This window comes from Ochotona princeps, chromosome 2 (assembly GCF_030435755.1).
Source record: "Ochotona princeps isolate mOchPri1 chromosome 2, mOchPri1.hap1, whole genome shotgun sequence".
Taxonomy (NCBI): Eukaryota; Metazoa; Chordata; class Mammalia; order Lagomorpha; family Ochotonidae; genus Ochotona; species Ochotona princeps.
Genome location: NC_080833.1, coordinates 80,188,394 through 80,332,572, shown reverse-complemented (window position 1 = coordinate 80,332,572; position 144,179 = coordinate 80,188,394). Strand labels below are relative to the sequence as shown.

The following is a 144,179-nucleotide window of genomic DNA, read 5'->3' as shown; positions in this document are numbered from 1 at the left end:
GCTCACATGTGAGAGACTCAGAAGAAGCTTCTGGTTCCTGGCTTCAGATCAACTCAGCTCCAACCATTGTGGCCATCTGGGGAATGAACCACCAGATGGAAGGCCTGTCTCTCTCTCTCTCTCTCTCTCTCTCTCTCTCTCTTTCTCTCTCTCTCTTTTCTCTGTAACTATGCCCTTCAAATAATAATAAAATAAGCCTTTCAAAATAAATGAAATGGCTGAGATTCTGAGGAGTTAAGTGGCTTGGCCATGTTTCCAGAAAGACGAACATCAAATCTAATACTTGAACCCAGATTGTCTTTCTTCTTCTGTAGCCTGTACTAATGCCAAATTCAAACTCTACAGTCAGAGAACTCTTTGATATGAGCTCTGATCCATCACTGTTTTTTTAAGATTTATTTATTTTTTATTACAAAGTCAGATATATATAGAGGAGGAGAGACAGAGAGGAAGATTGTCCATCCGGTGTTTCACTCCCCAAGTGACCGCAACGGCTGGAGCTGAGCCGATCCGAAGCCGGGAACCAGGAATCTCTTCCAGGTCTCCCACGCGGGTGCGGGGTCCCAAGGCATTGGGCCGTCCTCAACTGCTTTCCCAGGCCACAGCAGGGAGCTGGATGGGAAGTGGAGCTGCCGGGATTAGAACCGGCGCCTATATGAGATCTTGGGGCACGTTCAAAGTGAGGACTTTAGCCGCTAGGCCACACTGCCGGGCCCCGGATCCATCACTTTTTAAACTACTTGGAACAAGTAGATTCTAAGCAAAAGGTCATTGAGTAAATATGTAAGAAGGAATGCTCAGCTCTTACTGCACCTGCTTCCCTCCCCACCTATCCACTCTGAGAATTCCCTTCACTCCTGGACCCAGCAAATCACCTGGCCAGGCAAGTAGGAGTGATTTTCCAGAAATACCTCTGGGCAGTGATGGAGACTACTGGAAACTGTTTCATCATTTCATTATTAGGATACGTGTTGCTTGTTGGTCCCTAGACACAGCACACACAGAATGAAACAAGGATATTTTAGCAGAAGGGATTACTGGCAAATTCAGGGTGTGAAGGTAGAAGGTCATGAAATACACTGAAGCCAAATCAGCCAAGACTGTAAAAGCTGGAAGAAATTGGGGAGTTAACTGGGGAGTGAACTGGAGTTAATTTGGGGAGTTAAGTTGGGGAGGGGGAGGAAAGAGAGAGGGAGGAGGGAGAGGAGGAGAAGGATAAGGAATGGGAGGAAGGGGAGGAAGAGGAGGAGGAAGAAACATAGCATAAAGACCTTGGGAGGATGCAGCAAGAAGGCAGCCATCTGCAACCCAAGGAGAAGATTCAGGAGAAACTGGACCTGCCAGTGTATTGAGCTTGGATTCTTAGACTCCTGAACTGTAAGAAGGTAAATTTCCGTTTTGTAAGCTGCTTAGTCACTGGCATGTTGTTTTAGTAGATCGAACTGACTCATGCAATAGTGAGGGGTCCATTGAAGACCAACTCTAACTCAGTTTTAATCTGCTCCTGGCTTACCTGGAGGAGCAGGTGGGAACTGCCACACATAATCAAAATGCAACCAGGTATGGGAAGGTTAGTCAGGAACATGCTGAGACAAACAGGCAGACATTAAATAACGATGAAAGTTGTAAACAGGCACAGCAATTATCTATTTCTGTGGCATAACTCTGTGTCTTCTTTAATTGCCTTGCTTCATTGGTGTTTATATGAGGACAGATATTTATTTCAGAAAACTCACTTCTTGAAAGCAGAACAAATATCAACTACCTGAGGCTTTAGCTTTCCAATGTTTGGGAAGCAGTATTTTATGTCAAGGAAAGTAAATGCCCCTGGAAGAACTCATGGAGAGATGTCTGTGAGAATGACAGAGGAAAAGACACTCAAATGTCTCCATGAAAACAATTAGAACTCTGGCAAAAAAAAAAAGCCAGGATCAAGTTTTCCAGAATTCACTATTAGCCAAAGGCTTGTAGCAATCAGGACTTTATTCAAGAAAAAATGGATGAATCTACAAAAGCAGCAACGTTTGTGACAGTCTCATCTGCTCTATCTTCTCCTCATCCATCCCAACCCAACAACTACCTTGAAGACCAACAGCACAGAAGTACAAGTGAAAACCAAATCCTGGCACCCACCGGATGAGGGGAGAATGAAGCTGGAGCTTCTTCAGAGCCCCATTCATGGAGAACAGGGCACCACTTGACCTGTATACAGCGGCCCCTGGAAGACCTCATGCCCAAAGCTGTCTTGATTTGCACAGACTTGAACAAAAGGTGTTGGCTGGAAACATTACAGCCCAATGAGGTGGAGGATAACAGCTGAGTCAAACCACAGATTGATCAAAAACCTTAAAAGGAAGCTGTGGGAAATGAAATGTCTGTAGGAATATTTGAAAAGTTTTGATATACCCTTAGGAATCCTACACGCTTGCCTAGGCCTGTGCACATGCCTAGGAAAAACATAACCAGCTTCATACCCAATCTGATCTATTCATTTATTCATTCACCAAATACGTGTTGAATTCCTGTCATGTTCCACCCATTGGATATAGGGTGATGGACAAGGGGTACTGAGTTTTTTCCAGATGTCTGGGACACATATGCAACAGGTGTCATAATATTGTGTTTGTATAATGTAATACCAGGCAGTACATGTGCTAGAGAGAAAACCAATGCCGGGATGTGGGGAGGACGTGTTTTGTGATAAAGTTGTCAGAAAGAACTTTCTAAGAAGGTGACATACAAGCTGACATTGGAATAAAATGCGAAACCCTGGAGAAGAAGGGAACAAGAAGGAGCAACAGCTACAAAAGCTGCAGGGAATGAGCAATGCTATTGGAGAATCAATAAGGAGGGCAGAGTGAATGGAGTGTCCTTGTAACACATGCCTTGGATTCAACCTGTCCCTTCATGCTCTCAACCACAGCTCACATTCCTACCTTCTCACTCACAACCACGTTATCCTACAAAACGTCTAATAGTCCTTACCCCAAGTCTGTGTCCCAAAGAAGTTATCCTAAGCTCTACTCCCAGAATGATTCTGCCAGAACAATTTCATCGGGTCTCTTGGCAAGCAGGAAGTTCTACCTACTGCTACTGCCACTGGAGCATGTATTGGTGGCTGGCCATGTCCCAGCCATGTGTCCGTGCGTTGCTGATAATGCACAGAGAAGATCAAGTCCCTGCTGCCTCAGTTCATGCTTGTGATATAGAAGATAACTGATAAGTCAGTAAATAAACATCAAAGCAATGAGCATCTAGAAGCAAACAGAAACAGTGCTAGAAGAGATAGCTGAGTCGTCTAGACACATCTGGAAAATCTGTGATGAGAATCTGTTCATGAGAGGGGACCAAAGGTGCTAAGACCCTAAGGTGAGGCTTTTTCGAGGACTGACCTTCATATCATCTGCTTTGCAAAGTCTCTTCTGAGTGTGTCGGTGTCCATACTTTTATTTCAGTGCTTAGCTAAGCTGCCAAGCTTATCTCCCTTCCTCAGAATTGTATTCTGTTCAGTGTAGGAACACAATCAAATTCAAGATGGGGTATGAGACAACTTCAATAAGTTCACAGAAAAAAGAAATTAAGGGAAGAATTTATTTGGGTGCAAACAATTTAAGATATAAGCAACTTTTTTTTCAAATTGTTTTTTTTAAAGATGTGCTTATGCATTTGAAAGATAGCTACAAAAAGAGAGAGAGAAACACACATACACAGTGTGAGAGAGAGAGATTAATCATTCACTTATTCATCTTCCAAAGCCATAACAGCCAGGGCTGGGCCAGACTGAAGCCAGGAATCTGGAACCGCATCTGGGTCTCCTATATGGGAGACAGACTCAAGTCCTGGGACCATCTTGGTTGCTTTCCTAGGTGCATTAGCAGGGAGCTGGATCACAATGAGCACCCAAGACTCTAACCAGCACCGTTATGAGATGCCAGCATTGTAGGCAGTGGCTCAACATACTGTCCACAGCACCAGCTCCTTCATTACATATTTTCAATTAAGTATTTAAAGACTCTTTGCAAGGGTGGAAGTACCCTCTTACTGTAAGTCATTGAAAAAATATCTGTCCAACTGAATTGAATACAGTTTAATGTCCTGATCTAACATGTACAGTTATCCATTCACTGAGTTCTATTCCAACTAGGACTCATACCCCTGGATCTTGTAAAGTCAGCACCCTTGCCACCCTGTCTTCTCCTAGTGATTCTTGGCAAAGTTTACTAAATCATTATTATATGAAAATAAAGATCTAGAACACAAGCCATTGTTTGTATTTTAGAATATTTTTCATGGCAAGAATTCACACACTTTAACTCCTGGGCTAAATTAACCAATTGCCTCTTTCAAAAAAGGTTTAGAATTTTGAAGTAAATATTGATAAGTGATTTGTGAACATTCTTATCTTGATTTGGGATTTTTTGTTTAAGGATGTTTATTCAAAAATTGTCTCTAATCTTTTCATTTTGTTACTATTATTTTATGCATTCCTATGTGCTAAGAACAAATGTACCTTAAAAAGCTTGGAATTAAAAGTTTTTTTGTTGGATGCAAAATAATTTTGAAATGTCATAGTTTTCATCATACTCATTTTTACATGAGCTTTAAATATTTTTTATCTATTTATTTGAGAGAGAGAGTGAGAGAACTTCTATTTGCTAGTCTACTCTGCAAATGCCTACAGTGACCAAGAATAGACCAGGCTCAAGCCAGAAACTGGAACTCAATCCAGGTCTCTCTTGTAGGTGGCAGAGACCACTGCTCCCAGGGTCTATGTTAGCAAGAAGCTGGAATTAGAAGTAGAGCTGGGACTTGAACTCAGGTACTCCAATATGAAATGTGAGTATCCCAACAGACACCTCATCTTTCAGACCAGACATCTGCCCCTTGTAAGACTTTTGAGGGTCCTCCGTACATACGGATTTCAAAATTGTTTGCACCAAAGTAAAGTTATCTTTTAATTCCCTTTTTCATGAGAAGTTTATTAAGTACTTATGTATAGTATCTCTAGATGTGCAAGAGTGAATAAAATATAAACTTGCTGTTACCGTTGTGAAGGTTGCCATCTTGTTAGGGGCAGAGGTCAAAAAACAGGAAAATACACATGTATATATATACACACACACACACACACACACACACACACACACACACACACACACATATAGTTTACACCTTATGTGTGTGTTGTGTCTTATTAAAGGCATAAGCAGGGCCAAGCATGACAGTGTAATGGCTCAAGACTTTTGTCTTGCATGCACCAGGATCCCATATGAGTACCAGTTTGTGTCTGGATGCTCCACTTCCCATCCAGCTCCCTGCCTGTGACCTGGGAAAGCAGTCGAGGATGGCCCAAAGCCTTGGGACCCTGCACCAACATGGAAGACAAGGAAGAAGCTGCCGGCTTAGGATCAGCTCTGGTTGTTGTGGTCACCTGGGGAGTGAGCCAGTGGACCGAAGATCTTTCTCTGTCTCTTTTCTTCTCTCTGTATATCTGGATTTCCAACCAAAATAAATAAATCTGTAAGACAAAAAAAAATGACATACGCAGCATGCAAGGCAGACAGTAATAGGGAGTGTCACTGGGAGTGATCAAGTAAGACTTCCCTGAAGAAGTCGTTTTTAAGCCTAGACTCAGCAATGTCAAAAAGAAAAGGTTCTCACAGCCTCTAACAGATTCTAAGTATTTCACTCACTTCCGATATAGTTCACAATGTCTGATGGCCATCACAGTTTCCCATGCAGCTTTGTCCTATCACTATCCAGAATTCCCTGTATTTATAGCGTATTATGTCACTACAAAGCAGAAACACTGACCAAGAGGTGATGCTCCATTCTTCCCCTCCCTGGAGCCTGGTCTTGGTCATTTGTGCAGTGCAGGCTGGGCTGAGCGACAGCATTTGTGGTCTGGTTTACCAATGACATTGATCCCCTGCATACTTCCCTGTATGCTGACTTCTATGGCACACATTGGTCCCATCCCACAGCCCTACATCATGAACCCATTAGGTCATGTAGTTCCTCTGGTAAGAATCTGCTACCTGTTGATCCTCTGGAAGACATCTGGGTTAGAGCCCAGTGACAAGGTCAATGCCATGACCTCCCACCCTGACCAGTAGTCTAGTAGCCTGTGCCGTAGATCATGTGGCTGCTTCATGAGGACTGCAGACTCATTATTCAGGAGCCTCACAACCTCACAGAAGCACCATGGGAAGACACTACTAGCTGTAATAAATGGCAAATGTCCTTCTCAATTGGTAAAAGGACAGCTAGTCATGACACAGGACTTCCTCAATAGAGATTACTAAGTGGTTTCAAGCAAGTTGAGGATCTATGAATAGGAGCCACCTGAGAAAAAATTCATATCTAGGATGGTTAGACAATTGTTAGGTTACAATTAAGCAGATAAAGGCAAAGAGTGTCCAAGCTATGCCTGCTGTGATGAGCCAATGACTCACAAATATGAAGTACATTGAGGAAGTTAGGGCAGAAGATCCCAGGTGGAGCTGAGCACCCATGGTGAGCAGTCATCTTATTTCTGTTCAGAGGAGTTGTTTATTCTTCGGGGAAAATACTTCCTTCGTTTTAGGACTAAGTTCAAATAATGACCTTAGAAATAGATCTACCATTGTGATAAGTGCCTGCAATTCCCACAAACATTTCCCACCAAAGTTGGATCCCCTCTCTTACTTATTCTTTCATTTACCAGTATCTGCTAAGCACCTACTAGGTGCCAGATCCCTTTGGTGTTGGCTCCCAGTGCTTCCAAAAGAAACCCTCATGCATCTCATACTCTAGTGGGTTAGAGTTGGAGGAAACAGAAAATAAATTAATAAACAAGTACCATGAACATCAGTAAAGCAGGTTATATGAAGGTGAAAACGCATGGCGATGAGAAGAGGCCCTTGGGAGAAGGCTTCTCCAAGAGCTGTTTTACATAGAGTGATGAGGAAGGCCTCTCTGGGAAGTGGCACCTGTAGGAATTTCCCAGGGTAAGCTTTGGGAAGATGCTGGGGAGGGAGCCCCAGGGAGAAGCAAAGACAAAGCACACAGGGGAGGGAGTGCACTTGCCAATCAAGATCATCATTAAGTTCATGGGGTTGGTGAGTGCATGGAGCAAAGGAGGGGGAGAACTATAGGAAATAAGAGACGAGACACAGCCAGAGTCACACTGTGTGAGGTCTTATAGGCCACAATAAGAACTGGGATAGAAACCCATGGAAAAGTTTAACCCAAGACATGATGGTCTCTAAATTGGACTTTAAATATACCATTCTGCCTATGTCTGCAAAATAGACTGGAAACAGGGATAGATCCAGGCAACCGAATGATGCACCGTTAACATGTTCACATGATCATTGCCAACCATATAGCGAACCCCAGGTCAAGCTGAGATAATGAGTTCTGTGAGTCAGAATGCAAAGTGGCAGGATTTTGATTATCCAATAAAATAGCCTATAAAATAGCCACTAACCACACATGGCTATTGAGAACCTGAATCTGCTCCAATTTGAAACTCTTTTATTAGAATAAATGAAACACTGAGTTTAAAGACTGAGTACTTCCCCAATGAAACAAAAACCAGAATGTAAAAGACCTCTTTAAGAATTTTAACACTATTCAATATTAAGATAATGTTTGAAACATATCAGGTTAAGTAAAACATACTCAAAGTTAATACACCTGTTTCTTTTTAGATTTTAAAATGTGGCTCAACTGATATTTCTGATGAACAGCACTGATATTTTCAGCTAACTTACACAAAGAAAGTATTTGTTGTTTTGAGACACACTTAAATAATTTTCTAAAACGCATTGTTCATTTTCTGATTGTAGTAAACAAAGTCAGGAGGAGCGTAGATAACAAAACTGAAAGTGCTTTAGTTATGTGTTGAATGCTGTCACGATTCTGAACACTTCACAGGGGCCCATTGTCTTGAGGATGGGCACAGTGACGTTTTCCTTCCGGCTGCGTCCTTGGAGGAGCTCTTGACCCAGTGCTGTGATTCCAAAGGTTACAGCTCCTAAACTCACACAGCAGCTAAAGCCTAGGTCAGAGGTTGCTGCTGCTGGGACAGTTGAAACTGAATCCAAACATGATGTCTTGGGCCTGGGATTAGAGGGTTAGGAGAGGGTTGGTTACGAAAGCCAAATTGGGCCCAGCCACTCTCTCTGCCTCCTGGCTCTCTGCCTCCTGGCTCTCTGCCTCCTGGCTGACTGATCTTTGCACCGGTGCTTGACGGCTGCCACCCTCTAGTGTCATCAGATGGTCGGGCCAAGTGTTCTTGGACTGTGACCCTCCAAAATCACCCTCCTTCCTTCATGTGTAGGTCTTAAGTAATTTATTGTAGTAATGAAGAGCTGAGATTCCAGTGGTCCTCATCTTCAGTGATTCAGAACTCCCGTTACATAATTTTCCTGGCTAAGATCTTAAGGATACATTTCTCAAGAGATGGTGTGAGAACCATGACTTTCCAGAAAGACAAGCTTTTCTGGATCATTCTTTCTCTGCCTCTTGTTAATTTATCTTCTCACTTCCCAAAGATAGATCTAACACAGATATTTCATGGGTTGGGCCCTATAATTCAGGCAAAACAATGAAAGCTAACAGGGTGGATCTGTTCCATGTGGGACCAAAGCATTCTCAAGGCCAAAGACCTTATTTACACAAAGGAGCCTATAGAGTGGGGAAATAGGAAGAGGAGGTCCAGTGAAACCCAACATTTACCTTGGGTTGCATCTCACTCCATCCTACAATGACTTGCTCACTTTTCGTTACCCAGCAGCAATAACATTTTGGAGAACATTTGACAAGCCAAAGTTTACTGGAGATAAACCATACACATTCAAAAGGCATCTCGATGACATATGGGAAGAAACAAATTGCCAGGCACCAAATGTTTGGGTCTTTCCACTCTTGCCACTTGATACACAATGGCAATAGCAAGAGGATATAGAATGATACTCCAACCATTTTGATGTAAAAAGTTTTAAGTATGTATTATCCATGACCTTTTTGAAGATCCCTTATATATGTTGACTGAATGATCTCCAGGCTGGAGCATGACACAACTGAGGCACCAACAGAATTCTAGTGAAATCTGTTCATCATCCACAATGGCACAGAACAGAGTAAGTTCCAGGAACAGACTCTGGCTGTCTTCCCAATCCACTTTCCAGAAAGACAAGCTTAGAAAGTGTTCAAATGGAGGTAGTTGCCCCCAGACAACCCTTCTCAGGGGACAGAGAGTCAGCTGTCAGGGCCTGGGCCACCAAGCGTCTGGGTCCTGCAACTGTTTGTTGTTTCTCATTCTGGAACAGGCAAGCTTACCTCTGGGCCTCCTGTACAGCTTTTGCTTAAAATAAACCATGCTCATGAGCTTGCTTGCATTTCTAGGCTTCCTACACAATGAATTTTTCCATCCTGATGCATTAGTTTGATTTATGGTGGGAGGCCAGCAATCCCATGAGCATTTTAGCATGGAGTTCATTCAGATAATGGAACACATAAATGCCTTGTGTTTATAAGTCTATAGGACTTATTCAAGTAGAAAATCCACTAAGTTCCGCCCTTTATTCTTTCTACTCAAACCCCTCTAGGTTACAGAAAATGACTGCCTTTCAGGACAAGCTTCCGTAGAGAGTACAATGAGCCACATTGCTGTCCCTATTAGACCAGAATCTGTATAACCAATCAGCTGGCCACTGTGACATATTTTGGACAGCTGTGTAGGCTATAGGTACAGAGTGGGAGCAAGGCACTTCCTGCTGATGTGCAGTCACGTGGAAGGCCTGACTGGGTTCCCGGCTCCTGGCTTTGGCCAGGCCCCAGTGTCTGTACCACGGCAGGCCTCTGGAGAATGAACTTGTGGGTGGTAGCACAGTCTCGTTCTCTCTAACAAACATTTAAAAGTTAAAAATAAATTAAGAAGCTATTCTCCAAACTGTTGCCACCCTTTGGTTTTCACATTTATGCAAATCAGCACTAGGTAGGGTGACTTGGGATGCAGGGTTTTTTTTTTTCCTCACGTGTTCCATCCTGGATGTTTCACTTTTTACTTGCTGTTGTTGTTGCTGTCCTTATCATCCCATGAATTGTCACTTATTTTTTGTTTTGTTTTGTTTTTGAGTAGATTAAGTATCACTTAAGGTAAATTTAAAATAAGATGAAGAGTGTAGCTTACCCTGCCTTGGAACAGCTCCAGTCTGTCCCTTTCAAAGGAGCTCATATCCAAAGCACAACATTATTCTGGTATCTGCCAGCTCAGAGTTCAGTCAAGCCAGAATGCAGCCTAAATCTGATGACGGGAAATGCCTGACCAGCCCCTCAAGGTCATACATTCAGGGCCTGTGTTCCTATCAGCACTGTTCAATATTGAATGTAACAAGTCTCAACCCAGAGCTATGCAAAGTTGCAATAACAAAGCTCTTTTTGTTTCTATCCGTCCTGCCAAAAATAAGCTATCAAGCTTGTTTAATAGGCAAGATGAGCAAACACAGAAATCTGTAAAGGAAGTTAACTTCCTACTAAAAATAAAGTTATTGTATTCTCTACAAGATCTTAGGTTATGGGTTGTTCCTGAGTGTATCTAGAACGTGATGGGGCAAGTTTGGTGTTTTCCATTCACAATTTAGGGCATGAGTTTACCTTACACGTTGCGTGGATGATACAGGAAGAGAGCCAGCTCTTGGTAACAGAGTCAGACTTAGAAACGCTGGCTGAGGCCTCAACACCACTGGGTCTTCTAGGAGACAGGTTTTCTCCAAGGCAACCATCTGAATGTGTAAAACACTCATGCCTATCCTCTAACATAAGAGCCCCTGGGTGACAAAGCCCAAGGTGCCGTCAGGATTGCCTGGGCACATCAACCCTGACCTTAACAGATGGGAAAAACCCACTCTGAACCAGCAGCAGGTGAGTCTTTGGGCTTCCTCATAAATGGACCAAAATGAGTAGAAATCGATGTATAGAGCTCTCCAAGACGCATTAGATATATAAAATATACATATATGTGTGTATATACATATATGTATGTACATATGTGTATATAAATAAAACACATGCCTGCACATGTACATATATACATGTCTATATGTACATATATGTGTGTAAATGTTTGAAACATGACAAGGCATCTGCAGAATACATTCTGCATAGTCTCATGTATCCAATACATACGTAGCTATGTACACATAAAGATATGTAAGACAGACATCAAATTGCTAGCAGTCTTTGAAGAGGAGAGTGAATCAGGAAAAGAAGGGGAAATTTTTTACTTTCCCTACATACTCTATTTATCAAAGGTTATATAATAATGATATCATCATTATTTACTCAGTATCATTACCCATACAGCTATGGGGCCAATCTTGTGATTATTAAAACATGGTGTATTTTTATCCCCCAGAAAACTATCAAGCATTTTTAGTATCACACAGCATATAAAACATTTATGTACATTACATTGCGCCAGTGCCTTAGTTTTCATCACTCTAACTAAATATCTGTGGCAAGTTTCTTATGAAAGAAGAAAGCCAATGTTAGTTTATAGTTGTGGAGGCTCCCAGTCCAGGATCAGGCAGCCCATTAGTTGGTTATATGTTGATGCCGTAGAACAGCAACGATAGAGGGTGTGTGGAGAAATGGTCCCATGATGATCCACAAAGCAAAAAGAGAGCTGGTCCCAACTCTTTCTTTAGTGATTTAACATCTGATGAAAACTACCTTCCAATCACACAGCCCAGATGACCTAAGGACTTCCTACTGGACCCATCTCTTACACACCACATCTGGGATTTATTTTTCACTCTCCTAGCACAATCAATCTATGACTTTGGGATTTAACCATCTGCATAAGTTTGGAAACCATATCCTATGCAAACCACAGCAATTGATATGCAAGAAAAACATAGGACAGAATTATCTTACTAAAAGAACAAGATCACCAATTTCATTTGATACTAGGTGGAGTAAAGTGATTTTGTAAGTATACATCAGATATATGTCTAATAAATATCTCATGCAATGGTTGAATTGATAACTAACATATTTTATGTGGCATCTTCAATGTTATTCTAATTTAGAATTTAATAAAATTATGTAAAGAGAGAAAAAGAAATAGTACTATTTTGCAGGAAAAGAGTACAACAATGAATTATTTACAAAGACTATTAGTACAAGGTAAGTTTTAATTTATTTCACAAAGCAAGTTTTAATTCTGCCCCTTGAGAACCCTCTTGGGTTCCTCCCTGAGTTAGCACAGAGCTCAGCCCTGCCAGACAAGCCCACCTCTCCTCTCTCAGAACTGATCCACCGACTTCCTAGACTCAAGATCATGCCAGACAGCAAACTGCCCGTAACAAGGGTTGAGGGTTGTGTTAGTCATCAGAGCTCCCTAAAAGGTATCAGGTACTAACTCATCATTTGCAATCCTTATTATATCCATCAAAACAAACTTTCTTTCCCGCCTTCCACTTTGGAGGGGAAAAAATGGCATCCAAAGCTGAAAAGACAAATGGCTTTGACTCAAGTACAATGTGGCTTGGCATGCAACAAGAATAACAAGTCACTGACCACAGCTGTCTCCAGGGGTAGAAAATGAGCAAAACCATTGCCACCAGAGTCGTCTACATCTCTGGGTAAGTCCCTACTGTGATTCCAACATGGTTTGTCTCCATTAAGAACCAGTTGAAACCTGATTTGCTGTGTCATGGTATTGGTGATGAGACATTTAAGAGATAATGAGGTCCAGGGGGCTCCAGTCTTGGAAATAAATTAGTGTCTTTCGCAAGCGATTAGGTTAGGTTTCACAGAGGTGGGTTGGGTCTGACAGCTATCATGGTTGCAAAACAAGTTTAACTCTGATATTTGATCTGTTTCTCACGCTCCACTTATAGGTCTCATGTCTACTCCCACTGTGTGATGCCAACTGCCCTGTTACAAAGTAGCAGAGACCTTCTCCAGAAGTGGCCTCCTAAGCTTGAACTTTTCAGCCTCCAACCTGTGAGCTAAGCCACCACTTTTTAAAATTACTATTTATTTATAAAAGCACCCTGCCTTGGGTATTACCAAGAACAACACAAAATGAATTAAAATAATGATCATCTGCCCATTCATTCAACACAAATTCATGAACCCATACAATGTAAAAGATGCTTTTCTAAGCACTAGCAAGAATAAAATACACAAAGAATGGAAGCATCCCATGCCCTAGTGTGAGATACAGTGATGCAGCTCATCACCACCTGGAGGATGTAGACAAAGAATTCTCCACCTCACCTCTTCTGCTGCCCCTAGTTCTGGCAGACACATTCTTGGCAGTGAAGCATGTATTAGGGATATACCTGATTCATTCATTGGGGTTTTACCATAAAGAACAATTATATTTTCTCCCATATTCAAGTTTCCTCCAGCTCAACTCAACACACATCTGTTTGTGCCAGGTTCTGGTGACACACCAGATCAGTACCCCAGAACCCCAGGAGATCCTGTAACTGAAAGATCTACATTTCCTCTGGACACAGGGAGCAACTTCCTCTGTCTGCAATAACTTTGGCCCCCTCTTTTTCATTACAGCAACTCTAAGGGTATCTCAGAAACTATCCAAGTTAGATATGCCATCCCTTCTTGAGCTCTGTCTGCAATGATCTAACAGTTACTCCTTTCTGACCATACCAGTGAGTCCAGCACCTTCACTAGGGTAGAGCTCTCCTGGCTCAGATGAAGACACAGTTTTTCTGGGACCACGGGAGACATTATGCTGCTTCTGGCAGAGCTAGACATCCATGCAGAAGTTGAAGTATCCAGGAAAAAGGCTATACTGCTCAGCTTGTCTATATTTATCTTTTATTTGTTTTTAAGATTTATTTATTTTTATTGAAAATGAGGAGTTAGGAAAGACAGAAGCAGAGACAGACATTGTCCATCTGCCGGTTAGAAAGGGCTTCTAGCCTTCCAGTAACTAATGCCGCTACCTTTGTTCCTTGGAGATAACATGGTAAAGACATAAATACTCTAATATTAGACACCTCAGTGGTTTGGTCTCTTTGTGGCCAGCCCCTCTGATGGCATGGTTCAGAGCTTCTTGTTTCCTTCCTTAAATAAAACTTCACTTTCTCTACTCTCATAAAACAAAAACAAACCAGAAAAGGCATGTCCCTGCGCATACTACCAAAGGAATGGCAAATCCACACACTAGCACAGTCAGAAATGGCCGCCTAAGCCCCCTACAGGTGCATGCCAAGGGTGAGAGTAGTGTCCCCACCACTTGGACATTGGTCAGGCCCACAGGAAGGTGTCCTGAGGCTGCTCTAGAGTCCGCTTGTCAATACTTCTGAGGGGTGAATCCCAACATCATCTTTTTCCTTTGCCCTCTAACCTCCCCAAATCAGCCAGACAAATGCAAGGCAGGTCGCTGAGATGCTATGAAGAAACACGAAGAAGTTTGTCTAGGTCGTTGACCAGGAAAAACAATTTGTCCTTCCCCACCCCCAAAGGAACAGCGCTTAGAGACTGGTGGGACTGATTTGTTTAAAAACTATTTTCCACCTCTTAATGTTTTTTTTTTTTTAATGCCTAGATTTTTTAAATCCACCACCTGTGATACCAACACCCCATGTGGGCGTCAGTTTGTGTTCTGGCTGCTTCACTTCCAATCTGCTCCCCGCTTAATGGCCTGGGGGAAAACAGCCGAAGTTGACCCAAGTGCTTGGGCCCCCGCCACCCACATGGGAATCCCAGATGAGGTTCCTGGCTCCAGACTTTGGCCCAGCTCAGCTCTGACCGTTGCAGCGTTCTTGGGAAGAAAGCCAGCAAATGGAAGATTTCTGTCTCTTTCTCTCCCTCTCTCTCTGTAACTCTTATTTTCAAAATAAGTGAATGAATATTTTTTAAATGCCTAGACAATTTAACCAACCAAGTGCTACAGTTTACTTTTTGGTTTATTAATAATTGGGAAAAATATATCTGAACAAATTTTTTTTCATTGCAAACTTTGTAAAAACATGTTTATTTAACTGATAAAGAAAAAGAAGGTTCCACTTATTGTTCAACATACTCATTTTTCTTGGTAGTTCATTTACAGTGGCATGTTGTTGTGTCTTAAAAGTGCTGATACATTTCCATTTCATAAGAGAGGGTCAGTCTCATCCAAACTTGATATCCTTGGTGTAGAATCGCTGCTTCCCAAAATGTCAGCTTACTTTGAAAAGTGAAATTTTTAAGCGAAAGCAAGAACTTGGCTATTCAACCGGTCCTGCCTATTCAGCTGCAGGATGCTGGGTATTGTGTGTTGTTCTGTGCAGAGTTCATCGTCCGTTTGTGTTCCAGAAAGGAAAAGGGCTCCTGGGATCCTGCTGGGACCTTCCTTAGCCTGCAGCTCTGCTGGGCTGTCCAGCCTGGAGTTGGGTGGGGCTGCCCAAGAAGCTATCCTTCCATCCCGACTCTGCTGTCCTCCATGATGGCCCGTGGCAGGTAGCAAAACTCATCTCACTCCATGTTCTCCTGCTGCTCCTTTCCCAGCGAATCTGCACAAAAGAAAAAGAACAAGAACATCTGCCTGCATCTGTTCCCAACTAGCATTTTGGTTATGACATTAAGATCTTGCTATTTTCCTTCCCTGACAATGTCAGTGAAGCTTTGGGTCCTGCCTGCAAGTCCAGAGAAGTTACCTCTGTTGTCATTGGCTTGAGGAGCCAAGTCAAAACATTACATGTTAGACAGTTGTTTAGGGGATGGAGTTGAGAACTGGGTGGGTTTTTGGTTTGTGTTTTTGGTTTTGATGACTAAAGCAGCTGGAGCAGTTTAACAGGTGTAGGAGGGGTGGATCAGCTTAAGGGAGTGTTCTTTCTCCTCTGTATTAATTAGAAGGTTTGACAACATTAACAGAGGTAGCTATTAAAGGAAACTTGGACTCACCCTTGGAAAGAATAAAAAATAAGAACAAAAAAGGAACAAAGAGGCAGTCAGATACTTTCTGCCTACCAGGGGACGCAAAGGAGAAAACGGGGACTCAAATTCTATTTGAAATCATGTGTGTGTGTGAGGGAGAGAGAGAGAGAGAGAGAGAAGAATGAGATATTTTTTCTATTTTGCCAAAGCTGAGTCACTATTTCCATATACAATAACTCATTTTAGCCAGGTGAGATTGAAAGATAAAACAATTCCCCACCATGAACTGATGATTGTTTTCTGAGCCAAATGAAACCCTCTTTATTCTGCCTCATGTCACGGACCTGGCACCCTGCGTTCTACAGCACAGGCTTTTGTCTTCACCCTGCTGAGGCCCTTTGAGTTTAGAAGGCATTGCCCTCTTTTGCTGTGGCCTCTATAGGGCCTGACTCCATGATGGTGTATAGGCAGTGTTTGGTAAGACTCTAGCAGGCTAGGTGATGGTCAAGTGCACACACTCTGGAGCCAAGCAGCATTCTTCAAACCTCAAGTCTCCATACTCCCAGCTGTGATCTTCAGTAAGCTATGCTAACTTTGCCCACCCTCATTTTTCTTATGGGCTAAATATGGAAATCATAGCACCTGCTTCCCACAGTTTCTATGAGAAAGAAATTAGAGAATACTTGGTGGATAGCAAGTATTCAAAGTATTAGAGATATTAATAGTGACTCAACAATGATCATCAAATAATGCTCAACAATAATGACAAAATGATTACTTGTTATGTATTCAGGCAAAGGGAAACCTACCCATTTAAACAAGTGGTTTGTGAAGGACAGAGTATTAGGATGTGGGAAAAGCCACCACTATTATCCATCAAGAAAGTTTTGAAGAATGGAGAGCTCAAGAGCTGTTGATTGAAGAGAGAATCCATGAGTTTCCCCAGTGGGAGATTATAAGCCAAAAGGGGAAATTGCTTTGTGCCTCATTCTGAGACCCATCCCTTTTAAGTTCTCTCCTCTCCAAATCCCTTTCCAGAATGACACATCGCTGCTGAAAATGAAAAGTAATGGGCACTAGAGAGCAGGTGCAGACCAGTTCCCACCTGATCTTCCACTTTGAGACTCACTCACCCTGTTCCACACGTGCACTGTGTACTGATTGTATGGCTGAGGCTCAGCAGTGGTGGACAGGCTGAGCCTCAGTACTAAGATACTGCAGGAGCCTTTGCTGAAATAAACAGACCCACAAGCAAGTGACCCGTGATAGCTGAGTGAATTCCAGCAAAGAGAATCTGTCTGATTTTGGTGTTAGACTTACTTAACTAGTTTATTTCTAGAAACATTGGATGTTTTGAACCAAGTGAGAACAGAAAGTGTGTTTATAAGGAATGACTCAAACATTGGCTTGAAGGCTTCAGCCATTTTGTATCGGCTTCCCCTTTCCCACAGTTCACGAAAATCATGCCATTCTGGTCATCCACCAATGAAATGTAACCTCATGGCATTTTACCTGAGAATCCACCCCTAATCTCTTGTGGCCGCTCCCCCTAATCCCCGCCCACCTACCAATCACCTGTGATAATCTCAGTCACCAGTCCCTGGAGTCCACCCGCAGCCCCTCCAAACCAATTCCCTTCACCCCACACACCTTCCAGGCTCACCTGAGTTGTATAAAATCAACCGCCATGTATGCCAGCCCCCTTTTCCCTGGCTCTCCTTATCCTTCTCCATCTTGCCCCCTTCCCCTACCCTGGCAGCCCCACCATGGCAGGAGACATTTCCCTTCTTGTTTTCTCCCCCTCCACCCCCTGCTCCCATTCCTATCCTTTTGGAATAAAGGACCTCCTTAGCACCTTGCTGTGTCTGGCATCTGGCTTACAATAAATTTATTGTGAAAAGGGTACTTGGCTATGGGAATTAGCTGCATGTAAGAACTTAATTGTGGTTAAAAACTAATAGTGTTTACTAAAATCATAAACCACAATCATTAGAAGAGAAATATCAATTAAAACTTAATGTGGAAATGATAAACATTTTCACTCATAGCAAATCACAGAAATAGATATGAAAGCTACTGAAGGATCATTTGCTTTGCCAATGGCATGTTGACGTCAACTGAGGCCATCAATACAACTGGCAAACATCAGTCATGAAAATAAGCCCTGACCCAAATTCCTGTATCTTTTGGTAGCAAAGTACAGAGTATAAGGTTGCTATGTAGACCACTGGCCCATTGTCTCCTTTCTACATTTGGTAAAACTAAAAGCTTGAGAAATCAAATGGCTAGACCTGCATGGGGATCCTCACACATCCACAGTTACTGACATCAACATCTACCCCTTTTTCACGCCAAATTTGATTTAAAGACTTTGATTCCCCCATTGACCTCAATACTCAATGAGTTTTGTTCCTGGATTCACTGACCCATTTGAGCTAGAGGTTTAACTTTCCCTTTGCTAATCTTTTCTTTAAAATGCTGACTGAAATGTGTTTAGTGCCCTGCCCAGCAGATCTCAGGCACAGAAAGGAGCTAAGAGCCAGCATTCACCCTCTAGCCACAGAAAAGGCTTGGGTCAGAGATCCTTGGATCAGGTCTTCATGGAACCCACTCTGGAGACAACATGCCCAAACAAACAAACAAAGCACCAGAGATCAAAGTCAGGTCTGAAAGTGAGCTAAGAGTCTGTGGGAGGCAGCAGCCTGCCAGCCCTGGGAATCCGGAAGGAAGCCGTTCCTGGGGTGATTTAGAGTGGGTGCAAATCTGAGGAAGAAAACCAGCAAGATGCTCTCTTCCTTTGTAACCCATCAATGTGAAAGCTTTTGGTAAACCATCCCTCCTCTAAAGCCAAAAATAGCGATTTGTTGGTAGTACCTGGTGCAGCAGAGTCACATCTCCCTTTTATCTATAAGGACAGAGGCGAAATGATGCTCTTAGCTGTGGGTCAAAGTCCCTCTTCACCCCTCTTGAGGCATTTGGAGGCAATTGATGGATACTTTTAGTCCACATTCACACTGTCAACTTCAAACTCCTTCCTGCTATGAATACACAACTCTGTCTTCCCTCCACAACTGCCTAACACACACATACTCACACTCACACAACACACACACACACACACACACACACACACACACACACTAACCTACTTAGTTGCCATTGACCTTGCGATTTTTCTCTCCTGGATTGCTCAGTGATTATTGGAAATTGACAGCCAAGTGGTAAACATGTTTCTGCACAGTAGATTAAACTATGGCGGATTGTAATTAATCCTAATTTTCAAATTAACTGATAGAGGGGTTCTGAATGCTCCCTGCATAAATTAGATGGAACGGATATGCCAATGGCCTTGGTCTAATAATTATACACTGAATCCATGTGCTGGAATATCACATTCATCCCATGACTATGAACAATTTTTTACATGAAAATTTAATTAATTTTCACTGGGGCAAAGAAAGGCTTCTGGTGGGAGAGAGGAGACAGTACAAGGTGATTTTCCCTAGGATGAACTGTAGTCAAGGTTTGTGCAGACACCAACCTTTTTGTAGGCTGCTTTAAAGGTGACGTGGAAAGGAAGGGCATCAAACTAGGAAGAATTCAATGAAGTCAGGCCATGGACCCCCAGGCACTGGTACCCCCCGACCCATCCCAGAGGAACGCTCTGACACTGGCAGCAGGCAGCCTTGCTTAGATGAAGCAGCCAACTAGGGAAGAGCGAGGTTTTGGTGGAGAGACTGCTCCACCCTCATCCCACACAAGGGAGCTCACCTGCAAGAGCCCCTGTGGGCTCCCCCAGACCTCCAAAGGAGAAATCAGCGTACAAATGTGCCATGGGGGATCTCAGTGACTTCATGACAAATTCCATCTCCTACCTGGACATTTATATCATGATGAGACAAGGATTTTAAAGCAAGAAAAGGGCTTTGGGGAGACTGTAAAGGGAAGTAGACCGAATTGCACACTGAGCTAACTCATCCACTCAGCTGTACCATAGCAAGAAATGAGAGGCCCAAACTCCTCCGGTTGATTCGTTGTAATCAAGACAATCGTTTCTTAAAGAAAACCAGGGAAAGCATGAAGTGTTGCTTTCACACTGTCAGGACAAACAAGCCACTCTCAGGTGTAGCTTCTGTTTTCTGTCCTGACACAGCAGTTTTAATTGTGGAAATATTCAGAACAAAAATGAGTTGGAAACAAAATGAAAAAGAGCCCTTTCTCTTTGACTAAGGTCAGGTTTTGGCTCAGTTTTCCTTTTGGAAAATCCCTGCTTTTCAAAGCCAGGAGCTTCAGAGAGGGCCAACTTCACAAGACAGAGAATAATAATAGTGTGAAAAGAGCAAAGGACTTAAGCAGACCTTGTGATTTCCACTGAACTTCTCTAGGAAATGTACATTTTGTCACCAGCTTTTAGGAGAATAACACAGTACAGTGGTAGTGGTGATGATATACCCCAGACCCCACTGCCTGGGTTCAAATCCCACCTCTGCCATTTGCAGCTGTGTAACCTTTGCCAAATCATTAAGCAATCTGTAAAATGTGAAGCTATAGCTAACTCTCACAGGGTGGTTGTAAGGATTAAGCTAGTAGGTATCTAGAGGAAGCTAGAATATTGTGCATTGGCCATTCTCAGAGCAAGTGACAGAGACAGACAGATGCTCGAGACACTGACTATATCCAAATATTCATTTGTTTTTCCTGTGGTATCATGACTTAAGCCAAGAAAGAAAAGAGGGAACAAATTCTTTTAACAGATTTCCTGGACTGTTGGAAAGACCATCTCACACCCATGACCATGACACACGCACGCCATCATAACCATGGTGTGGCCTGTGTCTTGGTTATTGTCTGCGTGCTTGGCAAATCCCCGATGCCAAAGTCCACGTGTTAGAGGTACTGGCCCTTGGTGGAGAAGCAGAGCAGACTCCTGCCTGTGTGATGCTTAGGCTGGAGCAGAAGACATTGACCTCCAAAGCAGCCTCCACACAGGATGGTGAACATGATGCAAGAGTGTGAGTGCAGGCTATTAGAGTCCTTACCATGGAAAGCTGTGCCTTACATGTTACCTGGTCCCAGCACTACTCAGGCAAGTAGTAAGTGTTCAATGAATGAATTCCTGATGACATCACCGTTTGGCAATATTTGTTGCGTTGCATGTTGTCCTATACTTCATGATCAGAGCAAGAATATGTCGCCCTCATCTTTGTATCATACTCAGCACACAGGGTAGGGAATTAAAACTAAATACAGAATTGATCTGAATGACTGATACAAACTAGTGTGTTTCTCCCCTATTCAACTGCACAGTCCTCTCTTGCTGTTACCCAAAGAAACTAGAAATTTCACAACTTAGGAGGAAATTATCTCAAGTTAATGAATTAGCAATCAGGTCTTATGGTATCCCTTGGACTTACGCATGTGACTGTTTTCTTTCTGTTCACCCTTTGCTGTCATGACCTTTCTCACCGGAACTCTTCCTCATTGTTAGGGTCTCAACCTGTGCTTTCCTCTACTTCATTTTCTCCCTGGTTTATCTGCGTCTTCCAGCTTAGCTACAGGCACAGGTGTAGTCACTATTTTTGCTCACCCATTGGCTTGGTCAATCTTGTTCCCTCTACTAACAGGCCCACATCTTGGCTCGGAGTGAACATGGGACCCAGGTCTGTGGTCCTCTGACAATAGAGATTGGTCCAAAAAATGACATATTCCCCAAGCAAGGATATCCTTGGTTCTGATGGCTGGACCTTGGTGTGTCAAAGCCAAAAGGATGGGTTTGTGGGTATTGAGGCAATGACAAGTTAAGCTCCTGCTTGGAACACCTGCTATTGATGTCCCACCTCTGTTTCTAATCCAGCATTCTATTGATGTGCCTGGGAGGCTGCAGATGATGGCCCAAATATTGAATGTCTGATGTTTCTCCTGGCTTTGACCTTATCCAGCCCCAATGTTGCAGGACATTTGAGAAATAAAGCAATGGATAAAGCTGTCACTTCATTGTCTTTGTGTATGTGTGTGTGACTTTCCCTTTCAAAAATATGTAAGCACTGAAAATAATCTGGAGCTATTGGCAGGTAATAGACAAGTATCAAATTGGCCAAACAGACAAGAAAACGCTTAATGGAAAAATGTGTTTTCAATCATCCACACTTTTATGATGATGTACTTTGTCTAAGAATACACAGCATTTTATACCCTGAAAGAACCAAAGAACCCAGGGCCATAAAAGGTTTAATTAATCCTTATGTAAAGCTAGCAATTCTTAGAACAATTTTTCTTATATTAGCAAAACTAAAAAAAAGGGGGGGGGGAGAAGACATTAACACAGAGTCTTGGTATGCTTTGGTCCATTATTTACAACTCAAGGAAAACAAGAAAAGTTAGTATTGAGGTCAGAGATGCTTTTTTTCTGTTATTTGTAACCAGAGGGAGGCACAAAGAAGAAATAGCAACGGGGAATTTGGTCTGCTGCTTGGTGTTCTAAGGTTAATCACAAGCCCAGGTGCTCCTGGCTTGTAAATAACGCCCTTGTGCACTTAGGTCCTTCTTACAAGTCACCTGCAGAAAAAAATGTAGACCAGCTGAAGGTGAGTTGGAAGAAGGAGCAGTCAGGAGCATGATGAAAGCCTGATGCCTAAGACCCTGATTTCAGGAGTCTTTCCACAGGTGTGATGAGCATTCCTGGCTCATAAACCATACCCTCTATCTTAATTTAATCCTCCCTGTCACCTGCTGTTGGGATTCCTGTCACTACACACCCTTCTTTGAGAATTTGTCCACCTTTACATCTTTGACCAAACCTGCAGGCAAATGGCTTCCAGTTCTACCTCAGCTTGGATTTTTCCTCAGGCTAAGGTAACTCTTCTCCAACCCCAAAGCCAGGCATATTTTGTAGAACTCCTCTGGCCCCTGGACTTCAGCATGCCTGGAACTCATCCTTTCGGAGTTATTGCTCTTCTCCTCCAGGCTTCTCTGCTCCAGAAATTCTTCCTCCCTCCTCTGCCTGCCCTAACCTGTCAGCCACCAAGTCTGTTGCCTGTTCCCATAGCTGCCCCTCACTCTCTAGTCCTTGGCCTAGAGGACTCTCCTCTACGTGCGAAAGGGGCTGAGCTTCCTGATGTGCCCCATCTCAATTCTTCTGACCCTCCAGTAGCAGTAGACTTAGTTTCTGAAGGAGTTGTCAGTGAATCGGGTCCAGCCTCTGCAGCAAGGTCCATAAGCCAATCCACATAATTCTCATTCACATGGTCCTGCTCTCTCAATCCATCATGGAGCCCCCACCTGTCGCCGCCCTTCAGCGACACTAATGATGAGGCACACTCTTGAGGGTCTGGAAAAGCCGAAACTGCGACCAGAACCCTCATTGCCAAAAGTGGCCACGTTTAAACCCTTCTCTCCACTGCCCCTTTCCCCATTGGGCTTAGCTTTCCTCCCCGCTTCTCCAGCCCTCTCTCTGCCACCCTTCTCAGTTCTTGTCCCCATACTCTGCTGCTTTTCCCCGTTCTTGTCCCCGTATGTAGGTCTTACTGCTTCTGTACCGCTTTTGTTCCCCTCTGCCACTTTTCCACCCAAAGATCTTAGCCCCTCTTCCCCTCTCTGCTGCCCCATTCTTCCTGTTCCGACCGTCGTTCTTCTCCCCCCTCTTTCTCCTTGTCCCCCCTTCTTAGCTTTTACATCATTCTCCATCAATCACTTCTCCCTGTGGGTCCACTTGGCACTACCTGATAGGCCAGTAGCAATGACATAATTGCAGCAAGGGCATCAGCCTATCCCTGTGACTTCCTGTTCACCTGCTGGTGAGACCAACTCGGCCTTCTGGCCCTGGGCCAGCCTCCATTCTGCGGTGGCCTTTCCTATTCCGGGGAGCGGCTTCAGCACCCCGCTCCCCACACTCACCCCCAACCTCTCTGCTCACACAGGCCTCAGTCCCTCTCTGTTGTTCCTGTGGTCTCTTGGTGCTCCCTACCCCAGTCCAGAACTCACATGCTGGAACCCAAGCACCCAAGGTGACAGCTCTAAGACATGGGGCCTTGCTGAAGGTGTTTATGCCATGAGTATTCTGCCCTAGTGAACAGGATCCTGAGGGAGCTCTCTTGTCCCTCTCACCCCTTGAAGACAGAACAAGTCACCACATGGGAAGCAGCCAGTGAGCTCCTACCAGACCCCAGGTCTACAAGTCCCTTGACACTGGACTTTCCTGCCTCCAGTTTGCACACTTCCCCACTTATGAGATTCTGTCACAGCAACCCAAACCAACAAAGACATGGTTCAAGCATTGCTCCCCTTCAGAAGCCCTCTTGCATTCTAGCCTGTTCATCAGCTATGAGAGCAGAACTCCCTTCCTTGAAGAGCCCAAACTCCTTCTAGATTCTTAAACAAAGCTTCACGGCATGCAGGACCACTGTATGCCACACACACAGTAAGTAGGTTGTGGCACTGGATAAAGCAGCCTCTGCTACACAGAGCTCAACCTACTAGTGAAACACCAGGCAGCGTGGTCCACCTCGCTCCTGTTGCTGAGTCCTAGGGCGTTGTGGGGAAGGTCCTGAACTGCCTCCTCTCCCCGTGGGCTGGAAAAATCCTTCAAAAAAGAAACTCATCAGTTGGTTCTGGGACATTGGCCTGTACCCAGAATCCCTCAGTAAGTACCCACTGACCTGTAAAAGACGCAGTCTTGGCCAAGTAACCCACATGATTAGAGATGCAGAACAAATACTATTTTGTAGATTTTCAAATTCAACCTTTATTTTTAAAAGTTTCTTTGTACAGGACAAGAAATTGAAAAATCCAAGAAGCAAAGACCAAAGGCATCAGCAATCACAGGCCCTTCTCTTTGCTCTGTCCTTTGAGGCTCTGTGTATGTATACACATGCACAATGTCCAGTTTCTGATCATTGAGATTTGCATAGTATGTGTCATATTTTCTCACACATCATGAATATTTCCCAATTCAAAATCCTGAAATGGGTTATATATTTTGATAACCAAAGCTATACTACAGCAACTCAATCTGTTAGGAAAACATTATAATTCTGCCTTTTTTAAGGACGAAAATTTTCTAAAGCACAAAAATTGCAACAGACCTCTAAACAAAAGTACTGAAAGAGTTGTTATTTTGGAGCCAACATTGCAGCTTGGAAGGACAAGCCACTGTCTAGGACACCAGCATCCTTTATAGGCATCGATTTGAATCCGAGCTGCTCCACTTCCAATCCAGCTTCCTGTTAATGTGCCTGGGAAAGTACCAGAAAATGGCCCAAGCCCTTGGGTCCCTGCACCCATGTGTGAACTGGGATGGAATTCCAGGTTCCTGGTTTCAGCCTGCTTAGCCCCAGCCTCTGCAGCCATTTGGGGAATCAACCAACAGATGGAAGAACTGTCTTTTTCTTTCCAACTATGACTTTCAAATAAATAAAATCTTTTTTTAAAAAAGTACAGCTAACATATTACATCGTTCTAATTCTCAACTGAAAATAAGATATGAAGCAATAGCACAGACTAAATATAGTGTTTTCCAAGAGAATTCACTTCCAAGGCAATGATCAGATCTATACTATTTGAAATGTTAACAGGAAGGTATTCCTAGAATGCAGCCAAAAGAGATGTGCAAAACACATACCAAGAGCCACCATGTAAAAGAATACAAGTGCATACATCTATTGTCCCTTTGTTGCCAGTGCAATGCACATTTCTTGATATACCCTGTTCAGAGGGTTTTTTTTTTTCACAACTAAGAAAGTTCTTAAAATTAAGATTCAGGGGGTCCAGTGCCATGGTGTAGTAGGTTAAGTTTCCATCAGCAGAACCTGATCCCATATGGGTACCATTTCAAGTCCTGACTTCTCTGTTTCTCATCCAGCTCCCTGCTAATGTACCTGGGAAATCAGTAGAGGATGGCTCAAGTCCTTGGCCCCGTACCCACATGGGAGACCCAAAAGAAGTTGCTGGCTTTGGATTGGCCCAGCTCTGGCCATGTAGCCTTTTGGGGAATAAACCTACAAACGGAAAATCTCTCTGTGTGTCTCTCCTTCTCTCTGTAACTTTGCGTTGCAAAAAAAAGTAAATAAATCTTCAAAAAACATTAAGGCTCAAGGATGGGTGCTTGTTCTGAGGATTAAGATGGCCATATCTCCCAGCAAAATGCCCGAGTTCAATACTGGGCTCTGGCTTTCGGCTCCAGCTTCCTGCCAGTTCAGACTGTGGGAGGTAGAGGTGATGGCTCAAGTACCTGTGTCCCTGCCCTGCAGGGGGCCGAGACGGGAATCCAGCGCCCAGCTCCACCCAACTGTTGTGGGCATTCAGGGAACGTAAGGGCACATGGGAGTGCTTTGTCTTTCCTTCTCTTTTCTTTCTCTAATAAATGTATTCATAAACATTTTTTAAAAATGAAGATCCAGGTTTATGGCTAATCCTTTCAGTTTACTCATTTTAATAGCTCTCCATAAAGCTTCAAAATTCAAAAAGCCAGTCAACATCACAGCAAGTATGCTCTACTATCTGTGTCCTGGGTCATGGTCCATTTAGGCAACCACAGAGACATATCTCTCATAGTCTGGAGTTAGGAAAGTCCTAGAAGAAGTCTGGGCAGATTCTGTGTCTGATGAGAAATTAATCCAAACCATTCAAACCTGGACATGAGCAAAAAGGATGAGACGTTTAACACGAAAGGGACTTTTTTGCTTTACTTGGTGAGTGCAAAGCATAGTAGAGATCTGGTGTCTGGCAAACATTCAAGTGTTTAGTAAGTGAGTGGAATTCTATTTTCATATTTAGTGCACATTTCAGATATAAGAAGTTGCAGAAATAAGGAATTGAAGCATGTTTGGGTAAAACAAGACCATATACAATAATTTAAACCACATATTGGGCCCAACAAGGTAGCCTAGCAGCTAAAGTCCTCGCCTTGAACGCACTGGGATTCCAAATAGAAACTGGTTTGTGTCCCAGCTGCTCCACTTCCCATCCAGCCTGTGGCCTGGGAAAGCAATGAAGGACGGCCCAAAGCCTTGGGACCCTGAATCAGCATTGGAGACCCGGAAGAGGCTTCTGGCTCCCGGCTTCAGATTGGCACATCTCCAGACATTGCAGCCACTTGGGGAGTGAATAGTGGACGGAAGATCTTCCTCTCTGTCTCTCCTTCTCTCTGTATATCTGACTTTCCAATAAAAATAAATAAATCTTATAAACTAAATAAATAAATCTTTTTAAAAGTGTTATATGTAATAGGAACATAGAAATGGTTTTCATTTCAAATTAGTTTTGTTATCAAACAATGTCTAAAATTAATACTTTTATTTGTCACCAAAACATGTTGATAACAAAACATTTACTGTAGACAGGAAGCTTGATATATTTTAAATTTATATAGATGGCTGTGTATTAAAAGCACAAGCTGAAGCTTGTACTGAACAAATTTTTCTTTAAAATTGTGTTTCTCAGAATTAGGTGCTACGTGGTAACTGGTAAGGCTCCTTGTAAGCTATTCTAAACAGTCTGGAAACATGTTCAATAACCAGGATAACAGATCTTATCTGTACAGACTTTTGACCATTTAATTCTAGTCTAAACATAAACTGCTGGAGTAAAGACATAATCCCTCGCATAAAATGCTTACTCATGGCTGCCAATTTTTCCATGAGTGGATGTTTCCCTGCCAGATGTTTCTTAGGTTCTGCTGAGTCACACTTTTTTTTTTTTTCCAGAACTCTGTGTTCCTCCTAACAGCTAATTCCCTCTGGCCCTTTCTCAGACTTTGCCTTTTATGTGAATTTGGGGATACATTGCGCTGTTGTTCTTTTTACAATTTCATACACATAAAACAGGTTTTTCAAATGACTCTCAATGCTGTCTGATCAAAAATCTCAGCATACTCTTTCCCTGGGGAGCTAGACATTTTGAAGAATTTATGCTAAAAAGCCCTTCCACCTTTATATGCTACAAAACTACCCCACAGAGCATCACATGCTGAGTGCCTCTGAGTCACCCTGGAATCCAGGCTCTCAGAAGAATGTTAGCCAGTTCCCAAGCGCCGCACGCCTTTCCTGTTCCTCAGCGACCTGTCCTCCTGACATGCAGGGAGAATCCTTGCTCACTAATTGCCTGCCTGGGGCTTGTCAAAAAGTGCCTTATGCACCAGCTCACACCACGGCCTTGTGCCTCACTTCACCGCACTGGGTTGTTGTTCCCATCATGGTCTGTGGCATCCCAGGAGTGAGCATGTTTGTTGGCGCCATTTTTCTAATGGCATCCTCACTTGTGCCTCTGTGTCATATTTTGATCATTCTCACACAGGATGTCCAGCTTTTTCTTTATAACCTGCTAGAAGAATCTGTCATCTGTGATCTTTGATGCTATTATTGTAATTGTTTTGAGAGTCATGAGCCATGCCCAAATAAGATGGCTAACAATGTGATGCAGCGCATTACGCTCCCACTTGCAATGCTGCCATTCTATGTCAGAGTGCTAGTTCAAGTTCTGGCTACTCCACTTTCTGAGCCGGCTCCCTACTATTGGCCTGGGAAAGCAGTAGAAGACGGTCCAAGTGCTTGGGCCCTGACCTCCCCGGTGGGAGAGCTAGGAGATCTAGGCTCTTGCTTCAGTTTGGTCCAGCCCTACTGTGGCCCTCTGGGGAGTGAACCAGCAGGTGGAAGATCTCTTTGTAAATCCCTCTCTGTAACTCTGACCTTCAAGCAAATAAGTATTTATTTTAAAAAATTTAAATTATTCAAATGCTGAAAATGATTAAACTCAATGAGGAAGACATGATGAAAGCCAGGATAGCGAAAAGCCATACTCTCATGCCAATCAACCAGGCTGTGAACCTGAGAAGCTGTGGAGGTAGAACTTAAAATGTTATTTCACTGAGCACAACGAAGGTAGGAAACTCTAACAGCCCTCACTGCTCACATGGTGAAAGGTTTTATGACCTGACTCAGAGATTAAACCAGCCACAATATTCTCTTAAGCCTGAGTCAGAAGCAAGGCTCCGACTCCCCTCAGCCCTGGGAAGGTTCAGAGAGGCGAGGAAGCTGCAGGGTATTTGGAAACTAGTCTTGATCAGTTCATGAGGTGTAAGCCAAGAAGCCATCTCCATAATATACAGATGCAAGGAAAACAACACGTTATCCAGGCAGCCGATGGGATGTTCGTGCAGGCAGCTGCATGGAATGTAGCTTCAGTGTAGACCCAGCAGCTTTCTGCTGGGAAGAGGTGCTGTCTAGGATTCCCACAGCTGGAGTCAAGAAGTCACGACTTGGTTCCGAGACTTCAAAGGACACACTGACGCTACTCCTAAGGACTAATGCACCTGGAGACTTTAAGATGAAGTTACCACTTGGAAAATTCTAGAGTCTTCAAGAATTAATGCTAAATTGACTTTGCCCATGCTCTGTACGTGGAGTGAAAAAGCCTGAATAGCACCCCTGTTTACACCATGATTTACTGGATGTTTTAGGCCCACCATTTACTGGTCATAAAATGATTCCTTTTGAGATGCTACTGATCATGAACAATGCACCTCACTCCTCAAGGGTCCTAGTGAGGCTATACAATGAGATTAATGTTGCTTTCATGCCAGGTAATATGACGTCCCTCCTGCAATCCATGAATCCAGGAGTAATATGGCTTTCAAGTCATCCTATTAATGAAACATACTCTGTTAGGCTATAGATTCCTCTGATGGAGCCAAAGTAAGCTGAAAATTCTCTATAAACCGTTCGCCTTTCTAGATCCATGAAGAACATTCATGATTCACAGGGTTGAAGCATTAACATGAGTTTAGGAGATGTTGATTCCAATTCTCATAGTTGGCTCTGAGAGCTGCAAGACTTCAGCAGAGGAAGTACCTGTGGATATGGAAGAAACAGGAAAAGAGCTAGAATTAGAAGTGAAACCTAAAAACATGATTAAATTGCTGCAGTCTTTTGTTAAATTTTTTTAAGATTTATTTTATTTTATTGAAAGGCAGATTTACACAGAGAGAAAGAGGTGCAGAGATAGTCCTCCATCAACTGGTTCACTCCCCAGATGGCCACAGCAGCTAGAGCTGAGCCAATCCAAAGCTGAAAGCCAGGAACCCCCTCTGGGTCTCCCAAACAGGTGCAGGGACCCAAGGACTTGACCATCTTCCACTGCTTTCCCAGGCCACAAGCAGAGAGTTGGATTGGAAATGGAGCAGCTGAAACATGAACTGGAACCCAGATGAGATGCCAGTGCCACAGGGTAGAGGATTAGCTTTCTGAGCCATCATGCCAGCCTCACATGTTAAAATCTTAACAGATGAGAAATTGCTTCTTATGAGGAAGCAAGATGTTTTCTTGAGAGGGTATCTATCCTTAGGGAGGAATGTTGAAATGACCACAAAGGATTTAGACTATTGTATAGATTAGGTTGATAAGGCAGTGGCAGGGGGTGGCAGGATTGACTCCCAACTTTAGGAGAAATGCTACCATGTTGCAGAGAGATTCTTCCTCTTAGAAAGAGGCAATCTAGGCCAGAACTTCATTGTTGTTTCAAGAAAGTGCCAGAATCTCTCCAGCCTTCAGTAACCAGAGCATCCTGCTCGGTCTGCAGACACCACCACTGTGGCCAGGCCCTCCACCAGCATGAAGTCAGGACTTGCTGAAAGTCCAGGTGGTCATTGGCATCGTCTAGCAATACAGGATTTCTCCATCTTTTTTTACACTTGATCTTAGCCAAAAGGCCGAGAAGCGATTCTCCATCTTTGAGTGTATTCTGTGCCACCTTGCTTGCATTTTGACAGTGGCATTACAGAGAACTAGCTCCACTTCACCAAGGCACAAGGCACTAAGGGGTGGAGTTTTGCACGCACACACACACATACACACACACATCCTTTTTAAAGACTTATTTGTTATTTGAAAGGTAGAACTGTAGAGAGATTAAGAAAAATTCAGAGATCTTCAACCTCTTCATTCATTCCCAAAATGACCACAATAGCCAGGGCTCAGCCAGGCTGAATCCAGGAGCCTGGAATTCCATCAGAGTCCCAACATGGGGGACAGGGGTCCAGGCACCTTGGACCTCACCCATGGCTCTCCCAGGCACATGAGCAGGGAGCTGATCAGATGTGGTATAACTGGGACTCAAACTGATGCTCATGTGCAATGCCAGTGTCACAACTTAATCTGCTGAACCACAGTGCCAGCCCCTGCAATAAAGTATCTTTAAATTAAGTACATTTTGTAAAGGCAAGATGCAATGTGCCTTTAATAGACTTAATAGAAGACAACAATATAGAATAAATTTAGCTTTTATATGCATTGGGACACCAAAAAATTTGTGGCTCACTTTACCAGATTCCTGAATGGTATGGAACTGAATCCATGGTATCTCTAAGATAGGAAAGATCTTTCAAAAATGTGTGAGAAATATGTATTATGAAAGTACTGTATATGAATTTCAAAAAATTTTGCACTAAAACAAAGTTATCTTTTAACTGCATTCTTCCATTAACTGTCCCCTTTAACCTGTATTCTTTTACCATGCTGAGAATTACGGGACAATCAGAGCCTGACCCCTGGACACACACCTGCCCAGAACAGATGTCACCTATGAACCAATGAAAGGATTTGGCTGCATGCATGGTTCCATAAACAGTATTAAATGGCTACCACACTGTGGTCCTGTGTAAAGGCTGAGGGACATTAAGAAGAAAACCTGGCCCTAGTTCCTCATTCCTCACAGGAGCTCTGATGGGCAAGAGTGACAAGTAAGTGCACGATTGCAAACTAAGTGAGGCACATGGTGAAACACTCAGTGAGCACTGCCAGAGGGCAGAGCAAGGGCAGAAACAGGGCCCTGGTCGCTTCTAGCCTCTGGGTCTGCCACATGTCACTGTGCATGCTTGTCTCAAGGAATGACCAGCAGGAGATTTCTGTGCAAAACTACAAGGTCCCCAAACAGCGCATGTATTCTTTTCTCATTGCAGAACAAGGTCAAGTGAGCACCTCTGGGTGGATAGCTCCATCACTCATGAGTGAGAGATGACCCAGTCTTACTGCAAGCACAAGGGGTGGACGACAGAAAGCCTTTTCATAGGACCCGATCTGCCCTGGGCAGTTAGCAAAGCCAGTTTACCGAGGCCAGCTGGCCTCAGGACCTTTGTCTTCGAAAGAATGCCCAGGAGGTCTTTGCCAGTCTTCTGACAGTCTGAGATCCAATCAGAAAGTTTGGTCAGGCCAGTATGCCTGTCATTACAGCTTAGTATCTTCCCTAATTTTTCAGAAGTTTCAAAAAGAATAAGAACAATACTTCAAAGTCTATGGAGAGACTGGTGCAGTGGCATCGCAAACTAATCCTCCTCCTGCAGACACTGGTATCCCATATGGGCACTGGGTCGTGTCCCAGCTGCTCTACATCTGATCCAACTCCCTGCCTGTTACCTGGGAAAACAGTGGAGAAGACTCAAGCTCTCAGTCCCCTACACCCACGTGGAAAACCCAGAAGATCTAGACTCCCAGTTTCAGATTAGTTCAGCTCTGGCTGGTGCAGCCACTTGAATGAACCAGCAGGTGGAATATTTTTGTCTCTTCTTTCCTCTGTAAAAATCTGCCTTTCAAGTAAAAATATTAAAAAATCATTTAAAAATTTGTGGAAAGCAGAATTTAAAGTATGTTTATTTTGGTGCAAAAAGCTTTTGCAATCTGTGCAGTTTTTTTTCATTAAACATGTTTTTCACAAGCTTTCTGAAACTACCTCATATTTTATGGGAGGAACCCTTGGTAACTGCCAAGTTGGACTTTACTGAAGAAAGTAAAACCGGCATAATGTTAGGGAAAAGGACTAACGACTTCTGCACAGCCCGTATCAGCAGCGAAACGGTAGTCCTGCAGTTTCAACAGTGTTGAACGGCAGCTCGTCTAGACATTACCTGGCCACAAACCCATCAACTGGACATGTAGCTGTGCAATGTGACCGAACAGAGCCAGCTTTCTCTGACCTCTTTTTGAAAGCAGTAACAATGGCAGCATTTTTTCAAAGCTCAAGGAATGCCACTGCATGTTCCCTCCCCCCAAATCGTTGCAAGCAGTCGGTCGATTCCTCCCCCCCACCATGGTTTTGGTGGATTTGCAAAACAAATATTCATGCAGTTTACCAGTGTCCTAGGTACCTCCTGTGTCATCATTTAGCAGTAAACATATTTATCAAATGGCTGTTCTTGATATTGTTGGAAGCCCTACGGAATTTCAGAACCGTCAGTAACTCCAGACAGAATCACTGCAGAGATAGTAAGGATTTCGTGTGTCTGTAATATAGACAGCCAGCATGATGGCTCAATTGGACAATCCTTCACTTAAGAACACTGGCATCCCAAATGGGGGCCTGTTTGTGTCTCAGCTGCTTACTTCCCAACCAGCTTTCTGCTTATGACCTGGGAAAGATGCAGAGGATAGCTTGAGTACCTGGGCCCCTGCACCACATGAGAGACCCAGAAGAGACTCCTGCCTCCTAGCTTCAGCTCAGCTCAGCTCTGGTCATTGCGGCCATTTGGGGCATGAACCAACAGATGGAAGATCTTTCTCTATAAATCTGCCTTTCCAATAAAAATTAAATCTTAAAGATAGATAGATAGATACAGATGATTTATATTTGCATTAGCTCAGTAACATAACAGTTTCTCTTCAGCTACCTTCACCCCAGGAAGATGTGCTACAGAAAGTGACTCAGGCCAGAGCTGGCAAATAGCAGGCTCACACCACTTTATTTTGCAAGCATATACTTTGTGGGTTTTAGAGCTGAGAGGAAACTCAAAGAGGAAACCAGCAAGCCAGATTTCCGACCAGTGGAAGGGAAGACTGCAAGGGCTAACCCTCCATGCATTATTTCCCGTCAGGCAAAGTGAGAGCGTAAAACCTATGCCAACGTTTGCCAATACAAGGCCTTATGGCCCAGCAGATCACGTGGAAATAGTATGGGTATACTTCAAACAGCTCGTAGAAAATGGAACTGAAAAGAAAAGTACATTTGTGTGCAAAACAGTTTTGGGAATCCACGCATATTTCTTGGCCAACCTTTCCACCACGACCACCAACACTGGTTTCCATGAGGTGTCAGATGCTCCTTGGTATGCACTAAAAATGTCAGGTCACTTCCATGGGACAAAACCCTGATCACGTGGCCTGCGTGTTGGTTCAACTGGCTAATCCTATACCTCCAAGCACAGGCATCCCATTTGGGCGCCGGTTCTAATCCCGGCTGCTCCACTTCCCTTCCAGCTCCCTGCTTGTGGCCTGGGAAAGTAGTAAAAAATGACCCAAAGCCTTAGGACCTTGCACCCACACTGGAGACCTACAAGAAGCTCCTGGCTTCAAATTGGCTTAGCTCTGCTGTTGCGGTCATTTGGGGAGTGAACCAGCTGATGGAAGATCTCTCTGCCTCTCCTTTCTGTAAATCTACCGTTCCAATGAAAAGAAGAAAAGGAAAAGAAAAAAGGGGGGAGGGAAAGGAAGAAAAAGAGAGGAGAGGAGGGAAGAAGGAAGGAAGGGAGGGAGAAATAGAGGAGAGAGAGAGAGAACAGAAGCCCAGATCACACGCTCTCTTTCAGAACTTTTCCCTGGGGTCCTCCAGCGCGCAGCTTTGACCGGGCAGTGCAGGATGCACCATGCATAAAACGTGACCACTCCCACGTGTGCCAACTTCACAGCCTGCCCACAAGGGGAGGCCAGAGGGTAATTCCGTAAAGACCAGGCTTAGCACACGTCGAGGGAAAGTCTGATGACATTTTTAAATTTCCTTTTTTGGTTTCTCCGCACGGGGGTGGGACTCAACTCCATAGCTGTTACTCCAATCATCACTTCTGGAATTACAGGGCTGCAGATGTCAGCCTGGAAGTCTCCCAGAGACAAAGTACCAGCTCGGAGCCAATGATCTCCAGCGCTCACTAGCCCCAATCCACCATGAAGGTTGCATGGGCCAAGTGCCCTTCAGACCCGTGGGCGCTGGGTCGCTCCCAGGCACTTGGCCCATGGTCGTTTTCCACCGTTGCACGCCGCCGCCCAGCGCTAAGCGTGCTCTGGGAGGCAGGCAGACCAGGTGTCCTTGCCCGCTCAGGGCAAACTTAGGTTGCAAAAGCAAGCCGCGGCCGCGAGGGGCCCTGTGCCCAGCTGCACTGCGGCTAGCAGTGCCTCCCGAGCCTCCGCCCGCGAGCAAACGTCCAGGGCAACACCCTCAGTGCCCCGGACCCGAGACCGGAGCGCCGAGCCCCTGCTAACGGTAGCCCCGAGGGTCCCGCTGTCCGATATCCACCACGGAAGGGGCACTCGCTCCCTTCCCTCCAACTCACGAGCTCCTTCCTCCCCACCGGCCCGAGGGAGGTCACGGCTGAACGTCGCGGTCCTCCCAGACCCGGGGCCCTCGGGCACAAGGAGCCCCCGGGGGCCGGTCCTCGCAGCACCTGGACCCGCCTGAGGCCCAGCGCAGCTTGGCGCTCGGCGGCGCGGTTGAATCACCGCTGAATCACCCCTTGCAGGGTCCAGGAGTTTCCTAAGGGGTAGGGAGGCGGGACAGGGGTGTGGACTCGCCCGGGCCGCCCACCGCGACGGGAATGACCCGCCGTGGAGGCGGGTCGGCGGGAGGAGAGGCGGGGGCGGGTCCAGGCGCGGCCCTCCGCACCGCCCTTTAAAGCGCGCCCCGCATCTGTTCCCGCACAATCGCGGCCCCAGTGCTCTCGCCAGTCGCCTGCAGTCCACCCTTCCCAGACTCCCGGGCTCCCGCAGCAAACACCCGCCCTCCCTGTCCAGCCGTTGGACATGGCGCCCCCAGCCCGGCTCCGCGTTCCACGTCCTGAGACCGCCGCCGTCGCTCGCACGCTGCTACTCGGTTGGCTGTTTGTCCAGATGGCCCGCGCCGCAGGTGAGTGGCACGCACTCCAGGAGGTCCACCCCCCGCACTGCCCCCGAGACGGTGGGGACATTCCTGGATGGTGGCGGGTTTGCTCTGGCTTCCCCGGAACGCTCCGGGATTTGATGGCGTGCTCTGCTGCGGGTGTGAATGAGCCTGGACCTGGAAGGCGCACAGGTGGGAGGTGCACAGAGGTGGTTCCAGCTCCAGAGCCCGTGTCCCTTGGCTGGAGCATGGCTACATAAGTGGATGATTGGCTCCCACCTTGGTTCTGGGGAGAATGCTTCCCGCTGAGCCTGCCCTTGGAGGTGGTGGGTCGTGGGAGTCCACACCTGAGCGGGTCAGCGCACCCTAGTTTGGGTGTCCACTGTTTCAGTCTGTGTGCATCTTCCCCTGAGGAAGCAGCCCAGGGTCTTTTCTGGATCCTTGCGGCTTATATTTGGGTAGAGGTGGACAGAGGTGGGTGGAAGGGAAGCAGGATTGTGGCTTGAGCAGGAGCAGGTGGCAGTTATGCACACCCTGTATGTGGAGTGGGTGTTCAGAGCTAACCGGACACTGACATCTTCCCAGCACTGATCAATAAGTTCTCAAGGAGAAAACATCCCCATGGAATAAATCGCATAGGGAGAGGGGCCATACATCCCCCTGGGCCTCTGGATGTAGAAATGGTGTAGACAAACGGGCCTTTCCTCCCCTGGAAGCCTCCTCCCACGCCTAGGATTTGCCTTGGCTGTCAATTCAGTGCAGCCCCCTTCCTACCTGACCTGTGGTGAATTGCACCGGAATCTGCCACTATCCCAGTCAGTCCCAGACACCCTGGAACATAGAGGACTCCTGGGCTGTACTTCCAGGCCAGCTTATATTCAGAATACCCTATGGGTAATTTCAAACATGGGTTTCAAGATCCAGGGATTTTTTTTTTTAAAGATTTATTTATTTTATTACAGCCAGATATACAGAGAGGAGGAGAGACAGAGAGGAAGATCTTCCGTCCGATGTTTCACTCCCCAAGTGAGCCGCAACGGGCCGGTGCGCGCCGATCCGATGCCGGGAACCAGGAACCTCTTCCAGGTCTCCCACGTGGGTGCAGGGTCCCAATGCATTGGGCCGTCCTCGACTGCTTTCCCAGGCCACAAGCAGGGAGCTGGAAGGGAAGTAGAGCTGCCGGGATTAGAACCGGCGCCCATATGGGATCGCGGGGCGTTCAAGGCGAGGACTTTAGCCGCTAGGCCACGCCGCCGGGCCCAAGATCCAGGGATTTAGAGGCTGAAACTTTGATAGTTTTTTTCCTCTTGATCATTGGTAGTGAAGCTTTTGTGGTTGAAAGTAAATATGTACAGTTTACTGTGAGGGAAGGATGGCAAATCAGTCCCATGTGCACGCCATAACAGGGGTTTCTCTGTTGTTCAAAGACACGACAGATAAAGCATATAACCTGATTTGGAAGTCAACTAACTTCAAGACGATCCTGGAGTGGGAACCCAAGCCAGTCAATCGTGTCTACACTGTTCAGATAAGGTAAGTCATGTACAAAGTAAAATAACACAGCGACTTCGGGTTTATGGAGTTTCTACTCTTCCTGTGCCGAGTGTGAAGATACCTTTACAGCTCATCTTTTGATGAGACCATTAAGAGAAAGAAGCAGGCACTTGTGGCAGTTAGCTGGTCCAGCGTCTGGCTCTGCCAATCCCGCAATGTTTTCAGACCTGCCTACTTGGATTTCATGGGGTCGGGGGAGAGGATGGAGGGGTGGAAGTGACAGGAAAATCTGTGGGTGGGGTGAAAACTGGGGGAGGTGAGCCTCCTTGAGGGCTCAGTGACACTGAATTTCAAACATAGGTTTCTCTTTGTTCGGTGTCTAGACTGAGAACTGCATGGAACCTGTTAGCCAAGAGGTGGGGAGGAATTCCGGTGTGTGCATTGCCTGCAGCAGTGTTTGATTCATGAATCCTTGGGCTCTCTGAATCAAAAATTAGTGGTCCACATGAGCCTGGAGGAGGCCAGATTCCTGACTCACTGTGTCCAGGAGAAAAGGTGGCAGAAATACTCTGTTGCCTGCTCCAGGGCTGCAGGGGAGACGGGGCTCTGGGTCTTTGACTAGCAGCTCTCCCTCTCTCTCCCAGCTGGTGGTTGGTGTATTCAGTCTCTGTGTGCCGGGAGTGCCAGCAGTTTTCCTCGATGGTTTTTACCATGTGTTTGGCAAGCTTTTGGCTTCTGAAATATTCTCAGCAGCTTTGGCAGAGAGCTTAGGAAACAGAGGAGCGCCGCGAAGGGAATTGTTTTCACACTTGCTGTGTAAAGACAAAGATCTTGCTGGTGTTTTGCAGGTTTAGCTGTGTTGAGCCTTTTGGTGCACTGGGAGTGTGACATGGGGTGGGCTTTCAGGCGGATGTTCCTGTTCGTGAAGCTGAACTCTTGGATAACTCTTGCCAAACCAACAGGAAAGAGAATCTGTGTGGACATGCGTGCATATGTAGGGAGACACACAGTACGGAATGTCATGGTCAGACTGGTCAACTCAGATTCCACCAGTTGAGAATTGGGGATTAAAGTATCCGATATGGATCTGAAGTTCGCCTTCATAGACACTTTCCTTCTGAACAGTGAAACTTGGATTGGGGAGTCATGCTTACCTCCTGAGACTAGGCAACGTGTGTGCTTTCAGCAACTTGCAGAAACATAGTTAGGATTTATCTGATGATAAACATATGCCTTCATGAATGCTAAGCTTTTCAGGACTGTGAGAGGCTGCTGTGAGACTGATGTGAGCGAAGCCTGTGGGTTAGAAACCCCAGAGCCAAGGGCTACCATGTGGGGTGTGCCTGCTCCCCAGGGCCAGCTCCCCTGGCTCTGGCTGTTCAGCTGGAGTGGGAGCCTGTCTGTCAGCCCGCACCTGAGATGAACAGCTTCCTCCTGTTCTCCTCATGAGCTAACAAGGATTTCTTGGTTAAGAGGGAGCTGCTGCTTGGGAATGTTGGAGATCAGTTCCCAACTACTATGTGGGTGAGAGTCCACACCAGATAGGGAACCGAGGTCTCCCCAGGATCCTGTATCATCACCTTCTCAGACTGCTCTGTGACCACCTCTATGAGGCTCAAAAATTGGCAGGAGAAAGGAGGAAGCCTTGTGTGGCACAATGTGGTGTCTCCTCGGTGCACGAGGGTCCTCCCCTCCTGTTTCCTTTCCCTGGAGGAAGTGTCTTGACCCCACAGCATGAAGTTCATCTTGAATTCCATGCTACTTGAACTCCATGCCCTCTGCCCTTGCCTGAGACACCTGACACCGCTACCTTGCTGGGGCCCCTCCTGGGAGCTCCAGATACACGCTCCGCTCTGGACACAGTTATCAGTGGTGAGTGGGAGGTGTTGGTGACCTGAGCTTCTGCACCAAGCCACCACATGTAACACCGAGTCCACGGGAGTGTTCCCAAGGCTAAAGCTGAATGTACAGAGCTTCCTAGAAACCGCCTTTAAGCAAATTCCTGATTGTCCATATTCTGTTGGAGTATTTTTGTAAGTAGTTCAGAAGGGACTTATTTTTTTCAAATCAGGAGAGTTTGCAATTCCTAGATGAACCTTCACAGCTTTGAAAGGTTGATGCTGTCAGTGGCATCTGGAGGAGCTCACGCGGAAACTGCCCCCTGCCCAGCTGATTCACGGCTCGCAGTCATCACGGTCCTCATTCCAGGCTTTGCCTGTAGCTTGTTAGCTGTCCTTCCCACGGTGTGTATCGTGGACCAGTGAGTGTATCCACTTGTTCACCAAAGCAATGGAAAGGAAGCAACATGTTCTCACTTACTGTTTTGATGTGGGAACAATATGCAAGTTGCTCACTCTGGGTGAAAACAGCCTCTTTACTTCCACGATCAAAATAAAGGAAATAGAAGAAATCAAAATAGTTCCACATCAGTTTTAGTTTGTGAGTTTTAGGACAAAGACTGTATTTACCCATATTTTTTTAGTTGGGTTATTTGGTTTCAGATTCTTAAATATACAGTGTTGGCTCTTGGGCAGGGATTTAGACAGCTGAACATGCACAGTGATTTATTTTTTTCCCCGGATGTATGAGCTCAACCTCCAAGTGCAGGCAGCTCAGGCTGCTGAAGCGGGTAGCCCCAGGGCCAGGGTGCCTGGTACAGAGCAGGAGGGCTCACATTTAGTGCTTTTGTGGAGAATGGCTCTGGGGTGGGGGAGGAGGAAAAAGGCAGAGGTCATTGCTGAGCAGGGAGCGCTGGAGATTCCTGGGAAAGTGGGGTTGGAGGCTACCCTTGATCTACAGGTCAGGCCTGGCTCTTGCAGAATGAATGATGCAGCCCAGAGCACAGCAGTGTATTCCTCACTCTCCAGGGGACAGAGGAGGCTGTCACATTATGGTGACACTTAACCTGAGCTTGTTATGGTGCATCAGCAGAATTTTGTTGTCTGTAGTTCTTTAGACAATTTCCTCTTCAGTGATGTCTTGGAAAACAAACATCTTGGAGCCTCCAATAGCTATTTGCTGTAATGATTCCATAATCTTGGGTGATATTTTCCTCTTTTGCAAACTTGGGGAGACATGGCAAGTAACAAGGTACCCATGCCCAACTCAGCCACTTAGCCAGCTCTGTGTCTTTGGACAGGTTACAAGGTTCAGTGGAAAAGCAAGGCAGCACTTGCAAGAAACTGATTAAACAGAGCAGCCAGGTGTAAAGGGTCCAGCATAGTGCCTGGTGTCTAACAGGGTCTATAAATGATTAACAGCCATTCCAGTAATGTTTTTAAAACTAGGTCATAGAATACAGGAGGTTCTTCCAAAGGCTTATGGCACATGGGATTAAATATTTATTTTGGTGTGAGAAAATTCCAAATGCATGCATACGTTTTCATCACAGGCAGGTTCCATGCACTTTTGATAATCCTTATACTATTATGTAGTACAGTCACAAATATTGTTAAGTGACTGTAAACACTAAATGTTGATTTGTTTTTGTAGCAAAGCAAGTAATGTCACAAATGGATTATGACGAAGAGTGGGACATGTTGGGAAACTGCTTTTATTCCCATGTAACCCTGACAAAGCATCCACATTTTTTTTTAAAGATTTTTATTATTATTGGAAAGCCGGATATACAGAGAGGAGGAGAGACAGAGAGGAAGATCTTCCATCCGATGTTTCACTCCCCAAGTGAGCCGCAACGGGCCGGTGTGCGCCGATCCGAAGCCGGGAACCAGGAACCTCTTCCAGGTCTCCCACACGGGTGCAGGGTCCCAAAGCTTTGGGCCGTCCTCAACTGCTTTCCCAGGCCACAAGCAGGGAGCTGGAAGGGAAGTGGAGCTGCCGGGATTAGAACCGGCGCCCATATGGGATCCCGGGGCGTTCAAGGCGAGGACTTTAGCCGCTAGGCCACGCTGCCGGGCCCAAAGCATCCACATTTTAAAGATCGGGGACAGTCAAGAATGAGCCAGCTTGGGAGACAATGCTCACTTGGTTGGAAGTCCAGCAGGCTGTTGTTTTGAGCGAATCACCCAGTCTGACTCATCTTACTTGCTTGCATATAGAAATGGGATTGAGTACAGAGCCAGGGCTGCGGTGAGGACTCACACACTCCTGTGAAGTGCCCAGAGCACCGCGTGGTGGCACAGCAGGAAAGTCCCCTGGCTGAGTGGACACGGCTCCTCACATTGCGTTCCTTTCCCTCTCTCCCTCCTGCCACCAGCACTAAACTACAAAACTGGAAGAGCAAATGCTTCTACACGACAGACACAGAGTGTGACCTCACCGACGAGATCGTGAAGGATGTGAGGCAGACGTACACAGCACGGGTCCTCTCCTACCCAGCCAGAAATGAGAACACTACAGGGTCCCCTGAGGAGCCTCCGTTTACAAACTCACCTGACTTTACACCCTACCTGGACAGTAAGTAGCCCTATGTGTCCTGGCTTCCTGCAGATTCACATGCCCTGTGCCCCATAGGGGCCAGAAGACAACAATATGTATCTCCAAATCCCCTTTAGCCCAGAAAATGCCAAGTCCTACAACATGCCTCACGCAGGGCAGATGGGCTGGACATTTCCTCATCCTTGGAGAACTTTCTCCACTGTCGATGCCCAGGTCCTGCCAGTGCCCGTCCAGCTGTGTGCATGGGGCAGAAGTGTCACCTTTCCCCCACATGGATCTCAGATCCTTGTGCTTTTCTGTCTTCGGGTCAGGCAAGACACCCTAGGGTAGGACTTGGCTCCAGAGGACACAGACCCCTGGGGACCTTGGCAGCTCCCCTGGGCCAGAGGCTAGCTGGTCTCCCTGACCTTTCCCAAACATTTCGTCTTGGATTGAGTCCTGGGATATACCAGCGCCTGCCCAGCACTCAGCCTGCCTGCCTTGTGTTGAAAACAAATGCAAAAAGCCTTGCTTCCCACCCTTTGAGGCTGAGAGGCAGAATGCAAGGAATTTCTGGCAGGCTGGAGGTGACATTTTTGGGTCACCTCTGGGTTTGAACTAGGCACACAGAGGACCTGACAAGGAGTTTGTCCTGGAAGCCTGCTCGTGGCCATGACAGTGCTGCTGTGCCCTTGAGTTACTATGTTTACCCATTACACAGGGTAGTGTGGGGGTGCAGGCTCTCCCTACAACGTGTGCACCAGCGGGCAGGGGCATTGGCCCACCTTTCCTGTTTTGTACCTGCTTTGAGGGCTGCAGATACCACTGGCGAGACCCAGAGAATCTCATCTTCCAGCTCCCGAGTGTTGGCGAGGCCACTTCAAATCCTGTTAGTCCAAGGCAAAAATCATTTATGGTTGATTTTGTACACACACACACACATGCGTGGCCCATGATCTGCTCAGAAGGGATATGACGTGACCTGGGCTTGTCTCAATGTCCTTCAGCCAGAGAATACATAATAATGCCCTGTAGCAGAGAACCAGTGGTTGATATGGTTCCCGGAGGGGCTAGGGTCAGCTCCTAACTCTTGGTACCCAAAGCATGGAATCCTAACAACTACACTGTTAAGTACACTGTTAAGTACCTGCATGGAACTGTGACCACTTGAAATGTAGCTAATGTTCCCAAGTCAAACACACACTGGATCTGGAAAAATGTAAGCCAGCTCAATAACTCTTAGGTTGGTTACATGATAGGGTGCTAATGTTCTGCATACGTGGAGCTTCATACTAGATTAAAATAGATTTTACCTCTTTTTTTTTTTAATGTGACCATAAGTAAATTCAAAAGCACCCTTGTGGTTCCTATTAAGTCCTCCTAGGGTAGCACCTCTGCATAGTACCTTAGGACCCAGCACGAGGACCAGCACAGTTGCTGCTGCCAGGGTGTAGACTCTGCTGGTGCTACTATGAGAGATGGCTGACTTAGTAACTGTGAGAACCACATGAGGTGGGGCTTTGGAGAGAATCCTGTCGTTTCAATCCAGTTCATTTTCTATGTTTCAGCACACCTCGGACAGCCCACAATTCAAAGTTCTGAACAAGCTGGAACAAAACTGAATGTGACAGTGCAGGATGCACGCACATTAGTCAGAAGGAATGGTACGTTCCTAAGCCTCCGGGATGTGTTTGGCACGGACTTGAGTTATACACTCTACTACTGGAAAGCTTCAAGTACAGGAAAGGTGAGCTCTTGCCCTTCGTTGTATGACCTGTTTGAAATCCTGGGTTCTTTCTTCTCTAATCTGAAAACTGCAGGGATTGGGGAGGGGGTAGTTGGAGAGGGGAGGGTGGCGGAGTGAGAGGGGCACACTGCCTCTACCTGGGCTGTCCCGCTGGAGACAAGGTAGGGGGTTGTCTCCAGCCTGTGGGATGGAGTGGATGGCCTGCAAACGTCCATCTGCTCTCCCATTGCTCCTCCTGATTGGATTTCTGGTCAGTTACCTTTTTGCTTTCACTGTTGATAGCTTCCAAAGGGGCTCAGGTGGGCTGAATGTGCCGAAGCTGTCTTAGAAAAGGCAGCTTTGGCAGCTGTCAGGGCAACTGAAGCTGCCCGGCGCAGTGCATCCAAGCATGCTTTGCCAGGACTTCTCCTACCATGAGCACTTACTCTGAGCCCAGGTGCATTCAGAAATCCATATCTTTTCACAGAAAACAGCCACGACGAACACCAATGAGTTTTTGCTTGACGTGGATGAGGGAGAAAACTACTGTTTCAATGTTCAAGCAGTGATTGCCTCCCGGAAAATTAATGCGAAGAGCTCTGAAAGCCTGGTGGAGTGCACGAGCCACGGGAAGGGTAGACCGAGAGGTGAGTTGCTGCCCTGCCATTCTCAAGGGGGTGTGGGCGTCCCCCGCCTGCAGAGCCAGCCTGTCCTTATTTGGTTTCAGCATTCAAAGGGAGACTGCCTTGGATTTTTTGCTTTTGGCTTTTTAGAACTGTTTCTGTGCTGTTCCTTATATTAGCAAGTATTTTCTTGAGCAGCTAGCGTGTGCTAAACTCTCCTTGGAGCACTGGGTACTCAAGTCATGTTCAGGATTTAGCCTCCAGCCATTTTTGTCATAAGATGTTCTGACACAGGGAGGGGGCTTCCTCTGGACCACCTGCAGCTGTGCCTGGTAGGACAGGCGGCCCCAGAGGCTGCTGTCTCAGAGGCTGTGGAGTCCAGCCCAGCTGGAAGGGATTGATGATGTGATATGGACCCCATGCCTATGTGTCCATGGAGCCCAGCCCTGAGCATAGGCACATGCACACGTCGTGGTGGATCAGGCCCTGCGTGTTCCCAGCAGCTGGCTGTGCTTACTTCTCACTTCATGTGTCACGCGACTCCATTTCTTCTGTGCCCCATTAAATGCTTTTAGTCCTCACCAACCACCATGAATCATTAGGCTTTGACAGTCTTTCCTAACCTAAGTGTCATGGAAAGTGGGAGAATGAAACTTCCCGTGTCACTGAGCTCGCCATTCTGCCCCCTGACATGTGGGCCCTGAGCTCTCCAGACTGACTGGTGCCTTTTATTTTTCAGAGATATTCTTCATCATTGGAGGAGTGGCGATCGTGGTCATCGTGATCATTGCCTTGTCTCTGATGCTGTACAAATGCCAAAAGGCGAGGGCAGGGCGGAGTGGGAAGGAGAGCTCCCCACTGACCATTGCATGAAAGAGGCGCCGTTGTAGGTGCCAGCTGCTGCCAAGGCTATACAGGGAGCAAGAATGGTTCGCGGAAGACGTGGAGATGCAAATGAGAAGCCTGGGATTGCTACAAGCCCCTTCCGTGCCCTGCTAGCGTGCTGAGTGTCCTGGTTTGGACCCCAGCAGCAGGCACTTAGAACAGTGATGAACGGTACAGCTTGATTCGGTGACTGTAACATGATGACACCTTTTCATGGATCATGCGTTAGGTTGTCTGGGCTGTGCTCCAGAAGAAAACAGGCGATCCGAGGACCAGCAAAGGAACAGAAGCCTTCAAGTAGCCTAACCGGGCTTTTGGAGCATGTCCTGAAAAGCTGACTTGAGGCGATGTCGAAGAGTACGGAGGAAATCGGGCCTCCTCCCTAAGCCCTGTCTGTCCTTTCATGTTACCACGTCCTTTCTTCTTCTTGCCAGAGTATTTTGAGAATTCCAGACAGCTGGCAAAGTTTGAGATTCATATGTTAAATACAGGAAAACTTCTGTTTGGGACACCTTCCTGAAATTTACAGTACAGTACAGTTTAGCACTTTAATTGACATGACTAATGTTGAATTAAGCATTCAACAGCTAGTTATATTTACATAAGACTACTACATGAACTACCTAGAGTTTATGATTCAAGGTACTTAAATTTTCTATGGTCAACAGTGTATATATTTATGTAATTTTTTAAAAAAGGTTTGTATATGGGGATTTTCTATTTATATAGATTCTGTTTATATATTGAAATAATTTATTTAACATACTTTTATACAAATAAAGGTGACTGGGAATTATGACTATTAACTTCCAATTGTTATTTTTGATTTGTTTTTTGCACTAATCAACCCTGCCTCAGTAACAGCCCTAAAAATCCTCCAGTGACCTGTAGCAATATATCTTCCTATTTCATTTAAATAACATCTTGTCGATGTCTTTTCATTGTAAGATCCAAATTCCAACCAGGGCCTAGGGAGAAGCAAAAACCTGGCAGACACAGGGATCCAGGCCTCATGGGGCCGCCTCTGGTCCTGTTGTCACCTCCTGGCCCATGTCCACTCCTGCTCACAAGCACCAGGAAGCTTGTGACCACACCTGACAGCCCTCTGCCCACTGGGAGGTGCCACAAGCCACATGCAAGTGGCCATGGAGGTAACCTTGACAGGAAGGGAGGAAAGAATGCAGCCCATCACAGACTTCAGATTTCTTTCCCTGCAAGCAGAAGTTTGAGCTGTGGATAAAGATTTCAAAGGGGAAAGAGCAAAAAAATTAGATAAAAGGACAATGGAAGACAGAGCCACACCTGGAGTGAGGCCTTTAGCGTGAGAGCTAGGTGCCTGCATGGGGGCTGCGAGAAGTTCATGGCTGATTAGCTCAGTCACAGGTGAGTTCATCACCTGAGGCTACAGAAACAGTCCTGATTCCCACAGCACCGCAGGACCACTAGGATTCCCGCTGGAGAGGTAATGAGGTTCTTGATCCCCCACTGGGTCATCATATCACTCTGCTTCTTGCTGCAGATGGCTGGGCTACAAGTACCTCCAGCTGGTACCCCACAAAGCCACCATGTGGGCATTCAGCACAGACTCCATTCACTATCCAGCTTCCTAGCATAGCAAACATCCCTGTCATTCCCTCACACCAAAAACCTGAATATCACTACAGAAACCCTAAACATGAGCACTGTGTTTTATAACATTACCTCCTAAGGAAGAATGAGCAGAACAAACCTTGGATGTCCCAGGAAAATGGTAGCTTGAAGGAAAAAAAAAAGGTGGTGGGTGTTTAGAAGGGAAGGCAAGGACACAGGTGGTGAGCTAACAAGGCTGCCTTTGCTCATGTGTTCCTCCTGCCTACCTCTACCCGCACCGCCGGCCTGGGTCACTGCTGCAGCAGGCGGGCTGGCTCTGTGCTGCTAGAGCCTTTCTATTGTTACATTTGTGGCAGAGCCCAAGAGAAGAGAGAAAAGCAGGCAGGGGCCATGGCCTCCAAGCAGGGTACTTCGGCCATTATCTTGAATTCTTGCTCACGTGGGGTTCTCAGGGGACATAACACTCAATGCCCACACGCGGGACACAGCCAGTTCCAGCACAGGGTGTCTGTGTAACTGGGCACTGCCCCTGCCAGGAATAATTATAGCATGATGTCATCACACCACCTCATAATCTAAGGAATGTGAATTATCCCCTAAGGAAAGCTGTGGCTGACAGGAGAGCAGGGCTGGCTGCTAAGGAGGCTGGTACAGGAAAGAAATTTATGCCGGACCTGAATGAGGCTGAACTACAAGGATTAGAGAGAGCTTCAGTGCTCAGATCTTGCTGCTCCTCCCGTGGCCACACTGCTGACTGCCACCGCGGAGCAGCTGCCGCTAAAATCTGCACTGGAGCAGAACCTGGCACTGTCTGCTGCTGGGAAGCCACGTCAGTAACTAAAGTGTTGAGTTCATCTGGCAGTTCTTCAAAAAATTAGGGAGCATACACGTTATAGGGCTTTTGGGAACTGAATAAAACCAATGTTTTTATTCCATTTTCCATGAGCTTCTGGAAGTACCTTCCTTTCACAAATGAATAGTCACGTAATGCTAGCTCAGTTCCAGCAGAAGACTGATCTTTGAAGTGCCTGCCTCTAACATGAACAACTCTCTGTCATCATTAAATAGTAAATAACCAGGGCCCGCAGTGGGTGCACCTGTTGTTGAATGTGTGTGTTTAGGCCTGATGGTTGCCTGGGAAGGTTCATCCCTGTTGGCCAACAAGGTGGCCGTCATTCCTGCAAGTGCTCAGGGTAGGCCTTAGTCCTTCCCAGTGCAGGAGATCCAGCTGATGTGGTGTTGCCCATCAGCACATTCCCTCTTCCTCATAGCTCCAGAATGGGCATAGGGGGAAGGCAGAGGGCTCATCAGTGTTTAGCACAAAGCTCAGGGTTTTTTCTGGAATGCTGGGACGTTCTCTTCCTTAAAGAACACAATATATGAAATGAACCTGCAGTCCCAGAAACTGCTAGGGGTCATGTTGAGACCACAAAGGGAACCAGCCTTAACCGGAGCTGACATATTGCAGAGCAGTGCCACGCGGCAGACAGATGTCTTGGGTGACATCACCAAGCGGCTAACGGAGCCTTGCCTGAAGTCCCTGCCCACGGACTTTTCTTGGGATATTATCCCACTAAGCGCTTAAGCAAGCTTGAGCCAACTTTTTGTTACTTGCTGTCCACACCACTGGGTGCTGTCTAAACACTGACCACAGAGGATAAAGGAAGCAGGCGCCTGTAATACAAACTTACCAGGCAAAATAGCATCCATTCTCAAGTATTTCAACTGAGGACTTTGTGCCTAAAATTATTCCCTCTTTTTAGCACCATCCATTTCCTCCCTATTATTTGATTGTTTCTGTCAGAATATGGACATGCTGTTTTGCTTTCTGTCTTAGAAAACAAAATAACCTTTTCTGCTAGCTGTGTAACTGGTAAAACTGCCGCTTGCAATGCTGGCATCCCATATGGGAGCTGGTTCATTCTGCAGCTGCTCCACTTTCCATGCAGCTCCCTGCTAATGGCCTGGAAAAGGCCCTAGAAGATGACGAACATCCTTGGACCCCTGCATGCAGGTGGAAGGCCTGGAGAAGCTTCTAGCTCCTGGCTTCAGCACTGGCTCCATCCTGGCTGCTGTGGTCACCTGGGGAGTGAGCCAAAGGATGACAATTTTCTTGCTCTCTTTTGTTCTCATTCTGTGTGTAGGTGTGTCCCTATCTCTGTAACACTGATTCTCAAATAAATTAATCCTTTAAAAAGCAATTTGGGTACAGAAGCTCTCTTGCGGTTTTCCTACTTGTTTCTGTCTGGACACCATCTTCTTTCCAGCTTCTCATCATCAGGTTTCGTCAGCACTCAAACCCCATTCTCTATGAGCGATCACACCTTGGGTGACAAGCCTGTACCCTGGCTGGGCCATGCGGCTTGCTTCGCTGTGGCCCCATGGCCCTCCCAGCTGCCCACTCCGCAAGTGCACAGTGCCTCCCAACTGCCTCCACCACCCCTCTATCAGGCCTCTGGCAAGACTTCCACCTGCACATTTCCAAAGTGAATCCTTCCTTCCTCCCAACTTCCAAATCAGCAACACATTGCTAATTTCCATTTTCTTCCCCGACTTCCATGCCACATCCAAGTCCTGAGCAAAGCCCACCAGCTCGGCTTCTGAAACACTCCAAGGCTAATGTGACTTGCTCAGCCATCCCTCTCCTCCCAGCCTTCAGAACGCGCGCCTACAGGAGGGCTGTCACAGCCGCTGGCTACCATACTCTGTTTCCTTCATGATCATTAGAATATTCCTTTTACAAACATAAATTCTGCTGCCATGGATGTTGCTTTCATCCCTCCGTGGGAAGGGGAAGGAGAGAGCATTGACCCCAGAATCTCCTCTGTAGAATGACTTGAGCCAACAGTTTGCCAGAAGAGAAATCTGCTTATGGTTCGAACAGAAATGGAGCAGCAGAGAGGAACAAACACTGATGTGCCACTGGGTCAGGTTCACCCCGCTCTCTCTTAACACATGGTTTTCTAAGACAATGCTTGCAAATGCCTGCGGGAACCAGGAGCTAGGAACTCAACCCCGGTCTCCCACACCAGGTCACAGGGACTCAAGGACTGGAGCTGCCCCCAGGGCGTGCACTAGCAAGCAGCAGGCGCCACATGCAGGCCCTGCTTTACCAATCGCAGCCATTTGAAATGCTGACCAAACAGCTGCCCCCTGACTTTATTCCGCTGACTTCTAACTCTGCTGACGGATTAGTGAGTGACCTCCCAGGTCTGCAAGGGCTGCGACTGTGGGGTAACGCATCTTGTGCGGGCTTTCCCACCAGCGCTAGGTCACCAGCTCCTCTCCCTCTGAAGCTCTTGGAGTCTATGACCTCATTCGTCAGTGGGAATCCACCACTGCTTCAGGGAAGAAGGCTGGGCCTTGACGCCCAGACCCAGGCCATGCCCGGATACCTCACTCAGGCCGGTCCCCAGACTGGCTGCCCAGTCCCCTCCATTCAGTCATTCACTCCAGACTTAGGAGCCACGCAATCCTGGAGGATTTCCGACCCCATAGGGGTCACAGCGCATGCACACGCCACTACCTGTCCTAATACCTGATGCAATTTTTAATTGAGGCACCCTTTGCACTAGATGGTGGAAAGTAGTCCAAGCCATTCGGTGATTCTGCTTGGACGTCCACATTTCCCCTAGAGTTAGGTCCAAGCCTGTGTCCACGGCCCAACCCCGCTCTTGCTGCCCGCTGGGTCCCTCCCCTCCCCGCTCCAACCTGTCTCCCTAGCGTGGGGAAGCACTCTGGCGTGAGGATGGCCCGCGCGGGTGAAGCCCTGGTGCCACTCCTTGCCAGCGTCTCCGTGCTGGAGGTTTACCTGCTCCGGCTCTCTCCAACACGGAGGACTGTGTGGCCCCTTGCCATCAGCCACCATTCCCCTTCCTCCGACCACAGTCCAGAGCTGCTGGACTGGCTGACTGGCCAGGAGGGTCACGTGATTCTGTCGGCAAGCTTGAGGATCACTGCTTTCATCCACGTGTGCCTGTACTTAACAACACGTGTTTTGCCCTGACTGTGGTGAGAGGCTGGCGGTGGCTGCGGGCCGAGCGAGCATTCTCTTCCCCGGGAGGGTGCACCATGCCACATGTTCTGAGGTCTCCACTGCAGACCCCAAAGGCCCGGGCCAACCGGTCACACAACCATCCTGTGCACGATCCCTGTGAGGGTATATCACATGTGGGCACAATAAGGATTTCCTAGGGCATGGAACAGATTTTTTTTAAAAATCTACACACTATAAGTTTTTGGAGGATATATATATTCCATGAAGTTTATGAGGACCTTCATATGTTTAAGGTAAGGCATCAATAGTGCCATAGCCTAGTAACTAAATCCTTGCCTTGCAAGCACCAGGATCCCATATGGGCACCGGTTCATGTACTAGCTGCTTCACTGCCCATCCAGCTCCCTGCTTGTGGCCTGGAAAACAGCCGAGGATGGCCCAAAGCCTTGGGACCCTGCACCAGTGTGAGACCCAGAAGAAGCTCCTGACTCCTGGCTCCTGGCTTTGGATTGGCTCAGCTCCGGCCTTTGTGGCCACTTGGAGAGTAAACCAGAAGAGAGCAAATTTTTCCTGTCTCTCTTTCTGTCTGTAAATCTGCCTTTCCAATAAAAAGAAGTAAATCTTTAAAAAAGAATACATCTTCAAAAAAATTTTTTTCTGGGGATAACAAAAACACTACTCTTTTTTTTTTTTTTTAAATCCAGGAATTCTGAAACAGAAATGGCAATTCACTTTGAATACACACAGAATCTGATTTTCAAGATACAACAACAAAACCTGTGTCACATTTGCAAAGTGATTTGTTTTCTACCATTTTTTTCAAGAGACTAAATCATCAGTGGAACAAGAATTGCTCCCCCCGCCCAAGCGTCCTTTATAATTGGGATTATGGCGCCCCCTTCAGTTCATGAAAAGGCTTGACAACCTAACTGAACGGTTCATGGTCCTGGAGCGTGAAACACTCCTTAGGAATCATACAGAAAACCCTGAATACCTGCCAGTGATCAAGACTGGAGAATGAGAGGAGACTGGCCAGAATACACACACCAGACAATCTTCCCCAGAGTTCTATAACTCTACCAGTGATGGTCTCTTCAGCCTGAGACCAGAGTTCCCAGACCTTACCTAGAACGTGGCCCAGGGACAGCAGTCTTAGCTCCACTGGGAAACTAGACAACATGCAAATTCCCAGGCCCCATCTTGGGACCTGCTGGACAGAACCTGCATTTTCATGGGGCCAGTATTGTGGTATGTTAAAGCCGCCACCCACAACGCTGGCATCCCATAAGGGTGCCGGTTCACGTTCTGGCTTCTCTGCCTCTCATCCAACTCCCTGCTAGCAATCTGGAAAATAAAAATAGTGGAAGATAGCCCGAGTGTTTGAGCCCCTGCTACCTATGTGGCAGACCCTGAAGATGTTCCTGACTTCGGCCTGACCCAGCCTTGACCTTTGTGGCCAACTGGGGACTAAGCCAGTGGACAAAAACCTCTCTCTCTCTCTCGCAGTGTGTGTGTGTGTGTGTGTGTGTGTGTGTGTGTGTGTGACTCTTTCAAATAAATAAATACAGCCTCCTCCAAAGAAAAGAATCTGCATCTTCCAAGTAATGTGCATGCATGCTGGAGTTGTAAGCATGCTCTACAAGCTTTGCCCACCACTGATCCACCAGCCCTGCTTTGCTCCACAAGGTTGAGGGGGAAGGTGGGAAGATGAACTTGGAGCCAGATATACCTCACCAGTGGACAGAACTACACAGATGTGGTGAGGAAATGCCACTTAATAAGTGGAAATATCAGCAAGTTACTAACCCAGGCCAAAAGGGGAAGCAGAGCCATGTTGTTACAGATATTAATGCATCTTCCAAATACGCTTGCAAACTCACGCCCTTTTCTGCTGACACGCCTCGCCTTTTAACAAGCCATCCTTTTAAACTGTCAACAACATTCCCTGAGGCAACCAGGACCTTCCCTCTCAAGATTCTTCCCACGCATCCTCCCTACTCTCTCCCAGCTCCTAATATTGTACAGAGTTGCTGGACAGAACAGGAACACTGACATGATAGCAGTCCTGGATATGGTGGAAGTTCATTATACATTATGATAATGATGACCCACACAGCAAGGATTTTAAAAATCAGAGGGGGGAAAAGCATGAGGAACTTGTTCTCTACTTGGCTCTGCTGCACACATCATGATCTGGTCCCCAGAAAGGAAGCAATGATTACATTGAAATGATTCAACTGTTGCGTACTGTGGCTCTTCATACCAGCTTAGGGACATCAGCCAAAAGCCCGCTAGTGCTGAGTTCAAATTCTTACACATCTGACAGCCTGAAATATGGTCCCAAATCCTGGCCTTTTCAGCCCATTATAGCTTATTCCTCCTCTCCTTCTGGGTGGTGGTCCCACACCACTGCTTCTGGGAAGTTCCTTACTGAGGGCAGGGGGTGACATCCCCTCCCATGCAATCCTGTCCAAGCGACGTCCAGATGAAACGTGCCTCTCCCTCTTCCTCTGCTTCTGCCAACCTTCTCTTCCTTGGTCACCCCTCCCCCCATCCTTCAATCTGCCACAAAAATAAGCATGCAAAAATCAACTTTAAAATGCAAAGTAGAAACCACTGATGCTAGCATCAACAAACTCCACATATACCTAGGCATAAAGCTAATGAAAGACATGCAAGATTGCTACAGACAACTACAAAATCTTACTAACAGACACTGAAGAAGTCTTAAACAACTGGAGGGATTTACTGCTTTCCCTGTTGGGAGAATTCGTTATTTGCCAAAAGCACACACCTAATCCATGGGTCAAGTTCTTGCATTGCTCAAGGACCTTGGGTGTATGCATTTGGTTTAGTCAGTTACCACAAAAAATGTCTTAGTCTTCCTCAAAAACCCTGAAGATTTTTTTCCCTCACAACTGTCATACACATAAATATGTGTATCGAACGTGTGTTGTCAGGTGCATAGACTTTGAGGACTACTTTGTATGACTGTTGGATTGACCATTCTTTGCTAGGAAATGTCCTTATATTTCTAGAAGTGCTTACTGTCCCCTACCTTCCACTTTGCCTTAAATTAAAAACATTTTCCTAGCAGCGGAATCATATCTACAATATAGAAGAATCTCTGAAATACCAAGAAAACATTAAAAAAAAAAACAAAAACAAAACATGGAGTGCATCCCACACCTCAACCACTAGATGGCTTGATGCTGCAATAGGACACTTTCTAATCTCAAATAGTGTCTTACTTTGACATTTTAAAGATTTACTTGTTTTTATCTTACAATGAGTCTTGCAGACAGAGAATAACTGAGAAAGGTTTGTTCATCTGCTAGTTCTTCCCCCTAAATTGCCACTATGGTCAGAGCTGAGCTGATCCGAAGCCAGGAGCTTCTTTCTAGTCTCCCATGTGGGTGCAGGATCCCAAGGCCTTGGGCCATCCTCTGCTGTTTCCCAGCCCATATGCAGAGCTTGATCAGAAGTGCAGCAGTCACAGCACCCACCGATGCCCATAACGGATGCCAGCACTTGCAGAGAGGATTAACCTAATACACTATTGTGCCAGCCACACTTTTTAATCCTTTTAGGTTTATTTCATTTCTTACTTGCTGTCAATGATGGTATGTATTTGCACATATTACACATCTATTAAACATGAAATGGATTTTATCTCATTTGTCATGAGGCGAATGTAAAATTCAACAGTGATTTACAGTTAAAGGCTAAAATCTCAGAGAAAAATAAAGCAAACTCTGACAATACCAAATATTGGCAAAGATAGGAAAAATACACTTTTTCAAATGATTTGAGAGGCAGAGTGACAGGAGAGGGAGACACAGAAATCTTTCATCCACTGGTTGACTTCCAGCAGCCAGAGCTGGGCCAGGAGGAAGGCACAAACCAGGGACTTCATCAGGGCTTTCCACCTGGGTGGCTGGAAGTCAAGCCTTGGCCCTCATCTGCTGCCTTCCCAGCTTGCTTAGGAGGAAGCTGGATCAGCAGCTGAGTAGCTGAGACTTGAAGTGACACTCTAAAATGAGAAGCAGGAGCACCAAGCAGCAACTCGACTTGCTCCAATATGAAACTCTTGCCCCAACGCAATTCTACACTTAAGATGGGAATGTAAAAGTGGCACAACTTTATCAGTTTGGAACAAAATAAAACCCATCCCATCTACAAAATGCATCAGATGTGCAATAAGACATGCAAAATGATGTTTATAAGAACTGTTCATAGCGACTCCAAACAGAAAACCACCTAATGTCCAATGAGAAGTAGGGTCTATTCATATAATTAAATACTGTACAGCAATGTAGGTGAATGAATTGTTCTGACACAGAATGAATCTCATAACAGGAAATGATGCTATTACACAGAAAGGTATTAAATACAAAACTCAAAAATGGCAACACTAACATGACACAGAAGCCAGAGGCTGAGAATTGAAACCGGCTATGAAAGAGGCTTGTGAGATGTGGAAAGTTTATTTATTGATCTGGGAGGTGGCTATTGGTTTGTACACTCTCTTGAAAACTCACTGAAGTTTTTGAACTCTTCTGCACATGAATTTTTAAAAGCTTTTTAAATCACATGACTATAAGAACACCACAGGGACATAAGAATGTTTAAAATTGATAAATCAAGAAATGTCTTTTTAAGCATATTGTATGAAAAAATGAGATTTACCACAATTAAAAGTTTAATATGGATTTTCATAAGCAATGGGGAGAGAACTCTTTCTCTAGTCTTTTCTTGCTTTAGAATTTTTTATAAAAACAACATTCATTGGATTTGTTATAGAAAAGATGAGAACATCTTCATTCTTCACCAAGGAAAAATTGCTAATATAGTTGTTAAAAAATAAATAGTGCAAGAGTCCATGCAGTGGGTGTGGATGACACGAAGGTGTGAAGAGAACAGCTCCCGTGTTGGCAGGGCTGCCAGGAGCTTCCAGCTGTTTGGCAGGGCCTGGACGATGTCTCTCCAACCACTTCGACGCAGTTTTACCCCCTTTGTATGGACATTTCACCACCCACTAAGAATTCTGTAATCCATTGAAGCATTATTATTTGCCCCTGTGAGATAGTTTTTGCACCTATGTGAGCTTGGGAGCTAATATTGCTGACACTGTCTTGGTGAGTGGGTATTTAACAATTTACACACAGGAGCACAATTAAGCCCATGCCATTTCTGGACACCTTATTGTGTGCCTAACCATTGCCTCAGAATCTGGCCTAGACATGCAGCACACCTTCTGAGAAAGGGCTTGATAAGTATCCTAAATATTAATGAAAGTGATGGGAGTAAGAGCTGAAACTGCTATGGCAATAAATACAGTTACTGTGACCTTAAAGGCTAGCCTGTCCTTGCAATTCTTTGAAGAATAAAAAATATGTTTCAGCCACTTTTTGATTTTTGGTTAGAGGAATCCAAGGATGCTTTTTTTTTTTTTAAGATTTATTTTATTTTTATTACAAAGTCAGATATACTGAGAGGAGAAGAGATAGAAAGGAAGTGGAGCCGCCGGGATTAGAACCAGCAGCCATATGGGATCAAGGCAAGGACCTTAGCCACTAGGCCACGCTGCCGAGCCCTAAGGATGCTTTTGTTAATACAGATACGCTTTGGTTAAACCTTACTTTACAACACCTTTTTTTTTTTAAATTATTGTTTGCTTATAGGATTGTAGTTGTATGGAGATTTAATATTTGAAACTTTTGTCTTGGATGTTTGTTTTTTCCCTTGTGACATTTTTCCCATTGTGATGGGTAAATTATAGAAATAAAAATGTAATAGGAATGTATTACTGATTAGCAGGTAATTGCATGTGCCTTGGCCTTGGAGTCCTGGCTATCGCACTATGGCTACTACTGAAGAATGAACAATGGCTTGCTTTGAGGAATACAAATACAGTAATTTGCAGAATTATCTTTAGGGGCACCTGCCTAACCATGAAATACAAAAACAGAATGACCAAATGTCTGTGCATGCCCCCTAGTCATGAAGTAAAAATAAACAATTAAATGTTTATGCAGAGGTTTGTGATGTGTCTGGGTAAATAAAAAAAGACAGCTTCGTGAACTGTTACTTGAGGGCACCAAGTGATAGTGTCCGTGCCTCTTTTTGCTGACTCCACACACCCTTTCAGCACCAAACTCTGCTGGAGCTGGCCTCCGGCAAAATAGCTTCCTATAATAACAGTACTAAAGAAAATGCACTCACTTTTAGGGACAAACAGTTTTAGATATAACATTTAAAAGCTAAATAATTATATAAGCAAATGACAGGTGCTATGACAGCATCACCGTTTTTATTAAAATGATATTGGAAGGAAGAGGCAAACCCCAGGTATACTTTCTTCTGTTATGGCCCAACAAAAACATGGCTGGTTACACATCTATTTCCTGATTATATAAAACGTAGCTACTGGATATGGAAACAGCGACCCATTTTACAGCAGGTGTGCTGCTCATGGATGGCGGTTCTTACTCTCTGGTTTATTATTCCTCCAATGAAAGCACCATTTCCCAGTGCCCCCTGCGGGAAACGTTAACAGGAATTACATGGAAGACACGCAGTCAAGCATGTTTGCTGCTGCTGGATTACTCCCCTCTAAGCCTTCTGTGACATCCCAGCAGGTCCTGCCTCAATATCTGAAATGGTTAAATAAACAGGAAAAGTAGAGGCAACATTCCAAAAATGCATTTTGTAATGGCAAGAATCTATTAGAGGGCTTGGCACAGTAGCCTCCTGGCTAAAGTCCTTGCCTTAAATGCTCTGGGATCCCATATGGGTGCTGGTTCTAATCCAGGCAGCCCTGGTTCCCATCCAGCTCCCTGCTTGTGGCCTGGGAAAGCAGTCCAGGGCAGCACAAAGAGTTGGTACCCTGCATCCACGTAGGAGACTTGGAGGAAGCTCCTATCTCCTGGCTTCAGATTGGCTCAGCTCCAGCCATTATGGCCACTTGGGGAGTGAATTAGCAGAAGGAAGATCTTCCTCTGTCTCTCCTCCTCTGATTAAAAAAAATAAAACAATTCTAAAAAAAAAAAGAATTTATCATAGAAGGAAAATAGTTTCATTGAGAGACAGGGAAACCCAGGTATATGAAAATCTCAAACTTCTGATGACATGAAATCTTTCCTGTGACTGATAACATTGTGTAAGGTCTCCTGACTGGTAGCATTTGTGAGGTACATTGAGATTGGGTAAGACTTTTCTAAAAGAGAAACTCATTCCATTAAAAACCATATTTGACAAGACTTAAAAAGAGACACTGGGTGCCAAACGGCTTTCTAAATGTTAATTTATTTGGCTTTTCAAGTCAAAACTGTATGAACCGTGTATGAACAATTCAGTACTCAGCTATTAGGGGAGAAAAACCAGCAGTTTGTATGCATTATCTGATTGTTTTCAATCTGAACAGAAATTAAGTATACAAGTTTACAGAGGAGAATGTTACATTTTATGGAATCAGTACATCAAGTTTATTCTGGTAGCCAGTAATTATTATTGTTAATTCTGCTAAAAACAAAAAACCAGTTATACAGAGACAAGAACATAAAATGCCTCTTTCTGAGCCTCAGTTTACAAACAACTGATATCACACCTAGATTACTGATCATACTGTTTCAGCTTTCTCTGTGCAAATACATGCAGTTGTGACTGGTGGTCTGCTGAGACGCAATCAGTTTCTCTTGGAACAGTCCATCATTATAACCCAAATACAAAAAGTTATTCACTATTCACAGAGGTAAGCAAGTGCCCAGAAAACATAATTCATTCATGTGAATAATTATTTTATAGCATATTTCTAAGCATAAATCACAGTCAGAGACAGTGACCATATTGCATACTCAAGTGCATTACTTCCCGCAGTGCGTTCCATGGCTCATCTGGAGTTTGACACCATCATTCAACCACCGCGCTTCTAATGAATGGGCTTCTAGCACACATACTTCTGTCCAATCCTTTTCAAAATCCAGAACTCACGTAAGACCATGAGCTTGACAAATAAGGACTTTGTGTTTTAAAATCCCAAACATTGGGATGGTTAGGCGTGACATGTAGGAACCACCCCTTGTAAGCAAGACTGCATATACATTTTTGTTACATCACCCAAAAACCCTCCAAACAACACAATCCCGCAGACTGAGAGGGGCACACTTATTACCTAAAGAAAATCCACATGGCTTTCCTGGAGTCAAATGCACCCCAAGGCATGCACAAGGAATGAGCTAACCGGCAGCTAAAGAAATCTGCCAGTTGTGTGATAAATGCTATTATGTAATGATGTTACACATTAATAATACATTATGATTTGTTTGGTTCCCACTACCATGGACAAAAAAAATGAAACTGGAAACACTATTTGTTGAATTAGGACAGGTGATGACCCCAGTTTTAAATAGGGTTCTTCATTGAAGGAAAAGATAGAGGCATTAAAGTCAAATTAGCTGACTTCAAATGGTTTACATCCCAGGATGAATCAGGTTATACGGATTTAAGCCCAATTTAATTTAGGCAGGTTTTAAACCACAAGAATAAGGACATTCTTAGTACATATTAATAATTAAACCAACATATACACAATTAGCAATACCCTATATAATATTAAATGTTTTAACAACTTGTTCTCCATTATTCCATACCTAATTTGTTGCTGTTTAAAAAAACAAGCTCAATTTTTATTTTACAAGGTACTTTGCATTTTTAAGTGTATTTTGTAATTATTTAATTGAAGCAGGTTCAGTTCTCCAAATTTCTCTAAGAGCCAAACTCAACTGTATCTTCTGTTATCTCTTTGAATTCATAATTGCCTCTGCCATCCATATGCAGGTAGTACTATGGGAAAACAGAAGAAATCAATTAGAATACATATAATACCTTACTTTTCTTTATGAGAACCAAAATGAATTTCCCTATTATTTTAACAAGCAAATCCTTAAGGATCCCAAAAATTATAATGCTTATACAACTTCTTGTCCAAGGATCTGAGCTACCAGTAGGGTGAACTGTGCAAAACCACTGAACACAGAAGTCGTTATTACTTCTTTTAGCTTACCTGCTAGACCTGCTCAGAATCTCTGCATTTTTTTATGATTATTTTATGATTAATCAGAGGGAAAAGGAGCTGTATCATGTCCTGATAGAACCCATCCTCTGAATATAGTTATAAAAGTCTTCTCTCTTCGACAGGCTTTTTACTTTGCAGAAAGATCTTTGGGTTTTCCATGTCCTGCATGACTATTTCTTAGTTCTTCTGGTCCCTAAGACTCCAGTCCTCTGTGTCCCCTCCTGCACACGACCACAGGCCTGATGGCTGCTCTGCTGCTGACTGTACACTGATGCACGGTGAGGAAACCCAATCCCCCACGGTCTACGGCTAGAACGCTCATGAACAAAAATGCAAAGGCATGGGTGTTATCTGAAACTTCTTTAATTTCTGGTTTTTCAATCGTGCATTCAATTCGTGAAAAATCATCAACTTCTACGCCATAAAGTAATAAAAGTTCATCTTTAGAAGCTATAGAACTATAAAGAACTTTACTACTAATAGTAACTAATAAGTACTTCCACATAAGAGAGAATGTCCAAAGGCTCCACGTGGAGCCACAAACAGTGGAGATGAAGGCAGACTGTGATGCCAAAGTGTACGGCCCTCACGTTACAATTTGAGGACCGTCATTAAACTGCACGGCTCCAAGAACAGAGAGCAGCCTGCTCCCTTTTCAAAACTTAGCCCAGTACTGCCAAAAAGGGTACTTAATCACACACCTCTTCTGTGGGACAAAATACTTTTTATCACTGTTCAGGTTTTCTCAAATGCTTGCTTTCCCTAAAATAGCTGCAATATTTTGGAAGGAAAAAAAAAGGAAAGAAAGAAAAGGAGAGGGAAGGTGGGAAGAAATGAAAGTGAATTAAACTGGGCAGATTTTGAGCACGTCACATGAGAATGGCAGTGTTGGAGCCGGGAAACAGGAGGCCTGCTGCACCAGGGCAGCTCACAGCACCTGAGCAGTCAGTGGTGACGCGACCAGTCCCACCACACTACAACGCAACCTCAAACACAGCTCACACCATCAGCTCCTCCCTTACTTCTAGTATCTACCAAGCCCCGACATTTTTTTTTGTCATTCAATTCTTCTCAAGATATTGTCCCATTCTGTCACACTGAATGACAACATAAAGTTTACTTACCCATATTTATGGTAAGAATTACACATATTTCTGTCAGTTACTATAACAGTGATTTTTAAGAAATGAAGATTGACTCTCTGGTTCTTTAACATCTCCCATGAACAACTAGAGACAGTTCATATACTTTGAAACCTGATAACACTTAACAAATCTTATTTTATAAAATTAAAATAAAATCACCTTTTCCCCTAAGGTATATGTTTTTAAAGACATAATACACCATTAAATCTAAAACCACATTCGGCTAAATTCATGTGTTTAACTAAAATATATTTTCACTGTACCAAAGAAATACAAACCTCATGGTGTTTCCAAAGAGATTTTCTGTGTGATACAGTGAAGAGAGTGATGCCAACCTAGTAAAAATAAAATGACTTAAGTTTATATCATTTACAGAGTGACAAATTAAACTAGTCCAAATATTTTCAGCTGTTAAGATGTCTATCTTCAGAGGTCAAAACCAAGAAAAATAAATCTGTATAGCACTGTCTATACAACCTGGTTTTCACACACTGACAATTCTGTCTTGGAATTTAGATTTAGGAAGTGAAATACTTAACACTTCCAGAGAGTTCCAAGACAGAATTTTGTAATTAGACACATAAATGCTTCTATGGCAATATATATAGGCACTGATATTAAGTGCGGAAAAAAAGAGTTTTCATATTTGTTGGCTTAGTCTGGGTTTTGTTACTGAGTCAGCTTATTAGCAAATCATGAACAACCATTTGGTTTTATAAGCTTTCCAGATTTCAGATTTCCAGTAAGGATTTACACTTGTGGATCCACCAGATATTCAAAAAAACATCAACAGATACAGATGTACTTGCTGTGGGTCAGCAGTTCTCGACTACCAGGGCCAGGGGATCAGCTTGTTCCTCAGGGTATCTGGCAATGTCTGGGCACACTACTAGTTGTCACACCTGACAGCACTACTGGTATCTGATGGACAGAGGTCACAGATGCTGAAAACTCTCCCACAGTGACTGATTCACTGAGAATGATCAAGCCTGCACTAGCCTCCAGAGACACCCAAATAAAAATATTATTTTTTCTGAGTTTTGATATTTTTGTTTTTATTGTCATTTCCTCAAAAATTATTTTTCTTTTTCTCTTATAAATTTCTTCAATGACACATAGGTCACACAGTAGCATCATTTTCCTCAAGAAGGTTTCTTTATTTTCTTTTTCATTCTTAAGATACCCATAGGCCACTCTGTAGCATGTTATTTAACTTTCTGCTGTTGTAAATTTTCTATCTTTCATCTTACTGTCAGCTTTGTTTTATGGCTTTTTATTTAAAGGGATGTATAGTAATTGTGTAATAGACTATCATATCCAGATTCGAGGACTCTGAAAGTCTGAATAGAGTAAGCCATCATCTTTTCAACAGTAATCTTGTTATTTAACTTGTAATCTTCTCTTTGGATAGAAATGTGACCGGGCAAAGGATAAACAGGACGGGGTGTGTAGACCCTGCACCTGCCCGCTTCTCGAGCTTACCTTCCGACAGTGACTGTAAATGTATCCTTCCACATCCACGCTAACTGCACTGGTACATTCATCCAAAATGGCAAACTGGGGCTTGTGGTAAAACAATCTTGCCATCTAAAGTATAAAAAGAAACATGTAAATCTGACTTTCCAAGAAAAATAAATAAATTTTTTTTTAAAGAAACATTTTGGTAAACACACATGTAAGCTTAAAATTAGTAAGTTAAAGTAAAATTACTTTTAAAATTAAATATGCATGAGTCCTCTAAAACAAAATTATAAGTTATCCTAATTCAAAAAAATCTACTTGGGCCCGGCGGCGTGGCCTAGCGGATAAAGTCCTCGCCTTGAAAGCCCCGGGATCCCATATGGGCGCCGGTTCTAATCCCGGCAGCTCCACTTCCCATCCAGCTCCCTGCTTGTGGCCTGGGAAAGCAGTTGAGGACGGCCCAAAGCTTTGGGACCCTGCACCCGCGTGGGAGACCCGGAGGAGGTTCCAGGTTCCCGGCTTTGGATCGGCGCGCATCGGCCCGTTGCGGCTCACTTGGGGAGTAAGTCATCGGACGGAAGATCTTCCTCTCTGTCTCTCCTCCTCTGTGTATATCTGGCTGTAATAAAATGAATAAATCTTAAAAAAAAAAAAAAACTACTCAAAATATCAGCAATACAAATAAATCCAATTTTTAAAAATCTAAATTGTATTTTTAATATTGTTTAAAACAGATGAATGGGATACACGCTTATGCAGTCCTGATTAGGGTGCAGAGGGTCCCGTAAGGAAGAAAGTGGTTGGGACAAATGTTTCTGTTCCTTTTATTCTCCTGGTGTTGGGGGGGGCAGGGTGGCCTCTCCTGGATGTCAAACTACACCAGCACTCAGGGATGGTGAATGGACATTTGATAATACCTTAGAGGTCCTGATGTGGGGAAGAACATTGCAATGGGGAAGAACATTCCAAATCACTTGAGTGGTTTTGATAGTTCTGACATTGTTGGTTTCATTGCACCAAGGTTGAGTAAATCTAAGGTCTACTGGCTGACCAAGTCCACTTAGTGCATCCACAGACCCAGACACCTGCTGCAAAGTTTGGCCAGGAGAATGGTCCAACATGTTCTGTTTTCCTTCTGATGATGATGTCCTCTGCTGGCTTAGATAAGCTGGCTATCATGTCCCCCATGTGTACTTGAGCATGCTGTCCACTGTACAGGCATCAGCCACTGAGGAGGCCTAAGTGATACATGCTCTCCGAGGTAGGACCATGTATATTGCGATTTGCCCTGTGGCCAGGATTTGAATCAGAGATCAAGTTGGGGAATCCCCACAAGAAATTTTGCCTGGGGTGACCTAGGACTTGACCCTTGTGTGCAGGGCCAAGATCAATCATGAACACACTGGTGGGTACATCTGCCTGGTCAGTTCTGCCCCCAACCCCATGCTGCGAACTGATGGGTGCTGCAGCCTAACCCAACCCAGACCATCACACACACTAACAGGTACACAGCCTACTCAGGAAAATCCCCACTAGCCCCTCCCCCAAGCCTGTCCTTTGCCCCAGTTTTCACTTGTGCTGGCATGCGCTATGGCCTACCCCAGTCCAGTCTGCATTCTACCCGGCTCTCATATATAGCCACGGGTGCTGCAGCTTAGCTCAGCCAAACCTGCCTCCAGACCTGGCCATCAAGGGGTGCTACTGCCCTGACCAGCCTGGCCCACCCCAACCCTGGCTCTCATGCTCACCAGCCAGAGTTACAGCCCACAGTTCTCCAAACAGGCCTGTTCCCAGCCCCAAATTTTGTACCTTCCAGAGAGTATTGAAGTCCAGCCTGACAAAACTTGCATCCAGTCCCAGAACTTGCCAGCTGGTATTGTGGCCTACCTCAGCTGTCCTACGTACACTGCGGCTCCCTCTTGTGCCAGTGGGTACAGTAGCCTAGCCCAGCGCCTGGTCCACCCCAAGACCTAACCCAAATGCCAGCTGATGGGTGCTGCAGCCCTGCCCAGACGGGCCTGCCCCCAGCTCTCAGGTTCTTTAGTGGAAGCAGCGGCCCAGCAGGGGATACCCAGCAATTAATACTCCTGCTAATAACGTTTCAGTGCAGTTATTTGATGAATCTGCTGTCACTATATTTTATATTGTCAGTGCTCATTACTTAAAACCTATGCTAATTTTATAATTGAAATGAATATCAGAACTGTTACATTGTTGGAGCTTGCATTTCTCTGATTAACAGGAATGCTGAATCTTCCCATGCTTATTTTCCACAAGCGTTTTATTTTCTGGGAACTCTTGTTTCTGACCCTTTACTGACATATTCCAGCAATGATATCCATGTTACAATGGACTCTTTTCTGATCTTATCCGATTTGTCTTCTCTGCAATGTTCAGCCCTCCCTGTCTCCACAAAGTGAGTTAAGTCATGCTGCTTCTTCCCACTTCCTAGGGTGCTGCCTCTTTTCTAGTACTTTCTCTCCCACTTTATCCCTAAATGTGAGGATTCCTTGGGTATTCTCATTTTCCTATGCTGAATCTCTTTAAGTGAACTCACCTAATTTCACGATGTCAGGCACTACTTACATTGTGATATATATATATATACATATACATATATATCACAATGTAAATAGTGATATATATTACTAATAACTAAATATCTCCCAGAACTCCAAGACTTTAAAAGCCTAAAATTCAATTCATTTTCTAGATCCTCTAAAATTCACTCTCCCCTAATCTTGAGCATTCAGAAAACTACTATCACAGTAGTTCCAGCTAGAAAGCCAGGGGTCGTCCCTGATCCTTCCCTCCCACACATTCATTGCCCCCACTTTCACTCTGTTTCATTTTATCCTGTGGAATTCATCCCCATCTCTACCACCGGGCCCAAGTTCACAGCACACTCATCTTCTGCCTGGCTGACTACAAACAGCCTCCTACTTCCTCTTCTGCTCCCCTTCATTCAGACAGTCCTGAAACCATGCAGAAAATAAAGAGCCAGGCCACAGGGAACTGCTGGTTTAGAGACCTGAAAATGTCTCTCAAAGAGAAGGTCTAGAAGAGAGCTATGCAGCTGGAGACTTGGAGGGTACACAACTGAAGGCAAGGAATGTGATAAAGTCAGAGGAGAAAGGTCCATGACACAGGTGCATTCAGCCTTTCTCATAAAGAAGGATGACATATCCTGCCTGAACAGTGGAAGCAGGGAGGCCAGTACAAACCTAACTAGGAGGAACTATCAGAATATCAGAACATGCCTCTATTCTGGGCCCTCATGGCTGTCTTCCTCACCACACACATTTCATTATGCAGCTCTCTCTCCAGAACACTGTTAGTTATTTGATTCCACAACACAGGAAGGCCATGAAGTGACAAAGTACATGAACACCAGAGTCATGGGGCTGTCTGAGCTGGACAAGCCATATCCAACACCAGCTTTAACATTTACTAGCTGACTTTTCTTGGCAAGCACTGAAGCTCAATCAACCCTGTAAGTTGAGCCACTCACAGTTCTTATCTCACAAGGTTGTTGTGAGGATTCAATGACACACCTGTGCAAAATACTTGAATTCTGTCACAAAATGAGCCATAATGTAACTAAAATAAAGCCCCTTTTTTTCTAAAAATACAAAGTGAGTTACTCTTAGAAATGGGGGATGGAAAACCCAAGACGTGTTTTAATGATAATCGTGTTTTAACAATTAGCATGAAAACTAAGAGAGAAGGCTAGAAATATGTCCATGATTGTCAAGTCACACTGTGAGCCTCTCTAAGACCAGAAACCATGGGCCCAGTGCAATGGTTCAAGGGTTAAATCCTCGCCTTGCATGTGCTGGATCTCATATGGGTACCAGTTCATGTCTCGGCTGTTCCACTTTCCTTCCAGCTTCCTGCTTGTGGACTGGGAGAGCAGCAGCGGATGGCCCAAAGCCCCAGGACACTGCAACCATGTGGGAAGACCTGGAAGAAGCTCCTGGCTTCAGATCAACTCAACTCTGGCAGATGCGGCCACTTGGGGAGTGAATCAGTGGACGGAAGATCTTTCTCTCTGTATCTCCTTCTCTCTGTAAATCTGCCTTTCCAATAAAAATAAAACAAATCTTAAAAAAAATATATCATAAAACATGAAAGTATAGTGACATGAATCCATGTATTGCTGCCTGAATTTTTTGCAGCTATGCAGATGCCTGCACAGAGAAACATCAAGACAAGTACTTGCTCTTGGGTTGTGGTTTATGTAACATTATTAAATAGAAAGTGGGAGAGGAAGTTAAGCGAAAGTGATCAATTTTTCACTCCTTCTAGAAATATCTCTCTGGAACAGGCATTTAGCCAAGGAGTTAAGATGCTCATTAACACACTTGCATTTCATACAAGAGTACCTGGCGGGTTCAGTCAAGCTCTAGCCCTGATTCTAGAGACCAACTAACGCACAGCCTAGAAGGCAAGAGTGACAGCTTCTGACTGTATTCCTGCCACCCACATGGGAAACCTGGATTGAGTTAACGGCTCCAAGTTTTAATTTGGCAAAGTACTGGTCATTACTGGCATCTGGGGAGTGAAGCAAAAGAAGAACATAAAGGAAGGAGAAATGATGGAGCAAGCAAATGAAGAGAGGAAGGATCTTCTGAGTTTTAACTATGGCCGGGGCCCTAGCCTACCTGCAGAAGAGCAAACTTACAACAGGATTGAGCTGTTGTAAGAAGAGGGAGGGATCAATATGCTAGACATCTCAGTGAGTTTGTAGAAGGGTGACAGCTGCTAATTTAAAGTAAAATAATCACAAAAGCAGATCTTTAAAAAACACTATTGTGTAACAACAGAGGTATCTCTGCTAAGACATTTGGCTTCCCTTATACTCTATAAATTTTTCAACTTTTCTACCAGGTATACTTTTTTAATAATTCAAATAACATTCAATACTAAATAGTAAAAGAATAATGAAAGGTGAAAATATAGCTTTTGGTCCAATAAGGTATCCCAACTTCAGATCTTAGCTGGTCCCATCCTGGCTGATGACAGCTGGTAGAAAAGACGACAAATGCCATTTGAGACTTCAAGGACAAGGACAGGGGAGAACTGGAGAGACACTCCACTTGGAAAACAAAGGCTACCAAGTGCACTCCTGGTCAGGAGTAAGAGCTTTGGTGCCAGACTGACCTGTGGATGAATCTCAGTTCTGCCTTTAGCTGTATACACCCCCGTCTGCCCTGGATCTGTTCCCTATTTCTCAGGACTGGCAGGAAGATTATAAAGGACCTGCCATTCAATACCAGTCTTCCCTACTCATTATCCCAGTGCACCGTCTTTGTAGTTAGAGCCAATTCCCAAGAGGTTATAAGGGCAGGCACCCAGCACATGCCTTACTCAAAACAGATTTTTAACTCATACTATGAAAAGTTTAAATTTTTTCACTGTTCAAATAATGGATTAAGAATCTTATTTCTGTATACTTAGGTTCTATTCACAGAACCTCTCTTTGTTCAATAGTAGTACTTCATTTCTTCTCATGTCCCAAATTCAAATTCTGATTCTCCTTACCCTCTAGTTAACAGCAGCAATCCTGTTGTGCATCTGTTCAAATTATGGTATGTGTAATTTTGAAAATCACTCTTCAAAGCTATCCCTTTAACAGCAACACAAAGTATTACTAAGAGGTAGGCTGTAAGGGTCTGAAATCGTCCCACCGTTGGACAGCAAAGAACCAGAAGTGGATGTAACAGCAACACAAAGTATTACTAAGAGGTAGGCATGTGGAGTAGAGACTAAGGTGAAGCCACTTGGGATGCATCTATACAGAAAGACTGGGTTCAAGTCCCAGCTCTGCTCACCGCTCTAGCTTCCTGCTAACGTGCATGCTGGGAGGCAGCAGGTGATAGCTTAGGAACAAGAGGTCTACCCACCCACACAGAAGTCCCTGACTCCTGATTTAACCCTGACCAAATGCATTTGTTAGGAAATCCCACTGAGATGGGATTTCTTTCTGTACTTCTGCCTTTCAAAAAACCCTATCATTCTTAATATGCAGTGTTTGGCACACACTTTTTTTCTTTTAAATAGAATTTCATCATCATAAAAATAGAATTGTTCCTTTCAAACATTTTTATATTAGGAAAATTTTTAAATCTCAGTAACTTTAAGTAGACAATATCAAGACTCGAAACAAAGATAATCTAACGACAGAGGAAAGGGATAAGAGTAAAATAAAAAATAAAATAATAAATACTCGAGTTGATCACCTCTAACACTTCCAGTAATTTTTGTGAACTAAGTGACCAATGAGATGTGTAAAATCCAAAGGAGATGCATGAACCAACGAAGATTACCACATAACCCAATACCAAGGTGCCTCAGAGTTTCTAACAAACGTTAGAAAAATGGGTTAATCGTACACAGTTTTATCCATAGTTTCTTCTTTAAGGCATTGGCAGTGTATTTATGAATTTCTCAAAATTTAAAACTTGCATGCAGGTTAAATATTTCCAATTGCTTTTACCATTTAAATGGATCCATATTGTAATAAATTGCTGAATAAACAGTTTTTTACAGTTTGTCTTTATTAATCAGAGTGACTTTATGCAAGTAGCTGTATGTGTGTGCAATGTCTTCACAGTATACTCACCGCCATTCTTTGTTTTTCTCCACCACTGAGTACATCCATCCAATCCTGAACACTATCCCAACCTCCTTCACGTTCAAGGATATGACCCAATTGGACATTGTCTAAGTATTCCTTCAGTACCTTGCAACAACATGAACAAAGTTGAAATCAAGCTTAATTAAAGCCAACATTTTCTGTCTCTATCTTGCTTTATTTTTTTAAAGTGGAATCACTATCATTTCAGTGCCATTATTACTTTGGGAAGTATACACTTCAAAAAACAAAGTAGCGAAAAGTAGCCTGAAGTTTTCAAAATAAATCTGGTATCTTTAAGAGAAAATAGCATTACTGACAAATAGGCAATGAGAAAAGAATAGTGCAAATAGAGTTAAATTCTCAATGAGTCATATTTAACTAATGTGGTCATCACCTTACCAAATCAGCTTGGAAGCTGGTGATTTTAAAAGCTTCGGGAAGCTTTCCAAGTAAGGATGAAGCACTTGACATGTAGAACATGATTAAGAGAGAGAATCTGAAATGGAGTACTTTCAAGTAGGTCCAGGACACAAACAGGCCTTACCTGGTCGGATATCCCCTTCTTTTTCTGATCTTCTTTTCCATCTGGATAGATCACTTGGTCTCGAAGTGTCCCAAGGGTCATATAAGGTCTCTGACAGTAAAGGAAAAGTCATGAGAATGGGATTTTAGGAAAAAATAATAAAAAGATATTTAAACCAAAGATTTCAAAATAAGTAAGATCTTACCTGAGGAACATAAAATAACTTTCCTCTTTCAGGCTTGGTTAGACGTCCTCCAAAGAGAGGCCATAGCTAGGCAACAGCAGAAGGGAGGGAGAAACAGTTGTGAAACTCACAACGTAGAATAGGATTACAAAGCAGACTCGAAACTCGGAGGTCAGTTTGTACTTACTTCACCAAGAACACGGAAAAGTGAGCTTTTCCCACAGCCATTTGGACCACAAATCAGAACATTGGCTCCAGATCGAACCTGGGGAAAAATTAGTTCCATGAATTAATAATGTGAGTATACACTCAATGGACATATTATTAAAGTCAAACTGCCTCCTGCACACGATAAATTTTTTATTTTCTTAGTAAATGTGACCCTAGGGAGAGCAGCAGAGTGATAAGATGGGGACAGATCATTTTTGTTAACTTTCCGTTTTTACTGAGTCTCATTCTTTTCATTTGAAAAGTTATGTTTTTACCATCAACATCATTTCAACCGGCAATACAAAACAGCTAAAGCTTGAAAAAAAAACCCTGGTAATTCTGGAGAACAACAAATATGAGAACAGGTTTTTTTTCGAGTAAAAAAAAATACAATTGTAGTATACAGACAATTCTACAACTTGTGCTTTCGCTCAGATATTTTTCCAGGTCAGTATACTAGGATTCCTTCTATTTTTTAAATGTCTGCGGTAAATTCCACAATAAGAAAGTACTTTAATGATTCTAAATATTCCCTTTTGATTAAATATTCAGCTCATCTGCATTTCAGCTTTGTCCTGTCAGATAGTATTGCAATAACTCTTTGATTAAGCCCGTAAACTAAGGACTAGCAAAACCTTATTTCTAAAGATTAGATTCTTAGAAATTAAAAGTCTTCAAAATATGTATGTACTGTAAGTATTTACAAGTGCCATTAAGTTGCTGTGCAACAACATAAAGATAAAATTGAGAAAAATTAAAAGTGGTTTCAATTCTAAGCCAATGGTACATTTAAGTGTCAAGTCAATTTTAAGAATCAGAAAATATGATTTTTAATTTTCTTTTATAATATCAAAATCAATGTAGCGCAGCAGGAAATAACACATCAGAGACAAGACCTACCCAAGCTATATAACCAGTTTTTGATAAGGTTTTTAATGGGTGAGCCTTAGATTCTTATTGCTTATTTCAATGACTCTTTACTGAACCTTCTGTATCAACTCTGAGGTGACATAAAGAGACTGAAAGAGAGAAATATCCCTGCACATACCTCTATCAACTTGCACTCTAGTGAGAAGAAACATACAATAAACTATGCTTAATGAGTAAGTAAATTAAATATTATGCTAGAAAATTGTGTTTATGGATGAAAACCAGATCAGAGTAAGGAAGCCTGGAAATGAGTGAGGAAGCGTCATTGTTTTTTTAAGATTTTTTTTTAAAAAATTGGAAAGTCAGATATACAGACAGGAGGAGAGACAGAGGGGAAGATCTTCCATCAACTGATTTACTCAAGTGGCTGCAACAGCCAAAGCTGAGCCAATCCGAAGCCAGGAGCCAGGAGCTTCCACCAGGTCTCCCATGAGGGTGCAAGGTCCCAAGGCCCTGGGCCGTCCTCCACTGCTTTCCCAGTCTACAAGCAGGGAGCTGGATGGGAAGTGGGACTGCTGGGAATAGAACTGGCGCCCAATGCGATCCTAGTCCATGCAAGGCAAGGACAATAGCCACTAGGCTACCGTGCCTTGCCTAGGAGCTACATTTTCAAGGTGATCAGCATAGACCTCACTGAAAATGATAACTGGGTCAAACTTTGAAATAAGTTTATTAGAAATGTATGTAAAGGAAAACTATTCAAGCCCCACCTTCACCCACAATACAGATAGGTGATGGATGCCAAGACACTGCTTCTGTCCTATTCAAAACACAGAAAGGTAGGCTGACTTGGATGGAGGACAGTGAATCGGAGGGAAGAAGAGCACACAACAGGCTCTGGGAATCAAGAGATGAAGGCAGGCAAATTCTACAGGATACAAGCCATTCAGTTTGGCTTTAATTGTAATGCAAGAGACCACCAGCATTATTCAGAACAACCAAAAGCTGGCAGTAACCAAGCAAATGGACAAAGTGTGAAATGTGGAATGTCATCCAACCTTTAAAAAACTAAAATTTGGGTACATGCCACAACAGACAAATCTGAAAAACAAGTGGAATAAGCCTTTGACTGCTGTGGTTCACCCTGCCCCTGACAAGATCCCTCCATAGTATTTGTCACAATATGCTATGAAACTCAAAAGCCAAGATTCTGATTTTATATAGGAAAAATTCCTAAGCTTCCTAAATCCTTTAGTATTGTCTTATGCTTAAGCGACTCAGGTTCAGCATTAATCTGTCCTTATTCCATCACTCTTTCCAGTGACAGACAAAAAGCTAAAATTGTAGCATAAGCCACAATAAGACACTGGTAATTTTTCCATATTAAAGATTTATAAACACTTACCCTGAGGGAGTTGAATGAAGACTAAGAGTCAAAGGTAATTTTCACTGAAAATTAAATCCTAAGCATTGCACTGGATGGAGCTCAGGAAATGTTTCCCTGGACCAGGGCATGCTCTGAACCTCATATTTTATCAATAAAAAAAATCTCCCCCCAAAGAACACTCCTTGATAAATCCTACTTCCTGAGAACTTACCACAATAAATGATTTCAAGATCCTACATATAAATATGACTTAAGTAAAAGAGACTATATGAGAGTACATTGGTGATGATTCAATTGCTTCTTTAAACATACCTTCCTGAAAAGGTAAATATTCGAGGAAGATATAAAGTACACAGATATTTTAATCCTCACCTTATAACCTACACATGATCATATCTCAGGATCTCTTCAGTTCACCCTGGCTCTCAAAAGAGTATTTAAAACATGCCTGTGCCAGGGAGTTTATAAAGAAAAAATATATAAAATATTTTATCCCGAAGTTTTTTTTTTTTTGGTCATAATGTAATCCAAAAGACAAATAAATGCTAAAGTAGGAAACATTTAATTGTGGTGATCAAATCCCAGATTTATTCTCCATCCCTCTCTCTCAAGAGAAGCTAATCTCTACTTTCAAGTGAGCCAGATGTGTAACAGATAAGGGGATGAGACAAGCAGCTACACAAAGAAAAGTGATATTATGAAAAACAATATAAAGATAGAATGAGAAAAAGTAAAAACTAATTTAGAATACCATAAGTTAAAGAGAGTAGAAAACAAACTCTAGCAGTGGGCAAGAATGACAGAAGCCAAAGAAATCTCCCAGGGGTGGAAGAAACAAAACAAGAATAACAGGATATTAGGAGATTAGCAGCATAGTTAACAATGAAGTAAAAAAACTTGGGCAAACATGGGGACAACAGAGGACTCCAATAACCGTTCAAATAAAACCAAAATGGTAAAAAGCTAAGGGCCTTTTCAAGACAATGAAAGTGATGTTGAAGGGACATGCCAGAAATATATTAAATCCAAACATAAGGGCTTTAAAAGAAGAGCCTTGCACTAAAAATAAAGCAATCTTACAACCAAGTTATATTGTGGACCATAACTGCCATCTGCAAGATAGAGTCAGATACCTAGACACAGAGCTCCCAAATCCCTTCTCACTATGTCTAAGCCATGTAACAGCCTATGCTGTTAGTTTACTTTATCCACACCAAAACACAAAGAAAGGAAAGTGAGAGAAAGGTCAAGTACTCTTCAATTGAGAAGTCTCACATTAACTTTCACCCACTTGAGGCAGCTTCTTCTTCCCAGAGTATATATTAGCAGGAAGTTGGAAAGTGGGAACAGAGTTGAGACTGGGATTCACGCACTCCAACAGGCAAACAGGCAACGCCTTAACCCAGCACCAAATGCCTTCCCCTGGCCTGTCTTTTTAAGGTGGCCTGGCATATTTATTTTCTTTTCTTTCTTTCCTTTTCTTTCTCTATTCTTTCTTTCTTTTTCTCTTACTTTCTTTCTCTCTCTTTCTTTTTTTCTAACACTTTTCCATTTTTATTGCAAAGGTACATTTACAAAGAGGAGAGACAGAGAAAAATTTTCTGACTGCTGGTTCACTCCCTAACTAGCCGCAAGTGCCAGAGCTGAGCCAATTTGAACACAGGAGTCAGAAGCTTCTTCCAGGTCTCACACACACGTGCAGGGTCCTCAGGCTTTGGGCCAATCTCTACTGTTTTCCCAGGCCACAAACAGGGAGCTAGAACGGAAGTGGAGCAGCCAGGACATGAACTGACACCCATATGGGATCCCAGGACATGCAAGGAGCGGACTTTAGCCACTACACTATTGCACAGGGCCCCATATTTTTATGTTATTAACAGACTGAATCATTATTCACCAAGCAGCTATTTTTTTTTTTAACTTGAAAGGCATAGGGGCTGGCACTATGACATAGTTGATAAAGCTGCATGTAACGTCAGCATCCCATATGGGTGGCAATTCGAAGTTTTGCCAGAAGTTTCACTTTCAATCCAGCTCCCTGCCAAAGTGCGTGGTTCCCTACACCTCTGCGGCAGACTCAGAAGAAACTCCTGTGCCCGGCTTTGCACCAGCTCTATTTCAGTCACTGTGGCCATTTGAGGGAATGAACCAGCAGATAGAGGTTCTGTCTTCACCCTCCCCCTAAATAACTTTCAAATAAATAAACTAAAAAAATAAAAAGAGAAAGGAAGGGAGGGAGGGAAGGAGGGAGGGAGGGGAGGGTGAAGACAGACATATCTGCTAACCCACAAATTTACACCACAAATGCCCGCAGCAGCCAAGACCCAGCGCAGTGAAAGCCAAGAGCCCAGAACTCAGTTCAGGTCTCCTACATGGGCAGGAGGGACTCAACTACTTGAAACGTAACTGCTGCCTTCCAGGGTGAGTGTTTGTACTACTGGAGTCAGAACCCCATTCTGGACTCAGACCCAAGCACTGTGAGCGGAGAGGCAGGCATGCTAAGCCCGCCTCGTCCCTGAGTCAGGGATCTGCATTCATAGTGATAAGAAACCCTGTAATTTTGTTTTTACAGGTGTTTTTACAGATGTCTTCCAATCTCTTGCAGAGTAAAGGCGACATCAAACCACAATTTTTTTAAATTTAAAAGAGGAGGAAAATAAGTCTGCATATCTAAATATTCATTATCCACTGAAGATTTTAATTAACTATATCATCTGCGGCTATCGTGACACAGACTTCCCTTGCATACAGGTTGGAGGTGACAGTATTTGAAATTTTGTATCAATTAAGAAAAACATATTTCTAAATGTTCTTTTAAAGCAATTCTGTAGATTCAGAGATTAAGGCAAATATTAAAGTTCATTTAAATACTCAGACAACAGTTTTTAAATTTATATTTTGAAGGCAATTTAAACTTTTGTCACTTCAAAACTTACTTCAAAATTAAGATCTCGGATCAAAATATCTCCATTTGGTGTTGCCAAAGGAACATGATCAAACCTATGTAGGAAATGAATAAAAAGAATAATTTAAAAACAAATAAGGAAATCATACAATTAAACACCCCAAATAAAAGTAACAAGTGAAAAAAATGGGAAAAGGGCCTAATTAGACACACTTGTTAGATAAAAAATTCAGAGAGCCATTAGGTAGGTACATAAAAATACAAAAATAGTATCTCTATTCTTAAAAAAAAAGCAAGTCAAAATCACAGCAAACTACATCTAACACCTAATACAGTTTTACTAAAAGACAAAAGAAACTCTTGGTGAGATGAGGAAAAAAAGGAAACCCTTGTACACTGTTGGTGGAAATGTAAATTAGTATATCCATTATGGAAAATAGCAATGAGGTTCCCCCCTCCACATTCAAAACAGTACTGTATGATCTAACACGTCAACTTCTGAATACGCAATCAAAGATAAAATCAGGATCTCAAAGATATTCATAATTCCCATGTTGACTATGACAACAACTCAGAAATTTCTAACAAGCATAACGAAAACAAAGCATGCATGTGTATATGTCTTGTACTATTTTCAACCACAGCAATGAAGTACACTGTTTTAAATAAAATCAGTAAGACACAGATGTATTGTACGATCTTACTTTTATGTGAAATCTGGAATACCAAAATTTACAGGAACAGAGAATTAAATGACAGCTGCTAGGTACTAAGAGAACGGAGATGGGAACACTGTTGTTCAAACTTATCCAAGTCTCCATTATGTTTTGCAAGACGAGTAAATTCTAACGTACAGTCTAGGGACAACAGTCAATACTACACAGAAAACTCCAAATCTGCTAGGACAGATGTTAAATTCCTACCACTCCTACACACCAATCTGCCCATTCACTCACTTTAACAAATAGTAACAAGTTATTACGTGATAGATAAAGACATTAGTAATCCCTGGAAGCAGGGACTACTACTGCAAAATGCATACACAAATCAAAACATCAAATTGTATACCTTAAATACACATAATTTTTATATATAAAGCCATTTAAAAAAAGGACAATTTAAAATTAAACAAGAAGCAACTGGAGGCTGGAAGAGAAAGGATCCTCAGAAGATGAGCAAGCATTGGCAGTGCTGAAGAATCATTTGCTACACACACCTTATAATGTTATCCGCATTGATGATCTCTCCAGCACCAGGTATCAAGGGGCTCATCTGTGCTTCTTCGATACCTTAAATGAAAAGTAAGAATTAATGCATCAATCATACTATGTCAGCAAAAGCATATGTAACTTAAATCCTAAGATTCGTATTTACCCTTTTCTTGTGAGATCATTGTACGTTCATATTTGCCTTGATTTAAATCCTTTAATACCTGCATTAGTTCTGTAATTCGAGCAGTAAAACTAAAAATAAAAGCAAAAAACAATTAAAACTGCATACTACTACTAATCTTTATCTTATGCAAAGGTTAGTTTCTAAAATTATAATCAAGTTTAAATTGAACAATCCAAAAAAACCTGCATAAACATGAAGTGTTAGTAATAATACATGTTTTATTGTGCTTCAGTGGGAGAGCAGCAACAAGGGCATAAAGCAACAGGTTTCCTATAAGCTCCATCTCAACAGACACTTTGTTAACAAACAAGGCAAAGTGACTGCTGGCTGTCAGAATTTTAAGGAAGTTTATTCTAGATATTACAAAAGGACTACTGCTGATGCATTCCTTAGATCAGGAAGTATGGACCCTAAGTTCCTTTACAGTGACCTAGGAAGCCATGTGTGAAGTTGGGTTTTCTATCTGGGTAAGGTATTTATCAGATGCATGTCAAGTGCATGCAAACAGGGAAGAATTGGGGATATTTCTTAGGAGAAAAAGAGGGCCTGGCGCAGTAGCCTGGTGGCTAAAGTGGACTTGCATGCACAGGGATCCCATATGGGTGCTGGTTCATATACAGGATGCCCCACTTCCCTTCCAGCTCCCTGCTTGTGGTCTGGGAAAGCAGTAGAGGACGGCCCAAAGCCTTGGGACCCTGCACCTGCGTGGGAGATCCAGAAGAAGCTCGTGGCTCCTGATCGAGCTCAAAGCTCCAGCCATTGCAGCCACTTGGGGAGTGAATTAGCGCATGGAAGATCTTTCTCTAACTCTCTTTCTCTCTGTAAATCTGACTTTCCAATAAAAATTTAAACAAAAGAAGAAGAAGAAGAAAGAAGGTAAGTGCTAATATTAGATGGAAATCATTGTGGTAATATAGAGAAATCAAAGCTAATGACAAAAGGTTTGGGAGTAAAAGAACGACTCGATAGTCCAAGAGAAAGTGAAAGAAGCAATCTGTTACAATCAGGAACTTCCTAAAGGAAACTTAGGAAACTTGGAAACATAATGGGTATGCTCGTGTAGCTGAGTGTACCAATGCAGTCACAGGTATATAACTTATTCCGGTGTTTACTATATACATAAAATGGACTGCTTTCTATACCTCAATAAATGGCTCAAAAAATCCTAAATGAACAGATGCACCCCTTATGCCACAAACCATGAAGAACTGTATTTGCAACAGAAAAGAATCCTCATAGTATTTTATACCGTCTATCTTGGTCATGAAGATATTAACTGGTCCAGTGTCCACGGACCAACAGCCTGATGATCACTAATCTAGCGCAAAGCTCCAGACAGCTGTCTCCAGGAAACACGAAAAGTTCTCTGTCGGAGAGAAGTTTCCCTTTTCCATAGAAACCAGTTTGCTAGAACAAGGAATGTCCCCTTATCTTAACCTCAACAGTATACATTAACTAATGATAAGGGTATTTTTAAAAATTATTCTCGGCTACTATTTATTATTATGACTAATCTTACCCAGCCAATCTAGTCATTTCACGCCCAGCCAAAACTATTCGACCCAGAGCTTGGGACATTCGCAAAAGCATTCTTCCACTTTGGTAGTAATCCTTAAACAGAAACAAACAATATTTTTCACTCACATTTCCAAAATAAAAATTAGGCTCTACTTTTATCTTTGAATTTCCATTTTATTATCATCACTATACCTCCAGAAGCTCTGAATGTGTGCTCTTGAGATGTCGAGGGTGAGACAAGTCGAGGAAAGGGCGGCTGACAACTAGATAACCAACTACAGTTGCCAGGTCTGAAACAAGATGCACGAGTTGAAACATTAGCTGTATTTCAATTGTTTCTCTAATCTCAGTGAACTATCTCTTTTGAAATATACTCACATTTGGCAATTATACTATCAATGAAACCCATGGAGAACCGGAACAAAATGAAATTATGTAAGTGTTCCACCTAGCAGAAAACAAAACAAAAAAATATTTTTTCCTACACATAGAAAATTCAAATATACCATGAGGATAAAACAAACTTTAGAATTAATATATTCGACAAATATTTCTTGTAATTGCACATAGGAATATATGTTTTTGAAGAAATACATAACTGATAGTAATTCTCTGAGATGAGCTCAAATAGGCAGATAAGACAGGCAAAGTCCCATAAAAGGCATGATCATGTTGACTGAAACTTTGAAGGATAACAATCAATCAACCATGTGCAGAACACGTGACAAAATACCTTCAATGCATTATCAATGAGCCTGTTCACAGTTATATTAAATATCAACATGTTGAAGATCAAATTTCTGAAATAGTTCAAAAATGACAACTTCATCCTTTCTAAATCTAAAATATACATTTAATTTCACAAACTTTCTTTTGAAAGATTTTTTTATTATTTATTTTTATTGGAAAGGCAGATATACAGAGAGCAGAGACAGAGAAGATCCTCCATCTGACGACTCACTCCCCAAGTGAGCCACAACGGCTGGAGCTGAGCTGATCCGAAGCCGGGAACCAGGAACCTCTTCCGGGTCTCCCACGCGGGCACAGGGTCCCAAAGCTTTGGGCCGTCCTCGACTGCTTTCCCAGGCCACAGGCAGGGAGCTGGATGGGAAGTGGGGCCACTGGGATTAGAACCGGCGCCCATATGGGATCCCGGTGCGTGCAAGGCGAGGACCTTAACCATCACGCCGGGCCCAATTTCACAAACTTTCACTAACTTGTAAGCCTCCTGAAAGACCGTATTTTAATCATCCCCCTCCACACCATTATCATTAGTGCCTGGACAAGCACCCACAACACCAAGTAGCTTCTGAATGAACAGTGAATAGAATGACTTGACTTCAGAGTCTCCAAGCGGGGACTTGAACAGAAACAATGGTGAAGCTTTCTAATGCTCATGTTTTAAATCAAAGGCTAGCAAACTACAGTCACAATGCAGTGGGTCACTGCTTCTCTCTCTCTGGGCCCACTGTGTCAGCCTAGTGACTAAAATCCTCCTCTTGCACGTGCCAGGATCCCATATGGGTGCCGGTTCTAATCCTGGAGGCTCCAATACCCATCCAGCTCCCTGATTGTGGCCTGGGAAAGCAGTGGAGGATGGCCCAAAGCCTTGGGACTCTGCACCCATGTGGGAGACCGGGAAGAGGTTCCAGGCTCCTAGCCTCAGATCAGCTCAGCACTGGCTGTTGCAGCCACTTGAGGAGTGAATCAGTGGACGGAAGATCTTCCTCTCTGTCTCTCCTCTATGTATATCTGACTTTCCAATAAAAACAAATCATTAAAAAAAACAAAACGAAACAAAAAAAAAAACTTCTTTCTGCGGGAATCATTACATTTAAGAAAGAAGTCATAAATTACTAACTTTCCATGAAGATATTAACTGCCATGGGGGGGTGAGGAGAAAGAAGAAATATCACGACGGATAATAGATCTAGGAAAGAGTGAAAGATTTCAAATTTATAACTAAATAAAATTCCTAAAAGGGTTTGGCATGATGGCTCAATTGGCTAAATCTTCCCTTACTGGTGCCAGTTCATGTCCCAACTGCTCCACTTCCCACCCAGCTACCTGCCTGTAGCCTGAGAAAGTAGTGGAGGATGGCTCAAGCCCTTGGGACTCTGCACCCACATGACAGACCTGGTGGAAACCTGCTCCGGGCTTCAGATTGGCTTAGTTTCGGCTGCTGTGTTCACTTGGGGAGTGAACCAGTAGATGGAAGTTCTCTCTGTGTCTCTCCTTCTCTCTATAAATCTGCCTTTCCGATAAAAAACAATCTAAATTAAAAATTCCTAAGAAATATTTGTAAAAATGCACTGATGACTAATTTATTCTATCCATTTTTATAAGTGGGCCATTTAACTGATATGATAATTGTTAACCTCATGTTTCCCATTAAGAATACAAATAGGAATAATTTACAGCTACTTAAAAATAAATATCTAAGTTATATACACAGGCATGTTTATATGTTTATATACATTTTAAATATATATATGTATATGTAAACATACATATATACACATACATATAAACACACACACACCAACACAACTTAAAGACAATATAAACCAAATTCTCTCCAACAACATTTATGCCTTACCAGTTTTCGAAACACTGAGTAGATTGTCTGCTTTTCTCTTTTATTTCCATTGTAAAAAGCAACTTCTTCACTATTAAAAAAACAATTCAGCAATTAATTTTAATGGTAGCTAAGCTTGAAAATAATGGAAATACAGTTATTTAGTGACTGAGCATTTGTATTTAAATGAGTATCTTGTGACTAAGAGCTTATGTGGAGCATGTCAAGCACTGATCTGTACTTAATATCCACCTTCTCCTTCTCGGCTGATTAGAGCACCCACGGTGACTGCTTGTCACAAGCCAGAGGTCCTTCCGGTCAATGAGATGGAAAAGCAAAATCGGCTGTGGCACTTGGTGGCAGAGTACCTCTGCTAAGAAGTGATGGCCCATTATTATATCTGGACCTTTTTGCAGGGAAGAGAAGCTGGTGAAATTGGAGTGATTGTAAGAACTGGCTGAGGGAAAGGGAAACACACAAGGAAGGCAGAGCCAAGAGAACAAGGACACAGAGTTGTGACCATGGTGTACTGGGCACTGCCCTGCCTTAGGTGACACAGCCAATGTCCATCTGCTGGAGCCACCTGATTCATAAACATCCCAGCTGAGGGCGTCATTCATTTAGTTGGCAAGTCACTCTCCATTTAACAATCCATTCCTCTGCTTCCCGAAAACATAAAACCCCATTCAAAATTGGTGTTATTCTGATATTCCAAGGAAATAAGGGAAGAGAAACTGTTAGAAAAGCGATTTCCAAAGTAATCTGGTAAACTCCTAAAGAGTAGCTTGTACATTAAATATTATTAGTAAATAAACATTAGAACCCTCAAAATGACTCAAAGTTGATGATCACATGAGAAAATTTTAACTCTTGCTCCTTAACCAAAACTGAGCTAAAGTTGTGTGTATATACACAACTGAATTTAATCCTAATAACCGTATATGCCTACTGTGAACAAGATAACTGAAGCTATGAATAACATCATAAGATCATAAAGCTGGTAAGCAGAGGACACAGATTCTGAAACTAGTATAGCTGGGTCCAAACATGTGCTTCTTCCATTGAGATTTTAAAACTGGAACATAAATAGAAACAGGCAACTGAGGATGAATTATTGAGCACTACAAAAAAATTTTAAAAATTTTTGGACAAACTGTGACAAAATTTTCTTTGAGGAATATAAGAAAATTTCAATTTTTTATAGTCATGGTATAATTAAAATTAAAATTTATACCATGACTATACTTAAAAACAAATGATTTGAAAACTGGTCACCCACCACACCCTAGTTAGGATGCTACTGGGGACTCTGGCATGCCCCACTGGAGTGCCCATGTTCCAGGCCCAGTTCTGGGCCAATGCCAGCTGCTTACTGATGTGAAGTCTACACCCTGGGAGGCAGCAGGTGATGCCTCAGGCAGTCAGGTCCCTGCCACCTACACGGAGACCTGGACTACATACCTAGCTCCTGGCTGTGGCCTAGCCCCATTCAAATTGGTGTAGGCATTTAGGTGAGAAACCAGTGGACAGAAGTTCTGTCTCTGCCTGTCACATAAACCAATAAATAACTATCTTTTTAAAAAATGTTCAAATATGGAAGATTATTATTTTACAAAATGAATAACTTTCACAATTTTGAAATACTTTCAAAACAAGTAAACATCGATGTTCCCAGACTTTTGGGAATCCAAAGACATTACACCAACATGTATACAGTGAAATGTAGTGTAGTGTAGCTTTGCGACATCCCTCCTTACCTGTTTGTGATGAGCCGGGAATTAACGTATCTATATTCACCTTCGTACTTTTGCTCAGTTATTGTCATCTTACCAATAGGTCTTCTAAGTCGAGTTAGGAACAGTCCAGACACAAGCAAGTAGGCCATCATGCTCGCTGGGCCCTGTCATTATTAGGAAGAAAGATACAGTTACATGTACCATCATCACCAATGATTTTGAGAAAATGCTCTCCTGGGAGGGTAACTATTCTCCCCTTGTTTCTTTTCTGAAGAAACACTAGCCTCTCCACTTTCACCACTCATCTGTTCCTCTTCCAACCACTGCAGCTCATCCCTCTGCTCTAGTGTGTTTGCTCACTTAAAATCTCCTCATTGCAATTCATTTTCTGTGGCATATAATACTCTTTGTTAGAACTCTTCTTATTTAACATTTTAAGACTCCACAGAGTCCTCAGATGTCTTTCTTGGCATCTCTTTGGATATTTATCTTCTTTCAGATTTCTTCCTTTCCTTGCTATAATTTCACACCTCCTGTTCAACACTCTAATATGATTTCAACATAAGAACTCAAGCTCACATCCCCCTAAGCAACTCCAGCTGCCTGCCCGTTTGTACACCTTGCTTCAGCTGCACTTCTACTTCCATTAAGTGAACTCTTCAGCCATTGACAAGCTCAGGAGAGAAACCACACGCTTACTTTGTAAGCTCATCACAGGCCCTTCCCTCAATACCTTTACATAACCCATGCTCCACTGCACTCAACACAGCATTGCGGTAAGGGTGGAAGGCAACCTTACTCCCTAAAGCAGTTCAAAAGCAACTTTGATTCTTCCAGGCACTGAATACTTTACTGAAAGTTTCATTCTCACATTTATCACACCACACTATAATTGTCTGAATATTTACTTCTTTTACCTAATGATACTTGCTTTGAGCAGGGACTGTGGTTTTCTTCTGCATTATCTTCTAAATTTTTGATTAATATCAAATACCTACACTTTCTATGGGATAGAGTTTAATCTTTCCACATATACATAACAAAGTAATCATACCAACTAGCCCTTCCATTTAGTTGCCCACTGTCCCATGGAACACCTTCACCTGGTACTCATTATCAAATCTTCTCATATTCCTCCATTCTTCTCAGCCTAGGTAAGACTGTATTTAGATTCATACTGACTATATATTCCCACCTACACACAAATATTTGATTTCCACAAATGAGAGAAAACATATGGTATCTGCCCTTCTGTGTCTGACTTAGCTCACTAATTTTACCCATTTTGTTACAAATGTCAGAATTTCAATCTTTTGAGTGATTGAGTAATATCTGATCACACATATATACCTTATATACAACAAATACATGAAAAAATGTCTAGGATCACTAGCAAACTAGAAAAGGCAATAAAAATCAACCCAAGGTACCATCAGAATGGCCATTCCAAACAAGAGAAAATAAACGAAGGATGTGGAGAAAAAGAAACCCTGATAACTCTTGGTAGGAACACACATTCTTACAGCTTTTATAGTTATGGAGAAGAGTACAGAAACTTGTCAAAAAATGAAAACAGTTCTAATCCCCCAGCTATCCCACTGCTAGATTTACTGCATCACTATTCAATAACAAAGATTTGTCTATCTATGAATGAATGGATAAAACAACTGTGTCTAACTTATTTTATATTCCTACCACAATATATGTAGAATACAGCATACTTCTAAAAATGTTTAATTAACTCTGAATGATTCAATATATTTCAACTACAGCAAATGAGTCAAACACATAATTAAAAATTTGATTTTAAGAAATGCAAATATAAAAAACCAAATACAAAAAAAAAAAAAAAAAGAAATGCAAATATAACACTATTGGCTTTGGTCTGGCCCAGCTCTGGCCACTGTGGCCATTTGGGTGAGTAAACCAGATGGAAGACTTTCTCTCTCTTTCTCTCTTACTGTCTCCCCATCCTTTCTGTAATTCTGCCTTTCAAATAAATAAAATAAATTTTGCAAAAAACTAAAAAAAAACTTTCCTCAGTGTTTTGTAAAGCTAAACAAGCCACCATGTAAATTATGTATTAATCAATTAAGATGTATTTATGCATACAAAATAATCACACAATTACATGATTGTGTTATAAATATATAAGAGTACATATTAAATAACTGTAGTTTAGACTTTAATAAAAATACTAAAAAAATTGAAAGGTAACCCTTGTCATGAAAGATATCAAGACAAGGTAAAAAAAAGCTCACAAGACAGTCAACAATATATGTTATTGTAAAATATTCTTGAAACTGTTATACCCCACATTTGCTAGTGTAACATTTAAATTTCATATTTAAGCAGTTAAATTCATCTTTTTACATATATTACTATAGAAAAAGTACATGCATTTTCCACATTTATGTACTTCTGGTTATTACTGTATCTGACTTAAAGAAAAATAAAACATCAAACTAGAACACCTTTTAAATCTATTATTATTATTACAGCATTATTGTAATACTGTTTTATAACTAGACTGTTAGGTACATCATGTGAAGACACAATTATGAAAATTCTTTGAGAAATATATATATATTCTTACAGACTCCCAAGCTACTGAAAATACTTATCAACAACTTAAAAGGTAGAATAAATGTAGACTTACTTGTGCTCCAATTGCAGTTGTTAACCTGAAGATATATAAAACTATGTCTAGAAATGGCTGCAAAATGTTAAAAAAACACAAAATTAAAACCAGAGAACTGATTTGAATAAATCTAACAAACTAGAATAATAGTTAATAATACTACTATTACTTGTCGACAAGTAGGGTTCCCATTATGTACTATAACAAAACATATATCAATAAATACATCAGAAGCAATTCTTCGGAAACTTAAAATACAGATAGCTTGATCAACGTCTGCTGAATATCAAGTAGGAAAAAAATTTCAATCATTCAAGACAGTTCTATTGTGATAATTATCCATTAATAACTTAGTGATTTTTCAATATTATAAAAAACATTGAATAAAATGACCTGAGTTGCAACCTCAAATCACTTATCAGCTTTTTATGTATCTTTGCATACAAAATAAGGCTCTTCCTGCTTTAATACCTTTTTATTCAATTATATACACATATATTGAAATAACAATATCAGCTTATAAATCTAATTTTGTGATATAAAACTCAAGTATCGAGAACACACGTGAACATACTGCTCCTCACACAGAGACAGTTCAACTGATAGCGCAGCAGTTGCAGATATTTTGTTGTTCCAAGAAACACAGATTGTGTTCATTCACTTTAGGTCCACAGCCATCTCTTTCTGACAGATATCAATATTATTACTAGAATAGATGGCTTGGTTTATTACTGGACTTGTAATAGCATCTATCTTTTCTTTCCCCTATAAATTACTAAAAAGCAGAGATAGTTAAAAACTCAGCTACATTTGAGTTGCTGACAAATACAATGACTCATAATTTAAGTCACACAAGTAGATGTTTAAAACAACACATTGTAACACACACAACCACTACGATTAATTTGATGACCATCTTCACTAGCACAGACATAAAAAGCTGAAATATAAACTTGATTAGAACCGCAATGGGAAAAAATGCATAATGTTTTGACTACAAAATTGATCTATACCACTAGGGATGCCAGCATTCCAAACAGGAATCCCTGCATTCAAGGAAAGCTTGGTCCACTTCTCACTCTGGCTTCCTGTTAGTGAATATTCTGGAAAGGCAGTAGGTGATGGCTCAAGCACTTGAGGCCCTGACTGCTGGCTTTGGTCAGTCAACCAGCTGAAGCAAAAACCTTACCATCTCTGTGGCTCTGCCTTTCAAATAAATAAATAAATAAATAAATAAATAAATAAAACATTATCTAACAACTTATATAAACACTTTCATGTACTCCCCTGCCCACCTTCAAATGATGTCACTGTCAGAATTTCCAAAAATTGGGAATCAGCAAAAAGTTCTGGATAACTCAATAAAGGGCAAAGATCTTCACAAAGTGAAAAACTATCTTAGCAGTGGCCTGTGCACAGGGTGGGAAGCTAGTGTGGATTATCCAATTTTTCTAAGAACTGCTTATCCTCTCTATCAACATGGCGGAAGCAGGAGTGCTCCAAGTCTTAACTCAGCCCCTTATATATATATATTTTTGCCGCAAGAATGGATATCTGGACCAGCTGTGACCGAATGACGACCCTATCAGATGAAAAGGGGAGGAGACCCTAGTCAGTGCAGGAGGTCATGACAAAAAAGAAGTCTTAATAAGAAGACACAGTAAAAGCTGTAAGGGTGGTGAGACTAAAGAAATTAACACAAAGAAGAAAAAAGTTAGTTAGGGCCTATCTAAGTTAAGGGCTTTGACAACACTCTGTGAAGGAGAAAACAGTAATTAGAAAACTAAATGGATGGGCGTTTGGAGGAACAGATAAGACACCACTTGTGACACCAAGTCCCATCATCAATGTGCCTGGGTTCCAGTCCCAGCTCTGCATCAGAATTCAGCTTCCTGTTACCACAGACTGGAGGGAAGCAGGTTATGACTCAATTAGTTGGGTAACTACCATCTATCTACTTGGGAAACTCAGTTCCTGCTCCGGGCTTTGGCCTGGCCCCGCTCCGGCAGTTACGGGAATTTCAGGAGTGAATGAACCAGTGACTATCTATCTCTTGCTCTTCCCCTTTTAAATAAATAAAAAATTCTAGAAAACTGAAGCCAATTAACTTCTTATAAAACTTTTTTGCTCTATTAGAGATTCAGTTCTACTATTGTTATGGATGTGGAACTAGAAACACAAACTGACAATCTGTAACAAATGCTAGAAATACACAGGTGAAGAAATGAAAATTCAAACGTCTTTTCAGCCTGAAAATTCTAGCCTTTAAATTCTTACAAAGTCTTTGCAAGACACCTGTCAGTTCCTGGCCAAAGCACCATAGAAAAATAACATTAACATTAAATACAATTAAAGCTATCACAATAACTCCAATGTTCTTATAAAAACATTAAATATTTATATGCTACGACGTCTCCATCCAATTCTAAAGACTTTTTCTTAAAACCAAAGACCAACAAATTAAACAAATAATTTAAAAAAAACTTACCTTACTAAGATTTGAATATAGGTCAACTACACTGTTACAAAATTTTTCAACATCCTGTGTGAGCAGCTGGTCTGGATTAGCTATTCTGTTGTCCAGATTTCCCATTTTGTAATATGTGAAAGCTCTAAAATAGCAGTTAAAAACATGACTTTAAAAAAAATGATTTTTAAAGCAAAGCAAAATAACTTTTATTATTCTACCTCATTTAATACAAGAGAAAAAGTTTAGAGCCAGACAGACTGAAAACTGGCCCTCTTTTTTTTTTTCTTTCTTGTTTTTTTTTTTTTTTTTTTTTTTTAACTTTTACAGGAAGCAAGTCCAGAGAAAGATGAAGAGAACCAGATTCCAGGTAACTCATTCCCCAGATGCTTCTAAGCTTAGGAGCAGGCTAGGAACAGGCTTTTATATGTTAAAGAAAAAAACACAACTATACCTCAGGATCACAAATATTATGATTCAATTTAAGTATTTTAATATAAAAACAGGTTTATCACTTACTGGAGATACTCCTCATAGAGGTATTTAGTGAGTCGTACTCGAAAGCATAGTTTGAGTTCATTTAATCCATACTTTAAGAAGTTATTAACCAAAGAGATCTAAAAAAGCAAGCAAATATTGGTTATTTCTCTGTCATTCACTGTGTCCTCAAGTCCTATGATTTTTGTAACTGACAGTCCAAACTTAAATGATTCAGATGTTTTACTTAGCATTTATACTGATGCTGAGAAAACAGGCCAACTCAAGTGCAACTGGCTTTAATAATCTTACATTAAACTGAATTCTAATTATCAGTTGCACCCTGTAAATTTTGTATATAAATTTGTCACATTTTTATCTAATACAAAGATCTGCTTTGGGGAGTTATTTATCTTTATATCATCTGTTTCTTTTCATCAAGACCACAAACTGAGATACGGAATTGTATAAACACTGAAGTTACATTTACTAAAAACATAGTTTAAGCAGGCTTGTGTAATATGCGTAGCATATTAAAATACAGCTCAGGACACAAAATCTCACACTGGAATTCTAGTTTGAATCCCAGCTGCTCCGCTTCTGGCCCAGCTTCCTATTAATGCACCTGGGAATGCAGTGGAGGATGGCCCAAGTATCTGGACCTCTGCTACCCAGAGGAGAGACTGGTTGGAGTTCCAGGTTCCTGGCTTCAGCCTCACTCAGCCTTGGCTACTGAGACATTTGGGTGCTAAAGCAGTATATGGACAATCCATCTCTCTATCTCACTGTCAATCTCCCTTCCAAGTAAATAAAATCAATCTTTAAAAGATTAACAAACTTTTCTTAAATTTTAAGTTTTACACCGAAAAAAATGTTATTTTTCAGATTGCTACATTAATAAATCCTTGCACAGTTCCAAACTCACATTCACATTTCAAACTCACAAGAAAATTTTCTCAAGTAGTCATTGTACAAAACTTGTCTTCTGCTAAATCTATATCAGTTATTTTAAAAGTCTAAAAACCACACATGCTCACACTAAAACTTTACTACATTGTAATTCCAGTTTTAATTTTACAGAATTTTAAAATCAAACTCCTCCTTTCCCTCCCCATTCCCCATTTACAACATTACATTCTCAATCATACCAATAAAGTAAAAAATAAGAACAAAGCCTAAAACATCAATTTTAAATAGGGTCAGATCATAAACTCTAATTTAAACTTTATTTAGTCATTTCAAGTTAATATCATTATCTATGGCCTAAACCAACAGTTCTCAACCAGGATGCGTCCTAGTTTGGGAATACCTAGAAACATCTTTCTGTCACACCCGGAAGACAGGTGCTGTTGCCAGCTAACAGGATATGCTAAAAACTGGATAAAGTTGGGCCTGACAATTAAAAAATAAATTATGTACATAACTAGGAATAAAATTTATATAATTAGTACACAATTCCTTTTAATTTCTCTAAGCAGCACAAAGGTTTATATTGAAAAATTATGCTATAAATTATTAAGCCTAAGCTCAACATAGGAATGAAATGTCACACATTTTTAAAGAACTTAAGCAAGACAACTTAAAGATTTTAACAAGGACACAAATTTTCACTACTTAAGCAAGATTTTTAAAGAATTAAACTTACAAGAGGCATGACAGCGATGAAGTTGAATAAGTATCTCTTGAATTCTTTCCTGCTACGACCAATGATACCACTGCAAACCACCACATGCAGTGCATTAGTTGCAAAAGAAGCAAAACACAGCACAAAGAAAACAACTGAAAAGCTCTCAACTTACTTCTGGAAACTCAAGAGTCACTAAGAAAAAACACGTGAAGGAACATTTTCTTACAAAAGTTATGCTGACTTCCAAAAATGTTGTCATTTAAAAACATTTAAAAGACAGAAATAAAAATCCCAGGAACTGGTGACTATGGGTAAAATAAAGCAGCAATTGCTTGCTCTTCAGTATTTTAACGTTCTGATTCACATTAGACAGATTAACCAGGGAGAGATCAACAACTTTCTAAAATAAAGGTTCAAAAATAATTATTTCACTTGAGGTTGCAAGCTCTACATTATAACTATTACAATTCTGCCACTGAACAGCAAAAGCAGCCAGAAACAAGACCAGCTGCTGACAGTGCAGCTCCACCCTCTCAGGGCGGCGTGATCAGAGACCAGCGCAGCTCAGCTTGGTTCCCTAGAGCCTCAGAGGGTGGGCAGAGCTTCAGACCTCCAACAACCTTCAACTACATCAGAAGGGTTTACATAGTTCCTATTTTTGAAATACACATTAGAAATGTAAAATAAGGGTAACACTTGGAAGCCAACGGATCTCAGGGCATAAGATATGTCTATCTTTTACAGAAGAAATGTAATTTACTTAATTCACAGAACTCTTTTTTTCAAATAATATGTCTTAATATTCCCAAATACAATTAAATATATTTTGAGAAACTCTGAACTAAATTATCCAAATCTATCTCCTCATTAACAAGTGACTACTAGGTAAATGAGAGATATAATTTCCTTTTTATACAGGAATAAATAAATAAAATTGGGAAACCATGAGTTAATGCTAACCAGTGTCTTTAGAAAAACCTGCTCAAAGCTTATACAGTAAGATAAATGCACTGTGACTTCCTAAAGGATACAGCATGTAACAAATCTACAATTAAATCTATATTAAACCTACTATTCTGTAGCACATACTTTAGTATTACTTTGGGTAGTGGAAAAATTAAGTCAAATTTTGATATAATCCCTAAAAAGCCAAAAAAAAGAAGTTCAAAATTTTTTTCAACTGAAGGAAAGCAAAAATAAAATCAGACAAAAATGTTGTTTATAGCAGTAAGACTATAGACACATTAAGCAATGAAGACAGTACAAAAACTTGAGGTGTAAGTTAAAATTGTTTGAACCAAATTATACAATTATACATCAAACCAGAGTGTTTTAGTGTTGCCCAAGCTGTGAAACACACAAGATCACAAAATGTTGGTAAAGGACATGCCATCATTCAACAATGGTTTACCATTGGAGTAGCAGCTATAAATTTAAAAAATGGTTTCTGGAATAAAGCCTTATTTCTGCTTATTATTCCACTGCAAAAGAACAATAATAATTATTAACAAAAAAATAACTTTACAGTAGTCCTAATGACTAGTTCCAAAACACGTAAGGATCTTCCCTGAAGACGATCTGTGTATTTTAAAATGTTATGGGCAGCCAAATGGGCTACCCATATCTTTTTTATTTAATCCAATATTAGATTATGAAGGATTATCTTTCATATCATGGAATTACTACAATTTCTACTTTAAATAAATATATAATTTCAATTCAAATTTACCAATACTAGAAAGTCATTCACTAATACTAACAACCCTAAAATATGAAAAGGATATTAAAGTGAAGTACATTAAAGCCTATAGCAGGTCTCTCGAAGCCTTTAGCAAAAATGAATCTTCTTAGCAGAAATACATGCATCTAGATCTGCCTTAAGAGGCAAAAAAGGAAAAGATAATAAGTCAATCTGCAATATAACGTCAACAGGGAACTAGAGAAATGTGTTAACTTTTCAAATAAAATTTTCTACATTATAACCTCACAATATTTTTAAACTTTTAATTTGATCAAAATTATTGAATATTAATGTTTGACCAAATATTGAATCAGGCAGCAAGAGCTCAAAAATGTTTACTAAGGAGAATGTTGATTACTTTAAAATGGCTGTTTCATAATCAGTGTATGTGCTTAACAGTATGAGGAAGTTCCTGGCAATATTCTTGTAACTTCTCTGTAAATTTAAAACGTACTGAACTAATTTCTCAAAGACTATCTTAGAAATTTCAACAAAAAATTGAAAGCATTTAATCTCATAATTACATTTTAAAACTAGTACCCAATAGGCTCATTCATCAAGTAGAATTAAAAGCGGACTCATACTTTGTAGTAACTTTCCTCATGTCCATTATTACCAATTAAATTGATATGACAAATGTTAAAAAAAATATTGATGCGACAAATATCCTTGAATATGCATTATTTCCAGGCTAAGTCTTTAGGAAAATAAAAAGTAGCACCTATTTGATTAAACTTGGAAATCTCTAGTTTAGAAAACTTAGTATTAGGGGTCCTCATTGTGGCACAGTGCATAAAGCAACCACCTGCAATGCCAGCATCCCATGTGGATGCCAAGTTGCATCCTTCCTACTCCATTTATGATCCAGCTCCCTCCTAATGGCCTAGGAAAAGTGGCAGAAGCTGGCTCAATTATTTGGACATCTGTCAGCAACATGGGAAACCCAGAAGAAGCTCCAGACCCCCAGCCTCAGCTTAGTCCAGTCCTGGCCACCGCAAGCATCTGGGGAATGAACCAGCAGTTGGAGAATCTCTGTCTCTCCCTCTCTGTTACTCTTTCAAATAAATAGATTTTTAAGAAAAATCTAATATTATTATTCTAGATTACAAAAGTACAAAAACACAAAGCATGACTAAAAGCAAAAAAAACTTTTAAAGGAAATCAATTTTCTCTTCTAAACTGTAACTATACAGTTTATATGTAGCATGTGATTAACAGATGACAAACATCTAATAATATAATTATGGTAAACATATCAAGACACTTAGCAATACTGTAGTAGAGGAAACTATTTTGCTGATGCAATATTTAAAGCCATAAATAGTTAAAAGAAAAATATATAATTTTATAGTAATGTAAAAGGGTATAAATGTGTCTCTATAAAAACACTGAATTTTACTTGTGCACGCTGTTCATAAAAACAGAACTTGGCGGGGCCCAGCATGATAAACCTAGTGGCTAAATCTTCGCCTTGCACGTGCTGGGATCCCAAATGGGCACCAGTTTATGCCCTGGATGCTCTACTTCCCATCCAGCTCCCTGCTTGTGGCTTGGAAAAGCAGTCAAGGGTAGCTCAAAGCCTTGGGACCCACGGGAGATGTGGAGAAGCTCTGCCTCCTGACTTCAGACTGGCTCAGCTCCAGCTGTTGCAGCCACTTGGGGAGTGAATCAGAGCTATCTGTCTCTCCTTCTCTCTGCAAATGTGACTTTGCAATAAAAATACATAAATCTTAAAAAAAAAAAAACACAGAACATGGCAATAAAGACTGTCCCGACGAAGCCGATGGACTATCAGGAATGAACAAACATTTCATGTTTAACTTCTTGAGCTGCGCTGATGTTTCCCAGTAGGAACAAATACTCACAAGGCCCAACTCCCCTGACAGACATCCTTCAGTGGAAACTATGTAAGCAGCAAGTCCTCAAATCTTGCTCCCCATTTTTAAGACTTTCATTTTTAAACATGCACTAACATCTGAGAGTCACAGATTACTTGAATAAAGTCTCTACACAAATAACACACATCAGAATCATTAAAAATTTTTTAAAAAGGATCATGAAGGGAACAGAAACAATGCAGGAGACATTCTTTTAAGAACAAACAGCTTCAAAATTACACATATTTCAAAGAATGCTTCAAAAATACATATCCACATACAAGAAAATAAAACTATAACAGTAAAAATTCATTAAATAATACAAACTTCGTAGAAAACAGCATAAAACATTAGAAATGAAAACAGTGAAGAATTAAAGGTATTCAGATGATCAAGATGTGATATTCCAACACTCAAATAACTAAAATTCCAGAAAAAAAAATGGAGACAAAAACTGGTTTAAAACAGAACACACCTCAGAATGAAGAATGGATTAACATATTAAATGGTCCATTTAGGGCCTGGCACCATGGCTCAACTGGCTAATCCTCCCCTGTAAGCACCAGGAGCCCATATGGGCACTGGTTCATGTCGCAGCTGTTCCACCTCCCATCCAGCTCCCTGCTTGTGGCCTGGGAAAGCAGTACAGGAAGGCCACAAGCCTTGGGACCCTGCACCCGCGTGGGAGACCAATAAGAACCTTCTGGTTTCAGACAGGCTCAGCTCTAGCATTTGTGGAGATCTTTCTCCCTGATTCATCTGTATTCATTCTGTATTCATCTGATTCATCTGTAAATCTGCCTTTCCAATAAAAATAAAATAAATTTTTTTTAAAAGGTGCATTTACTAAGACTAAAATGAGAAAAAATTTTCACATTAGAATGTGCACTAAAACTTTCATACACCACTTATACATCACAGATAAACCAAAAAGAGAGAGAGAGAGAGAGAGAGAGAGAGAGAAATGGAATGAAAGTTTGGAATTCAAGTTGAATCTGCAGGAGTGGGTCCAGGTCCTAAAACTCTCCAAGTGATCTCAAACATCTACAGCTGGGAACACAAACACTACAGCGATACCTTCAAAATTCTGAGGGAGAGAGTCTTCTAACCAGCAATGCATAAACACTGCTAAATTATCAACCAAATGTGAGAGCAGAATAAGACATTTTATGTCTACAAGATGTCAGAAATTTCTCTAGCACTTTTTCAGAAAAAGACTGCATTTGCAAAAATGAGTAGGTAAAATATGAAAGAGGGGAAAAAAAGATTCAGAAAATTGGAGAAAAGATGAAACAAATTCCTCAATTATTGACAAAACATTTCAAATCTGTTATTCATTAAGCCATGATTAGAGCAAAAAGATGGGAAACTACAAGATACAAGGGAATGAGGGTGAAAATGCTGACAGATCACCTGGCAAGTCTGACCACATCACAACATTAGAAAGATGTACAGTACTCTCAAAAAACTTGAGCTGAATTACAGCACATTACCAAAAATCCATAACTAACGCCAGGAAGAACAAAAAGCTTTATTTAAAAAAGGAGCTACCAAAAAGTAAGCCACACAGCTCAGCTGAAAATGATAGCCAAAATTATGGACAAAAATTCATAATTAACAAAAACATAAATTTAGGAGCATGGTGTGAGTAGGAGTGTAAAAGAGCTGATTCTCCCCACCCACACCAGGAAATGCACACACACACTAACACTGAAGACATCCGGACACAATAAAACAAGTGGGTTACCCTGAAATGCAAATATAAATGAGGAAACAGAGACCACAGACACCAACTGACTCCATGTAATGACAGCTGTGAGTGGAAGGAGTGATGTTTTATAATTTGTAGGAGGACTCTTTGACAATAAGCTATATTCATGTATCACTTTTTAAGTTGTATTCTGATAACACTCTGTCAAATAAAACCATGAGGCTACCACAGGTAATCAGGAAGACGCACTGAGTCCAACAGCCTATAAAATTCACCCATATTCAGCATTATGTGTATAACTTTTTAATGCTATGTAGATAAACCTCTTTATTCTACTAGAGAAATGAGTCTGGAAACTTGGGCATATAGCATTCTTCCTCTTTCTATAAATTCTCTTAGAAGTAAATCAAAGATCTAAGAGAAAAAAACCTCTATTTCAAAATTCAGCAGCATATAAAATTTTAAGTACTGTCATTCAAAAATTATCCTAGACTAAGTATTTTAAAGTTTTCTGACAAAATACTACATAACAAAAAAAACATTTCATTATAGGAAAAATGCTTACACTGATATTTAAATTGGCATCATGAAGAATAAATTCTTTATTACTAGATAAATGGTAAATAGTTATAATAACCAGATACCCCAATTCATTTTCAAAAATTCTTAATTCAAAGCAATTTATTCTGAACTAATCATCGTAGTGACTAATATTATAATATGCAGAAAAATAATGTTGAAATACAGAAAACACAAACCAAAAGCAAATGTCTACAAATTATCTTTCTTTGTAATAAGTATGCTCAAGGTGACTCCCTGAAATGTTTTGATTTTTTTTCCACAAAATTATCTCATTAATTTTAGGTATCCAACTTGGTGGTTTTAAAACTCCAATTACAGGATTACATTTAGATTTTCTGCTTTACTGGTCTCTACCAGTCTACAAGCTGTTAGCTCAGCAAGGCTCGGTACAGCAGATTTCCCACTTCACTGATACATGATGCTATGGCCTCTATCACACAGTATCTGGCACACAGAGAGCAAATGAACTAACCCATGACTTGAATTAAATACTTTTACCTAACTTGTAAACTGTTTCTTACTTACAAAGATAGTGCTTAAATATGAGACAAATCAGTATTGCATACATACGTGAACGGACAATTACCTTTCAATGAGTGTCCCATTTTGAATCATCCAAACATCACAATAGGTTCGAGACACCAGCATAATAGCAATAAGTATCAAATAACCTGTCTAAAATAAACCAGGTAAATAAATGCATTTTAGAAAATTAAAAGACACACTAACTGAGTAAACACTTTTTATTTCCAAATTCAAAGTTTTATTCTAGCTTTAATGCAATTTGACCACATTCTACTCACAGATAACATTTAAACATAGTTCAAATGGAGCTTTAAACTATAATATAAATGGGAAAGGCCTTACATATCAATTAATCTTTCTTGTCCACAATGTGAGTCCTAGGAAGTCACAGGACATCCCCCTCACTAACTAGTCAACAGTAGAAGCAAGGAGAACAACTCTGATGACCTCAACCACGGTGCACTGATTGTTTAATGTGTAACACAAGCAAAGAAAAATGATATCTACTGAAGATTACACTTTACACAGGTAGAATAAATTTGGGTGATTCATTAGAAGAGTCCTAATGAGTGTCTTAGTTTTCAGTTTGTTTACAAAAACAAGATTCACTCACTTTAAAAGGAAACAGACAAATTTAGGTAAACACATTTGTATAACTTTATATGAAAAATACTGGGATAGGAAGGTTCAGAATAAACTATGGCTATGGCATTAGAAATATTTAATAAATCAAATGAGATTACTCATAAACAAAAACAGTGAAGGATTTAGAGGGAAAAATGCTTTAAAATCCTCAATATTACAGGGCTGAATATACAGCAAAGCTAAGACAATATAAACTTATTTCAACCTTCTAGGAAGAGCAAACTAGTTGAAGTGATGTTTACAGAGTGTTACTGAAACACTACTGTGGAAAATGAACTACGAAAGGGACAGCAGAAGCGTGGGGTGATAAAATTTGGTACCTGAGTATTTGCAAAACCTGCTGCGTCCTTTCTCCTCCCAAGACAAACACACACACTCTAAGACAACCTTAAACTGGAACAGGAAGAATTATAGTAACACAGAAACTAAAATCTGGGTGAGAGGGAACATTTATTGGCTAATACAGGCAGTTTCAAAGTTACTGAATGAAAGGTAACAGCATCTATTTCTTACACCCTTTAAAAGAAAAAGAAAAACTGGGCCTGGCCTGGTAGCCTAGTGGCTAAAGTCCACGCCTTGCATGCACCAGAATCCCATATGGGCGCAGTTCGTGTCCCGGCAGCCCCAGTGGCCTGGGAAAGCAGTAGAGCACAGCCCAATGCCTTGGGACCCTGCAATTGTGAAGGAGACCCAAAAAGGAGGCTCCAGGTTCCTGGCTTCAGCTCGGCCCAGCTCTGGCTGTTGCGGCCACTTGGGGAGTGAATCAGCAGACAGAAGATCTTTTCTGTTTCTCCTCCTCTCTGTATATTTGCCTTTCCAATAAAAATAAATGAATCTTAAAAGAAAAGAAAAAACTTAATTTTTTTTTAAGTGAAACTACTAGAAATATAATCCTTCAAATGAAAGACAGAAGAGGTCCTAAATGAAAAGGCCTAAGACAATGTCAAAGAGCCTAGGCAGCTGAGTGGTCGCACCTGTCCCTCAGCCCAAGGCTTGCCACTGAGGTGGCAAGAAAGGAGCCTTCTTGCCTGACCCCACCATCCTGGGGTTAGGTATTCAGCTGCCAACAAAAAAAGTTCACTCCAATATATGCTGTCTAGCAATGCCAACTTTTAATTCAGATACTGTCGCCATCCTAAATTTATCACTGCATTATAAAATATTAGATACAGAAAGTTTACTGTTCATTCTTTTTATATTTTTGGCTTAATTTTCCACTTAAACAAGTACCAACTTTACTTGTCTCACTTAAGCAAAATCTAACAAAATTTCCATGTTGACAGTTCTAAAACGCCTTACATGCATCAGCAACTCAAGGACGGCAAAGATTCAGGCAGTCCTTCCATATTATCTTAGATTTTATTTTCATTTCTCTATTTCCCATACCATTTAGTTAATCATTCTATCCCTCCTGTTTTCTATTGCTTCTATGACTAAACTGCTTCTTGAACTAAATTCCCAGGGAACTAGTCAATGTTTCACATTCACTTCACTCACAGTGAATGTCTACAACTTTAATATCAGAATTAAGTTGCTAAGTGATTGGATCATAAATGTATCTTTCCAGAGAAGTTTGTATTTTCAACCAGGTTTCTTCAAAGAGAGATTATAGAAGTTAAAAAGACAATAATTATGCCTGAAGAGTCTCAAGGAACCTTCACAAGTAAGATAAAAATCATTCCACTGTTTTTCAACATATCTGTTTTTGTTGGGAACAGGGACAAGTTTTCAGACACAATGCTGTATATGATAGCATAAACTTCAATGACAAAACAGTAAACAATCTACTAAACAAATAGTACTAGAAAAAAAAAGAGCAAAGTCAGTTTGTGTCTCACCATTCAAGACACCAAGTACTTTTAATTAGTTTAGAGAATTAGCAAATAGAAAGCAAGAAGATCAGAGATCACAATCATCCAGGTAAGATACAGTGAAAACAGCAGGAATGGAAAAGCAGAGGCTAAATCTATTCAAATAAGGATGCTGGGGAAGAGTATTTAAGACATGAAAGGGAGTAGATATCAAGTGTCAGAGTGATCCTATTTTGATCAAAACACATGCTCACAAACAAGAAGAGCACACTCCAAAATGAGTACGAGATTAACAGGCCCTAAGAACAGAAAAATATCTATCTGCATTTTTAAACTCCACTTTGAGGAGCATGCATTACCTCCATCTAGTTAGAAAAAAAAAGATGTTGTTCTATTATTTTTTTAGAGTTTCTCTAACACACAGGATGAGCAGAGCAAGTCTAGCGTGATGCAGGAAAGTTGTTCTCTCAGGAACCGATTGCTGCTATGTATCTTATCCTTTTTCTTGCTACCACCAGGTTTTAGGTTTAAAGAAGATAGGTTTGCCAGAAGAGCAAAAGCAGAGCTTGGAAGTAAGACTAACTACATTATACCCAGTTAGGAAAAAAAAGAAAAATGACCAGATCCGAAGAGACAAAAAGAAGAGGCAAGGGGAGGAGCAGTCAGAACCCAAAAAAACCCTCTGGTTATATAAAAGACAGAATGCTGAAGTGACTACAAAAGAACACATCATTGTTCTAATAAGCATTAAAAATATTTGCCGGGCCTGGCGGTGCGGTCTAGCGGCTAAAGTCCTCGCCTTGAACGCGCAGGGAGCCCATATGGGCGCCGGTTCTAATCCGAGCAGCTCCACTTCCCATCCAGCTCCCTGCTTGTGGCCTGGGAAGGCAGTCGAGGACGGCCCAATGCATTGGGGCCCTGCACCCACATGGGAGACCCGGAAGAGGTTCCAGGTTCCCGGCTTTGGATCGGCGCGCACCGGCCGTTGTGGCTCACTTGGGGAGTGAATCATCGGATGGAGGATCTTCCTCTCTGTCTCTCCTCGTCTCTGTATATCTGACTTTGTAATAAAATTAATAAATCTTTAAAAAAAAATATTTGCCAAGTAATAACAATCTTGAAAACAGAGCAAAGGAAAGAACAGTACTTATTTTAAAACTAGCTTACTTTCTAAAAATTCTTAATTTCAGGGATCACTTTAGATAACTTAAAAACCTACCTGACCAAATGTGAAGAAGCAAGTTTTAATATATCCCTTATTAATGTGACTTCTTAAACATAAATAAAATGAAAAACTTCATCTTCTTAAATTCAATAGTTACTAGCAGTGTTTAACCATTTAGCATAGCTGCCCAGCAGTCATTTAGTATTTCACATACAGCAGAATAAAATAAAAACTGGCATTGAACAAGGGTATTTGTACAACACATTGTGATTTGAAGACAAAAATTTGGGAGTTATCTTTACCCATATAGGAGCCACGTGACTGAGAGTATAACCAAAATTCTTTTTACTTCTCTGATCTCAAGAACCTCGAAAGTTGAAAGTTAATATTATAATGAGACATACCTCTTTGCAAAATGTTCTAGGAACCATAATTTTCAGAATCCGTGAGAGCCTTGATAAAAACACCCTGTCCACAACAGCTCGCTCTTTTCTTCCTTCTTTCTAAAATAAAAAAAATAAAAATAGGAAAAAGTTATTTTTAAGGGAGCTATAACAAATAAATAAAAACAACAAACTGTGTTGCAATTCAATCAATATACTGCATGTATTTCTCTTATTCAAACATGCTTTTGAAAAATAAGATGCCATCTAAAAACTGGAGCCATATGAATGCACAGAAGACTGTCAGCAGAAGAGACAGTGGGTGGGGAACACCAAGGGGAAAGCCCACTCACAGGAGGACAAGGAAATGCCAACTTGGGCCATCGATGGGAGGGTGGAGAGCAATAGGAGAGGACACAAAGACAGCTGAGAAACAGTCAAGTGCCTTTTCATCATTTATTATCCACTTCCTGATTAACAAAGGACTTTCAAAAGAAAGATCCTGAACAAGTTTTCCCTGGTATCAACTACAGGAAATTTCTGCGTTCTTAGACTGATCCCTAACCTTAACATAGTTCCCTGAGCTCCTTCATACGAAGTCCGCATTCAGCAGGAGAAACACAGGCAACAATAAACCAATACATGAACTACTACAGAGACCAACCAGGAGCCTGAGGAAAAAGACAAGATGATCAGAAAGGCTTCTGGACATTAAGCTGAGACAAAGTCTCCAGACTTTGGCCTGATCCAACTCTGGTGGTTAGAGGAATCTGGGGAACAAACTAGCAGATGGAAGATCTTTCTCTCATTCGGTCTACCTCTGAAATACAAGGAAATGTAGGGCCATTAAAGTGGCACAGGGGATAAACCCTGTGACGCTGGCATGCCCTATGGGCAGTGGTTGAAGTCTCAGCTGTTCCACTGTACGTAATTTCCCATGTTGTACTTTTATATAGCGGGCAGCATCAGCACAAACATGTGAATAATATGTTACAAAACATGAAGGTGGTACTACCAGGCAATGGGAATTTCTTAGCTCCATTATAGTCTTATGGGATCATGATCACATCTATAGCCTGTGGTCAATTAAAATATAATTATTCAGAATGATTATATAAAAATTTTCAATAAAAGTTGCTTTTTAATTGTTTGACCCAAAAAGTAACATATTTACTGTAAAAAAATTTAAATTTTGATAAACAGAAACATGAAACCTACACTTACATCTCAGATATTAATCGTTAATAATTTTATACTCAATCTATCAGATTTTATTTTAGTATATGCTTGCACGTATTTGTGTATATGCTTACTGTAAATTTTACAAATGCAATATCTGTGTAATAATACTTTTTTTTAAAAGCAAGATTTATTAGAAAAGTTGTGAAAGGAGGCTCCCGTCCTAGTGACGGGAGAGGGCTCTGAGACAGAAAGGACCCTTACCCCCCTGCCATAGTGGCAGGAAGAAAAGTGGGGAAAAGAGACCCTAGTCCTCTCCCATAGTGGCAGGAGGAAAAGTGGAAAAAACCCTAGACCTCTGCCATAGTGGCAGGAGGAAAAGTAAAAAGACCCCTATTAATAGTGGGGAAAGCATCTTTCAAAGGTTTATCTCACAGATGTTTCTCCATAAACAAAGAAAATTCCTGGTTTCCATGGTACCTGGCGCTGGGATTCTTTTTATTGCCAATCAAGAATGCTAATATATTCTTTTTATTGCCAATCATTTAACTTAACCTAAATTTATCTCCTTAGGCCCAGCACAGTGGCCTAGCAGCTAAAGTCCTTGTCTTGAACACACCGGGATCCCATGGTGGCATCAGTTCTAATCCCAGCAACCCCACTGCCCATCCAGCTCCCTGCTTGTGGCCTGGGAGGGCAGTCGAGGGTGGCTCAAAGCCTTGGGACCCTATACCGGCATGAGAGACCCGGGGGAGCTCCTGGCTCCTGGTTTGGATCGGCTCAGCTCCAGCCTTTGCGGTCACTTGAGGAGTGGATCCTCCTCTCTGTCTCTCCTCCTCTCTCTACATGTCTGACTTTGCAATAAAAATAGATCTTTTTTTAAAAAAAAAGTATCCCTTTAATACCATATGACTTGCAAATAAATCTATTCTAAAACAAAATTGTACAAAAAAATAAATAGGAATAAAAACTGAATAAAACGAACCTGGCTATTCTAGAACTTACAGGTATGCTGATACTCAGTTGACCCGAAAGAAGCAAAGGTATGGTTACTCAGATGTGAATCAGGCATGACAGATCACAGAGCTGGAGATAAGCCAGCTAACTGGACACACACACCTCACATCCTATTTTTAAGGGCTGACCAAAAAAAAAGGGGGGGTAGGAATTCAAGAACAATTTTGATACCAATCTCCAGGATATTCATAGAAGAAACACTAGTGCAGAGGGTTTCAGAAGACCCAGACACTAATCAACAGAAGACAATCTGAGTTCACCAAATAAACTGTTCTAAGCTATCCTGAGCTGCTGCTTTCTGGAAATATTATACTAGTATATTACATACTAATATATACTAGTTTTCATATACTAGTGTTTTCATATACGTCTGCTCCAGGAGGGTTAGGACTTCCTGTTGTAACTGCCTGCACCCAGAGGCAAGAGCAGTGTCACACAAACAGGAGAGGCTGCCGTTTCCTCTTGTTGGAAGATTTAGAAAGTAAATATATCAAGGGTTTTCAAATCTTTTAATAAAATTATTGTGGCCATAATGGAGAAATAAGAACCAGATTTCACTACAACTGAATATGATCACAGAGGTATAAACCATAACCAAAACAAACAGACAAAATTCCACAAAGATTAAGGGAGCCCACAAGATAATTTCATAATATTGAAGAAAAAAGAGAAGCCAAATTAAAGAACATTAAGTAATCGCTAATGGCTATGGGATTTGCGGGGGACATGATGAAATTTGTTAAAATTAAACAATGGTGAGAGCAACATAACTCTGTGACTATCCAAATAACTATTAATGCACTTAAGCGGATAAATTATACAGTATAAGAATTATACTTCAATAAAGGTGTATATATATTTTTGTAACACCATTTCATCCTTTTAAATTTTTTTCTCTATTTACTCAGAACACACAGATTTTTTCCATCCACTGGTTCACTACCCCACAAACGCCTGCAAAACTAGATCTAAGCCAGATTGAAGCCAAGAGCCAGAAGCTCAACTTTCGTCTCCCACGTGGGTGGCAGGGAACCAAGCACTTAAACCATCACTCAATGTTTCCCAGGATTCAGATCAGCAAGAAGGTAAATTTGACGGAGAGCCAGAATCTGAACCCAGTATAGTTCCAGCTGGCACCTTAACCACTGTGCCAAACACTTGCCCCAATAAAGCTATTATTTGACAAAAGGGAAACTCAACTGAAGAATATAAAATGTGGGGGATCTTTCAGTGAAGCTGTTCATCAGAAAGGCACCTTAAAATCATATTTTACCATTAACATCACTTAATGCATATGATACAGTTAAATAAGTAGCAAAGTGACATTCACATCAAGGAATATAGTAGTATTGATGTATTCCATGTTAGATCATATCTGGACACATCTGCTCTCTTCCATACACAACAAAACTAGTCCAGAGGAATATATACAAAATAGGAAAAGGATCAGAAACTATGTCATATGAGAAACATCTGAAGAAAGGAAGGCTATTTAGTATAAGGAAATACACGCAGAAGATTAAATTATCTTCAAATATTATGAGTCTGTTACAAAAGACAGAGTAGATCTGTTGCAACTTGCTACAAATCACAATCACAATGATAAAATCAACCACTGATGAGCTAGGCAAGATTAATCTTGTCACAGCCGACGGCTAATATGACAGTGCTTTAAAACGTTCAAGGAAAACTGGATTAAAAGTTTATTTCAGTGTAATAAATTTTGACCCCCATCAATAGTTATCTTCCTAACAAGCATTTCTGTGACTTTTCAAGAATCCACATACATTATGAACCTGACAGAACAGTAATCCACGGAACGAAAAGATTTAAGTACATGCTAGTAGACATCTCTCATGACTCCTGTTTGAAAAGTGTTCCTGCAGGGGCACTCCAGAGTGGAGCAGGTGGTAAGGAGGAAGCTTGGATCCCAACCATGAAGACTCCCAGACCTTCACCACAAACTACTAATACGAGCAACAAGGACTATACCCCAACTGCCAAGGAGGCCACAGGGAATTGGATGCCCTCGGAGGCCGAGTACTCTGAGGTCACCCACCCCCAACCGGAGCTTCCACAGTGGATGGAAGAAGTCCAAACACTACCGCGCAAAAACCAACGTCATCGGAAAGACAACCAGAAGCCCTGAGCGGTCCGCAGACACAGAAGAACAATAAATGTCCTTCGGGACCAGGGAGGAAAGCTTTCTCTGGTCTGAGCCTGACTCCACCTCTGGACCCCCGCCCTCCCTCGCAGTGACCATCGGGATCGCTTTGAAAACCCCTCACAGCAAACAAACAATCATACAAACTAAAAAAAAAAAAAAAAAAAAACCTAAAATAAATAGACAAACAACAGAAAGTAGAGCTTGAAATCTGACAGGAAAGAGCTGGCGTGGATTGGCTCATGCCTTGCTGGGTGGGACACAAAGATTAGTCACTCCTCACCATGGTGTTGAGGATTTTCCTGCACACCCCCCCCCCAAAAAAAAAATGTTATGCACCTTAAATGTTGACAAATATCTTGTTAGAGTTACAAGCCAGTCTAGATTATCCCAAAATCCGCCAAGATCAACAAAATTATACTTCAACACAACAAATGGCTAAATACTAAAATGAAATAGACATGAGACAGCTGAATGGTACCCTATAGCCTTTTCAAGGTATATAGCAGCCGGTCCGGTCCTGTATATAAACTAAAATTGAGATGTCAATGAGCTAATCATAGGTTGTGGTTAGGACTTGTTTTTTGTTTTTTGTTGGTTTTTTTTTTTTTTTTAACATACTGGTTACTCAAAGCCATGTCAATTCCATAATATTGCAAATTGCTGTTGATGTTATATTGGGACTCTTAATTGACTGTGATGATATTATACCAGCTCTGACTTCGGACCAGAAATGGTCTCCCCAAGAAACTGTTCAACCCAGCTGGACAATAAGTGGCTGGACTCCATGCTTAGTATATGTTTGCAAGGAAAGAATCTTGATTGAATTTGAACTGTAATGCTGCATCAAGGTGGAGGAATCCACCAGGGGGGAGGGGAGGGGAGGGGGAGGGAGATTCCCAAAGCCTATGAAACTGTCACATAATGCTAAATATTAATAAAAAAAAAAAGTAAAAAAAAAAAAGTGTTCCTGCAATATAGAGAGATTAAGTTTCCATAAAACCTAAAATTCTATGATTTTTATCTTTCTGAAAATATACCATTATAAATAATGAAAGTCCAAAAATCAGATGATATAAAATTTTACCTCATGATTCTGCAATGGTGGCTTCCCACTTTTCTTACTGTAGAAGGGAAAAAAAGAGAGAACTTTGTCAAGTGTTTTCAACATTACAATTATTTTAAGATGGCAAAAAATTTTAAATTCTGCAAGTGGGTTATATTTTCTTCATATCATACTGAGAACACATCAAATAATCACAGTCCAGTCTATTATTTATAGAAAATGTTCAATGTTAACTATATTTTTAACTTTAAAAAATTTATGATGTTTACATAGTTGATTAGGGTGGGGAGGGTCAAGGATTAGGAGAAGGTGGGTCAGACCACTGTTTCCAAATTTTCTTCTTTCTTCTTCCTGTATCTGGGGGAAGGGGAGAGAAGGGGAGAAGTCACACCCAGCCTACCAACGGCCTCAGTACCCAGGGATGGGTCATACCAGGGTCCCTTATGTGGAGTATGCTCTAAGGGTTCTGCTCAAGTGGTTTCAATATTCAATAGCTCAGAAACATGAACTGGCTGGTGTTGTGGCCCAACCCAGCCACTCCTGCGCCACATCCTGGTTCTCAGATATGATAGTAGGTACTATGAACTGGCCCAGGCTGGCCCACTCAAACCCAGACCTGACCCATACATATGCTGGCAGGTACCACAACCTGGCATGGTCTGGTCTGGTCTGCTCTTTGCCTTGGTTCTTGTGCTCACCTGCAGGAATCATATCCTGAGAGAGGAGTTCCACAGACCTGATTTCACATGTGCCAGCAGATATCATACCCACCATAGTCCACCCTCTCCGTCCCGACCTTTGTATGAGCTGATAGATGTTGCAGCCCAGCCAGCCCCACACATTATTCTTGGGTGCAACTGCAGGTGCTGCAGCCTTAATCTGCCCAGCCTGTTCCCAAGCCCAGTACTCATAAGTGTCAGGGGTTCCATGCCTGGCTCAGCCCATTACTAGCCCCAGCTCTTACACTAACCAGCAGTGTGAGCAGTGACTCAAACATCAGCTGTGAAGGCCTCAGCCATTTTGTGTCTGCTTCCCCTTTCCCACAGCTCGTAAAATCCATGTCATTCCAGTCGTCCACCAATGAGATGTAAACTCATGGCATCTTACCTGAGAACCCCACCCCTAATCTCTCCTGGCATCTCCCTTAATCCCCACCTACTTACCAATCACCTGTTGCAATCACCAGTGACAAATCCAGTCACCAATCCCTTGGGGCCGGCCTGCAGCCCCTCTCAACCAATTCTCCATGCCCCCCACACCTTCCAGGCTCACCTGGTTCTCCCCAGTCTTTCTCCATCTTGCCCCTTTCCCCTGCTCCATCAGCCCCTCATCCTGCCACCAAGGAATAATGGATCTCTTGAGTACCTGCTGTGTCAGCCATTTTGGCTTGTGCTAAACTTATTGTGAAAAGAAAACTTGGCTGCGGGAAATTGGCTGCACATAAGAGTTTAATTGTGCCTAACAACTAACAAGTAGAAATTGCACGGGGGTGAACCCACATATCCCCCACAGAATCTGCCCCTGGACCTGGTTCTCTCACATGCTGGTTAGTGTCATGGCCCAGCCTAACATTACCTGTTCCCTCTTCTAACTCTGGCAGATACTATGATCTAGCCCTGCCAGGCAGGCTCCCAGCCCTAAATTTTCTGTGGGCCAACATGTGGTAGTCAGCGGTTTTCCATGCTTACTAACCCAACTCAGGTCTCCCATGTGGGATGATGCATCAGTCTGACCCAGAGAGGTCCTTCAGTCTCTCCCCTCCAAATGGCCTGGCCTGGTGTCAGTCCCCTCACTTACCTGCAAGTACAGTAGCCTTGTCATTGGGAGTCCCTCAGAAGTCATTCCTCACTTGCAACAAAATCCTTCAGCAGTCCTACCTCCCACATATCCCCCTCTCCCTTTCCCTAATCAACCCACAGTCCCTGCATCCAGGAGCACATGGGCTCCCCAACACAGCCTTCCTAAGCCCAGCTGGTAGTGTGCTTGTCTGGAGCTCTGTCCACCCAGTGTCCCAAGCTCCTGGCGCATGCACTGGCTAAGGATGTTACTCTTCCACAGACTCAAGAGTCAGACCCATTCAAGGTTCCCCAGGTCTGGCCCACCAGCACAACAGACCAGCATGCTAATCTGGGGCTCTCCCCTCCCCCGTCCGCACCCCACATGGGACCAAGCACCTGGGGCTCTCCCAAGATTTGCTCTGCCTGCCTGGACACAAACCCCCAGGTCCCCACACAGCCCTGCCAGTGCTATTCCCCTTGGCCCTGTAAGCCCACACCCACAGGCCCCCATAAGCCAGCTGCCCCAGGCCCATCAGCACAAGAATCTTAACAATTTTTGTACGACAGGTTATGTGTTTGGTGATGTTCACACATATGTACACAAACATACACATGTACTTTATTTTACAAATCCTCCATGGAGAAGTAGACCTCTACTCCATCCTTTAATCAAAGCTCTGATGCATGAATAGTTAAACAAGCTGATATAAACAGACTTACGAAATGTTTCTGAACTGGACTCTCACATTGCTGGGAATTCTTCCTTAACTGCATTAGCAACTCTTGGCTAGTCTCCTCAAGAATAAGATACTGTGTCATTCCCATAATACACATAAGGAAATGGAAAGACCCGTGGCTCTGACTTCTAAAGGTTACCCTCACTAAACATGATCCACCAAGCTTGATTATAAAACAGTCTCATGACAATCTGTGCCTCTGCCTAACTTTGATCATATTTTTAATTTCTTGTTTGATATGCATTTCCTTGTAATAACTAGCTCCATGTATTCAGGAGCTACCACCAGGTTAGTTTCTCTGAAGCGGAAGTGATGTATTATTGGAGGAATAAAATATTTATGAGCGATCCACACCCGTGAATAGAAGGCAGAGAAAGCAGTCTGGGGAGAATTTAAACTATAATACAGGACCAAAAGAATTTCAGCCAACCACACAGAAGCACAAAAGCAAGTACTGACCATCAGAATGGTCTCTGATGGGATGGAATAACTCTGCTTGCTCAACGTGTAAATGCATGCTGTCCCAGAGAGGAAGTGGCTCGGGAGGGGTGAGGGGTCAAGGGGAATGGCTTCTCTCTACAGTTGAGGCAGATCCTAAAGATGGGCAAAAGGAGCCACCTGGAGTCTATGTTGTTCACAGCTACACAGTAAGAGGCCTTCTTTTAAAGTGGAATCTGGATGGTACATCTCAACATCTTGAGGGGGAGGGGGAGAAGTGTTGTACATTCATAACAGGCTACTCCAATAATTCAACTCACAGGTGAGGGCCAAAAATTTCTAGAATGAATAGATTCAGGTATAAAAGTACCAGGTCATTAGACAAAAAAAGATACTTTACCAGATGCTCTTGTTTAAAAAAAATGCTTAGGTTTATTATTGTTTCTAATTTTAACTATACTACACAATTCTTCATATCTAAACATTTTCATAAATTATAAAATTGTTTCAGAAAATCTTCCATTATAGCAAAGGTAAGAACCAATACAATATGGAGAAAATCCACAAAACTGGAGAAAATACTTACAACCATATATCTGATAAGGTATTAAAATTCAAGATTTAATTTTAAAAACTCAAACAATAACAGGAAAATGTATCAATGTAAAAATAAGTAGAGGTGAATGTTGTGACACGGCGTTAAGCTATCACTTGAGACACCCACATTCCACAGCAGACTGAGATCAAGTTCCACAACACTTCTGATGCAGCTTCCAGCTAATGCTCCCGAGGGCAGCCCAATAACAGCTTCAGCTCCTGGCTTCTGGCATGCCCTGCTCCAGGCCCAGCTGCTGCAGGTATTTGGGGGAATGAAACAGCAGATGAAAGATCTATGTTAATCTACCTTTCAAGCACATACACAGAGCCTATTGGCTAAACCTTGGTACAGAGCCTAATGGCTAAAGTCCTTCCCTTGTACCTGCCTGAATCTCATATGGGTGCCAGTTCTAATCCTGACAGCCCTGCTTACCATTCGGCTCCCTGCTGTGGCTTGGGAAAGCAATCCAAGATGGCTCAAAGCATTAGGACCCTGCAGCCACAAGGGAGACCAAGAAGAGGCTCCAGGCTTCTGGCTTCGGATTGGCTCAGCTCCAGCTGTTGTGGCTGCTTGGGGAGTGAATCAACAGCTGGAAGATTTTCTTCTCTGTCTCTCTTCCTTTGTATATATCTGACTTTCAAAAAAAACAATAAATCTTCAAGTATATACATTGGGAAAAAAATTAAGAGTTAGTAAAAGGAGGAGAGGCTGTCAGCATTGTGGCACAGCATGTAATGCCATCACCTGGGCCACTGGAATCCCATGTGTCTCAATTTATTTCCCAGCTACCCCACTTTCAATCCAGCTCCCTGTTGATGACCCGAGAAAGCCACGGACACTCTTCTGAGTGCTTGACCCCAGCCACACAGAGGGAAGGATGATGGGGATGGGAGCAGCAGATGGACAGCCTGGCAGCCACCTGGGCAGTGAACCAGCAGATGGAAGATCTCTCTCCCTCCCTATTTTGAAAATAATAAATCTTTTATAAAAACCAGTAACACCACCATAAGCATTTCTCAAAAAAAAAGACGCAAATGGCCAACATATACAGGAAAAAGACTCAACATCTCTAATCATCAGAAAAGTGTAAATGAAAACACAGTAAAATATTACTTCACATCTATTAGGATGGCTACTATCAAGACTAATGGTGGCCAGCATGCGGAAAAAAGATAACTCTTGAACACTATTACTAGAAATATAAATTAATGTAGCATTTATAGCATGGGAATTCCTCAAATTTTTTTTATTCTTTTATTTTGGTAATCTTTACATAATTGATTAGGGCACAAAGGGTTAAGGGCTATAGGAAAGTGGGTAAGACCATTGTTTCCACATTAATAGTATTTTTTTTCTTTCTGTATCTGGAGTAAGGGGAGAGATAAAGGGAAAAGCCCCATCCAACCTCCCTCCCATCCTAGGTCCCTGACGTGGGGCATGCTCCGAGCATCCTGCTCAAACAGTTTTGATAGTTCAACAGTTCTGAATTGCTGCCAATCTCGCCATTCAAATCACGATGAAATCTCTTCAGAATCCACTGGCTGACATAGTCTCTTCATGGTTCGGGTTCTGAAATCAGCAGTTCACTTGGAGGGATCTCCAAAGAAACTTCATCTGAGATGATCCCGAACCTGATTCTTGTGTGTGCTTGCCAGTACAGGGTCTGGCACTGTCCGATGCTACAATCAGCTTATGCATGTGCTGGTGGTTGCAACTGCTGGGTCAGTTCTGTTTCCAGCCCTGTCTTCCACTTGAACCAATGGTTGTTGCAGTTCAGCCCGATCCTGCCCACTTCATACTCAGCCCTCACGCAAACCAGTGAGAGCTGCAACCTAGCTGGGGTGACTCCCCATTACCCCCACCAGGCCTGGTTCCCATGCTTGCCACTATGTACGCAGATTTGTTCAGTCTTTGCCACATCCCATTTAGCTCTCATACATGTCAATGGGCATTGAAGCCTAGTTCAACCCAATCAGCCCTACCATCCAGCCCACACACATGCCAGCGGGCGCTGTTCTGTCTAGCCACCCCTGCCACAGTCCTGGTTTTCATGTAACCCAAGAGGGAAATGCCCACTATTTGCCTATTAGGCCACTCCCACTCCCGGATCATGCACTCTCCATGGTTTAGCTTGACAGAATTAGGCCCCGGAACCAGCCTCTGCCAGCTGATGCTGCAGCAAAGCCCAACCCTCACCCACTCTAATTTAAGTTTGCACCAGTAGGAACAGTCAGCCCAGCCTGGCTTTTCCCTGATCTAGCTCACATGAGGCCCACAGGTGTTGCAGCCCTACCTGGTATGGTCTGCCTCCATCTCAGCTCACGCTCTCCAGTGGAAGTGGCTGTCAAGCAGGGGAGCCTCCTCCATTCCCTCTACTGGCTTTGCCTCCTCCCTCCCTGGTTCTCACGTGTGCTGGTTGGGCTCTGCAGCCCAGTCTAGTATGGCACACCTCACCCTAGCATTTGCCAGTGGGTGCTATAGCCTGACTTGGCCCGGCCCATCCCAAATTCCAGCTGATGCTGGTGAGGATTACAGCCTAGCCCAGCCCAACAGGCATCCAATCCCAGCCGTAATGTGCACTGGTATGTGTTGCGACTATAACTAGCCTGACCCACGCTTTGTTCTGGTGCTCGGATTTGCCAGTGGGGTGATGTGAACTGGTTCAACATGGTCTGTCCCTGACCTATGCCAAATATATGCTGGTGGGTATCTTTCTCTGGCCTGGTCTGGGCTGCTCCCTATCATGGTTCTTGCACTCACCTGCAGGGACTGTGTCCTCTCAATGGGAGTTGCCCAGGCTTCTCCATCAGAACCTCTCCCATTGCCAGATGATCTTGCACATACCGGTGGGTCCATGTGCCAGCCCTACGTAGTCCACCTCCTGTCCTGGCAGTAACAGTGGCCTTTCCTGACTGGCCTTCAACCCATTCCGGTTCTTACTGTAGGATGTTTCAGCCCGATCAAGGCTCATCCATACCCAGACATGGCTCACACATGACTCAGTAGCGGCAGAAACCTAGCCTAATCCATCCTACACCTACCCTGGTCCTCCAGAGCACTAGATAGTGCTGGAGTCTAGCCTGGCCTGGTGCATTTGGTCCAGATCCACACTTGTGCCAAGGGAGACTGCAGCCTCGTCCAGTCCAGAACATAAACCCCACTCCAGTCCCCGCACTCACAAGTGGGAACCCCAACACAGTAAAATTGCCCACTTGTAGGATCACAGTGGCACTCTAAAAGTTTCAGACTTCTCAGTATTTTGAACTACAAGTGGTGAACACATATAAATACTAAATATATACCCTGTGGTTCAACTAAATCAATGTTCAGAGCCATTTTTATTTCATTTTTCAAAAATATTTAAAGAATTAATAACTTAAGCACTCAAATTTTAACAGGAGCAATATAAGGTAAAGCAGAAAAAACTTCAAACAACCAAAACAATTTGACAATTAAAAAAATAGAGAAATAGTACACTAATTAATAAATATTCAAAAGTTGTTCCTTTAGAAAAGAAAGTACCAGACAATCTGAAAAAAAAAAAAAGCACAAAATTCAGGACAAAAAAAATTTTTTAAATACACAAAACTATACAAATGTTTTAAAATTTTTTTATTTTTATTTTTATTGGAAAGTCAGATATAGAGAGAGGGGGAGAGTCGGAGAGGAAGATCTTTCATCCATTGATTCACTCCCCAAGTGGCCACCAAAGCCAGGAGCTTCTTCCGAGACTCTCAGGCGGGTGCAGGGTCCCAAGGCTTTGGGCCGTCCTCAACTGCTTCCCCAGGCCACAAGCAGGGAGCTGGATGGAAAGTGGAGCTGCCGGGATTAGAACCGGCGCCCATATGGGATCCCAGGGCTTTCAAGGCGAGGACTTTATCCGCTAGGCCACGGCGCTGGGCCCACTAACTACTAGTTTTCAAAGAATGGTCCTTGTTTATTCTACCTGTTTCTCCAGGATAATGATTAATTGCATCCCCTTTTAGTCTCAAAACTGTGTGTTAGGACAACAAACCACAATGTAACCCCTTCTCTGCAGCCTTTGCCTGTCTGTTTTCTCACCTTCAAACAGGGTCTTTTAGGTAACCTCCCATTCTTCCTCAGCACTCTGGAAATCATATACATCCCCTCATTCGCTCCCGAAAGCAGGGGATATGTCTTACTCATCTCTATACCTCTTTAAAAAAAATTATTTTTATTAGAAAGGCAGAATTACAGAGGGAAGGAGAGAAAAGATCTGCCATCTGCTGTTTCACTCCCCACACAGGCCCAAAAGAACTAATCTTTTAAGATAGCAGAGAACATTAGAGAAAAGTAAACTAGCTCTTAGTATGCTGTGCAAAGAATACACGTTTTTGAGTCACACTAAAACTGTCCAAATCCTGTCCCCACAGCAGACCAGTAGTTTAAAATATGGATCTCAAGAGAGATTTCCCAGATTAGAACCCCAGCTGTTTGTGCTCACTGTGTCAAGCTACACAATCTCTCTATACTTTAGTTTTCTCATTTGAGAAATGGAAATAGTAACAATACCATTAGCTAAAACCTGCAGAGTACCTATAATAGAATCTGGTTTGTGATAAGGATTCCAAATATGTTGGTGATTATTTTTATCTCATTTATTGGCTTGTGTGATGAAGAAAAAAACAAAAACAAGATTGATTCTCATCTGTAGGGGTGGGAACAATACTACTTATCTCAGGTAAGCTCTGCCCTTGATGATTAGAATACTGATGCGGCACCAACTGATTGTCCCCAGGTCAGAGAGCACCAACCCCTGAACAGAGGCAGTGGTTATGAGAATGTGAAGAAAGAAGCAGGAGAATTACTGGCAATAACTGACCAAAGGGACACATAGGGTTCAGAACTAAGTAAATCTGGAAATAAGATGCAGCAAGGAACTGTATGTGGCTGGCAGTCTGGAATAGTGGGTAAAGCTGCACCAACAGGCATCCCCTGTCAATGTCAGTTCAAGTCCTGGCTGCTCTACTTCCATTCAGCTGCCTGCTGGTGTACCTGCAAAGGTAGCTAAGGACCACCCAAGTTCTCGGGCCCCGGTTGCCACACGGGAGAGCCACATGAAGCTCTGGTCTCCTGACTCCTGACTAGCCCAGCTCTGGCTACTGACAGCCACCTGGAGAGTGCACCCCAACCCCTCTATTTTTCTCTGAAACTGCCTTTCAAATAAATTTATTTGCATACATGAAAGTGTCAAAGAAATGGTGGCAGGGGAATATATTTGACCTTCATGGATAAGATGAGCTTATTTGAAAACTTTTAACACAGCAAAGATTCAGAAATCCAATGATACAACTCATCTAGAAATCAAAAATATAAACTCTGAAATGTAATCTTGCTTTTATCTAAGGCATTGTGCCAAAATTTTTAGAATGAGCTCTTTAGGAACTTTAACACTGCACCTAGTTACCTAAAGAGGTAATTTTGGCTTTAAGAGGAAAGTATGCTAACTATCGGCCTCAAATTTCTCCAGGGAGTATTTTTAAAGAAATCACTCGGATTATATTCCAACATAAACAAGCACAAAGAAACTAAAGACCAGCAGAAATAGTTGAAACAGAACCAAAGTATCTTCAGATGTTGGTTCCTAGACATGCCCTGTAAAATAACAATGCAGAATATATTTTTTCAAATATATAGCTTTAAAAAAAATTGCTACCAAGAGTAGTTTATAAAAAGTAACAGTGGCTATAGCAGGCTAAATTGCTACAACACAAGAATCCCACAACAGATCATCAGTGAAATTCTACCTTCTCTGCTTCCAATTCAGCTCCCTGTTAACACACCTGGGAAGCAGCAGAAGCTGGCCCAAGTAACTGTATCCCTGTAGTCCTTATGGAACACCAAGAGTTCCTGACCCCTGGCTCCTGACTCCAGCTTGGCCCTAACCCAGCAGATTCTACCATCAGGAGAAGAAACCAGTGGGTCAACTCTCTCTCCCTTACTCTACTCCCCAATCTTAACAAAAAAAAAAAAAAAAAAAAAACCTGTCTTGATATTAAAATGGAAGACTTAAAAATATACAATTAAAATTAAACAGATTTCGTACAAAAAAATAGCAAATGCATTTAAATCAAGATGAAAGTATATGAAAGCAGTGTTTCGAAGTCCTCTTACTATCTGACAGAACGATAAAGTTTTATTGATGAACACTGAGATCAGATGTGGTCTGTGTTGTGACATGGTACATGAAGCCTCCTGTGATGCCTGCATTCTAAATGGGCACTGGTTTGAGATCTAATTGCTTAACTTCCAAACCAGTTCCCTGCTAACCAGGCTAGGAAAGTAGCAGAAGACAGTGCAAGTGCTTGGGCCCCTGCACCAAAGTGGGAAACCTGGAAGACTCCTGGATCCAACCAGGGCTACTTGGGTAGTTACTGTGAACCAGCAGCTCATCCATTTCTCTCTCTGTCTTTTCCTTCTAGCAAACCTTTCAAATACAAATAAACTCTAAAATTTTTATCAGAAAAGTACACATTTAAATTTGTAGGGTAATCAGTAAAAGAAAACAAAATGCACGCAACAATATGCACCTTTAACTTTCTGGTTCCTTGTTTGCAAAATGAAGAAAATAAAACTACTTTTTCAAAGGACTGCTATTCTTCATCTATCTCTCCCTCTCTATAGAGTGCTACCTTGCAAAACAAACAAACAAACAAACAAAAACCACTTAAAACAAAAAAAGAGTACAGTGCAAGGCACAGGGGTTAAACCACAACTACAATGCCACTACAGTGACAGAAGAAAAGACAGAGACAAGATATTTTCCATCTGCTGGTTCATTATTCAAATCGCTGCAATGGCCAGATTAGCAGGTCTGAAGCTAGAAGTCAGGAGTTTCTTCCAGGTCCCACACCTAGGTGCAGGGGCCCAAACACTTGGGTCATCTTCCACTACTCTGCCAAGAACACCAGCAAGGGGCTGGACCAGAAGCGGAGCAGCCATGATTCAAACAAGCACTCCACTGTCTTGGTCGCACGATCTTTGAGTCCCTTTCTTTCAGCAGTTCACTGATTCCCACCTACTGATCTCAAACCAGCATATTTCTTCAGTTTTGTTCTGAAATAACAAAAAACCTGATTCTACCTCAATTTCTTTTCCTGTTTCTTTTTGAAGTTTACCCCCAGGAATGACAACTCCACTGATTATCAAGGCAAAAGTCCATGTATAATGAAAATTAATACTCAGTATTTTGACAAAAACATGCAGTGTAGAAAGGAAACGCACAGTATGTTAATATTGTTTTTATCAAAGCTAAAGTGCATCAATGTAAGTTGCATTCTAATTTCAAAAAAGCACGAATGTGAAAAAGGATACTAAAATGTGAAAAGTCTGTTTTCACAGAAATTGTAGTGATTATAATAAATGATAGAACAGGTGTTTTCTTCCTGTTTTCAATATTTAAATTTTCTAGAGTCTACTTTTTGATAATGCAAATGTAGAATTTTTAAAACTACAGCACTAAAATCTTACTTAATTTTGAAACAGTTTCCAGTCTTATTCACTAATTCAGAGTAATTTACAAAATCACTGTCTTCCTTTTTTCTCAAGCCCATATCTTATTTCACAGGTTTCAGAAGTCGCTCAGGGGGGCCAGCAAGAGCAGAATCTAAGCTGTCTCTTAGACATCCACAGCCCATACTGGAGTGTCTGGCTCAAGTCCTGGCTTGCAGCTTCCTGTGCTCTGGGCACTCTGAGGAGCAGTAACGATGGTTATGATGTTAAAGAGCCTGGAGAGCTGCCACCTGTGTAGGAAGCCCAGCTGAGGTCCCAGTCTCCTGGCTTCTTCCTGCTCCAGCCCTAGGTGTACGCAACTGTTGTGAACCAGTGGCTATGAGAGGTTCCTCTTTCAAATAAGAAATGAAAACAAAGTTATAAATAGTTTAAAGTAACATCTAGTAACATAAATACAACCAGATAATGGAATTATCATTTACATAAAGAAGCTGTCTTATTAAACATGGTACATTTATTTTTTTAATATTGACAGATATGAAATATTAACAAGGGATTGGAAATTTGGCATAGTAGTTGAGATATCTGTATCCTATATCAAAGTACTGGGCTGCAGGCCAGTTCTGGCTCCCAATTCCAGCTTCCCACTGTGGCAGACCCTGGGAGGCAACAGGAATGGGTCAAGTAATTGAATTCCTTCCACCCAAGTGGGAGACCTAGACTGAGTTACTAAATTCAGCTTCCTGCCCAGCCCAGGCCCAGTTCCAGATTCTGTGAGCATCTGGGAAGTAAACAGGGAATAAGGGTCCTCTCTCTGTCTCTGCCTCTCTAATAAATACACATATTTAAAATTTTTATTTGAACTAGTTGGAAAAGAGAAACAGAGATCTTCTAGCAGATGGTTCACTCCCCAAATGGCCACAAGACCCAGACTAGGCCAGGTCAAAGAGAGAAGCCTGGAATTCCACCTGGGTATCAGGTACCTGGGCTATGTTCCTCTGCCTTCCCAGCCACATTACCAGAGAGAACTGAAGTGGAGCATTCAGGACCCAAACTGGTATTCTTGCAGGATGCTGGTATTGTGACAGCAAGCTTAGCAACCTGCAGCACATGCCAGCAAGAATAAATCATTTTTAAAAGCCACAATAATTCAAACACAAAATAAGTCATATATAAAATCTACTTCTATGTCTATCATTATGGTGTCATTAAGGTAAGATGGCTACGTCTGTTTGCAGATATGAAATTAGCTTACCATACTTTGATGAACATTATTTTCAATTTCATAGTTTATTAATTTGATCAAACATATTAGGGACTGCTAATTTGGCAAAGGGTAACAAATGTATGTTTTTAAAACACACCTTTTAGCACACTAAGGTTTTTCTACCTGTCAAAGCTTCAAACAACTGAAGAACCTATCAGTAAACCAAAGCCAGTTACTCTGATGCATATAGAAGCGTTAAAACAAGCAATTTGCTCATTAAAAAAAATAATAATAATACAACAATGAAAGCTATTTTCCTAAGTAAAAAGGCAGATGCATAATTTTTAGTAGAAATATTACAAATGTTATTTTGATTTTTTTTTATTTTCATTTAATTAAAAGGCACAGAAACAGACACAAATATCCTCCATCCATTGGTTAACTCTTCAAATGCCTGCACAAGCCAGGGCTGGGTCAGACCTAGGCCACGGATGGGAACCCAAGATCCCCCACATAATATGGCAGGGATTCAACTACTTGAGACACCACCTGCTGTTTCCCAGGGTGTGGGCCAGCATCAGTTAGGAGACATGGCTGCCTGTTCTAAGCAGCAACTTAACTATTACACAATGTCATTTTAATTAACTCTAACATACCATAAAATTCCTTCTGAAAGAAATAATTGGGGAATTGGCACGATGGCTCAATGGCTAAATCCTCACTTTGCATCTGCCAGTTTGAGTTCTGGCTGCTCCACTTCCCATCCAGCTTCCCGGTTGTGGCCTGGGAAAGTAGTAGAGGATGGCCCAGAGTCTTGGAACCCTGCACCCATATGGGAGACCCAGAAGAAGCTCCTGGCTCCTAGCTTCACATCAGCTCAGCTCCAGCCATTGTGGCCATTAGCAGAGTAAACTAGCAGATGGAAGATCTTCCTCTCTGTATCTCCTCTCTATAAATCTGCCTTTCCAATAAAAATAAAGGAAATAATTGGGAAATAACAATTCACAGTCTGACTTTGTATCTGCAATTCCAAATCTCATCCTCTTCATAATTCCAGGTTATATCTTATTATTATAGATTAGAAGGCAATGATACTCATCAAACTGTACATGGACCTGATGCTGATTTTGGTGAAAATAAAAACCTTAAAATACGGTACAGAAACTTGGAAGGAAAAATTAAAACTTTACCAAAAAGCTCATTCTCTTAAGATGTCATGAAAGTCTGATCAACCTTGGTTCTCATTCCATAAAACATCTGATGGTAGATCGAACAGGGGTTTCCTGCCCATTCTCCATGAATGCCACTCCCACACAGCTCTAGGGCCTCACCCTCCCAGCTCCAGGACCAGTGAAGAAAGACTCCCTCTGCCCCCACCCTCAGCAGAAACTTCCGAAAGAGGATTCCCACTGGCCCAGTAGGGATCTGGTTGCAGAAGCTGTTAGAATACCAGGTCTGTTATCAGAAGGAAACCCATGACAAGGGGCTGGCTGATAAACTGAAGAGGACAGCCAATATAATCCCTATGTCCTCTAACAGACAAGGTCACAGTGGTATAAATACACGTACATGCTTATAATAAATAAGTATTTCCATACAAATACACTGTATACTTGGCCCTATCTTAAAAATTAATTGGGAAAATAAACAGAAAAATAGTTTTTAATCAGTTTATTAAATATGTAGGACCAAAAATGGTTTTTTTTTTAAAAGATTTATTCATTTTATTACAGCCAGATATACACAGAGGAGGAGAGACAGAGAGGAAGATCTTCCATCCGATGATTCACTCCCCAAGTGAGCCGCAACAGGCCGATGCACGCCGATCCGAAGCCGGGAACCAGGAACCTCTTCCAGGTCTCCCATGCGGGTGCAGTGTCCCAATGCATTGGGCCGTCCTCAACTGCTTTCCCAGGCCACAAGCAGGGAGCTGGATGAGAAGTGGAGCTGCCAGGATTAGAACCGGCACCCATATGGAATCCCGGGGCTTTCAAGGCGAGGACTTTAGCCGCTAGGTCATGGCGCCGGGCCCAGGATCAAAAATGTTTTAGAGAAAGTAAACTACCTGGACAAACACCTAAATCCAAGTTTAAAGAAAACAAAAATAAACAAAAATTACTGAGGAGAAACCCTTGTATCTACTGAATGAGTGAGGAAGATCTGTTTCCTAAGAATGCCTGCAATCTCATCCTATATTAACAAAAGGTTTAAGATCTACAAGTTTTGTGTCAGCAAGAGGTCATACCAACAAACTACTGCATTCAATTTAGGCCTATCTTTCAGAGAGAGACAACTAAAGAATACCACATTCAGGAAGTAGTAACTGAAAAAAATACACAGACCTAAAACTGTCACATAAAACTAACATACTCTCCAAGTCTAACTCTGAAACCAAATGATCATGTCAATTGAAAAAGGCTCCTTTAGGGATATTTTCATGGGTATAACTAGGATATTTTTAGAAAAATTCAATAGCTTTTGAGAAACTAACAATGGGATATTTTCTTGTCCTTAAATTTTTCTTTAGCAAGCATAGGGATGGCTAATGAGAGCCACCTTTTATTTATTGAGCACTGGGTTTACAGACATTTTCTGTTTTCATCCTCACACAACTGCTGTTATTATTTCTGCTTTTTTGAGGTTCTGGCTGAACCAACTGGCCAGGATCACTGCGCTGACCAATGGCTAATGAAAAATACGAGCTCTCTAACGAGCATGATTTTACACTATGGCAAGCAGCTTCCACAATCAGCATCAAGTTTCTACTTAAAAAAAAAGTTCATATTTGCAATTCACAAAATGTATGCAAATAAAATAATCTTGCAACATTATTCTCCACCTCTAAAGAAAAAAAATTAACAATCCCAGTGGTGAGTGGGTAACTAAGTTAACAACAAACATACAGCAATGGTGTAGCTCCAGAACATTTACATTCTTTCCACAAATACAAAAGCTCTCCAGCTTCCATTCCCTAATCCTATTTCTGGCGATTAATTCCAAGGAAATTATACAGAGTGATGGAAATATTCACCTGCAATTATCATGCTGTTATCTGTAAAAATTCCAAAGGCAATCTAGAGTCTGCAGCAGTTTGAAATGATCTGATCCCCAATTTCATGCAGGTGTTTAAACGCTAAGTTTAAGGACACTAAGAGGTGGAAACTTAACCTGATTATGGTGATTAGAAGATGAGGCTAAAGGAAGGTCCTTTCCTTGAGGTGTGCCGTCAGAGGGAGTTTTCAGGAGCCTGATGGTTATGAAAGCCTGAGCAAGGCCCAGCTTCTCTCTGCCTCCTTCTCACCGTGTATTCCTCCTCCATGTGTGCCCTGCCACTGTCCTCACTGAGCACAAGCCTCCAACATTGGGAGCTAAATAAACCATTTCTCTTTGTAAGGTTAGTTACCTCAGCTACTACTTTTTTTTTTTTTTAGAAAGTCAGATATACAGAGAGGAGGAGAGACAGAGAGGAAGATTTTCCGTCCACTGACTCACTCCCCAAGTGGCCACAACAGACAGAGCTGAGTCAATCCGAAGCCAGGAGCCAGGGGCCTCTTCCAGGTCTCCCACCCAGGTGCAAGGTCCCAAGGCTTTGGGCCATCCTCGACTACTATTCCCAGGCTACAAGCAGGGAGCTAGATGGGAACAGGGCCACTGGGATTAGAACTTGTGTCCATATGGGATCCCAGCACGTGCAAGGTGAGGACCTTAGCCACTAGGCTACCACGCCAGGCCCTACCTCAGCCATTTCATTGTAGTAATGAAAAGCTAACATATTGCCCAATATTTAAGGATAAAATAAAGCCAGCTAAATAGAGGACCATTTCAATACTCTTTGAAAGTACTTATAGGCATTGGTGTCGTGTAGTAAGTCAAGCCTCTGTGATGCCAGCAGCCCATAAGATCGCTGGTTCGGGCCCAGCGCCATGGCCTAGCGGCTAAAGTCCTTGCCTTGAATGTGCCAGGATCCCATATGGACACAAGTTCTAATCCCGGCAGCTCCACTTCCCATCCAGCTCCCTGCTTGTGGCCTGGGAAAACAGTCGAGGATGGCCCAAAGCCTTGGGACCCTGCACCCATGTGGAAGACCCGGAGGAGGTTCCTGGTTGCTGGCTTTGGATCGGCGCAGCTCCAGCCGTTGCGGTCACCTGGGGAGTGAGTCAGTGGACGGAAAATCTTCCTCTCTGTCTCTCCTCTCTGTATATCTGACTTTGTAATAAAAAATAAATAAGTCCAGGGGCCCAGTGCCGTGGCCTAGTGGCTAAAATCCTCACCTCGAACACGCCAAGATCCCATATGGGCTGGTTCTAATCCCGACAGCTCCACTTCCCATCCAGCTCCCTGCTTGTGGCCTGGGAAAGCAGTCGGGACGGCCCAAAGCCTTGGGACCCTGCACCCATGTGGGAGACCCAGAGGAGGTTCCTGGTTCCCGGCTTCGGATCAGCACAGCTCCGGCCGTTGCGGTCACTTGGGCAGTGAAACATCGGATGGAAGATCTTCCTCTCTGTCTGTCCTCCCCTCTGTATATCTGACTTTGTAATAAAAATAAATAAATCTTCAAAAAAAATAAATAAGTCTTTAAAAAAAAAAGATCGTTGGTTTAAGCCCCTGCTGCTCCACTTTCAATCCAGCTCTGCTAATGTACCTGGGAAAGCAGCAGGCATCCACCTTTCAAGTAAATGGATAAATCATAAAATACTTATTTTTATTTATCTGAAAGACAAAATTTCCAAAATACGAATACACATCATGGATGACTTGATTTCATTTTATCTTAAAAACAGACAGATACAGAGAGAAGAAGAGAGAAAGAGATCTTCACCATCTACTTCTCTCCCAAATGGCCTCAGTGGATTTTCAGCTCACCCTGTGTTAAGAGGTCCAGCTTCTAACGAGTTCACAATATACTCTGGGAGCCGATATTTACATCTGTAGCAAGACAAATCTGTTATATCCAACAGCAATAACTACAATCCTGAAAAAGAAGCACCTATAGAGTTAGAGCTGCTGGAACATTTTTTTTGAAAACTTACTCTGCCAGCCACAGCTTTAATCCATTGCCACTGTAGCAATGAACACAAAATAAACAGAAACTCCTGCTAACAGAGTCCTCATAGCACCAGAAACAGGTATCAAGCTAGATAAGCATGCAAGGTAAACAGCATATTTGATATATGCTTAGGAGAAAAGCCAGGAAGATGGACACAGTTTATATACAGAGGACAATTCTTAAGTTGAGTAGCAACAGCTCTTAATGAAAACATGTCCATGAAACTTTAAAGAAGGAAGAGCGTACGAAATGTGGGTATATAAGGAAAGAAGAATTCAAACAAGAGGACAGCAAGTGCAAATGCCCTGAAACAAAATGCTTGCCCAAGGATGCTACTGTGCCAAAACCTAAGAATCAATCAAGCCACTAACATCCAGTTTCCCCCACTCCATACTCTTCAGGTCACAACTATCACTTCTTTTTTTTTTTTTTTTAAAGATTTACTTTTTTTTTTTATTACAAAGTCAGATATACAGAGAGGAGGAGGAGAGACAGAGAGGAAGATCTTCCGTACGATGATTCACTGCCCAAGTGACCGCAACGGCCGGAGCTGTGCCGATCCGATGCAAAGCCGGGAACCAGGAACCTCTTCCAGGTCTCCCACATGGGTGCAGGGTCCCAAAGCTTTGGGCCGTCCTCGACTGCCTTCCCAGGCCACAAGCAGGGAGCTGGATGGGAAGTGGAGCTGTCGGGATTAGAACCAGCACTCATATGAGATCCCGGGGCGTTCAAGGTGAGGACCTTAGCTGCTAGGCCATGGCGCCGGGCCCACAACTATCACTTTTTGAAGATAATGCCTCTTGGTCTATTTGTAGCTGTTTCACATTTCCAACTGATTCTCAAAACATTCTTTTGCTATCTACATCACCCATCTACTACATAAGCACTGATTATCCATCATGCGACCTACCCTAATTAGAGATTTAAACATGACTCACTCCCTATCCTCAGCTCATGGTCTGATGTAAAAAGAAGCCAAGAAAACAAATTTGCAGGTCTGACACAGTAGTCTAATGGCTAAAGTCCTCGCCTTGCATGCGCAGGGATCCCATATGGGCACTAGTTCTAATCCCAGCAGCCCTGCTTTCCATCCAGCTCCCTGCTTGTGGACTGAGAAAGCAGTTGAGGATGGTCAAAGCCTTGGGACCCTGTACCCACATGGGAGACCCAGAAGAGGCTCCAGGCGCCTGGCTTCAGATTGACTCAGTTCTGGCCAATGCGGCCGCTTAGGCAGTGAATCAGCAGATGAAAAAATCTTTCTCTGTGTCTCCCTTGTCTATGCATATCTGACTTTCCACTAAAAAAAAAATCTTTTTAAAAATTAAAAATGAAAAAAGAAAAATGTGCAGAGTAGCAACTGCTAGAGTAGAGGAATAAATGGGTTATTAGGAAAGCAGAGAGCACCTACACCAGCACTGATAGTAAGAAAAAGGAAGAAAACACCAAGAGATAATGTTGACTGGGCTAAGTCTTCCAGGAAAAAAAATCAGAGAAGTGGAGGGAATGACAGTGATTACAATCAGCCTACAGGGACTGGCCTCAGCCTGTCATATCCAGAACCTACAAGTTCATCCCAAACAGCTGGATATATATGAAAGAAGACAGAAAACAAACCAGACACAGAAAGCCTGCACTTTACAGTAGTTAGAATAATGTAACCCAGCAATATTATAATCACATTCGTGTTCTTAAAAAGATCTCTGGTGGGGAGTGGCAACGTGGCACAGCAAGTTAAGTCACCACTTGTAGCACCAGAATCCCACAGTCCACCAGTTCGAGTCCCACTTGCTCTACTTTCAATCTAGCTCAGTAATATGCCTGAGAAAGCAGTGGAGGATGGCTCAAGTGCTTGGGCCCCTGCACCTACATGGTTGACCCGAAAAAAGCTCCTGGTTCCTGGCTTTGGCTTGGGCAACCTCTGGCTACTGCAGCCAACTGGGGAGTGAACCAGCCAATGAAAAACCTCTCTGTCTCTGTTCTCCCCCTCTCCCTCCTGCAACTCTGACTTCCAAATAAATACTATCTTTTTTTGGGGGGGTCTATTTATTTCAGACTAGCATTCCATGGTATGTATGGTAATGACTACTTTAGCCATTCACTCTTTAAAAAATTTTTTTCTTTCCCCTTCTATTTTATTTTTTCATTTTATGATACAATTCCATAGTCTCTGGGATTTCCCTTACCCCCTTTCAAAATTCCCTCCTCACAACTGATTTGCCCCATATTACTATAAGGGTATAGACCTTCATAAACACTCATAAGCCCATCATTCTATTTAAGTGTACCCTGGCATTGTGGGTATGGACAATGGCAGACAGTACAGCACCCTATTGCCAAGATATAGCCAACAGCCTCATAGGGATTCCATCTTTGATTTGCAAACAGAGATTCTTACTGCATTGTATCTTCACATCTGGACATAAACAAAAATATCTTTAAAAATTTTATTTTAAATCTCTGGTAGTAGCAGAAGAGGGATGAAAAGGGCCTCACATGGGCCAGTGTTTTGGTATAATGGGTTAAGCCACTGGCAATAAAACCAGCATTCCAAATGGGCACGAGTTCAAGCCCTGGCTACCTCACTTCCAATCCAGCTCCCTAAGAAAGCAGCCCAGCCCTGTACCTCTCTCTCTCTCTCTCGCTCTCGCTCTAACTCTGTCATTTAGATAAATAAATCTTTTTTAAAAAAATGCTAGACACCAACAAATAAATAAGACATTTTGCCCAGCTATTCCACTAGGTTGAACAAATAAATCTTGTGTAGTATTTTAAAAACAAATGAAAATAAAAAGGCCACCACAAACTATTTTCCTGTCATACACACAAAAATTCTGATAAGGATTGCTATACCACTGAGTTTGTCTCCTACTACCCATTCCTGCCTACTTTCTAGCCTTACTTCACATCACTCAGAAAACCTAACTCTTCCCAAACACGCCAATCTTGCCTTTCCCAGAACTTCTAAGGCACATCACCTGTGTTAAGCTACTTCTCCCCAACAATATAAGCTCCCTAAAAACTGCAACTTATTTAATGTATGTTTTATCTCTGTGTGTGTCTGCGCACGCACAGAGGGAGAATCCAGCAGTTCTACAACATTCTGAGACTCCTTTTGAGCTGAATGGCCCCCTTTACACCTGAGCCAAAAGTTTTGACTTTTGCTCCAAAATAACAAACATAATGCATTACGAAATGAAAAAGAGCGCAGCAGTCATGGGAAGCTACTAGGGATGAATACAAGGGAACTTCTGGCACAGGAGAGTGTTCTAATTTGTGATATGGGTGTGCTACACAAATAAATACATTAGTTCAAAATATATATATAAGGTTTGCACATTTCAATGTATATAAGCTTTACCTTAAACACCTATGAAATTAAGGGCTGAGAGCAAACAGAGATAAAATAAGAATAACAGGATATTATCGGTGCTGTTTGGGTAAACTGCTCAGGGGAATCCTCACAACATTTGGTTTCTTTGTATATCTGTGAAATCCTTCATAGTAAAAGGATACACACACACACACACACACACACACACACACACACATTCAACTGGTGAAAAAAATCTGCACAGGGTCTACAATTGTGACAAAGCTGCCACCTGCATTGCCAGTAACCCAGACAGGCACCAATTCGTGTCCTGGCTGCTCCACTACCCAGCTCCCCACTAACAGCCTGTGAAAAAGTGCTGGAAGACGACTCAAATGTTTGGGCCTCTACAGTCCAAGTGGAAGGCCAGGAAGAAGCTCCTGGCTTGGCCAAAACCAGCCTGGGATTTTTGTTGTTATCTGGGGAGTGAACCAGCAAGTGGAAAATCCATATCTCTCTCCGGAACTCCGAGTTTCAAATAAGTAAATAAATCTTTAAAAAAGAAAGAAAAGTTGCATTAACAAAAATAAAATACAACAGATTAAATTGTTACTTTTAGAACAATGTCATATTGTAACATATAAAGAAATTTTACTAGTTCTATATCTATTCAATTACAAGAGAATATGTGAACAAATTCTCAGACAGACCTATTATTCACAACAAGCAAAAGCAGATCCAGCAGTCAGAGTAGATTCCTTAACTAATTGGTTCTGTTCCCAATGATATTCAAAAGACCAATAAAATACAAAACTAGAATTTTCTAGCCTTCAAGCTGTGATACTAAAGGTAGTAAAAACTATTCATAAAATTCTGGAAGAATAACATTTACAGATCCAGCACCATTTACAGTGATTTCAAAACAGTTCACTCCTTTTAGCTCAGTAATTTAAACACCATGCTTAATTGCTCATAATGTTTATTCTATTCCCACAAAATACTTTAAAAAATATTTTCCCAACTCATTCCAGTGCAAACAAAAATTAACAATAATCTTTTGTTCAGTGAACTGTCTGTTGTATAATTTAACCTTCCCCCAAACTGGCAATATTTCTCAGATTTTTAAAGCACTTTAGTGGCAAATCAACAGTTAAAGTCATTCAATAGGACAAATCCTATTACACTTTCTTACTGCTATTGTTAGTACTTCCTATTAGACGACTTTGGTTAAAATTTCTCATAGTCATTAATCTATGGCTTTTCAGCCCGGTGCAATAGCCTAATAGCTAAATCCTTTCCTTGCATCTGCCAAAATCCTACCTGGGCACCAGTAGCTTCACTTTCCATCCGGCTCCCTGCTTGTAGCCTGGGAAAGCAGCAGAAGATGGCCCAAAGCCTTGGGACCCTGCACCTGCATAGGCGACTCGGAAGAAGTTCCTGGCTCCTGGTTTCAGATCAGCTCAGCTCTGGCCGTTGTGGCTACTTGGAGAGTGACCCATTGTGTGGAAGATAATTCTCTCTGTATCTTCTGCTCCCCGTATATTTGCCTTTCCAATTAAAAAAATTAATCTTTTTTTAAGAATCAATGATTATAAACTGGTCTGGCAGTTACCTTGGATTATGACAGAAAGGGGTTTCGGGGATGCTGACAAGTTTCTTTTTATAAAAACTGATAGATAAAAACTGTACGTATCTAGAAGGTATCAACAGTGTGTCTTAATCAGGATGCTGATGACATGAATGTGTTTTGCATATGAAAACTCTTCAAGCACTAAACTCACGTGCTATTTCTACATGCCTGAGTACTCCAGTAAAGTGTTTTACAAAAATCACCAAGGTAACCAGAGCTTTTAGAGCAGAGTCTTCAGCCCCGCATCACACAGTACTGCAAACACCCAAGCCCACGGCAGGCCTGAGCACTTTCTCTTGGCATAGCGCCAGAGAACTTTATTCGTAACTTAGATTCAGTAAGGATACACTCCAATCTATATTTTTTAAAAACGCTTCCTATTTTCCAGAATCGGTCCTCTGGAAAGCGAACTGACTAGAAGCAGCATAAACGAATTCTGTAATATCCAGCCTGAAATGCAAATCATCTTCAACTGTTAAGTGCATCTAAGGACAAGAGGTTGCAGGAAAAAAAGAACATGGGGAGACTAGGAAGCATGTGAGGGGGGACCACAACCTGGAAACCACCTGTCAGCGAATTACTCCAAATTCTACGTATCAATTTAGCAATTTTAAGACAAATCAGAAACAGAAGACAACCGTGCTTGACCAGAGGAATGAATGAAGGAAAATGCATGAAAGCAGTGGGCCATCGAACTGGTAAGAACGCTTGGTAAATAGCCCTTCCCCGTTTGCGTGCACAAGAATTGCTCAGCAACTTAAAGGTATGCCTGGGAGTCCACAGCTGTAACCCAATTCCCGCTCCTCCTCTAATCTTACAGCCTCCCCAACTTCAATCGGAACGTTCAATTCTCTCTCGCGACTCACCGCTTCACCTAACTCGGAACGTTCAATCCTCTCTCGCGACTCACCGCTTCACCTAACACACACTTTCACCTTTCACCTACAGAGAGGGAACTTTGTCCTCCAAACACCTCGAAGTCCAGGTAACCTTTCCGGAGGAAAGGCCAGGGCGTTCCCTCCCCAGCTCCAGGGGGGACTCGGTGTAAGGAGACCTGACCGTGGGGGCCCAGGAGAGGGTTTCACTCCAGCCACTGTCAACAAGCTGTGACTCGGGAATCAAACCTCGTGCTGCAGGTGACTTGGGGCAGCCGCGTCCGGCAGGGCGAGACCAATCCTCATCCTCAAATCACATTCCCCCTCTACTAAACAAAAACCTCTCGCTCCGCCCCGGGGATGAGAGGGCAACATTAGAGCACACACCCAAAAAGTTGCCAGAAAAGAAGGGGGTCCGCGGGTGGTGCGGTGGGGGACACACCAGTGCCCCTCCCGCCCCGACCGCAGGTGGAGCGCAGCTTGGCTCGCGGGCACACAACTCGCACCCGCCGGCAAAGAACGAGATGGCCGGACCGGCCGGTCGGACGCCGACAGCCCGGGGCGCACCCTGTGACCGGGGAGCCTGGCAGCCACGGCGGCCGGCCCTCTCCAGCGCCTGACTCGGCGGGGCAGAGGGAGCGGGGCACGCAGCCGGGAGCGCCCACCGGGGCCCGAGAACGCGGCGCGGCCACGAGCCTTACCCGTGCAGGCCGAGGGCGCGGCGCCGCCTGTGGAGCAAGCAGAGCAGCAAGAACGCAGCCCCCGCCAGAGAGGAGTTTCGCGCCGTCAAGTACTTGCTGAAGGCCGCCATGGCACCAGCAGGGCGAGCGAGCCGGCCGGAGGGGACGCGGCGGTACCGGCCTGAGTGCAGGAAGCGCGAGGCAGACTGGGAGGAGAGGCCGGCGCGGAGGGAGGGCGGTGCCCCCGGAACAGGACCGCCCCCTGGCGCGCGCCGCCGCCCACCCAGGCCTGCGCCCCGCGGGAGCGCGCGCGGCCGGCGGCGCGGACTCGGCCGTCCCGGGCCGCGCTCTGCGCACGCGCGGACCCCCGCGGGGGTCGCCGGAAACGCCCGACCGAGACGCCGCCTGCCTTCCTCTGGGTTCTTGACCAGCGTCTGAGTCCCGTCGCGAGGCCTGGCGGCAGCCCTCAACCCCCTATCCGCCAGCCCTCCGCACCCACACCCTGGCTTTCACAAGAACTGGAAGAGCGGGCCCGGCCTGTGCCACCGATGTAGTGGGCCCTGCCTCTACGCCCCCTGAGATGGGCCGTTACCAACTCTTAAAGGAGCCCCGGGAGGAAGAGGGGCTGGGGGGCACCCCGAGACTGGGGGCAGCATCCATTGTTTGGGGGAGATTGTAGAGGGGAGATGTGGGAAGAATGCTGATCAAATCTCCTTTTCCCACACTGGTGCCTCCTAACCTAGATGATCAACTCTAGGAAATTATGACGGGGCTTGGTCGATAAAGAGCATTGCTTCATTATTATTACTATTAATTACTATTTTCGCGGAATTGAGACGAATGGCCCACAATAGCAAAAGCACAGATTGCATCTCACCTTAAAGCAGTTGTCCTGGGAGATTTTCACTCCAGTTAGGTGGCGATAAGAGATGTGTTTCTGTATGTAGGTCTGGTCAAACAAAAAGTTTCAAAAGCACTGTAGTTTGCAAAGGAACATTCAGCAGGAACAATCACGCCTTGTATGAATCGCTGGCCTGATTCCCAGAACTAGAAGGGCTTTGCCCATTACACTGTTCTCCTGTCTGACCCCATGAAGCAGAAATTGTCATCCCTAATGCTTGGTCCAGCCCGTAGACAATAACTTGGTGCGTTATGATTTTCAAAGTTGAGAAAGCTGGAGAAAAGCAAGTGTCGGAGAAGATATTCATGAAACGTACACAATGCAAACACCTTCCTGCAGAACAGTGGTTTCCTGATAGTCTAATAAAGGCCATAGAATCACCTAGCACCAGATACAGTCATGATTTAAGTGTATGAGTGCTCAAGAGTCAACTCTAAATGAGAGAAAATTGGAAGTCTCTAAATTCTTCATTGGCATGTGGACATTTTTATTGTCCTGGAACATTTAGGTGATTACGTGTGCCTCGCTTGGAGAACACAAGAATGAATGGATGAAACTTTTCAGAAGCTGTTAGAGAAGAAAAATGTGATGGAGAAAAAGTGTGGTAAGTTACATATTAGAGGTATGAACAAGGTACCAAGACAACAAGAAGATGCGTACTTTTGTATAGAACTTTCTATCAAGGCTTCATGATGTGGGTTTATAGCTGAATATGAGGACCAAAGAATGAGTGGACGACAGGACAAGAGGGAGAATTTCAGGATCACCAACAAATTGCAGGGTGAAGTGACTACCTGTGACTACTTTGGAATTTGTAACAGAAGGAAGCACATACAAGAGTTGCCTATATAGTCTTAAAGATGCCTTTGTTGCAGAAATGTGGGAGAGTCTAAAAAAATGAGACTCCAGTAACTCCAGTAACTTTAGCTGCGTACAAAGTACATCTGATCCAGACTGCTAAAGACAAACATAGCAGAGTTGGGCTTATTAACTTGCTATAGCAAAGGACACCATGCAACAGGGAAATTGTGGAGACTCTTATATTTATATATATAAATTTATAATATATATTATTTATTTATATATATATATATATATATATATATATATATATATATATATATATATATACAAAGGACCTTCTGGCTATATCACCAGGGCTTCATATAGTGTAGTTGTTGATTCCCAGTATAACTTTTTTTATTATAAATAACACATATTTATTAAAAATTCAAATACAGAAATAAAAGCACAATATCCCACCCAGTATACAGACAGCCACATAAATCCCCTTCCCTCTAATCCCATTCCCCAGAGGTTATCACTGTGAACAAGTTAAAGTATATCCTTTGAAACATTTTCCTTTGTACATACAAGTATATATAAACACACATAAATGCACTTTTGCCTTTTACAAAAATGAAATCATGTAAATGTAAATATTAATCTTCAATTTCTATCTTCATTCATTCAATATACAGAAAATTCACAACAAACCTGATTATCAGTCCTCTTGGGTTCATTTTCCATTATATAAAATTCATATTCAAGCATCAATTACAAAACTCTTGATAATATACTTCCTGCTATCTTTGAGTCTCATCTCTAACCACTCCAGTATGAAAAGACTGGAACATAAATTACCTTAAATTCTTCCTGAAACAAAGGCAGTACAATCAAACAAACAAACAAACTAGGAACACACTCTGTCATTCCTAGATTTTGGCCTTTTCACTTTGTGTTACATTCTGCCTGGACTTTTCCATCTGGCAAGTCTCTAATTCTTCCAACAATCAGCTTAAAAATGATCTCTAAAAGACAAGACTTCCCAACTTTTTTCAATACATAATCACTTCTCTATTTACCCCTATACTTTATAGACAGCTTCTTAATTGTACTTATCTCACAGTACTGCAGTAATTCATTTACATGTTTTGAGTTACCTTTCCATCCAAAGGATCTGATGGAGTGTTTATCTTGGAGCAGGTACTCAGTAATTTAACTGTTGAGGAACCAATGCTTTAGGAACATTTGGTGAGTACCTACTATGCACAGGACCATATCCCAAGCCTGAAAAGAAACTTCCCAGTATAACTTTAAAAAAAATTGCTTGTTTATTTGAAAGACAGAGTTAGAAAGACTGGTCTTGCATCTGCTGGTTAACTCCCCTGATGGTTATAACAAGCCAAGAGCTGGAACTCCATCTGGGTCTCCCCCATGGATGAAAGCATGGGAGTACTTAGACCCTCTACTTCTGCCTTCCCAAGTACATTAGCAGGGAACTGGGTCAGAAGTGGAGCAATCGCTACTGTCATTGGTGCTAATACCAGCTCCCCTAACTAGCCTAAGCCTCTGCACCACAGTGCAGTCTCCTCCCAGCACTACTTACAAGGAAGTTGCCACAATATGCAGAGCCCTGTTGTGTTATGAATGAAGACGGAGAATTTCTTCAGATTGCTTATGCAGGACCCCACCTAAGGGGTACCAGTATTGCCTTCCAAATAGAACAAGCCAGCTGCAAAAGGACATCTACATTGTGAGTCTGAAAGGAGATGGAAGAATCTTCTCTGGGCATCTCATGCCATTGTTGTTATTGGTGCTTTGCTGGTGTCAGTGCCATACTCTCCAGGAACAGTGGAAAAGAGGGCTGTGCTGAAGTCTGCTGCTGCTATTAAGGCTACTTCACACCTGAAACCTTTACTCAGCAGATCCAGGCCGCCTTCTGGGATCCACATCTGGTGGTGGCTACTGATCCCAAGACATCCTCTCACAGAGGCATCCTATCTGAACCTGCCTGCCATTGTTCTGTGTACCTGCACAGGGTGGACAAACAACCCAGGCCACCAAAGAGAGCTTGTTCAGTGGGTCTGATGTGGTGGACACTGGCCCAAGATGCCATGTGGTGCATGTGGGAGAGGAGGGATCATGCCTAAATCTACCTCCACAGAGATCCTGAAGAGATTGAAAAAGGAAAAGCGCGCTGTTGCTGAAACAACCATGATCAAGGAGGAATTCTCAAGGGGAATGAGCTGCTCCAGCACAGGAGTTGGCTGCTCTCAACCCAACACTATAAACGGGCATAGAGAAAGCATGCAGGTGCATCTGTGTCTAATCAGATGTTCCCTAGTAAAGACCCAAGCACTTAGCCCCCAACTGAAGACAGTGCTACAACTCCCACTGTTCAGGCCACCAACTAGGATGGAACAAGCAGTGAGTCATCTTAAAGCTGCCCTTCACAACATCTAAAGCCACATGAACATTACGTGAGAAAATGAACACCAAGTTCAAAAGAAGAAGAGGAGGAGGAGAAATATGGAAATATGGAGTGATTATGTTGGGGAAAGACAGGAGCGTACATAAAATCAAAATGAAGCAATGCTTGATGGACTCAAAGCAAGTCAGATCTCTGAGTATGACACCTGGATCGAGAGGCAGGCTCAAGGTTCTGTTTCCTAGAAAATATAAATGTACAATCAATGTAGAACATTGTGTTTGCCAATCTTGCATCTGAATTTCTGCCCTCTAGATTGAGGTCTTTTCTCTATGTCAGAGTAACTCAGATCATTCAAACCCTTCAAGCAAGAAAGGATGTTCTGTTCTCACTGATATGATCTTAGAACAACGGTCTAGGAATTAGAGAACCAGGTTTCTCCACATCACGTCCTTTGATAATTAACCAAGGCAGTTCTCCGTTTCTCACTTTATAATGGAAAGATGCTTTCAACAGTTCATGGAAAATTGAACTAAAAGATACATTTATTTTGGTTCAAATTTTTTAATCTATACATTGTCTTTTCATAATATCAACTTTTTTGAACTTTTTGAAAAACGATTGCTTGTTTGCAAGGGTTTCAACTTTTTTTCTTTTCTCTTTTTTCTTTTTCTTTTTCCACCAAAAACACCTTTTGATAAATACCTTTTAATTAAAGTTTCTGCAAACTTTTCAAAACACTGCATATCAAACAAGAAAGGGAAAATGTTATTGGGAGATCTTCAAGAACTTTGGTTTTTGAAGAATTTTAACTATTTTTTTTTTATAATCCATTTTATTGTATTGTTGTTGACAATCTTTACATAGTTAACTATAGTTGAAGGAAAAACAAGAAAGAGAGAGAGGAAAAAAAAAAAAGGTTCAGGGGGATAGGGAGGTGGGCAATGCTATTATGTCCATATTGTTTCCATCATGTATCTGAGGTAAAAGGGGATATTGAGGGAGAAGCCCCACCCGGTTTCCCGCCCGCCCCAAGTCCCGGATGTGGGGCATGCTCTGAGATATGTGCTCAAGTGGAGTTAATAGTTCTCCAGTTATGAGTCACTGCCAGTTTCGCTCGATGAGGTCATCCACTGATTGATATGGTCCATCATGAAGTCTCCATTTGTCCCATATTTCGCTGCCAACATGTAGCTGAGATGAATGATTGTCCTATTCTGTCTTCTGTCTTTTTCTTGGTTAGAATTCTGAGTCCAGCAGTTCAAGTGGGGAGATCTCCAAAGATACTTTGAGGTATTCCCAGATTAGTTGCTTGTATGTTCTAGCAAGCACAGGGCCCGGCACAGTCCATCACCCTAATCAGCTGGTGGTTGCAATTGCTGTGTTAGTTCTGTTTTCAGTCCCGAGTTGCACTGGAACCAATGGGTGTTGCAGTCCAGTCTGGTTCGGCCCTTACATCAACCAGTGGGAGCTGCAGCCTAGTCGGGGTGACCCACAATAACCCCCACCAAGCCCGCCCCCTACCCTGGTTTGCCAGTATGTGTAGCAGAAGACCAATCTGTCCCCCATCCCATTTGGCTCTGGTGCTTGTCAATGGGTATTGAAGCTTAGTTTTATCTAGCCAACTCAACCATCCAGCCCTCACAGATATTGTTGAGTACCTCTCTATCTAGCCATCCCAGCCCCCGTCCTAGTTTTCATGCCCTCCCACGGGAATAGTGACCCAAGAAGGGGGAACCCACTTTTTCCCTCCCAGGTCTCTCTGTCCCGGTTTATGCACTCTTTAGGTGGTCCTGTGATTTGACTCGACAGAATTAGTCCCCAGTGCCAGCTTCTGCCAGCTGATGCTGTGGCCCTGATCTAGTCCACATGCAGCGCACAGGTGTTGTAGCCTTGCTTAGTCGTGTCTGTCTCTATCCCAGCCAACACTCTCCAGTGGGAGTGGTTGTCCAGCGAGGGGACCAGCCCCTTAAACCCCCCGCCAGCTCTGCCCCTCCCTTCCTGGATCTCACGTGTGCTGGATGGGTGCTGCATTCATATCCAGTACAGGCAACCACGCCCTGGCGTTCCATAATGTGTACTGGTTTTGTCGCAACCAAACCCGGCCCATTCCACACTCTGTTCTGGTGATCGGATTTGCCAGAGGATGACATGAACTGATTCAGCCTGGTCTGCTCCTGACCCATGCCGAATGCATGCCAGTGGGAAACTTTCCATGGCCTATTCTGGGCTGTTTCCAATCATGCTTCTCGCGCTTACCTGCAGGGACTGTGTCCTGCCAGAGGAGTTGCCCAGGCTCCTCCATCAGAACCCCTCCCAATGCCAGATTTTGCGCTTGCCAGGGGGTTCTTGAGCCAACCCTACTCAGTTCACCTCCTGTCCTAGCAGGAACAGTGGCTTTTCCTGGCTGGCTTTCACCCCATTCTGACTCTTGTTGTTGGATGTTTCAGCCCAGCCATGGCTCGTCCATACCCACATACAGCTCACACATGGCTCAGAAGGGGATTGAGACCCAGCCTAGTCAGTCCCACATCTACCCTGTTTCTCCATAACACCAGATGGTGCTGGGATCTGAACCGGCCTGGTGCATCCAATCCCAGCCCCCACTAGTGCCTCGGGTGACTGCAACTGTTTCCTAGATAGAACGCAGCCCCCATTCCAGCACATACACCCCTTGGTGGGAACCTCATCCCAGCTGTGGCATCCCAGATTGGGACCGTTCCTAGCCGTAAATCACGCACCTGCACGTGGTTGCTCCGAGGACCATTAGGTAACAGCCTGCTACACAAGCCGGAGCTTATCTTTTACTTGATAGGTGTTCAAAGCTCAGCATTATTAAGGGATTGGAAGTTCTTCAAAGGAAGAGTTACTGGCATTGGGAATCTTTAGGATTGACTCAGATCCCAGAAACAGTGGGGTCACTCTAGAGCTATCTCAGCAGCGATTCAGATGTCCAATACCCCAGAGCTCCCCGGCCGGGCGGCCAGCCCGGGCCCAGCCCGCCATGAGCCATGGGCACATGGCGGACTGGGTTCGGGATCCGAGCTAGACGTCCTCTCCTGCAGCCCTCGGCTCGCCTCTGGCAGCCGGAGGTTAAATCCCGCAGGCCCAAGGTTGCGCCCCTCCCCAATCCCGTTCACAAACCACCCAATGAGGGTGGCGGGTGGGTCCCGGACATGCCCAGTCACGGAGGCCTCCCCCCTCGGCGTACTCACCCCAGAAGGAAGCAGGCCTCTCACCCAGGCATGTCCGGGCCCAGCCCGCCATGAGCCATGGGCACATGGCGGACTGGGTTTGGGATCCGAGCTAGACGTCCTCTCCCGCAGCCCTCGGCTCGCCTCTGGCAGCCGGAGGTTAAATCCCGCAGGCCCAAGGTTGCGCCCCTCCCCAATCCCGTTCACCCACCACCCAATGAGGGTGGCGGGTGGGTCCCGGACATGCCCAGTCACGGAGGCCTCCCCCCTCGGCGTACTCACCCCAGAAGGAAGCAGGCCTCGCACCCAGGCATGTCCGGGCCCAGCCCGCCATGAGCCATGGGCACATGGCGGACTGGGTTCGGGATCCGAGCTAGACGTCCTCTCCCGCAGCCCTCGGCTCGCCTCTGGCAGCCGGAGGTTAAATCCCACAGGCCCAAGGTTGCGCCCCTCCCTAATCCCGTTCACCCACCACCCAATGAGGGTGGCGGGTGGGTCCCGGACATGCCCAGTCACGGAGGCCTCCCCCCTCGGCGTACTCACCCCAGAAGGAAGCAGGCCTCGCACCCAGGCATGTCCGGGCCCAGCCCGCCATGAGCCATGGGCACATGGCGGACTGGGTTCGGGATCCGAGCTGGACGTCCTCTCCCGCAGCCCTCGAATTTTAACTATTAAAAGCAAGGAGGAGGGGAGTTTGTGAGGTTAAAGAATCTAGGGTCCCCTTCTCTGTTTTCTGGCTCGGAAATAAAGAAAAAGAATCTAGAAAAGCTACCTTAACAAATCTAATGTGAGGCAGCTGGTCCCCCTATGAGCCCTGCTTCCTGAGTCACATCCATGTATACTCTCTCCCAACACAACTGCTGTGTGAGACACAACGTGCAGGCTGAAGGGAGTAAGATGTGAGGATCAAGACAAAATCGTGAAAAGCATGGGTCCCCTGTCTTTGCCTGGTGGACTGCTTGCTCCGGGGGAGCCAGCTGCAGTGGAGAGGAATCAAACCCTGGAGAAGAACTGAGCCTCCAACCCAGGGGCAGCATCAGCTTGCCATTCATGTGAGTGAGCCCCCACTGGAAGCATATTCCCCATTGCCAGTCTAGCCTAGGGTGATTGCAGTCTCATGAGCAATCCCAGACCAACCAGCTCAGCCCAGGTGCTACTAAATTTCTGACTCAGAGACTACTGGATATCATAAATGTTTATTGCATTATGCAGCTAAATTTGGGGGGTAATTTTTTAGGCAGCTGGTATAATCGGGGCCGAGCCTTGTAAAAGCATATGGGAGAAAAGGATTTAGGAAAAGATAATAGGAGCTAAGATAAAGAAAGAAGATATGAAGCATTTGGAGGAAAGCAGCAGAGTCTGATGTAGACTGAGGTTTAAAGAAGGGTGTATGGGCCCGGCGGCGTGGCCTAGCGGCTAAAGTCCTCACCTTGAAAGCCCCGGGATCTCATATGGGTGCCGGTTCTAATCCCGGCAGCTCCACTTCCCATCCAGCTCCCTGCTTGTGGCCTGGGAAAGCAGGAGAGGACGGCCCAAAGCTTTGGGACACTGCACCCGCATGGGAGACCTGGAAGAGGTTCCTGGTCCCGGCATCAGATTGGCGTGTACCGGCCCGTTGCGGCTCACTTGGGGAGTGAAACATCGGACGGAAGATCTTCCTCTCTGTCTCTCCTCCTCTCTATATATCCGGCTTTCCAATAATAATAAAATCTTGAAAAAAAAAAAAAAAAAGAAGGGTGTATGGATCAAGGAAAAAAAAGGGCTGAAATGTTTCATTGAGATCAATTTCCAGAGAATCTGAAGCACTTAGATAATTAAGTGGATTTTCATTCTGCATATAAGAGGTAGTGTTGTGGATTCAGAGGAGGAATAGTGACCCCAGCTTGTATTTAAAGAAGGTCATATTAGTGATGGTATATGGGAGGAAACAGCAAGCAGAGAGACCTGTCTGAACAGTCTTGAAATAACCTATAGATAAAAAGGGAGCAAGCGACTGGGTCAGGACAGAACAGAACAAATAGGAAGGAGAGGGTGTTGCAGATTGAAGGAGGTGGGGGCATCAAGTGAAACTGCTGATTAGCAGGAAGAAGACTTTCAAACGGAATCTGCTGTTTCCTGATCATGTGCCTGAGAACTAGACAAAATTTACCAAAAAGGCACTGAGGTGTTGTAAGCTTTGTCGGGAAAGATAATAAGATGCAGAGAGATACATTCTTCACTGGTTTCTCATCACCGAGTTCAACTCCAAGATCCTTCTCATGCTATGCAGAGCCAGTTATTATGCAAGTTCTGCCTAAACACCTGGGCCTGTCTCGGTGCCAACGAATGTGTTCCAAGTCCTACCCAGAAGACCAGTGTCCACTGCTCTTGACATTTGCCGTCTTTTTTTCTACTCAAAGTACAAATTCTTCCCTGTCCCAACATTCTTGTTTGCAATTCAGCTCATCCTCCTATCCAACATCCTCACTTCCAACCAGCACATCCTTAAAACTTCCGTAGTGATGGTTTGCTACTGCGAACACTCTTCAACTTCCCACACCACACCCTCAAGTTCCTCCGCTTTCCTTTGTACTATTTTCCTTTTCATAAAAGTGTACTTAGGGAGGATAAATTAAAAGATACATTTATTTGGGTGCAAAAAATTTTAAATCCATGTGCATTTTCCATGGGCTTTTTCAAGACCTCTCATATAAAATTTTATTCATGTGAAATGAGGTGTCTGAAGAGGCAGTTCTGAAAACTTTTTTTAAGAGAAACTGCCAATCATTTTTGTAGTACCTCAATTCTCTGGCAAAAGTCAAGGAGCTCATGTTGATGCGAAAGGCAGGAGTATGGATTGCCTTTGTCCTGGGGAAGTACGTGGCAGGCCATCATCGGACAGGACTCTTCTTCCAAACAGTCGTAGAGACACAAACTGCTACTGGGGAAGTTTGCACAGGACAGCCTGCTGAGAGGGGAAAGACCTCAACCTCTTTCTGTCTCAGATTCAACATTCTGAGGACCCTTCTGCTTGTGAGATGGTCCTGTCTCACCATCTCAGGGTCTGGTTCCATTGAGGAGGTTCCCAGAGACTAGGGACCAGAGAGAGAGAGCTGCTTCCTGCGCAGTGCCTGGCTGAGTTTTGCATGCATCTCAATTCAGTCACCTAGGAATGGCTGTTGTTTTTTTATTTGTGAACAATGTCAGTGCAGAGGGAAACAGTGGAATTTCATGCTTTTAGTTCAGCCTTTCTACAACCTGTCCACTAAAGTGGACTTCGCAGCAGAAGAGCAACAAGACTTAGAACAAGGACAGCCAGCTTGTGGCCAGCAGCCTCAGGCTTTTAGTCATCAAAAATCTGGCTAACTGATTGATTGCAAGCTTCAGTTTTCTCTTTTGCCTGGAAACAAATCTAATCTCTTTCGCCCAAAAAGCTTTTGGTAAATCTGGTGAGAGCAATAAGCTCAAAAATTTCCAATAAGGATTTTCTAACAAGGACCCACATTGGACAATTAATTTGAAAAATAAATGACTTCTTCTTTTTTTTAATCCCAGACTGATGAAGCCAGCTATACCAATGAAACACTTGCAACGACACCACACAACTGTACTTTTTCTGTTTTTCGAGTAAGTGTAATCTTAGTCTCTGGTTAGGTTGTCAAATGACAGGTGTTCAGTAGATGTTTATTGACCCATAATTGATTTTGACAAATGCCCAGTGGAAATGACCAGAGGGTAATCTGAAAATAAAGATCCAATGTTTACAAAGACTATCAATGTTAAGCATGCATTCACATGAAAAGGGTTATTAACAATTTATTATGTGTCAGCAATTAGGGCCTGTGGTAAGAAAAACGATGTTCCTCACCTAGGACAGTCTGGAAGTGGAACAGACATTAATCACATAAATATAAAAGTTCAAATGTAAATTTAGTTGGAAGAGACATTTTGAAGTCCTTCTATATGCAGACACATCTTTGGACATGAATGAGCTTAAAAAAAAAAAAGTGCGGTGAATCTTAGGAAGCACCTTTGTTGGAGGGAAAGGCAGAAGGTTGAAAACCATCTAAAAGACAGTATGGAATCTGCAGACCTGGGGGTCCCAGATTCAAGGTGAAGAGTTTGCTGACGGGTCTAGGAATGTGGGGAGCAATTATCCGTGAGCAATGAAAGTGGGTTCATCTGTGAATGCTCTGCTGTGCTCCCTTTTCCTCTCCTGTGTGCACTGTAACCTGGGACACTGCTGTCATAGCTCCTCTGACGGTTATTTGGTTGGTAGTAACCTTGAGTCAAATCTCATTTCTTTTTACTCCTGTCTAATCCAAAAAGAAAGAAAAAAACCCAGAACTGAATCTGTATCTTACATACCCAATGGAAAAAGGAGAGTAGATTCGAATTGTTTAAAGAATCAGTTTTTAAAAATTAAAAAAAATTTTTAAAGGGAAGCATGAAGGAACTATTTATTATTATTTATTTTTTCAGAGGATTTATTTATTTTTTTGGAAAAGCAGATATACAGAGAGGAGGAGAGACAGAGAGGAAGATCTGTCCGATGATTCACTTCCCAGGTGACCACAACGGCTGGAGCTGAGCCAATCCAAAGCCAGGAGTTTCTTTCAGGTCTGCCATGTGGGTACAAGGTCCCAAGGCTTTGGGTCATCCTTGATTGCTTCCCGAGGCCACAAGCAGGGAGCTGGATGGGAAGTGGAGCTGCCGGGATTAGAACCAGCGCCCATATGGGATCCTGGGGCGTTCAAGGTGAGGACTTTAACCATTATACTATCGCACCGGGCCCTATACTTAATTTATAATCTTGACATGGAGAAGATCTTTCTAAGTACTAAGAAAGTCAAGAAAATTATATTAATAAACTTGACTATAGCAAATAATTTTCTCATGACAAAAATAAAAGAACTTTAGATAGAGTAGAAAGAAAATACAAGGGAAAAATTGCTCTGAGTTTCAGCCAAAGTGATTTCTTTTCTTCTTCTTCTTTTTTTTAAGATTTATTCATTTTATTACAGCCAGATATACACAGAGGAGGAGAGACAGAGAAGAAGATCTTCTGTCCGATGATTCACTCCCCAAGTGCGCCGCAACGGGCCGGTATGCGCCGATCCGATGCCGGGAACCTAGAACCTCTTCCAGGTCTCCCACGCGGGTGCAGTGTTCCAATGCATTGGGCTGTCCTCAACTGCTTTCCCAGGCCACAAGCAGGGAGCTGGATGGGAAGTGGAGCTGCCAGGATTAGAACCGGCGCCCATATGGGATCCCGGGGCGTTCAAGGAGAGGACTTAAGCCGCTAGGCCACGCGATTTGTTTTCTTAAGAGCAACTTCAAATCACTAAGGAAAATGACAAAAGCAAATAGAAAAAAGGAGACAGATTATGGTTCACAGAATAAAGCATTAAAATGGTTGTTAAGCATATAAAAATAGTCTGCATTATAACTGATATGAGATACAAATGAAACTACATTGATACAATTTTCATTGAAAAGATTGACAAGGTTTGATAACATGCAATCATTTTTGATTCGTATTTTTGTGATACGGGAATGAGTACACATTGGAGAAGAATAAACGCATGTAACCTCTGACCCAGTCATGCAACTTTGGGGATTGATTCTGCAAATAAGCTCTCACCTTGGTGAAATGTAACACACGTAATGCAACTTTGTGAAAGTAAGAACTTGAGAACTGCCCAGCAATGCCAGATTGGAGAAAAAATGCAGAGGATATTTTATGTCAGTTAACAGAAGGAAACAATTATATGTGTACTAATATGGAGTGGTTTTCCAATACAATATTAAGCAGAAAAAAAACTGTTACAGAAGAGAATGCAAAGCGTATTACTATTCAGAAAATGAGTGTGCATGGTAGGGGGAGTAATGAGTACTTATTTGCATATAGATGGTTAAAATGTCTTTGGAAGGATACTTACAAAACTTTTGATCTTGACTGACTGTAGGGCAGTGAACTAGTATGGGAAAGGTAGAAAGAAGGCTTCACTGAATAAATTTGTACTTTTGTTTTTTAGGGATACAAGGACAGACAACGGTAGAGCAAGAAAGAGATACACGCACACACACACATACAAACATAGAAATCTCCCACATGCTGATTCACTTCCCAAACGCCAGCAATGACTAAGCTAGGCCAGGCAAAAGTCAGGAGCTTGGAACTCAGTCTGGGTCTCCTATGTGCATGGCAAGGACCCATATACTTCGGCCATCATGTGCTCTTCCCCAGTAAGCACATCAGCAGGAAGCAGAAATTGTAAGTGGTATTGAAGTACAAATCCAGACTCTAATAGGGTGTCCAGCTGGTGTCCCAACTGCTGGGTCAAATGCTTGCCCAGGGCATTTAACTGTGTGAACAATTCAGTGATTAAGATCTGTTTTTACTGAGATTGCATTGACATGATAGAAAATTACTTCTTTTAAAATTAGCAACTCAATAGCAGTTACTACATTTCCATTGTTGGGCAACTATCGTCTCTACCTCATTCTAAGATACTTTCATCTTTGCGAAAGAAAACCCTACACTAATGGATCTCTCCCTGTCCCCTTGCAGACTCTGTGTTCAGCTTTTTGCCTCAGTGAATTTACCTATTCTCAGCATTTCATATTAATTGAACCATACAGCATGTGAGCTTTTGTGTCTGGCTTCCTTCAAGGCTCATCAGTGTTGCAGCATTTACTAGTACTTCGTATCTTTGCATAGATGAATAGTATTTCACCAAAATTTAGTGTATTCATCAGCTGATGCACATTTGAGTTGTTCCCATTTTAGGGTTGGGACTGTTGTAAATAATACTGCAGTGAACACATATATACAAAAATTTGTTTCATTGTCGGTTTTCAGTTCTTTTGGATATACATCTAGGAGAATAATTTTTATGTTTAATTGATTACATCTGCGAAATTTTACATTTAGCTTTTTGCACACCTGCCAACCTGTTTTCCACAATAGCTGGGCCATCTACGCTTCCACCAGCAATGACTAAAGACCTTAATTTTTCCACGTCTTTGCCAACACATGTTATTTCCCATTTATTATTTTTATTTTTATTGTTGTTGTTGCTATTGCCATGCCGAAAAATGTAAAGTGATATCTTGTGAATTTGCTTTGCATCTCCTAGTGATCAGTAATTTCAAGTATCTTTTCCACTAATTTGGTAATTTGAATTTTTTTCTTTGAAAGAGTATCTATTCCATTCCTTTACCCTTTTAAAAATTGAGTTGCTTATCTTACATTATTAAACTCTAAAAATTTTTTGTATATTCTAGATACTTTATCCTTTTCTAACACATAATTTGCAAATGTTTTCTCACATTTTTAAATTTATTGTTTCATTTTCCTAATGTCATTTAAGACAAAAAGAGCTTCAAATTTGAGTGGAGTCAAACTGTTTTTTTTTTTTTTTTTCTTTTCTTGCTTGTGGCTTTGGTTTCATACCAAAGAATTCGCTACCAGATTCAAAGTCACAAAGAATTTATTCCTTAGAGAAGAGTTATAGTTTTACCCCTTCATTTAGCTCTTTGATTCATTTTGATTACTGTGCATGCTATGAAACAGGTGTTCAACTTCATTCTTTTGAATGTTATAACTAGTTGTCTCAGTACCACTTGTTGAACCAGTTACATTTCTGGTGTTTTTTTTTTTTTAACGATTTATTTATTTTTATTGGAAAGGTAGAGTTTACACAGAAGAAGAGACAAAGATCTTCCATCCACTAGTTCACTCCACAAGTGGCTACAATGGCCAGAGCTGAGCCGATCCAAAGCCAGGAGCCAGGAGCTTCTTCTGAGTCTCCCATGTATGTGCAGGGTTCAAGAACTTTTGATCATCTTCTACTGCTTTCCCAAGCCATAAGCAGGAAACTGGATGGGAAGTGGAGTAGCCAGGTACACTAGCCAGTGCCCATGTGGCCAATTGAGCCATCACACTGGGCCAAACCACTTACATTTCAAAATGAAATTTAAATGTGAAAGA

The 144,179-nt window shown here is 42.6% G+C and overlaps 2 protein-coding genes across 3 annotated transcripts; one reads left to right on the top strand and one right to left on the bottom strand.

Annotated features, from left to right (window-relative positions):
• The first annotated feature begins 35,495 nt into the window (after positions 1-35,495).
• F3 (coagulation factor III, tissue factor) lies at positions 35,496-45,024 on the top strand. Its single transcript, XM_004582033.3, has 6 exons — positions 35,496-35,754; positions 37,155-37,260; positions 41,438-41,637; positions 43,167-43,345; positions 43,812-43,971; positions 44,687-45,024. The coding sequence occupies exons 1-6, from the start codon at positions 35,652-35,654 to the stop codon at positions 44,818-44,820; spliced, it is 882 nt and encodes a 293-aa protein (XP_004582090.2). The 5' UTR covers positions 35,496-35,651; the 3' UTR covers positions 44,821-45,024.
• A 12,684-nt stretch (positions 45,025-57,708) lies between these two features.
• ABCD3 (ATP binding cassette subfamily D member 3) lies at positions 57,709-129,294 on the bottom strand. 2 transcript variants are annotated; one of them, XM_004582034.3, is made up of 23 exons: positions 128,920-129,292; positions 105,147-105,183; positions 99,721-99,819; positions 95,757-95,845; positions 89,278-89,347; positions 87,675-87,772; positions 87,177-87,300; positions 84,707-84,763; positions 82,069-82,211; positions 80,333-80,402; positions 78,112-78,181; positions 77,926-78,023; positions 77,735-77,826; positions 76,195-76,283; positions 76,037-76,109; positions 74,852-74,915; positions 69,636-69,713; positions 69,470-69,535; positions 69,286-69,375; positions 68,727-68,846; positions 62,123-62,227; positions 60,919-60,975; positions 57,709-59,263 (listed from the first exon to the last, which is right to left on the bottom strand). In XM_004582034.3, the coding sequence occupies exons 1-23, from the start codon at positions 129,027-129,029 to the stop codon at positions 59,186-59,188; spliced, it is 1,977 nt and encodes a 658-aa protein (XP_004582091.1). In that variant the 5' UTR covers positions 129,030-129,292; the 3' UTR covers positions 57,709-59,185. The 2 variants fall into 2 exon arrangements, with proteins under 2 accessions (XP_004582091.1, XP_058515304.1); XM_058659321.1 differs by lacking the exon at positions 89,278-89,347 and adding an exon at positions 90,671-90,740 and having other exon boundaries at positions 59,083-59,263; positions 128,920-129,294.
• Between the last annotated feature and the right edge of the window lie 14,885 nt (positions 129,295-144,179).

Excerpts from the sequence above, each read along its gene's own strand:
- F3 (XM_004582033.3), top strand. The coding sequence starts at position 35,652 with ATGGCGCCCCCAGCCCGGCTCCGCGTTCCACGTCCTGAGACCGCCGCC. Across the intron at positions 41,638-43,166 it reads CTTTACACCCTACCTGGACA|CACACCTCGGACAGCCCACA; the intron begins GTAAGTAGCCCT and ends TCTATGTTTCAG. Across the intron at positions 43,972-44,686 it reads CGGGAAGGGTAGACCGAGAG|AGATATTCTTCATCATTGGA; the intron begins GTGAGTTGCTGC and ends TTTATTTTTCAG.
- ABCD3 (XM_058659321.1), bottom strand. The coding sequence starts at position 129,029 with ATGGCGGCCTTCAGCAAGTACTTGACGGCGCGAAACTCCTCTCTGGCG. Across the intron at positions 74,916-76,036 it reads AATGCGGATAACATTATAAG|GTTTGATCATGTTCCTTTGG; the intron begins GTGTGTGTAGCA and ends TTTCCTACATAG. Across the intron at positions 69,714-74,851 it reads TCCGAGATCTTAATTTTGAA|GTTCGATCTGGAGCCAATGT; the intron begins GTAAGTTTTGAA and ends ATTTTTCCCCAG.